We start from the raw sequence: 117,080 nt of genomic DNA, 5'->3' as shown, positions 1-117,080 counted from the left end.
TGTCAAAAAAACGGTGATATTTTTTAATAGGTCGCTTAATTACGTCTTTAAGATTACAATGACGCTTTCAGAATCATGTTTGATTGAAAATTAACGCCTGTACAGAGGCTTAAAGTTCGTAACGTTATAAATAAATTGAATTGTGCGAAAAATATTACATCTACAACGCCCACTTTTGGCACACTTTTAAAGTATGACAAAACCCTCAACTTGTCATAGGTCTTATAAAATTTTAACAATAAATGCGATAGTTATAAACAAATTAAAAAATGGGCACTTTTCTTGTTTTTTTGCAATAACTTTTTTATTTATTAACCGATTTTAATTTAACAAGTCTCCTTTTGTAGATAATTTTATTCCCTAGAAGCTGTCTGCGAGTCACTTTTCCCTACAAAGTGAAAAAACTGTTTTCCTCATTTATTTGTTTAAATAGAAAAGTTAACTAATAAAATTTTTTGACTCACGAGATGAGATATGTCTTGTATTATGTTTCTTTAGACAATTTTACAATAATATCGCGGATAGGAATTTTTCCCAGTTTCTTTTTCTTTCGCTAATTTTCCTGGTGTATTATCGAGAATAACTTTTTCTCGAAAAATCAATAATAAAAAAGTTTACAAGAGTACGGTACCCCATTCGGGGGCACACTGTATAAATATTACGTATTTATTTATTTTTATAGAATCCATAGAATCTTCAAAAATTTTTAAATTCGTCTTTGTTTATTACACACAGCTAGCGAACTATTTTTCCGTTCACCTGAATTTACTGCTTTACACATTTATCCAAATTCTGTAACTCTGCAGTTGGCTTAACAAGCTTCTTCTGTTTCAGTCCTCGAGCTCGCCGAGACGAGTGGCCGTCCCAGTCCTGGTCAAAGACGGCAAACCCTGCTCCGGTGGATCCGGCGCCGGCAACCAGACGTCCACCTCGACGGCCTCATCCGACACCACCAGAACGCAGCAGTCGCCTGCGTGCCAGCCCCAGCAGCAGGCGCAGTGTATGGCCAACAACAGCCTGGCCATGGCGTACCGGCAGCAGGGCAACTACCAGCAGCAGTGTGGTACGTACCTACCCCTGCAGACTAGGGCATGGTAGTGTTACGAACAATACGGCATCATGTACTGTGGCGACGTGTGAATCTCGGTGTATAGTTCGTGGTGAGTTACTTACCTAGGGACTCGATAGACTGTGGCGACGTTTCGTATGAGGACGATAAAATCAGACACATGGTTGTGTTGGTATTTCGACGAGGAAGAGGTGAAGACGAACAAACGCTGGTTTTTAGTGGACAATAACTGTTCTTTTTTCATTTTACGAACTATTTCATTGCTGTAGTGGTAAATGATTATGGTATACGAGTTTTTAAGAAGTAATACCTTTATTTGAATGAATATAAAGGATTCAAACTAAAAACTTTCAGATATATTTAAGAAGAATTTAAAATGTACATGTAAATGCAGATATACAGGGTGATTCATTAACAATGGGAAAATCGAAAGCTGAAGATACTACACGTGAAATGGTGACCATTGGCGCAAACATGCCTTATCCGAAAGTTCATAGTTTGGGAAATACAGGGTGTTGAAAGTTATAATTTTAAATCGTTTTTTTTTTGCGAAAATGTGTAGGTTAGGAACTTGAAAATTTGTGAAACTATATTTTTTTAGGCGACGAATAAGATGCGCGTTGTAATTTCAGCATTGCTCATAGAGGGCGTCACTTACCACCAATTTTACCGAAAATTTAGTTAATAACTTGTTACCCTGTATGTCTAACATGAAACTTGATTCAAAACCTGAAAGAGGAATCATTTTTCCATAAATTGTGTATTCTTGTTTCATTTCCGTATCTCGATCCGTTTTCGAGAAAAATCGATTTAACGAACACTATGTTTTGATTAGAAATTAAAAGCGAAACAAACCAAGTGTTTCTTCGTGTTATTACAACAATTAACAATAAAACAAATGAAATTCGTAATAATGATTTAAAGTCAGTGTTCGAAGAATCCACCGTTGACATTTACACACTTTACACAACGTTTTCTGTGAGATCTTCGAGTTAGTAACAACATATTGGGATTGCGTTTGACTTCGTTGGCAGCGATTTGTATTCTTTGCCACAACTCTTCACACGAACCAATAGATTCTTTGTAAACTATATCTTTCATTCGAGACCAAATAGAAAAATCAAGAGGATTGAAGTCCGGACTTCTGGATGGCCAAGCAAAAATGCTTACATGGCCAATCCAGCGATTTGGAAAAACTGCATCTAAATATGCACGCACTGGCCAAGAAAAATGCGGTGGAGCTCCGTCGTGCATGAACCACATGTCTCTTCTTAAATAAAGTGGAACTTCTTCAAGCCGTGGAAGCATTTTTACTTGGCCACCCAGAAGTCCGGACTTCAATCCTCTTCATTTTTCTATTTGGAAGAATCTATTGGTTCGTGTGAAGAGTTGTGGCAAAGAATACAAATCGCTGCCAACGAAGTCAGACGCAATCCCAATATGTTGTTTCAAACTCGAAGATCTCTCAGAAAACGTGTAAAGTGTATCAGTGTCAACGGTGGATTCTTCGAACAATTACTTTAAATCATAATTACGTATTTTATTTGTTTTATTGTTAATTGTTGTAATAACACGAAGAAACACTTGGTTTGTTTCGCTTTTAATTTCTCGTATTATCAAAACATAGTGTTCGTTAAATCGATTTTTCTCGAAAACGGATCGAGATACCGAAATGAAACAAGAGTACATAATTAATGGAAAAATGATAGCTCTTTCAGGTTTTGAATAAAGTTTCATGTTAAATATACAGGGTAAAAAGTTATTAACTAAATTTTCGGTAAAACTGGTTTATTAGCAATGCTGAAATTACAACACGCATCTTATTCGTCGCCTAAAAAAATATAGTTTCACAAATTTTCAAGTTCCTAACCTACATATTTTCAGAATAATCGCAAAAAAAACGATTTAAAATTTTAACTTTCAACACCCTGTATTTCCGAAACTATCAATTTTCGGATAAGGCATGTTTGCGCCAATGCTCACCATTTCACGTGTAGTATCTTCAGCTTTCGACTTTACCATTGATAATGAATCACCCTGTATAAACACAAAAACGCTGGTAATAATTACTTAAAATTTACTGATTATGGACAATGGACCTTCTTCACTAGATTCAACTTCACATGTATAACGTACTATAAATTAATTGCTTACTTCTATTTTTATATATTTTATTTCATGCTGTATGATAAATCCTCGTTTACGCAATTAATTTTAGTCCAGAAAACGCGTATAATATAAGAGCTGCTAAAAAGTTACTTCTTCTTTTCGATTAAATGAATAAAACGTCATAGCAGGCTACCCCCGAAAAAGTACTTTTTTCTAACAAATTTAATAAAGACAGAACAACATTTAAAACATAATTACACACACAAAATAAAAAAGTGGTTTGTACACTGTAATAAAAAGTATGGTAAAATTCCTTGAACAAGTAAAATTCGTGTAACATTTATGAAATATTAAATAAAGAAATCGACTCGAATTTGAATCTAAAGTCTGTTGAGCCTCACTACTAAGAATTTTGCAAAGATAGCAAAATATCGCAAAAAATGGAAATCGTGAATCCCAAAAAATCTTGAATAAATGACATGGATATGAATTACTTCCAAATAAATTCGACTGACTCGAACCAGGTTTTCTTTGATGTTGCTCTTACTCTTTTCTTCTCTTGTAGCGAAATCTTTTCTCTAGCTATCAAGCTTAGTCTCCTGAAGTAGTTTGTCAAAGCTCTGGACAAAGACCGTGAGTGTTTTCACTATTTAGGAGAGAAGTTTCCAGGGATAAGTGATGCGAAATTTTTATTTTTGATGATCCTCAGATTCGTACTCAATTTTGAAACGAAAATTCCATTACAAGGATCAATTACGCTGAAAAAGCAGCATGGCAAAGTTTCACAGATAACTCTCGGAATTTTTTAGGAAATGAGAAAAGTGGGGATTACGAAAATTTGGTTGAAGAGACGTGGAATATTTTCAAACAGTTAGGTTGCTTGATGAATCTATGAAATAGTATACTATTTCCCTCAAAACCTTGGAGACTACAGTGAAGAACAAGGAGAAAGATTATATTAAGATATAAGTGAAATGGAGAATAGATATCAAGGAAGATAGAATATCAACATGATGGCAGATTTCTGTTGGACACTAAAGAGAGAAATGAATCAGAATAGACAGAAGAGAAAGAGGAACTCGCTGTATAGGTCATTCAAAGAGAAAATAGTTCGCTACAAGAGAAAAAAAGTGTAAGAGCAACATCAAAGAAAGACTGGCTAGAATCAGTAATTTATATCCATGACATTTATTCAAGATTTTTTGGGATTCACGATTTCATTTATTTTGCGATATTTACAAAATTTTTGGGTAATGATGCTCAACAGACTTTAGATTCAAATTCGACTCGACAAAATTTATGAGAAAAACACTTGATCCAATCAAGAAAACCGCTTTCTAAAGTTTCTCACTCTCATTATGCATATGAAAACCACTTGATCAAGTTCAGAACAATTTTTTTCGACTTTTTTTAGGGGTGTTTGAGTTAAACGAGCTTCAGATTCGGATTCAGTACGTCAAAATACATAGCCTACTGGCTACATACTGTTATTATTAATATTAATAGTACATACTAGTACAATTTTATGTGGATTTAATTCCTGGGAACAGAGTTAACTGTAAAAGTAGAAATCTTGCTTTGCTGTTGTTACGGCACCTGTACTTCTACTTTGACTTTTCCTTCGATGGAATCAATAACAAATTTTTTTCAATCATCGAAGAACTTCCCCGTCTACCATGTTGTTTTAAAATCTACAAATCGGCAACACCGTTTGCAAGGATAGTCGCAGGTGCACGAGTGCACGAGGAAAGCAATGTCCTGTCTTTTTTTTTCGGAAATTGAGCTATTTTCTTAAACATTCTTTAAATGGCATGAATCTCAACTCTCTCAGAGATGCATTAACTGCTTCTGTACCCCAACTATAGTAAAACAAGCAGCAGTAGAAGCAGAGTCAACATCGTTGTTCAAAATTTTCTTCCCAATCACGATTTTGTGTAGAAGAGAATCGTCGGCATATCCTTCAACTACTTTATCGCTTTTCCAACCTCTAAAAAGCTTCGAAATAGAGATGTCTGCAACAATCTACGAAATTTGTCTTTTGTTGTTCTCGAATTCATTGTGAATGTATTTAACTTTTACCTACGACCACTACTGTAAATACTTAAAAACACACCGTCTGCGATCAATGTAAGATTCCTATTACGTACGGTAAAAAAATGGCAACATTGTTTGTATTTTCCGTTGCTAGGCGGTTGCTAGGAAAACTGTATACGATTTTTTTACCAAGCTGTGAGATTTTTTTACCGTACGTAAAATAGGAATCTTACATTGATCGCAGACGGTGTGTTTAAGTATTTACAGTAGTGGTCGTAGGTAAAGTATAGTACGTAATACGTGGTGTAATGCAATTACGCACTCATAGAATTACGCACTCGCCGCTACGCGGCGTCGTGCGTAACTTTTCCATTCGTGCGTAAAATGCTTTTTACAACACTTATTACGTAATATACTATTATTGTACGATCTATTAGTGCATTTTTCAACTTTACTTAAACAAAGAAGTGACATTAGTGACAATTATATTTATTTTGCATATAACGATGCTATAATACGTCTAAAAAGTCCACGGAACAGATAAGGACAAATTCGTTTTATATTTCTTTAAATCTTAATTTGAAAAAAATTATGCCCTTGCCTTATCAATATAGAGAATTATATTGATGTTCCATGGCAAACAAACCTTAAAAAATGTCGTCATGTGTAACTGGGTTAACAGATTTGATAACATTGCTTTGCCCTTCTTTGTTGATTGGGTATTGTAACCGTAGGACGTGACGTCACTTTTGTATGAATTTTGTACTCTTAAAAACCTATTTTTTAGTGTATCGCGATAAAAAGAAATCGAAAAAAAATACGTTGCATTGTACATCTACTGTTAATCTGGGACAAAATTGAAATTAGTGAAAAAGGTTAATTGTACGTTACTGGTGACTGCGATATGCAATGACACGATATGCTCGGTTCAAAATTTAAAAAAATCACGGATTATCGTTATTAGAACTGTGTATGATTTTATTTGAAGCATGTATACATACAGGGTGTTCTACTAGTTTACTTCTAAGCCATTCTTGCCCATTGGTGGGTATTGTACAAAATTATTGTTTAAAATGTTGTTATCCCTATGTATATAATCCTATTAAATGTGGTAAAAACTTTGTAAAAAGACGTGTATATAAAAACAATTATTTAATAATTTTAACAACAATACTTGAAACAAATATTTGAAAGTTTGTCTTTATGATTTTTGTTATATGAAATTAACACATGCAATTTGAAAAATAAAGTTGATCCACCAAACCTTAAACAAAAATATTCTTAAGAATAATTGTTTTTAATCATCTGTTTGTTTGTGATAAATCATGGAATTTTCGTGTAAAAACCTTAAATGAATAAGAGAGACAAGCAATAGTAATGTATAGAATTCTAATAGCGTCTGTATAGATTTAATGTTTAAAGTTAAGAATAAGTGCAATGTTTCTGGATAACAAGAACAATGTCGTCGATTCAGTCAAAATCATGTGCATTAGAAAAATTGTCTTGATGACAATTAAATATCTGCAGTCGTGGACAAAAAAGTTTCCTACCTAAAGGGCTTAGGTTGGAAACTATTTATTGCCCACGTCTGTTACCTTTCTAGGTCACTACATAAAATGGAGTAACATCCGTAGAAAAAACAAAGCATGAAGTGGTATTACCAATATTTTGTAATAGTCAAACTGTAATATATGTAGATGAACTGTAATAATTGTCCCTTAAAGTGTAAATAGGCATTAAATTATTTAAGAATTAGAGAACCTATGTATAAAGTCACATATAATGTACAGATGATAGCGCACTATGTCATGTAACTGTGTTTTTAAAATCCTTATTCAATAAAATGTACAATCATCTTACAACATATTTTTATTTACCCAAATAATCCCTACGCATAGACGTGCCTTAACATATATTTAAAATGAATAAATGAATGGAATTATGGAATCGTCATGTATATTAAAAATGACTAGGAACCATAAAAATGCCAAAAAAGCGTACGAGAGTTTCGAGATTAAATGTCCAAACTTAAAAATTTAATTCAAGAGTCAAACTAAGAACAAAAATTTTGCGAAAAATGTAGAAATGCTGCCCCTCCTAATATTCGCGCGCTCGCGCGCGCTCCTTTTACACAGATGTTCAAGTGCATGTTTCATCCATTTCGCTACATTCTAACGAAGACTTGAAATATACGTTTTATAGTATTTTTACTTCTAGTTTTAAAAACCGGTATTAAAATTTTTAACGCAAGCAGATTCCCGGCATAAAAAATTTGAAATTGCAATTGCGCAAAAACTAATGGTGCGACAGCGCCTGCCATTTGCACACTTAAAGTTGATATAATTATCTACTTCTGTGCCAAATATCAGCTCTTATTATTCATAAATGTCAAAGTTATTAATTTTTTTTAAAAAGCCGAATTTTCCGGTTTTTTCGGATTTTCTCCGGTTCTGATCAATCGATCGACCCCTCATTTTCTTCGAAAATTTCCTACTACTTTTCCATTTACGAAACTGAGATTGCTCTAGTAGTTTCGGTTTTATAAGCAAAAAACTAAATAAAACGCGTTTTTTGCACTAAAATAACAAATTAATTAATGAAAGTTGCAAGTTGAAAAACATATTAGAGTATATCTACGGACTGCCTTTTAAATGATGGCATAGGTGGTATGCTGTTAGTATTTTTGTCAAGATATAACTCTTTTTTTTGCTCTATTGATTGGCCTAATAACTACGCTAGGGTTCTAAGTCCTTCGAGACCTCGTCCTCGGCCTAGCGTCGAAAACCTTCGGGAAAGTATAGCGTGATCTCTGATTTAGAAAGTTAATAACATTTTGTCGACCCGTTTAATAATATTTCCATTCGGCTAATAGGACCCCCATTTCCACTGCGTGGGTACGCCGCTGGACGTAACGCGAACAAGGACAGTCTGGCAGTGTCAATACGGAATACAGCAAGACAATACAATTTCGATAATCATAAATAATTAGGCACACTCGTTACGTCACTTCTAAAATAAATACAGAGACGAATGACGAAGCGTAAAATCGCCCGTCACTCATTGTCGTAAATCACAGCGTCATCCTATCCGACGTCAAACCGAGTCCCTTTCAACGCGTCAATAGCCAGAACAAAGGTGGTAGCGAAACTTCGTGACCCGTAGAGGATGGGGCGATGGTAAATTCCTCGGTAATGACACCTAATAGCGCCACCTCTTCCTAAACGCTCTTCATTCACTGGCCTCGTTGTGTCTACCACCCATGGACTGGGTCCCGGTGAACCACACACATCGCAGGCGATGACTAGGCAGGTCCTCTTGGTTCTCGGACGGGGTGTAGTGTCGCGAGGCTTCGTTAGGACTAATTGGTTTTGGTTTCTTGTACCTGAAGGGGCTCGGTCTTGTAATTCGAGATTAAAAATGTTAGCTGCAGAGGTAATATCGACACTTTTTCATTTAGGATCGCTAAATAAAATTCGTCTTCAAGAAATTAGCAAGGTGGAAAGCCAATAGAAAGGAAGTGAAAGACTCACTCAAAAAAATACATCATTATACCGCTGCTGGCTATACTTTATTATATGGACTTGTTATAATTTGTCACACATTATCACAAATTGTATTAAATTTTACTTCATTGATGGAAATTGGCCAATAAGAAAATTCTGCTAAGATATTTGTGCCATAATAGCACCTTTGGTTTGTAATTTTTACTTTATATTTAAAAAGTTAGGGACTGAGAGAATATCCAATTATAGATATTTTGTTTTTTACTCGTAGGTAACTTTTCAGATATAAAGGAAAAGTGTATAGTCAAAGTTGACAATTAAAGTTATAGCAAACACATAGTTATGGCAAAAAAATCACTAACTAGTAGGGCTGTCAGAACTGAGCCGCGGGCCATAGGCGTACGAATTATTTATTAAAAAGCAACAAATTAAATTAACTACAATACACCACCATAAAGACCAACGGTTACGAATTAATTACGAAACGTCCGTACGATAACAAAGGCAACAATATACTAGCGTGACGTGAACGTGAAAAGCATTCTGAGGTAGCGGCTCACGCATGTCTCGGTTGACCTGCTTGGCACGCCATTGAATTGCGGCTTCTCTTGACAGTCCTACTAATTAGTGTTAAAAAAGTCACTTATTTGAAATAAATGAAAAGATATTTGCTGTTACCAAAAAAATGTTTAACAACTAATAGGTTCCTTTAGTAAAATGTATTTTATTATAACAAATTCGTAACCTTTCTGGGGTCTATTTAAAGTATTAGGAGCTAGGAAACAGTAAGAGATACGGAGTGGCTCAAATTAGAAGAAAGTTATGTTTTTTTTATACCTAACAATATGCCATTTAGAAAATTTTAAAATACTGGGTAGTTTCGGAGATACCCGGAAAAACCAGAAATTTTGCAAAATCGTCTTATTTTTTCTGGCTTTATTTGGAAATGAATTTTAAAATAAACTGCATATTTACATTGCAACTTTTTTTGCTCTATTCAATGGCGTCAACATTTTTGCAATCCGACGTTTCGTCTTCGAGGGGCTATCATCAGGTTCAAGCCAGAAAAAAATAAAACGATTAAAACTACCCGGAATTTAAAAACTTTTTATAAGGCATATTGTTAGATATAAAAAAACACAACTTTTTCCTAATTTGAGCTACCCCGTATCTCTTACCGTTTCGTAAATCTAATGCTATTCTATTCTTATCTTGGTCACAGTGTTGTATGTTATAATTATTCCAAAAACTCTGGAGTTTCTAAAATGAGTTATAATGAAACGTAAAAGACGAAATCGTAGTGTTAGAAAAATATTTAAGAAGAGGAAAGAACAAGATTTTTGAAATCTGACTTTCGGACCCCAAAAAATATTTTAATTATTACACAAAACGACAAAAAAAAAATAAATTTAATAAAAATGCACTATAATTTTTCTGTAATATTTGTTCTTTATATGAACTACAAAATATCTGTTAAACGTTATTTTTGCGATTTCGCAAAAACATATTTTTTAATATGAACCAGCCTTTATACACGTGATTTATTCCAGATTTTCCATGATTTTAAAATTCCTAACATTGCAATTCAACTGGCATTTCTGGAAAAAATCATTGACGAAAAAATTTTAGGTTTTGCTCTAGTAAGATGAAAAATTTCTACTCTAATGATATTTTCGATATATTCATTAATACCTACATTATTTTTTTAAATCGCATTTCTAATAAAAGAAAATTCTGTCAACTTCTTTTGTGAGACTAGTATTTTCAAATTGAATTAAATTGCTTGAAAACGACAATATAAGTAAGAAAACAATAACTTGAAAATGGTTCGTTTTATGTAAGACAAACGAAAAGGGTTCCTTTTTCTCAGAAACACTACTGGGGGTGACAAGTACTGATCGAATGTCCGTATTAGCGTAGAATTGCTGGTGTTCTTAGAGATAGTGGATGGTGACACACCTTATCGCCACCATCTGATTGGCATATTTATTTAAGAATTCACCCGTTTATTTTAAGACTAGAAAAAATATAAGGGCATGTTTTTCCACTTCCTATAATACCTTTATTTTTCAACTAAAACCGTATCTGTCTCATAAAAATTGTATGCGTAAGTAATAAGTGACAGACGTCAAATAAATTTATTTAGCAGTTAGAGAAACTGGCCCCAATTAATAATAATATATTGAAATATTTAAGAGCAAATATCTGGAAATAGGGCAGATATGCCGAAATTAAAGCCAAAATTAGGAGAAAATTTATTAATATTTCAAAAGAGCACTAACAATTTTTAAGTTGTGTCGTCGTACCTCATCATCCCGTGTTGCACTTACCATTAGGTTGCGGCTCTCAGGGTTTCTGGACATGTTATATGCTTCTCGCGCTGTCGCGCTGGACTCTGCTCGAGATGTAGCTAACCTGGTAATATTGCGCTTAGGCATGGCTAGGTGAGAGGACGCGATCTAATTTGTAACAACTTGTCGTTCCCTTAGATAGGATGTAAGAGAGGTTTGACTCTAACAAAGGGAATTTGGATAAGAATGATATGAGATATAGGATCGGTATTGGAAAGATAGGTGAAAAGTGACTTTAAGCGCCAATACGTCCCGCTATCTCTGATATTTGAGCTTAGGCGGCTATGAGAGCCGTTGATTAGGTAGTTTGTATATATAATTCTTATAATTATATATATCTAGAGGTAAACACTACGCTCATATAGTTCTGATAACTATAGGGGCGGTTTGATGCACTTCACTAGAGCTTATATCTAACACTTTATGATAGGGCTGGCTAATGGCCCGTGATTTGGGTCTGCCGCGGGTCAGAAATAAATGCCCGGGCGACGTTTTACCTTTCTTTTATAGATAAGAGGTAGGTTAGGTTATATATATATATTTATTAACATAAATCTGACTCTAACAATAGGTTAAATGTGTGCGAAAGGCTGTAATATTGACTGTAGAGGCTTTAATGTCGCAACTAGAATTTGGAGCGTCCCACACAGAGACTGGCCGGATACGTCGATCCGGTTAAATAACTGCAAATGCCTGCAGTTGACGGTCCATCTCGGTAGGTGATTCGCGGCCTTGATCCGCGGTTGATTCCCGGGTTTTTTCTACGAATTTTCTCCCTCTTCTTGACCGGTGCTTCCCTGCAAGGCCGGGGACCATTGGAAAGTGGGTCGAATTCTTGACTCCCTGGAAGGTGGCTGCTGGCGCGTTGTCGGCTTCGCATCGGTCGTCCTCGATGTGGCCTAACTCGTCTCCATCACCAGAGGGCGCATTTTTGATGATTTGCGGCTTCTCGCAGGTGGATTGGAAACATCGGTGATTTTCGTTATTTGGCTTGCTTGGCTCAACTGCGGCTCTGCGATGCTGGAAATCTGAAACATAGGTGTTTTTGTTTGTTTTCCTTGGATACTGCTGCTTCTTGGTTCGAGGCGGCTGGATAGTAGCCGGATTCGAAACCTTGTCGATTTCTTCCGTCTTCGCTCTGGTATTGATATCGGCTTGGCGAATGGAAGCTTTGTGTAAATTATGGCTTAGGACTTGGTTTGTGTTACTGGATATCGGACTTAGGACGTTGTCCGGGATTCTTGGATTCGGATTGGAAACTTGGGTGAAAATCTTACTTTCCGTCCTGACAGCGACTTCGGCTTCAGGATTAGAAACATTGCGTAAGTTAATGCTTTGCCTTCGATTTCCTATGTTGGAAATCGGGCTTGGAGCTCTGTGCTGGATTTTGAGGTTTGGATTGGAAACATGGGTGAAAGTTTTACTTTTTCCTCTGACAGCGGCTTCGGCTTCAGAGTTAGAAACATTATGCAATTTAATGCTTTGCCTTCGATTTCTTATGCTTGAAATCGGGCTTGGAGCTTGGTGCTGGATTTTGAGGTTTGGATTGGAAACATGAGTGAAAGTTTTACTTTCTCCTCTGACAGCGGCTTTGGGCTCGGGATTGGAAACATTGTGGAATATGTTTGTTATAGCTTCAGGTTTTACATAGAGGGCTTGTACTGGAACGCTGCTCCGGGCGTTGGAACTTGGATTCGAAAGATAGTCGAAATCTGAAGTTCGCTCGTTCAGATTATACGACAGTTGACAGTATAAAAAACCACCAAACATTAAAAGATTAAAAAGCTATTATTATAAGTTACAATCAGTTTTTTTTTCAAAATAAAATCATTTACACCAAAATGGCAGAATTAAAGGGTAAACTTTAATGTAAAATTTTTTGATATTTTGTCGTATTTATGCATCAGTGAGAAAATTGTAGGGAGGTATTATTGGCGTTTGCCAAGTTATTGGATAATAAAAAAAATATCTTATCACTGGCGCATTCACCAAAATTTCGAATGGGTTTTTCATTTATTTCTCAACTACTCGCGTTAAGAAGTTAACTAAGTTTCATTCAATTGCTACATTTACATCCTTATTCATTTCAATAAAATATATGAGTTGCAAGAAGGTATATTTTCACTAATTTTGAACGATCTCTATCTAGAAAATAAAAGTAGAATCACGTTAAACTATTGCCAAATATTTAACTTACGTCCTGTATGGAAAACATTATAAGAAATATACAATAAAATACATGACTTCGCGTAACAAATTTATTTTTCTTTTCATTGAATACATACAGGGTGGGCCATTAGTGTGAGAAAGTAAAATAACTCCCTTGTTATTCGCAATACAGAAAAAAAGTTTATATGAAAGTTGTACAGAATCAAAAAACCTAAAGGACAAAATTAATTTGAAATACACAGGGCGATGAGTAAAAACGGGACACGCCAAATATTACATTTTTAAATGGAACACCCTGTATATTTTTAAACATATGGATTTCTGACAAAATTCTATATACGGCAATATAAACAGTTTAACATTTTAATGCGGGGTTGCCAAGTTATGTAGAAAATTCTTCGAATTTTGGGAAAAACATGACCTCCAAGAACTATCAATTTTTGGAGCAGAAATATTTGACAGAGTTATAGGCAAATGTTAGACAAAGGCTCCTATATTAGCTTTATTGTGTCACATTGTGTCAACTTGTCAGGTCATAATTTATCATTCCATTTTGAGTTAATTTTATTATTTAATATTTATTTGTGGTATTCTATAAACTAATAATTTTTTTCAGAAATGTTGCTATATCTTAAAAACTAACAATTTTAGATATAAATTTAATAAAAGTTGAAGTGGACCGATATGTGAATAAAATACAACAATACAATATAGGGTGTTTCATTTGAAAAATTTTAGAAAATCAAGTTTGAACTTTCTTAAAATAATCGTATTATAAAAAATGCCCTGTATAAAATATCGATGTTAGCTAATATAGGAGCCTTTGCCTAACATTTGCCTATAACTCTGTCTAATTATTTTATCCCAACTGTTAGTAGCTGAAAGTTAATTCAACTTCTTCGAGGTCATGTTTTTTTCCAAAATTCGAAGAATTTTCTACATAACTTGGCAACCCGGCACTAAAATGATAAACTGTTTATATTGCCATATATAGAATTTTCTCGGAAATCCATATGCTTAAAAATATACAGGGTGTTCGATTTAAAAAATGTACCTAATGTTTTTACTCATGGCCCTGTGTGTTTCAGATTAATTTTGTCCTTTAGGTTTTTTGATTCTGTACAACTTTTATATAAACTTTTTTTCTGTATTACGAATAACAAGGGAGTTATTTTACTTTCTCACACTGTATAGGTGTTTACAGTCTAATTCTTGAGTCACGCCTTTAACACCTCGACTACCGCAGCTCCTATTACTGCGTTGCTATATTTTAAATATAGTAACGCAGATACAAATAGCAGTTTTCCCCGTGTCGTTCTATGTATCTCCAATTTCTTCTCCTATTAGTGCCAGGAGATTTACCACAATTTGCACCTATTACAAGTAAATACAAATAACCTGACCAATTTAGTAAAACAGATTTTAAATATCCAGTTCTGACGAGTTTCAACTGTAGAGACTTAAAAACAATACTCTGCATTGGCAGATTTCGCGAATTTGAGGTAGAAAGCGCCTATCCACTAATTCCTGGAGGAATCTAATAACGATTAGCAAGCGCCCTGGGGCGAACCTCCCCAAGAGGGCTCGGGGAGGATTTGCCGAATTGGCGAGGGCGTTAGCCAGCCACTTGACCCGCTCTCCTGATGGTTACTTAGCAACAATTAATCACATCTATCGTTAGCATCGGCTTACAGGATATTAAACGGTGTAGCCCCGGTGAGGGCACGATATTGTCTTGGTTCAGTTGGGGCCTGTATGAAAACTGAGTCTTGGGGTTGTCTACAAGTATGCGGCAGTGCCTACTTTGTTATACATCACTAAAAATTGTGGACAACTATTAAACAAAATTATATGTATCCATGTTTGTATTGTGATCGCGTGTCTATTTACTAAATTTTTATGTTTCTGCTCGTTAAAAAAAATAAAAAGGACTGATAAAACACTAACGATAAGTCCACAGCAAGTTTTCACGAAGGTCTAAATTAACACTGACGCACCAAAAACTCAAACTAACATTTAAAACGAGCAATGGGTTCATTCAAAAACAAATTAAATTCATATTCTGAAAGATCATTGGTACTTAGTTAATGTGTAATTTCCAACAATTTCTTCCTCGAAATAGTTAATGAAAACGAAGCGCGGGAAAACACACGGAAGTTATATTGCGACGTCATACCACTCGTTAACGGCTAGCCCACATACTTGGCTGGATCCCACATATATCTTTTAATTTAAACTATTTGTGCTCAGGTAATTTGACACCTTTACTGAATTTGTTGAGAAATTTGTAAAAGACGTTTACAAATTACCGATCAAGGAGCGGTAAATAATCTAATAAATGTAGAATTTTCAAAATCAACTTTTATTAAGGTGGCCATATTCCTGGCCGAGAAATAGAGAAATTTCTGGCGTGTTTAGGTACTGAAATCTTTGAAAGTAAAACGTGTAGAACAAAAGTAAGCACAAAAATAAAATCCTTGATGTTTTGTTTATTCATTGTTACCATTTAAATTTACTCAAATAAAATAATAACTAAAAAAAAGAGTTTGTAAAACATGCGTTTGCTGTTATCCTAACCCCACATTTTAAGAATTATTTTCACGTACTTATAAATAAAAGTAAACAATTTTATATGTAGGACTAAGCAAGTAAATGTTATAAGAATATTTACATGTGGAATTATATATAAAAAAGTTAGTATTTTCGAAGATTTCAGTACCTAAAACCTTGATGGTTTGATCGTTTTTTGCAACTGTTTATTCGTTTTACTGCGGCGTCTTTGAAAATACTCAGGTGGCATGACATAACATTCCTGTTATTTGATAAGCTTTAGATTATTCAGTTATTAAATGTTTGAAATTATTTGTCTTTGCGGAAAACACTATTTAAAAAATATGGGGCCCTTAAAGACAAAATTACAGTTTGCAAATTATTGAAATTTATTGGAGCAATGAAATTTGGGTTTAAAACAACATTCTTTTCTGATGATGCTATAGATGCTGCACATTTTGTAATAATACCAACACTGTAGGCTACGATATTACTTTCTGTCACCGTAGAATTTCCTCTAAAATTTCCATGTCAAATGTTGTTGGAAAATTGATTTTTATTTTCCATACAGTCTTCGGGATATCCCTCAGCTACAGAGGACGAACGCCACCCACCGTGCCTTTTAAGGCCTCAAATAACCATTCCTTGATTTGCCAAAATAGTGGCAGAACTCCTTAGGAATGCGTGTCCGGTATACAGGATGATTCACAAATGGTGACCAAAAATGGAAAATGGTTTTTTTGGGTGAATTTTAATGGGAGTCTTTCCTATAAAGTTTTTATCTAGGACGCTTTGTTAAAAAGATACAGAGTGTTAAACTTTAAAAAGTATTTTAAATTTTTTTAAATAATTTAAAAACTAGTAAGTGAAATAATTTGAAATTGGGCACATGTATTTATGTAAACATTTTCCAAAATCTGAGGACTTTTCCTAAAATTGACATGGTCCAGTGGCGGAGATACAGGGTATAGGTGGCATATTTTTCTAAATTAAATTAAAAATTCACCAAAGAATTCAATGTTTCATTTTTGGTCACCATTTGCGAGTCATCCTGTATAAGTTGAGGGATCCGGCAATTTTAAGCACCGGCACTGTGCAATTTTACTGGGCCAACTTCCTGTGGTATTTCTACTCGTTACTTGGTTCGTGTGCTTCCCATCTCGCATTGTCAAGAATAAGTGATCCGACTTTGCCTGTTTTGGTAGTGCTAGAATTTTTTTTTAATTCCAAATAACTGTCTCGTTTCCTTGATTTGTTACTGTAAACATTCGTGATACATACAGTGAGGAGGCGTGGGTTTGAACAAATTCATTTGTTTTTTGGAAAAACACTAGGACACGTCGATTTTTATTTTTGGCTGCGGTTTTTTTTATGACAAATTCATGTATACAGGGTGGCCCAAAAATAAGTTACGACAATCAACTTCATTTTTTCAAATATTACGGAAATCAACTTCATTTTTTCAAATACTACGGAAATACCTATTTCTTATTCTATTTTTGAATTCTGTACAGAATTCTAAGTCTGTTTCATGTATCATGTCCTATACCTAAACTCGGCAGTTATCGAGGACTTAGGATTTGTTTATTAATAAAACAGAACAACAAATCAAAATAAATGTATAGGTAATAATTATTTTTTATTTTTATATTGATCACAGGCAGAAGACGTGAATAAGTTACATTCACAACGTTTTTCCGTATACAAAATTATTATATACCTATATACTTGTTTCTGATCAATATAATAATATTTTAAAACAAACGGCCAGAACAAGAGTTATAGTCTTTGTCTATGTCTCTAGGTGCAATAGTTTTCGCACAACTCAATTTGTTTATAACGGAGGCTCCAAAAGTTATGAACTTTAAGCCTCTGTACAGGCGTTAATTTTCAACCAAACATGATTCTGAAAGTGTCATTTTAATCTTAAAGACGTAATTAAGCGACATATTAAAAAATATCACCGTTTTTTGACATTAACATTCTTAAACTGTGCATTAAAAAACCGTGCGTTTTTAGGTTATAAACAATTTGAATAAAATTGTTGCTATTTATGCTACGTCACCAAAAATAGATGCTGGTAAAAAAATACAAATTTAAAAAAGCACCCTCTACGACCAACAAGAGCCAAGATAAGATTTTTTTTTAATCTTAGCGCAATTGTTTATAAACATTAAGACTTGAATTTTTTGCAAAATAAAGTTTATGATGTAAACTACGATTTCCCGTGAATTACATTGAAAAATGTGGAAAATTAATTACTCACGAGCCCTTTAAAGAGAAGGTACTTGCTAAGTAAACTGTCCGGCATGGTGGTGGGGGAAGCTCGTCCAAGCGAGCCACGCGCGCGAGAAAAGTTCAAATTGATGCGCGCTGTAAAATTTTGCAGTATCTCGACTTCTATTCATTGTAGAAACTTCTTTTTTTTCTAAACTGGGGTAGCTCGACGAAAAAATAACAATGGGCACATTTACGAATTCGTAGAATAGCCCTGAATCCCAGAAAAAATGCATCTTTTATACTTATTTTTTTTTTAATTTACAAAAATGTCACAAAACTTATTGTTAAACGAAATATTAATTAAAATTTCGTAATTATTTTACTATTATTAAATAAATAAATGAAGCTATCGTTCATTTAAAAAGTCATTTTTTTACATATTAAGCCAAAGTAAACATATTTTTTCAATATTTTGTTAGCTATTTAATTACGATTTATATGTAAAATTAAAGTACAAATTCACAAATTATTTTCAAATTATGAGATGATAGATGTTCCTTTTAAAAATTTTACAATAATCTCGCGGATAGGAATTTTTTCGAGTAAAAATTTTATTTGCCTGGCCTAGTTATTAACACAGAGTTAGTTTTACGTCGTGGTGATAACGTGAATCATTTGAATAAATTATAGACTTAATTGGTAATTTTAGGGGGGGAAAGAAGCATTTTCGTCCGCATACCTAGTAAAAAAAAAGTCAAAGGCCACCAACGTAATATGGGGGTCCCCATCGAGCAATTTTTAAATCATCAGCGATTTTAATGTATACCTACTAAACGCATTTTAGACACCCTCTTCAGTTTTAATAGGTCCATTATCAAGGAAACGCGAACAAAAAATCTGTTCGGGCGTACGGAAGTACCTTTACCGACAATGTAACCTTATTTTCACTTAGTTGCCTACAACTTGCGGGACATATTTCTCGTTCCTCGACATTTCACACGCCGCATATATTCCACCTTGGTAATTTCTCTAATAACCGATGTCTATCGCCGGGAAAGCGCGGAGACGCGAAAAGTCAAATGCCTCCGTGTGGCACCGAACGAGGCGTTAGCCACACCTCGTCGGGCACATAGTCCTGGCCCAGGGAGCGTCGAGTCGGATGAGCAGGGACAAAGCGGCTTCTCGGGCGCCCGCGGGGCCACCTAGTGCGCACACCTCTGTGGTCCCGGCTCCCACACGAAGCAGTGAGCTGAGAACTCGCCACCTCGAATTCCCATACTCGGCCAGTATGAGAAACGGCGACGAAATAAGTAAAACGCATTAAAAACGGAATTCATTAAAAAGAGATAAAAAATCATTAAAAACATCCGCGAAAAAATAAAACCTCCACGAATAAGAAAAAAACATGAAAAAAATTACCATATTGTAACCAGGAAATATAAAATGCGTTTTTTTTTAAATATTGACTAAATTACCCCAATCCCATATATTACCTCTGTTATGTTTCAAGATATGAAATGAGTGCGAGAAGTAACAAAGCGCAACGCTATATTAGAGCAACTTCCTTAATGTTTCGCATTGAAAGATCACGGAGAACATGTAAACATCAGAAAATGTGCCTTTCCTGTTTAGTACAGCAAATTTGTGAAGATACTTAATAAATGTGATTAATGCATGTGTTTCCCAATAGCATTTTACGGCGTGAGAGGCTTATATTATTCCTTTGAAAAGAAGGCAGATTGTTTATTTAATAAATTCGGGAGAAAATCTTGAAAGGCACGCATAAAAAATAATGTTTTTTTCAATCCCTTAACTAGGCCCCTACAAAATTTCTGCCTATAGGCATCACAAGCGTAAATCCGGCGCTGGTAAACATACGAGGTAAAAACATGCTTTTTTCCCCTTATTTATAGTAGGGTTATTGGCAAAGATCTCCATAATAAAAAATGACATGGAAATTCATTCCTATTATTTGAGAGCGGATTAATGAAATATCCAGATAGTTGCGTATTATTTTTTATAAAATCTGAATGAAATTCCTGCTCGTAAACATCAGTTTTTTTATAATATTGTAAATGCAACTAAAAATTTCCAGATGGATTTAATCGTTTGACCTTGAAAATTAAAAAAATTGTGCCTGCGGCGATTCTTTTTTTTTTTTCTTGCCCACCTAGTAAAAAAGCCATGGGCCTCACCTATTCACAATGTCACGAGCCACCACTGAGTAATTCATTTTTATTTGATATATTCATAAGGTGTATTGAACGATTTCCAGTTAAACTCATTGAATAACGGGTATGGAGGTTAGTGATTTTTATATATAAAAGTTGTAAGTATTTTTATTATAAAAGTTTTAATANTTACTGTTATTTAATTTTATTGTAAATACAATTTTTAAAGTTCTGATATTATTATTAATAATATAATTTTTTAATTTCCGTTTATAGTAGGGCTATTGGCAAAGATCTCCATAATAAACAATGACTTGGAAATTCATTCCTATTATTTGAGAGCGGATTAATGAAATATCCAGATAGTTGCGTATTATTTTTTATAAAATCTGAATGAAAATCCTGCTCGTAAACATCAGTTTTTTTATAATATTGTAAATGCAACTAAAAATTTCCAGATGGACCTAGTAAAAAAGACATGGGCCTCACCTATTCACAATATCATGAGCCACCACTGAGTAATTCATTTTTATTTGATAGATTCATAAGGTGTATTGAACGATTTCCAGTTAAACTCATTGAAAAACGGGTATGGAGGTGAGTGATTTTTATACATAAAAGTTGTAAGTATATTTGTTATAAAAGTTTTAATATGCGCTAAACACAGAGAAACAGTTTAATAAGCATATTTCTATCAGTGTAATTGTCTGTTATTTTACCTTCACAATGCGGAACACAGTACCACATTGTTTTAAGATTTTCGTTTATAAATTTAATAATAATAATAAACACAAATATACAGGGTGGGCCATTTAACATCCCGCTGCCAGTATCTCCGAAATGAAGAAATTTATTTTAATTCCGGAAAGTGAGGTTGTTAGGTCCTTCGAATAGTTTCAAATTGCAGTTAGAATTGTTAGTTCAAAACTTTCTTTATAGATGGCGTGGCGATATTAAAAAAAATTAATTCCTGGAACGTGGAAAGTTCGTTAAATTTTAAGTAATTTTTGCAATATAAAGTTTTTCTCTATATTTACTTGTTTTCGGGACATGTCGACTTCCATATGCAATGTCCGATGTAACATGAAAATCTATTCTTTTATTTAAATCGCACTGAGACAAAATATTCTTTTAAAATATTGGTATAATGGCTTTATTTACACCACATGCTAACTAACAAACAATAAATTACAAAAAAAAACAAATGATCAACTACATAAAAAGTAACAGAAAGTATTTAAAATAATAACGGAGTATAAGTGATAACAAAGATTATAATAAATGTTCAAAATTACGACTTCAGCATTGACACACAATGTTAGTCTTCTCGTTAGTGTGACATTACAGGCTCTTAATAAAGTGTCACGATCTAAAGCCGCCGTAACTGCATACATTTTATTATAACGAGCGTTCAAATAAAAACGTGGTCGAAGTTGGCTCTGACACATTGGACGTAGGGAGTAGCTTATAGCGACCAACTTAACCTCATTTCTCAACGAGCTGTATAGCAGCTGTCAGTTTCAATAACGTTAATGACTATATAACTTTATTTTAAAGAATAATCGTGATAACAATAACAAACAATTAAAGGAGCTGCGGAAAGTGTCCCCCTCCTTGTTATAACAATAAATTAAAGCAGCTGCTGAAAGTGTCCCCCTCCTTGTTCCAAGCACTTTTCACACCTGTTCCTCAAAGAATTAAAGACATTTTCTAAGATGCTCGGGGTATTGTTAATTTCACGAATCTTGTCTATAAGTCGAGCCTGCAGATGGTTTAAATCAGGAATAGGCAGTTCAAAAATAGTGTTTTTAAGGTAAGGCCACAAAAAGAAATCACACGGCGTAATATCACATGACCTCGGTGGAAATTCATGTTCAGCATTGAGACTTATTAGTCGATTTTGGAAAACTTCCCTCAACATATTCATCGTCTCGCCTGCCGTATGTGCCCTTGCGCCATCTTGTTGAAAGTAAAAGTTTGTAATTTCGTTTTCTTCCAGCTGGTTAACAAAAGGAGCGATAATTTCTTCTCTATACCTTTGCGCAGTAAGAGTACCATTAAAAAAAATAGGTCCATAAATCCTCCTTCGATTGAGAGCACACCAAACTCCAATTTTTTGAGCGTGTAGAGGGCCCTCGACAAAAAAGTTATCTGGTTTTTCAGAAGACCACATTCTCATATTCTGTGAGTTTACGTAACCACTTAAATGAAACCAGGCTTCATCAGAAAAAAAGGTGATATTATGAAGTTCACCGTAGTTGTTTAAAAACCATTCACAAAATACAGCCCGTCGCGGAAAATCAACTTCATGAAGTTCTTGCTGACAAGTTAAACGATAGGAGAACAAACGCAAATCTTTTTTTAACACTGTGTGGCAGGTACCGACTGATACTCCCACCATTTGTGATAAAACACGTACAGAAGTTCTTGGCGCATTTTCCATTATTTGTTGGACATTTTCTTTTAATTCTTCAGTCCGCTTTTTAGGTCGGCCGCTTCCTTCTTTTCTTGTTACACTGCCCGTTTCACGAAAAACATTAACACAACGCTGAACTGCACTTTGAAAAATTTTGTACTCAACAACGCCGGGAAATTGATTTTGAAATTCTATGAAACATTCCTCAATAGAATACTTCCATATTCCATCAATCTTGCGTCCATTTCTAAAGTAGGACTCTATGATAAACACTTTTTGTTCTTGAGAAAACACCATTTTAAACGCTTTTTAAAACGAAAATATTCATATTGATAGCGGCGATATAGCGCTTTGACAGATGACGTTTAAGTCCATTTGTTATACGCTACGCTCTACGTCCAAATTTTCAGAACCAACTTGACCACGTTTTTATTTGAACGCTCGTTACAAATCTACCATTTCTTCTATACGGTCCTGATATACAGTGTTTTTTAAATAACCTCATAGAAAAAAAAACAATGGGGTCAAATCTGGTGAACGAGCCGGCCACCTTATCCATCCTGTTAGAACCATAAATCATTTATTTTTTGATAATTTATTATTTGTAAGTCAGTATGTGGTGTGAATAAGCCATTATAACAATATTTTACAAGAATATTTTGTTTCAGTGTAATTTAAAGAAAATAATAATAATAAAATAATATCATACATTGCATATTGAAGTCGACATATCTCGAAAACAAGTATAAATAAATATTTATGTTACAAAAATTACTCAAAATGTAACAATCTTTCAGATAAATCGCATTTCCACGTTCCAGGATACAAAAACAATATTAGTATCGCTACGCCATCTATATAGAAAGATTTGAACTAACAATTTGAGGCTATTCGAGGGACCTAACAACTCCAGTTTCCAGAGTGTTAAATGGCACACCTTGTATACCCAACAGATACTTGACATTTGTTGTAATTTCTATGAAATTGTGTCGAATTTGGCCCACCCTGTAAAACCACCGCTAGGATCGGCCCTGCATCTCTGTGCTCTGGCTTCACGTCTCTCACCAGCACAGTAGCGATTTCGCCCCACATTCGTCCGCCTCCTGCTTCCGGGCGTCGGGTCGCGTGTGTTTTTGTAGGCGTCCGATGTTACCATCATATAAAGTCTGATAAATCTCGAATGTCACGAGCAGGGTGACCAGACACCGTTTTATGGAGCTATCAATATACATCCGACACACTGTCGCCAACAGTCCCGATACTTTTATACCATTTATATGTCCCGGATTGCCGCCGGCATACATATTCGATAATTTTCCCTTTGTCACTGAATTTAGACCAAACGAGGGTCAACGAATGATTGGAATTAGTATTTTTGATTTTATTTTCGCACACTGCGAAAAATGGAAGTATAATTTCTAAGCGAAATTTATTAATTTATGTAAAAAATGTTTTTAATTTACTCAAAAATACGGTTTTTGCAGAAATTCATCATTTCAATTTACAAGTACTTAGTTCGTGTAAAATTAGTATGAGAATTTACAGAAACAAAATAATTATTCTGTAACTATTTATTTTCATTGCAATTTATTCGAACTGATAAATATTTACAAACAAAATCTGATTTTATTTTAATATCCGCAGTAATTTTTCAGTTTAGGTCATTATTAATGAGATTAATTAGATCACTTTCCTTCTTTGTGCACCAAAATACCGGCAAGCGGCATATTGATTTGTGTTCATCCCAATATAACTCGTTGTATTTTGCATGAGATAAATAAATTGCTCTTTAAACTTTTTAAATCTGATATAGAAAAGCACATATGTAGGGTGTCCGGAAAAGAATGCTACTTCAGTGGCGGATTTTGAGGAATAAACGATAAGGGTTTAGAACATTTTCTAAGATTATAAATAAAGGATAAATAAAAAATAATGGTATATTTGAAAATTTTTCAACGAAACATTTTAATTAATTAATATTATGAATAAAAATATAAAATTTAACGTAACTAAAGAACTAAACAATAACAACTTCTCAACACATTTTATCAAACGTTTAACAAAGTTTTGTAGAACTGGAAACGATCGATAGTTGTTACCAATTTGTTGATCTGCATTTTAAATCCTCTCTCACAGAATTTTTCCCTAGTATTTTGAACACCACCACCATAATCCAGTTTTGGTGTCCCCAAAAGTAAAAGTCCAGAGAATTTAAATCTGGACCTTCATGTGTCCGTATATTGTAAAAAATTGTAGAATTATAACATATTAAAAATAACACGCTGTAGGTTAAGGGAGCTCCCTCTCTATTATACCTAACTGAAAATTTACTTGATCATTTTATTCTAAGTCAATAATAACCCAACTACGTCGAATTTCTTTACAATCGGTCAAATAATAATCGATTTATTAAAACAAATAAAAATTGAAAGTGTTTATAGTAGTTGTTTGCAGTACCTACTTTAATTTATGATTTATATTACAAATGTTGAAATATTTTATATTTTAGTTGTACACTGTCAGGTGTGGTGAAATAAAAGATTTTAGTTTATATTATTCTACCATAAAAAAATATTATTTTAAATATTGAAAATTCCAGTTTCTTCACTATAACAATAAAACGACTATAAGATAATAAATATCTACTAATACTATCTAAAGAAACATATAAAATATTCCAATAGTTTTTCAGTAGGTGGTTAGTAATTTTCTTGATAAAAATATTTAATCGTGAAAATAATGAATGTCATTACTTTTCAAATAAATTCAAGTACACATTAATGTTCAATTAATCGAAAAATTGCCAATTCTTTTTTTGCTGTGCTTGAGTTTTTCTAGAAATAAAGAATAATTCTGTTAATATGTAAAAAGACATATTTCTTGTATCTTTCCAATAAACCAATGCATTTTCGACTATTACAGTTTTCAGTTTTCAGTAGTTGTTTTAGAATAATTATCCTCTAGCCTCTAGCGTTTCATTCATTACCACACATATCTATTCATTAAAAGATTAAAAACAGACACTCCTTACGTACTGGCCACAAAAATACTATGCCTACTACAATTCATACAATGAAATACTTTACCTTTCCGCAACGCTTTTGTTTAAATAGTAAATACTATTCAAATTCATCTGTCTACTTTGTTCTTTGTTATAGGTCACGGGAATCAACACGGCTTTGCATATGACATTTTCTATTTCGACATGGAGCAGCAAATATCGCCCCAATAAACTATTTTAGTGTGACGTCACATATTTAGGCAACCCACAACAAATTGTCATAGTTGAAATTGTACAGACCGAATCTGACCCTTGTGTGTTATTTACATAGATACTAAAAATGAACAACATCAAATTTGGAAGTATTTAAGAACAACCAACATGTGTTTCGTAAAATAGATACACTAATGTGCAAAAAACGATATAAAAGGATATTCCTAAGTTTAAATAAAAAAAATTAACATTAGCCGTGTTATTCCTAATGCGCATGCTCGGAAGAATAGCCTTATACACAGGTGAGCTCTTGTTGATATGTTATCGCTGTCATCATTACCGTATTTTCTCTTGTTTTGTTTAATTTTGGCTTTTTCTAGTTCTACTAAGTATTTCTACTGATTTTCTTGGTGTTGTACTGTGTCAGTGTGTGAGTGTTTTTTCTTCAAGAAGCCATGTTTTTGTCACTTATGCCCTTAGGTCGAAAATCGATCTAGTAAAAATATTGAGAAATTCTTCATGACAATGTACGCTATGGGGTTGCCTATTATTTGGCGTATGTGACGTCACTATTAAAAAGGTTTATCGAATATCGTGGTTTTAATATAACTAATTTTTAATTGAATATGTAAATTTCGATAATTTTTTGGAGAATTCTATTTTTCTAATGGGTTTTATTTTTATACCTAATTAATTAAGACCAATTTAGCCACGTATATCTATATTCCAGAACACCCACGAGCCGCCTCTGATTCGTTGGTTTTAAAGCCGGTAATTATAATACTACCTACCGTAGTTTTCATTAGTCGCCTACACAAAATAATTATTAACAATCCCTCGCTAAGAACTCCTCATTTCGACAATAACGAGGCCTTCTAGATAACGCAATAACAGCAGCATTCAGCAGAGCTGGGCTTTGCGTTTAAGCAGTCTAATGCCGAAATAATGCCATTATTCCGGCAAACATCGACTCCGGTAAGTTAAACGGGGCTTAGTCGATATTAAAACAACCCCAATTTTATGCCAAACTCGGGCTCAGGTTATATTTAATCATCTCTCCGGCTCCCCTCGATAAGCTCCAATAATCTTCACTGTGTCAAATTGCTCAATATACCTGTATACTTAAGCTTAATCCTGTTTTTATTGTTCCCGTTTGGAGAGGAGCGATTTTTTCCGCAGGGCAGTATAGCTGGAAAACTTTCATTTTACTTTTAAGTAGGTACTCAGTATCGGTACAATCGAATACAAGGTTCTGGTAAATGATGTATAGTTTTTCCAATATCAATTGAAGAACCAACAGATTGACAATATGTACCAGATTCGGTCGCTGACGCAGCAACTCGGCATTGAAATATTTGAAAAACTTGTTCCCATATTTATTTAGCCATACCCATATACAGATCTGATCGAACTAAACGTGGAGATATGCCCAGTTGAAGAATGCCATCGCGGGCAAAGAAAAACAAACACAGTTGTATTGGACTACTGGGCAATAAATCTCAGCAGTTCACAATTGGTTGATAAATTGCCCAGCAGTGCAGTGCAGCAATGCGGAATTTGGTGTGATTCAAGTAATTTTAACTTATTATAGGCACCTTCTATCAATCATTCATATTACAATTGCGAAAGGGAAAAATAAGACGGATATTTTGTTTACTAATATTATCACAACATGGCATTTTGGAGACCTTTTGGAACGGAACAAAACGAAATTTACCACCAATATAATAAAATTGTTTGAGGACATAAATAATTAAAATAGGTCGTTGGCCAAATGAACATATAATAGAAGTTTTCTACACATTATATACAAATTATTATAATTTTTTACCTTTAGCAAAAATCTTTTTTAGGGGCGCCTATGAAACTCACTAAATTTTATTGCTAGGCGTTTTGATACATGTTCAACTGACTTCGGAACGACTATACAAGAACGTCAGGAATATCAAAGAATACTTATGACACATTATCAAGCCCGGTATTCAAGAGAAATTCAACTGTTAAATCAGATGTTTGATCTTCATCTATTTTCGAGTAATATTACAGGGCGATTTTCATTTTCTTGGCATTTTCGACCACCTCTACATCTCTTCTGCCGCTAAATGAGTTAAAATCAAATTAAAACTGACCATTATAATCTTTTCGGCATAGTAACGAGAGATAATATTATTCCATTTTGAAGGTATTAAGCCAATTCAAGCTAATTAAAAAAAGTCTTAAATGAACTCAAACAATGTTCTCCGATACCAGAAATCTAGGTAAGAAAAAATATATGACTCCACAGGCAAGGTTTGTAAATGCTTTATATTGCGAGAAACAACTATTCTATAGGCTACATGCCCCAAATAGCATTGAATTATACCAACAATACCTAGTAAACAGCTGCAATAAATAAAACAGCCCCACAAAAAAAATGGGAGGTCCGAAAGGCAAAACCATAGTGTTCGTATGTTTTAGGGGTCGCTATTCGAATCCGGTGTCCGTTTGACCCGATCAGGTCTGGGTTAAGGTCAGTTGAAGGTCAAATGTAAGAAATCATTTGCGAACAAAGTAAACCTCCATATCTATACGTTTTTGGGGTCGCTGAATGCGAATCCGGTGTCAGTTTGCCCCAATCAGGTCTGGGTTAAGATCAGTTCAAGGCCAAATGTAGAGTATCAAATGCCAACAAAGTAAACCAATATATCTCCCCGTTTTTGGGGTCGCTGAATCCGATTTTGGGGTCCGTTTATCCCGATCAGTTCTGCTAAATACTCTCAAGTTCAGATTCGGATTCAGCGACCCCAAAAACGTATAGATATATTGGTTTATTTTGCATTGTCTACATTTGACCTTGAACTGACCTTAACCCAGAGCTAATCAGGTCAAACAGATACAAACAGACACCGATTGACAATTGATTCTATCTTTGACCTTGAAATAACCTTAACCCATACTTGATAGGGTCAACCGGATACCGGATTCGGATTCAGCGATCCCAGAAACATATAACTACCACAGTCTTGTCTTTCGAATCTCCCATTTTTTTATGGGGCTGTGTCTAAATCCAAATTCAAAATTGATATATTTTTACAGAAGATTTTTGAATTTATTGGTACCTATTAAGCCTTTAAAACAGAGTAAAATATAGAAGAGCTAACAATAGAATGTCCTCTTTTTTTAGAGAAAATTCCTTTTTTTTAGTAAATTTCGTAGTAACGGAGATGTGAAGTAATCTTCATATTTTTTAAATAAGGATCTTAGTTGCCTATGATTTAAGAATTTAAGATTTCTTTTGCTTCCCAATGACATACCTATGGTATGTCAAAGTTATTTCCATAAATATTATTAATACAGGGTTTTTGTGCATTGAATAAATCACAATTTAAATTTTTTAAAGAAAATATTTGGCTCCGATAATACTGAATGAATGACATTATTTATACTCACGGTGCCCATTTTTTGAGACACCAGTACTCAGTTATCTTAAGAGATACACGGTCGACAAAATTAGGGCATAGTGTCTGCTGTTTTTTTTTTCTCATTTTAAAGTTCTCCACAAAAAAATTAAATTTTTGATTTTATTTCTTTTACGGTGGACAGTTGACTTTTTAAATTATTGGGACACTTTTTTAAGGGGAGTTTAATTATACTGATAGCTGCAAACTTTTGTTTGTTTTATGATGATGCATAGTTCTGAAATACACCCCCTCCCTATAGCCCAGTCATTATAGACATGAAAGGGCCTGTTTCGGGAAAAAATACTATTAGAAGTTTCTCTGCGGAATATTGTTCGGAAACCTGTTATAAATAAAATATCAAAAAATCGACTCGAGGCTAGTTGGGAAACTTTGTGTTAACAGTGGTCAAAGTTATGGAAAAGTGGTTTTTTGACTCACGTAAAAAAACTATTATTCATAGAGAAAAAAAGTGTATACAAGAAAGGTAGGTATTAAATAAGCCTATAAAATGAGAAAAGTCCGATTAAATTCCGATAATTTGTTTATGCACAAGAGCTCAAAAATGGTCGAAAATTGCCGTTTTTTTCAATTGCTAATAATTAATGCTATTTTCATCGCAGACACTTGTAATTCGGGATTTTTGAGGTTTTTTACACCCTTAATAAGTGGTAAAAATTTCAGCCCGAAAGCTACATTGGTTTGGCGTTGGCGGAATTCGTTATATAAGATGCTATTTTCAATTCATTTTTCCCAAGCTCACAGGCGTTGTAGGGTTTCGATCATTAGTTGTTTTTGTACCTAAATAGTTGTATTGACATATGCATTTACTGAGAATTTAGTTTTTCAAATTTAATTTGTTTAAAAATGACTTTGAAGAAATGTTAATATTTATTAAATTGTTAAGATAGGTAATTATTATAAAATAAAATAGTAACCTCTATACTTTAGTTTTCTTCAAATTTAAAAAAAAAATCGTTGTGGTAAGTTGATTAGAAGCTGAGATAATTTTTTACCTTAATTATTAATATTAAGAGCCGAAATTTGGAGAGAGTATACATTAAGAGCTATATTTTCATGTCCTACATTAACATTAAGGTGAATGCAACTATTTAATTCCGAAAAAGAAGATATCGGCGATGCGTTCTATTACTTGGTCTAGAGAACGAGTGGGGAGAGCGAGGCGGAGCATGCGCGCTTAACAATTTAATAAATATTAACATTTTTTCGGTCATTTTGAAACAAATTAAATTTGAAAAATTAAGTTGTCAGTAAATGCATATGTCAATATAACTATTTCGGTACAAAAACAACTAATGATCGAAACGCCTGTGAGCTTAGGAAAATTGAATTGAAAATAGCATCTTCTTAGATAACAAATTACGCCAACGCCAAGCTAATGAAGCTTTTGGGCTGAAATTTTTACTACTTATTAAGGGCGCAAAAAGCCTCAAAACTCCTGAATTACAAGTGTCTGCGATGAAAATTGCATTAATTATTAGCAATTGAAAAAAGCGGACAATTTCGACCATTTTTGAGCTCTTGTGCATAAACAAATTATCGGAATTTAATCGGACTTGTCTTATGTTACAGATTTATTTAATACCTACCTTTTTCGTATAAACCTTTTTTCTCTATGAATAACAGTTTTTTTACACGAGTCAAAAAAACACTTTTCCATAATTTTGACCATTGTTTTAACAAAGTTTCCCAACTAGTCTCGAGTTGATTTTTTGATATTTTGTTTATAACGCGTTTCTGAACAATATACCGCAGAGAAACTTCTAATAGTATTTTTTTCCCGACAAAAAGCTATAATGACTGACCTACTAGTATCACTGTTTAAAAAATAAATAACTAAGTAGTACCTAATAAAATATGAAGTCTTCAAGTAGATACGTACGCCTTCTAGCAAAATATAATCAGACCAACTGAGCGTGAGGTATCTCGAGATCGAGATATTCTAATTTATTTAAAGAGAACCAGAAGGAAGCGAATGTTGTGTTGATATAATATTCATGGGTCCAACCCCCCATCTGAAGACGACGGAGAGCGCGAGGCAGCAGCGATCGAGTGAAGGGGTGCTCCCATTTGAATGCTCCCTCACACACATATTGGATATTACTTCCCGAGACGTGCCAATGTGCCCTCGACCGGCTCCGGTTACCGGAAGATTCCCCACGGATTGTCCCTTGGAAAGGAAATACAGGAATGATTTTTTATCTTCAAATAACTTATAATAATAGATTTCCACACATTTGTCATCATTAAACTAATCAATTAGCCCAGAAGCCGAAGGCTTGTGCGGGAGAGGGGGCGGCATATTATTATTCTCCAGAAATATGTGCCTAATAAATTTGAATATTTTGACATTAGTAAATATCTTTTACATCTACGTATCTTTTCCATAGAGTTCAATTTGTACAGCATCGTGGCTACAAATCTGATTTATCTAATCAAATGACAAGAATGCCTCAAGGTTCAATACTTGGCTCACTCCTTGTTATCCTTTTCATAAATAATATCGCATATAATTTTAATGTCCACGTCCACTAAAGAATGGACCATACTGTAAGCCTGCCTTCCTTGGACGAAAATAAGGTGATTTAAATCAACTTACCTCAATACCCTCTTGCTTTCTTAAAGAAGTTATAGGCCCGAGAAAGTAATTTTTTTATTTCACTTTTTTACCATAATTTATTTATTTTTTGGATAATTTTAGTAAAATTTTGGAAAAGTAGGTTTTTGCGATAAATATACAGGGTTTTCTGAGCGTCCTTGCCACTACATTGTTTCCTTCAAATTTTTTTTAAGGTTCGATATTTTTGGAAAATGATTAGTTATTTTAAAACAGCATTCGATTTGCTTTAAAAAATATATCCCTGCTGCATGTCGCTAAAATGCACCGTTTTATAAAAAATAACGTTGAAAATATGTAAATACACTCTATTCAAGTGTATATACTTTCGTCAAACTATGTGAAATATTGCTATAATCTATAATTTTTCTTAGAATTTATATTATATGTAAATATATATAATTTAATTCAAATCTTTTATAGTTTTGAAATTTATTATCTCGCAATTTAGCTACAATATCTCTTACAGATCATCATAAACTGCAAACATATTTGTTTCAAAACTACCAGTTCCTTAAAATATAAATATATACATATTTAAAATTTAGTATTAATGTAGAAATTATTCAAGACAAATGTAGCATATTATAATCAAATTTATGTTTTCTTGAAAGAAAATTGTAGTTCACAGAATGGCGTAGGTGGGGAGTGGCACGACAGATAGAGCCAGCACTTATGCTGCTTATACAGCGTGTTAAATTTTTGTAAAAAAAATGCTATTTCGTAAATATTTTAAATACACTTTACCCAATTTTGTTGTAATTTGGCAGTTTTATTTGTAGTGTTAAGGGGCTAATTTAACCCTAACTTGATTACATTTATTAAGTCCAGTGGCATCCCGAGCGGTACCTTAACGAATATTTTTATGATTATTTCCTATTTTTTCCCCATGTTTCTTGTGTGGTCCAGAGATATGCAATTAAGTGGATTTTATATTTTTTCTCCAAAAATTAATCAAGATACGAAAAACATTCGAGTGACAAAAAAGTTGTATTTTTAATTGCTTAATCCAAAAAAATATATATAAAAATTAAGAAAAAGTCAGTGGCGTACATTTTTTTTGGCAAAAATATTCGTTAAGGTTCCGCTCGGGACGCCACTGGACTTAATAAATCTAATCAAGTTAGGGTTAAATTAGCCCCTTAACACTACAAATAAAACTGCCAAATTACAACAAAATTGGGTAAAGGGTATTTAAGATATTTACGAAATAGCAATTTTTTTACAAAAATTTAACACCCTGTATCTACAAAACGAAGTACCTGCGGATCAATGTTTATATGATCTTTTGGTCATAAAATCACTCAAATAATCGTCTTTTTTGGGTGCATACATAGAAATCCAGCGTATGCAACACGGCAAATCGATTGCTTTTGATTGATTTTTCAAAAATAAGAAAATCTGAAGGAAACACTGCAGTGGCAAGGGCTCGCAGAACGCTCTACTTATTTATCACAAAAACAAGCAGATACTCGTGTTTATAATAAAAAAAAAACTACTTTTGCAAAATTTGAGTACAATTACCCAAATTATACAGGGTTCCCCATATTAGACTATGCAGTTTAAAAGTCGAATAAAAACTTTCTGATCAAAGTAAATTAACTTTTTAATGGACTAATATGTAGCTAATTTTATGGGATTTATAACGAAAATAAATAATAAGTCAATTTTTAAAGATCATGTCTTCCAAATGCCCTCCTTCGACTTCAATGCAATTTTGAATTCTAAGTTCAAAATTTTGCATCACTCGACGCAGCAAATCTCCATTTATTTCTGCAATTTTATTTTGAATCTGCTCTTTCAACTCCAGAATTGTTGCTGGACGACTTGCATAAACTTTTTGCTTCAGGTATCCCCAGAGAAAAAAATCTGGGGCCGTTAAATCGGGAGATCTCGGGGGCCAATTCAAATTTCCAAATCGGGAAATTATACGGCCATCAAAAAAATCTCGCAAAATCCTCATAGTGTTTCTGGCTGTGTGAGCTGTAGCTCCATCTTGTTGGAATAATATGGCACCATTTAGTAGTCCCCGTCTAGTTAGTTCGGGGATAAGAAACGTTTGCAACATGTTTATGTAGCGCTCGGAATTAACTGTAACAGGACGGTTATTTTCATCCTCAAAAAAATAAGGACCGATAATTCCAAATGATGCTACACCACACCACACAACGACTTTTAGACTGTGGAGGTTTTTGGTAAACAGTTCGTGAGGATTTTCTGCTCCCCAGTACCTAAAGTTTTGCTTGTTAACAACACCGTCCAAATGAAAATTTGCTTCGTCGCTCATTAGCAAATTATGTATTCCTCCATGGTGCTGATTTAAAAATTCTTGACAAAATGTCAACCTCGCTTCTTTATCTGTATCACTGAGGTGATGCGCCATTTGGTATTTATAGGGGTGAAATTTTAAATCTTTATGCAGAATTCTGTGGAGACTTCCCTTGGATATTCCTAGGGCAAGTGATTGCCGATTAGCAGATCTCTTAGGGCTTCTTGTGAAGGCAGCTCTCACTCGTTCAATATTTGCAGGCGTACGCACCGTTCTTCGACGTCCAGGTTTTTTAATGTTTTGCACAGAGCCATTTTCACGCCAATGACGAACCCATGCCGAAATTGTAACGCGTGTTGGTGCATCGCCCCTATTATTATTTCCAAACTGCCGTCGAAATGCACGCCGAACTTCTTCCACTGAACCAGTTCTAATGTAGACTTCCACGGAAAACACACGCTCTTGAATTGAATAATTCATAACGCAATGAAAATTGTTAAAAAATGAAAATTAAATTAAGTTGTGACATTTGTGACTAAAACAATGAAGTGTTTACTTTTGTCGTTGCTTAGAGACAGACGCCTACTTGTTAAAATGTGATCCTAATGGTGTAGCATCATTTGGTAATATTGGTTTGATTTGCTTCGTCGAGTAATGCGAAATTTTAAACTTAGAATTCAAAATTGCATTGAAGTCGAAGGAGGGTTTTTGGAAGATATGATCTTTAAAAATTGAATTATTATTTATTTCAGTCATAAATCCCATAAAATTAGCTACATGTCAGTCTATTAAAAAGTTAATTTACTTTGATCAGAAAGTTTTTATTCGACTTTTAAACTGCATAGTCTAATATGGGGAACCCTGTATAATAAATAAAATATCGTAAAAAAGTGAAGTTAAAAAACTACTTTCTCGGGACTGTAACTTCTTTTTTAGAATCACTTTCCTGATTATCAAAACACCCCGTATAAGCGACGGGTCGATTGCGCCGCCACCATACCAAATCCGACTGAAAATTTTGACCCAGGTGACAGCGCTCGCGAACAATACGGGAGTAAATAGTGCATTAGGGCCTTTTTATCGCGATAAGTACGGCTTTTTTTCAGATTGTCTACTGCTAGGCGCAGACAATGGGGCCGAGGAGGCGCGGAGGGCCGCGCAGGGCATGCACAATGGGCACTCGAGCCGCATGTAGCCGTAGGTAGCTAAGGAGAACAGCCACTTGAGCTGGTGGAGAGCGCGATGGGGACCGTGGGGCTCTGCGAACACCCAAAGTAACTCCGCTACCCCGGCTTTGTGACGAAATCACGGAAAATTGTAGTCGAGTCTCAGTTCTCAGTCCCGTACTTCTTGTTGAAGGGATGAAGTGGGTTTTGTCCATTGCTGGTAGATGAAGCCATTCGAAAATATTCTGGTTTTGTCCTGAACTATTTTCAAGCTTTGGGAAATATTACGCTGGATCTTACTTTCAATTTTAAGTCGGCCCAGTCTGATGTCATAGCATATTTTTGTTAAATAAATCAATAGTTGTATTCAAAGTATGTACAGGTGCGCCAAATTTGCCAATTGCACTTCATCCCTTTCGATATATAATTATATATGGAGTTATCACAATTTTTTGCGATCAAATAGACAGATTTAACTAAATTTACCTAAATTGTTTCGTTTACTTAGGTGCTAGAGGGCATCAAAGTTGACAAAAAAAATGTTCATAATATCCATTTTTAAAGCAATTTTTGGCCCAATCATAGGCCGTTTTCACACTGGCCGACACGACACCAGCACGACAACGACAACGATGCCGGTGGATGCGTAATCTCATATAAATAAATGGTCATGTCTTCGCCGATCCATCGGTATCGTGTCGTGACAAGCTACTCCACTCGCGTCGTCGCTGATTTTGTGTCGGTATCGGTGCTGTGCTGATGTCGTGTCGGTGTCGGTATCGGTATATGTGAAAACGCCCATTCTATGGAGAGTTATGAGAGAAAAACGAGAAAAAATTCCTACTTCAACGCCCTCTATCTCCGAAAGGATGCGATTTAGGAAATAAGTTTATATCATGAATGAACATTATTTTAACCTGTTCCATCGTTTCCTGAAGTTATCCAGATATAAACCTGAATTACCTCTTGTATAGAATAATGAATAAATTAATAATAAAGTTATAAAATGATAAATTATTCGATCCAAACTAAACAATAATTTTTAATTTAAATGGATGAGCCACTTAATAATAATCATAATTACAGATAAAAAATTACTAATAATGACATAATCCACGAAAAATGGCAGGCTTAACTTCAAATTTTTCAGATTTTTTTCTCAAGTCTCCAGGCATTTGTTATATCACTTTCAAACATTTTTATTAATACATAATGTTTGGGGAGTACTTACCCTTCAAAATTCAGTTTCTCCCTCTATATATTTTTTTTGATTTGACGTACTTTATACAGGGTGATTCATTAACAATGGGAAAATCGAAAGCTGAGATACTACACGTGAAATAGTGATAGGGTGTTGAAAGTTAAAATTTTAAATTGTATCTAATAAAACAAATGAAATTCGTAATAATGATTTAAAGTAATTATTCGACGAATCCACCGTTGGCACTTTATACTTTTCTGAGAGATCTTCAAGTTTGAAACAACATATTGGGATTGCATTTGACTTCGTTGTCAGCGATTTGTATTCTTTGCTCTCACGCAAACCAATAGATTATTTGTAAACTATATCTTTCATTCGAGACCAGATAGAAAAATCAAGAGGATTGAAGTCCGGACTTCTGGGTGGCCAAGCAAAAACGCTTCCACGGCTTGAAGAAGTTCCACTTTATTTAAGAAGAGACATTATGGTTCATGCACGACGGAGCTCCACCGCATTTTTCTCGGCCAGTGCGTGCAAGATGCAGTTTTTCCAAATCGCTGGATTAGCCATGTAAGCATTTTTGCTTGACCACCCAGAAGTCCGGACTTCAATCCTCTTGATTTTTCTATTTGGTCTCGAATGAAAGATGTAGTTTACAAATAATTCGCGTGAAGAATTGTGACAAAGAATACAAATTGCTACCAACGAAGTCAGACGCAATCCCAATATGTTGTTTCAAACTCGAAGATCTCTCAGAAAACGTAGTGTAAAGTGTATGGATTCTTCGAACAATTACTTTAAATAATAATTACGTATTTTATTTGTTTTGTTGTTAATTGTTGTAATAACATGAAGAAACACTTGATTTGTTTCGCTTTTAATTTCTCGTATTATCAAGACGTAGTGTTCGTTAAATCGATTTTTCTCGAAAACGGATCGAGATATCGAAATGAAACAAGAATATATAATCAATGAGAAAATGATTGCTCTTTCAGGTCTTGAATCAAGTTTCATGTTAGACATACAGGGTAAAAAGTTATTAACTAAATTTTCGGTCAAATTGGTCGTAAGTGGCGCCCTCTATGAGCAATGCTGAAATTACAACACTCATCTTATTCGTCGCTTAGAAAAATATAGTTTCACAAATTTTCAAGTTCCTAACCTACATATTTTCAGAATAATCGCAAAAAATTTTTAAAATTTTAACTTTCGACACCCTGTATTTCCGAAACTATCAACATTCGGATAAGGCATGTTTGCGCCAATGGTCACCATTTCACGTGTAGTATCTTCAGCTTTCGATTTTCCCATTGTTAATGAATCACCCTGTATGTACATATATCGTATTGATTGTACCTTTGATATATCTCAAAGAAAGAAGTCCAACATAAAAAGAGCAAATTACTGACTACTATTTTATTTGTTTATCCAATTTATTTACGACTCCATACATTGCTTGCCCCATTGAGGAAGAACAGAAACTATGAAATATGTTAATTTTGTGATATCTTAAGTGAACTATGATTCCGAACAATAAATTTTTACTTGTTTTGAAACCTTAAAACTCTATTATTTTAATAATAATCTGTACACATACCGGCCTAACTAATTTCCATCCGCCCTAAAAATGGGGTTGATAAAAACACGACCGGAAGGAAACAGCGGTGCATGTCCTATCAGCTCGAGCTGTCGAGACGTGGGGGTGCGGGTAGCATGGGGGTGGTTTCGCAGGGGCCATACGTGACCCGACAAAGCCCATTTCGCCACCGCTCTACTGATTTAATGATGTCTTGTTTTAATTGCTGACAAATTGCCAATTGCCGCTGTCACGGGCTCGCCCCCGCCTGGTTTTGTGTTGTTTTGCCCTTCGCATTATTCTGTTTTCTTATTCCCCGCCGTCGGCGTTTTATCGGACCCTTGTGTTATGTATTTGCAGTTATTTCGAGATATTGTGGAGGTAGTTTGAAGTTTTCAGAATTTCTAGTTATTTCAATTTATTCGATCAACTTGCTTTACTCTTTTTGACGTTTTATCTAAAGGCAAGTTCGGTATTAACATCTAGACGTGTTTCCACATGTGTTTTGTTCTTTTCTAATTGTAGGAGATGAAAAGACAAAGAGATACATCTAGAGCCTCTAGATGTCAATACCGAACTTGCCTTAAATATCGAACGCAGAAAAAAGAAAATCGAACACGCCTTTTATCCCTTCGCAGAAAAGAAAAATTTGACAGTTGACAGTTATAATAACAGTAATAACGAAAAACGTGAAGTTGAAAATGACCGTTTGTGGTGTATTTATATAAGTGTGTAATTTTGTTTCCTTAATATTTATTAATTCCATTAACAAAGAGGTCTCCTGAAGAATGAATTAGTCCCTCGATTAATCCTAAATAAAATATGAAAATAGAAAGATTTTTCTAGTGGATTAGTGATTAGTGGCTAATTGTGTTAGACTTTGTTGGAAGAGTACATTATTTTTATTTAACAATTTCATTGTCAGACATGTATTTTCATAAAGTATAAAGTAAAATTGCGACAGCTGATAATAAAATACATTTTATTTACCAAAAAAAAAAAACATAACAAATCTAATCTAACCTCTAATAAGACTACGATTGAAAAGAAAAACGATACAAAAAATATAACTTTTTTAAACAACAGCATTGCATAGAATACGTGTATATAACCGTTTTTCTTAATAATGTAGAATTCACCGAAGTCGCTGTTTTAAATGATTATCAAAAAGAAAAAAAGCTAGCCCTTATCGAACGCGCCAGCGTCCCCCGGCCCAATCGAAAATTCAAAGCAAGCGAAAAGTCACCCCGAAAAGTGCTTAGCAGTGTAATATTAGTGGCGCACAAAGGGCATTAGCATAAGTCCACAATGGACGGGGCCCTCGGCGAACTCTTGGAGTCGAGACAAGAGTGCTCAAGACACCGTCAGAGGTCCATCGTCGCGGACCGGAACTGATTCGCCATTGTTTACGATGCATTATTTCTTGTTCGTTTGCTCGGCACCAAATTTAACGGAAATCTGAAGCTTCGGAATTTGTTGGAATAACGTTGCAAATTAATAAAAATGGGAATTTTAAATTTCGTTAACACCGGAAGTTTTCTTCCATATAAATAAAGTTGACATCTAAAACGCGAGAAAACTTTCGGAAGAATAAAAAAATTAAAAGTGCTTTAATAAAAATGACTCCACACAAGTTTATTTTTTCGAACAATATTTCGTTGTCAATCTTTAATTTAACTGGAAGATTTTCATGTCAAATTCGATAAATTAGGTCTTCCTCTACAAAAAGTCCAATTTGCACAAAAAAATAAACCTATATTTCCGAGAAAAATAAATTTTGCTGACAGTCTGCATCTGTCAATTTTTGCTTAAAAAACATAATATCTCAGAAACAGTCAATCCTAAGTATGGGAGAGTGTTACACGTTTTCAACTTAAAAATAGATGCTCTTTCCAAGAATGCAATAAAATACAGGGGATTCCATTTAAAATAAGAAAGTTAGTATCGACTTCCGGTACGATGACCTTGAAAATATTTCAGCTTGGTAGGCTCCACGGTCCGTATCACGCCATCACAATTTCAAAAAAATCCTTCCAGCGGTTTTCCAGATATCCATCGGAAGTGCTACAACAATTACATTATTTTATTTAAAGAAAGCACCCCCGGAACCCCCAAAGTCTAACTTTTCAAAATTGAAATCGAAGTAGTCTCTGAAATATTCTAATGGATCGTCACCAAAAGCAAGAAAAGCGAATAAGATGGCCAAGAATTTGCGGTGAAGAAACTATATGCAGCTGATGAAGTCTAGATATTTGCTAGATTTGTGGCGTTATGCCAATCGTCAATGACGATTTTTGTGAGATTATAAAAAAACACCACAGAAATGAGACAACCCCCCAAATCCAAAGCCAAAGGCTGTGCGGAAACAGGCTACACTTGAAAAAACGCGGACAAACACCCATTATCCATCGATATTGCCAGTGCCGACACCAGGGATCGAGCCCGGGCCAGAATAGGAAGTCTGGCCGAGAAATGCTTGCCACCGCACCCTCGAGCGACTAGGGTACCATGGCGATTACATGCATCGATATAATTATTCCCTCTACCAATGTGATTTTGACGAGTTAACAATAAAGTCAGGTCCTTAATTTAAATTCAGGAAATATTAAGCAAGTAAATATCATTTAATACTTCTGTAAGCGATGTGTAATCAATTACTAGTGAAAAAGGTGCTACTTACCCATATTCAATATTTATGCTTCAATTCTGATGGGGACCTTTCCAAGTTAAAAATATTTTTCCAGATAAAATAAAAAAGCATTGTCAGTGTCACCACCATTTTATTTGATTTTTTTTACATCTATTAAAACGCAAACACTATACAAAATTCTTTGATAAAATATATGCTGCTACTCTTATTAGGGTGGCCAACCTACATAAGCAACCCTATGTGACAGAACTAAAAGTACAAATCATTGTTAAAACCAATATTTTATTTTAAACGAACATACATAAATATTTATCATCCCGATAGAACGCCCGATATTCACATATGACAATGCCAAATGTCGGCTCTGAATTCATACCGAGTGTTGGGTAATTTCGTTAATATATTCTACCAATTGTACTGCATTAAAAAATAAAAAAAAATCATATTGGTTAATTCCACGAAAAATCAAAACGGCTCTTTAAATTTTTATTTAAAAATGTAATTAATTCTGGTTATTTTACTGTGTACTTCCAAGAACGCAATTCGAATATACAAAAGGAATATTCCAACACCCTGTATAACATCTGATAAAATAATTCGTTATTTTTGCAAACTAAATAATTTTTAAACCATCAACCAGCGTAGAAAACAATATTAGCAAATCTAATTAAAAAATAAAACTACCTACCTCTGTACCACTAAATCGAACAAATTGCTTTGGTAAGATTTTGTGTAATTGTTTACGGCGAATTTTCCCGAAATTTTGTCCACGAAAAATTTGTAAACAATCACCAGAGGCAATAAGAGGCAGATTTAGATTTCTTATTATTTATTTGTTGTTTTGTAAAAAGTTTAAAACCTATCTCCTGTAGTTGTAACGGTTAGAACTCTCGAACCTGTCCCGATACGGCCCTGGGGGACGCCTGGACTGCTCGTCCTGGTTCCTGTTTTGCTGGAAATTGCCGTAACGGTTGTTATAGTTGTTAAAGTTGCCGCCCCCACGCGAGTAACCGCCTTGGTTGCCCTGGTTACTGTAATTGCTGTAGGTGTTGCCCTGAGTGTCGAAACTTCTTTGATTGCCGTAACCACTTCCGCCTTGATAATCTGAAAAAAGAGACACGAAAATGTCACTCGAAATTACAAGTCGACTCTCCCAGTTTTCACTTCGGTTGTTCATTAGACGATGTTCATAGCGATTGGTCCCAGTGTTGCCAGATTGGTAGAAGCAACTCATTGGATGCAAATCGAAAAATTTTGCCGCTAGAATTTTAGCCAAACAATAGCTACTCGAACCCTTCGTGCCCTCGAATTTCGAAAAACTCAATTTATTATAGCTCTAATAAAATTTTGAAAGCAACATTTTGGAAAACATGTAAAGTTCTAGGTGATACTCAATATTGTTACTGTCGCAACAACTTCTCATACTGTCCTTTACTTTAGAAGGAACAATAGAAGTTCAATGGTAATATTCCTTACGCAAGTTACAGTCGGTACAATATTTGTTGATAGAACAGAACTTCAAGAAAAGAATACGCCAATAAAGTTATTATCGGAAATATTGTAACAATATCCGGCGGCGGAGACGTGCCTTGAAATTTTTTGCGTTATTTTCAGAATATTAAAATATACAGTGTGTTCCGTTTTTCAGGTTAACACCTCGGAAATGTGAGAAGGCTTGTGGACTTTCCGCAAACCAATTTTTTTACAAATAGTACCCTGAAGGGAGGTTATTTTCTACTAATCATTTTATTGATGTAACAAAAGCCTGGCCTATTACGATTAAAAGGGTCGTTTTTCCAGAAAGTAGTATTAGGCATTTTTTTATTAAAAAGATAATATCACCAGCCTATTCAACACCCATTAAAATACCCATATATCAAATTTGAACGACAAATTAAGTGTTTTTATGTGGTACCAAGCTTCGAAAAATCAGACAACTAAAAATTATATTAAACAGGTCACAAATTGCCATAAAAGTGAAAATAAATACCAATCGGACAAAGAAAAAATACAGGCACTATAAATTTAATACTTTTAATTATATTAATTAATTATAAAAATAATATTTGCAAAACGTTAATCTAAATTAAGTTTTAGTTTTCTCCACCAAACCTCCTTCTAGTCGAACACATTTTTCGAATCCTCTCCTTAAATTTAAAAATAATTTACCCGTTGTGGAGTAATCTCTGCACAAGCTTGTCTTTTGTAATTCATTAAGTCATCCAAATGCCTTATTCTGTTTTTATAAACTTTTTGTTTTATAAAACTCCAAAAGTAAAAGTCCATAGTTCGAGAAAACTAAAATTAAATTTACATTGTTTTGTAATTTTTTGTTTAACTTAATATTTATAATTCATTATCTACATTTTTTGTACGTTAATTATTATTTTTATTATGGCCGCAATTAAAAGTATTACATTTATAATGTCTGTATTTTTTTTTTGTCCGATTCGTACTTGTTTTCACTTTCATGGCAAACCTGCTTATTATAATTTTTATTTGTCTGATTTTTCGAAGTTTGACGCCATATAAAAAAAACACTCAATAGACGTTCAAATTTGGTATGTGGGTATTTTGATGGGTGTTGAATTGAATAGCCTAGTAAAATTATCTTTTTGATAAAAAAATGCCTAATACTACTTTCTGGAAAAACGACCCTTTTAAAAAATCGTAGTAGGCCAGGCTTTTGTTACTTCAATAAAATGATTATTAGAATATAACCTTCCTCCGGCGTACTATTTGTAAAAAAATTGGCTTGCGGAAAGTCCACAGCCTTCTCACATTTCCAGAGGTGTCAACATGAAAAACGGGGCACACTGTATATAAGGTAAATATACAGGATGATTCACAACTTCTCCAAAAAAATTTGTGAATAGATGCGTCATGAAAAGACAATACTGTAAAAAAAATGTTTGAAAATCTTATAGTTTCCGAGAAAAAAAAAATATTGAAGTTATAGTATTTTCTATCTTTATTTACATCGCTGAGCTACTACAGTCTATCTATAGGGTCTTCCAAATGCTTCTATCCGCGTTGTGTGCTCTCTCTCCACGTAGCCCCAGGCGATTTCGAATACTGAAATCCGATTTTGGTATTAACGTTTTTCTGATAGTGTTTACATTAGTTTTTCAAGTGTCAAAAATGGATTACGTGTATAGCAACTCGGAGTTGATGGATATCGTATTAATTCATGGTGGAGCAACACAACATTTGTGTTAGTTCGTAGGAACTGGGTAAAATGGCCCAAATACGTTGGTGGACAAAATTTTGAAGAGTTGTAACATCAAGTCAAATTTTTTAATTTATTAAAACCACACAATAATTTTATTAATTAATAATAACAATAGCGACAAAAGCAGTTGAATTTGCTGATAGAAAATAGGTGTTATAAAATTTTATTTATTTATTTCCTTGGGAGACATTTTTTCAATTTTTTCTCCATTTATATTTTTATTCACTTTGCCGCGGTGCCGGTCGTGGACTGGATGCTTTGCCTTGGTTTTACAGTCGACCAGTTTCCAATGCCGTGCAAAAGTGTATCTTTAAATCATTTTAGAACTGCCCTTTCTGATTTTTTTTACAAAATTATATTTTTAAGTGTAACCTGTACATTAAAACAATTTTTTTTAGATAAGTTCTGAACCACCTTATATATAAAGTAGATTAGGAATTTAATTCCTTTCTTTATTTTCACCTCCATTGATTTATTTTAATATGAAATTACACTGAAAATGCACAGGACGAGGAAACACACCTTCGTAACTGCAAAACACGCCACACCGCCAGTGTCTTTCTACCTCGGGTGTTGAATGCGGTTAATTCCAAGAAAGTGGTGCAGGGGTCTTCTTGGAATTCTATCTCAAAAATAATCGTAAGAACCGTATATTAAAGTGATACACCTCGAGATTTCACTCCAGAAAACAGTAAATATAACGATTTAACCTTGCCTAAACTCTCCCTGAACTTCGACGTGTTTTCAATTTTACGTAATTTCTTAACAACATATTTTCTGTGTTACAAGTCGAGTTTCCCCCACTCTAATATTACAATTTTACAGAATTATTAAAAATTTTAATACCGACATTAATCATGTGCTTCTCAGATATTAATCCACAGATTTGCGGCAAAACAATCTCAACAACAGCGCCTAAGCCACCAACATTTTTGCAAACAGATCCGTTTAGGCATTTATTTGTTTCGATTACACCCACCGCGACCACCCCCCGTCCTCACCGCCGCCGCGAGTCGTCGGGACAACCACCGAAACCGGCAATTTGACCGGCATTGTTCGTTTGTTTGTGGGTGTGACGCAACAATGACGACGAGCTGCCGGCGACGGAGCGGGTAATTGGGTCTTTGTGCGGCCGTCACCGCCACTCACACGCCTAATTTCACAATATCGCCACCCCCGCCATCCCCCGCAAATCCAGATTCGGTGGCACACATATATTCCGCGGACTGGGAAGCATCACGGGATGCACAGAACAGAACAGAAGTAATTCTCAGTTTAAATTTAATTCGTTATTGAATTTTTCCTTTTCGGAGTCGCTGAGGCCACGTGTCTCCCCACGTGTATTGCGAATGACACTAGAGACTACAGTTGTCTAGCTATGTAGTGGTTGAATGTACTATAACTTCAATAATTTTTTTTCTCGGAAACTATAAAGATTTTACAAAAATTTTTTTTATGATAATGACTCCATTTCTCATGCTGCATCTATTCCCAAATTTTTTTGGATAAGTTGTGAATCACCCTGTGTAAATATATCGTTCTTGGATGCTGAGAGTGCTTTGGGTTTAAAACCGAAAGATAATTCTACTTTTGGCTTTAAAAATACCTGCCATCGCTATTGTTTTTCGTAATGGCTAATACGACAACAACCCCAAATATTTTCTGAAGTTTCAAAATGCCAGAAATTTGGTGTAAAATAGGAATGGAAGGAGCCAATCTTGAGTTACAACACTAGATCATTTTTGCTTATAAATCGAATTGTACAGGGTTTAATCCTGATACAAAAACTTAAAAGAGATGATATTGGGCATACTCGCAGCCATGTCATGGCGTCATGTGGAGATTAAATAGCGATTTGTGAATATTGTGGATTGCCGAGCAATGTCAGTAATGCTAACTTATCTCTATAGCTTGGATTTCGTATATTGAATGTACCTTTGACTGAACGATATAAAACTTTTGAATGTAATGATTATTAACATAATTTTAAGTAATACATTTAGTTTGTATAATTAAGGGTATGTAATTATTTTCATATTACAACCATTCTATATTTATTAGACACGTAACCATAAAATATTAGTATACACTTTATCAATGAACTACTTAAATCACTCTCCACGTGACGTCATACGCCAAGCCAACCAAATTTAGTCCACGGGAAAATAATCTCTTAGTATTTGTATCATGGGATTTAATACACTACGTTGCTATAGTCTGTTCGGAAATGAAAGAGAGTAATAAAACCCCGAGATAAGAACCGGCCATGGGCGGGTAATATTTCGTTTCAGGTAATTATCGGGTAACACTCATATTAACAAAAATGACAGGGATTGGATAATCGACTATCTACAGACTTTTAAAGGAAACAAAAAATGAACAAGATACTGTAAATCCCCCAAAATCATCTACGGGGAGGTCAAAAGTCGTTATAGATGATTTCTTCAAAAATGTCATTCGCAGAAAAGTACACTCATTTTATTTTAAAAAAGAAATACCAACGCTAAACAAAATTTTAAGTGAACTTTCAGAGGACAACGATTTGCCAAAAATCAGTAGAAGCAAATTATGGGCCGTCTTACGAGAGTTGAATTTTTGCTGGGAAAAGCAGAACAGGAAGTCAGTTCTTATCGATAAAGATGAAATTATTTGTTGGCGAAGATCCTACTTAAGATCAATTAGAAAATTCCGTGACGAAGGGAGGAATATTTATTATCTAGACGAAACTTGGGTCAACGAGGGATATACTGTAACAAAAGTATGGCAAGATAAAAATGTAAAAAGTTTTCGACAAGCATTTTTGGATGGACTTTCAACAGGGTTCAAGGCACCTTCAGGTAAAGGGCGAAGATTAATAGTGACACATATAGGTAGTGCCAGTGGTTTTGTAGATGGCGGTTTACTTTTATTTGAATCTAAAAATACAGGTGACTATCACGAAGACATGAACGCAGATGTTTTCGAAGAGTATTTTACACAGATGTTGGATCTTATTCCTCCGGGGTCTGTAATTGTCATGGATAATGCCAGTTACCATTCACGGCAGACCGAGCGGACGCCTACGACTGCTTGGAGGAAAGCCGATATAATTCAATGGTTATCCGGAAAAAACATTTCTTTTGAAACAAATATGGTGAAAAAGGAACTTTTGACACTTGTCAATCTTAATAAAGATCAGAAAAAATATGTTATCGATGAAATGGCAACAAATCGCCAAATAACGGTACTACGGTTACCACCTTATCACTGTGAACTTAACCCAATCGAATTAGTCTGGGCGCAGGTAAAAGGAGATGTAGCGCGAAATAATACGACGTTTAAATTAAGTGACGTGAAAATTTTGTTAAAAAATTCCTTGGAACGAGTAACTGCAGATAACTGGCAAAGATGTATACATCATGTACAAAAAGAAGAGGAGAAAATGTGGGAACTCGATAATTTAATTGACGTTACTGTGGAACCTATCGTTATCAATCTAGGAGACGAAGATAATTCATCAGAATATTCAGAGGATGAATTTTAATATACCTACTTTTTTATTTTCTTTATTGTACATTTATACAACACTACATTTACTCACCATAATTTGAATTTTCAAAATACATATATTTTTGTGTGGAATAAAAGTCTATTCATTAAATTTAAATAAATATTTTGATAATAATATTGAATAATTTTATTTGAATTACTAAAAACCCTCTTAACCCGGTTATGATGCTTAAAGTAGCCTCATGTTTTGAAATGCTGTTTTTATATTGTTTACTTATAAGAGAAATGGACCGAGAAATTGAAGCGGCATAGACAAAGACGGATTGTCGGGGATTAAATTTTAGCTACCTGCTACAATTTAGTACAATCCGATCGCACAAAGCTTTTTAAAAGTACACCTCATCCTATACCGATAATACATAATATAAAAATATTTAATTTAAGCACCAGTACTACATTTATTTACGATTTGCATACATAATAAGCTTTTATTACTCTCTTTCATTTCTAAACAGACTTTAATAGATATTTTTACCAAAACGAAAGCACCTTTCAAAATCTAGTATAATTAAAAATGACTTCTTAGAACAAACGTTGTGATTTGTCGGAATGGACTTGACATTCAACTGTTTAATGGCGTATGTATACGTATACTCGTACATCCTTGGAGCATATACTACATCGAGGAAGCACGCTACAACGAGTAACGGAGAGATAAAGAAGGAGATAGTTTGCTACTTTCTATCTCTCGTGCAGGCACGTGATTGGCTAACGCAACTCCGACGATTAGACAGAGAGAGAGACACAGCGAGTACCCAAACTATCGCCCTGGTAACAGAGACGACACGCTCTATTTATTATCACTACGTTGACGTTTTTACAGCCGAAATAAAGCTCCGTATGAAAAATTAAAATTCTTAATAAAAAATTGCGAGTAGGTTGTATTTCGCTGACACAATCGCAATACCCTGTAGATGTAACTAGGGCGAAGGCTCTGAAGCGAATTTCCCCGAGCAATTTGAATGACAATAGTGGAGGAAACGCGGTGTCGTCCCCTCCTGACCGGCCCGAGTCTACGCCAGAAAACTGACACCAACAAACCACTCGAAGTTGGATTTCTATTATACGGGGAATCTTGTGATTCTACAACATGTTCCAGACCATTGTCCGGTATAGATTGAAAATCCTTTGTGGGAAATCATGTACCGTGCTAAACGGGCGTCCGTGTCGGACAGTATATAAATAAATATATTAATTCTGGTGACTCGCCAATACCTTGAGGTACACAAGAAATTCAATAGGCAGATTTTAAGTCTTAAAAATACAGGCTTTGGTGGGGAGCGAAGAAAACTTTTATATCGATTTTGGTAGCATCTAAACACACCACATTAATATAGGTGTGGGAGATTGCACTTTCTTATTATCAAAAGCAACCAACTGACTGGGAAATCGTAGTCCGGAGGCGGTCAGCCTTTTTGTTCCTTAAAACAAGTCACGTAGAAGGTCTCATCAACTTCTTTTCGCTTCCAGTACTTCTGATTAACTTTCTTGACCGTTCGAAAACCAATTTTATACTTGAATGTTCCCAAATTTAACCCGCACGGTGATTTTCCAGCAGGATAATTGAAAACGTCACTATCAGGTTGAAGACAGAAGAAATATTCGTCGATTGTTGACTGTAATGACCAAATCAATAGTACAATATTAAAGTAGGAGAATAATAACGTCTTTTTTGACTGCTGATTTAGGAACTTTCATTACATTTAGGTACCTAACATCAAAATTCTGTCATGTCTTATTTAATATGTGGTCAAGGCAGTGCCAACAATGGCCAATGACTTCTTTCTGTCCTAAGCTCCTCTAAAATTGGGGGCACTGTCCAATGTCAAAAATTGATCCTGTGTATTTAATGATTAATTAGACAAGAGAAATATCTCTATTGCAAGAAGAAATGTGTTTCTCTGTTTTTTTGATATTCTATACATGTGTATTGTCTTTTTTAATTTAGTTTAAGTTGAGCATAACAATGACATTGAAAGTTAGATGACATTTCACTTAACATTTGTCTCCTCCGACTGTCTAATTTCATTTTACAATATGGTCATCAAATTTGAAGGGAACCGTGGCGTGAATATGGTCTGCTTACGCAGATATGATGGTCAAAATGTATATTGTTGCAATGTAATAACTTATCAGTATTCTGTCAACGGATGTTTAAAGATTACTTTTAAACTTTAGTAACATCAAAAATTTGATTTTTTGTTATAGTTTTCGAGTCTTGAAAATGACCGTTTTTACATTTTTTTCGTACTTTAAATTGTTTATAACTCGGAAACCGTTGAATTTAGGAGTATAGTGCGTAGAAACTATTTTGTTTAGAATACCCCAAAATACCTAAAAAAAACTTTTTCCGGGGCAAAACAAGTTATTTTTGCAATTTGTTTTAAAAAAATTAGTTTAAAAAAATTGTGACCAGGTTACCGGCCGGTAACATTTTGATCATCATTCAGGGACATCTCAAGGAGGTGATTATGCAAAAAAATCGAACCCACTATTTTTTTCATAGGAAGCCGCCGATTTCGCATTGTCTATATTAGTCCAAGCATTATAGAGAAATGCTTACAGAAATTATTACCTGGATAAAGAAAATATGACCGTATAGAAAATTATATTTTAAATTGAGTTTCTTGTTCTTTAAACTCGATCCAATATGGCGAACATGGTTAAAAAAAATCGCAAAGTTGAAATAAACTGTTTTTCTAAAATAACTAAAAAAATATAGGACGGATTGAAAAATTTTAAATGAGAAAGTTGTAGGTTTTAAAAAGATCTATCGACTGATTTTTTGAAAGTATCGATTGCTTTGTTACTTTTCGAGATATATCGAAAAAACCGTTAAAAATCTTCTCTTTTCTCTTCTTCTATAACTCGTTTACATTTACGTGCCCATATTTGCTATTTACTGCAAGCATAGCCCGCGGCAAGCCAAAAAAGTACATTTTTGAAAAATTTAAAAATATTAATTATTTTTCGAGATATATCGATTTTTTGAAAAAAAGGCGCTCTCGAAAATTGGCTAGATCTTCTCAGCGGATAGCCCTACAGTAACGATTTTCGGTTTATTTTCTTCGTAAAGAGTTATATTATCATGCTGTTAAAAAATGTTGACGATTTTATTAATTTTAAGGATCAAAAAATGACTGAAAAAGTTGCACTTTTTTTGGGTATGTTTTTTTCAAATAACTATTTCAATTTTTATTTTATGAAAATGACTTTTAAAGAAAGAAAACTAAACATTTACGGGTCTATTTTGCTTCTAAGGCGAAAATGCTATAATATTCGTGTTTAGCTACCCCAGATTAAGTACAAAAAAATAATAAAAATTGAAATAGTTATTTGAAAAAAACATACCCAAAAAAAGTGCAACTTTTTCAGTCATTTTTTGATCCTTAAAATTAATAAAATCGTCAACATTTTTTAACAGCATGATAATATAACTCTTTACGAAGAAAATAAACCGAAAATCGTTACTGTAGGGCTATCCGCTGAGAAGATCTAGCCAATTTTCGAGAGCGCCTTTTTTTCAAAAAATCGATATATCTCGAAAAATAATTAATATTTTTAAATTTTTCAAAAATGTACTTTTTTGGCTTGCCGCGGGCTATGCTTGCAGTAAATAGCAAATATGGGCACGTAAATGTAAACGAGTTATAGAAGAAGAGAAAAGAGAAGATTTTTAACGGTTTTTTCGATATATCTCGAAAAGTAACAAAGCAATCGATACTTTCAAAAAATCTGTCGATAGATCTTTTTAAAACCTACAACTTTCTCATTTAAAATTTTTCAATCCGTGCTATATTTTTTTAGTTATTTTAGAAAAACCGTTTTTTTCAACTTTGCGATTTTTTTTAACCATGTTCGCCATATTGGATCGAGTTTAAAGAACAAGAAACTCAATTTAAAATTTAATTTTCTATACGGTCATATTTTTTTTGTCCAGGTAATAATTTCTGCAAATTTAACATTAATCCGTGACAGAATGCTTGGACTATATGCAAAGCAGGTAATGTTCCTTGTAACTTGACACAATATTCAATTAAGGTAAGGTTGACATTTAAACTCTACACACATAAAATGACGATTCATCCATCCTTACGTAAAGGTGGATATTACAGGTTTTACGAACGCGATCAACTTAAATTCTCTGTTTATATATAATTTATAGCTTTTACGGTGTCAATATAGTAGAAATTTAACGTTTGAGCTGGTCTCAGGTGACGTCATGCGCAGACACGACGAAATTGGGCCGGCTGACCAGCACACCGTATTATTTTCACACCACGGAGGATGAAATAAACCAATATAGAAGTAAGTAAATTATTCGTGGTTCTTAAAGTAGTGACTATACCATTGGGACCCTTTTTGCAAGCATATAACGTATGTCTGTGCGATTTTAATTGTTTCTAGATTTGTTCTTTTTCCCTGCTATTAAAAATAAACAGCTATTTACATTTTTTTGTTTTCGCAGCAATTGAAGAGTATTGTACAAAAAAAAATCATTTACAAAGCAATAAAACTGAAAGTTGGTGAATCAGTGATTTTAAATTAATATAAAGATGTCGCCCGTTTTGTTTGCTGTACGCTAGCATAATTCACTCTACTGACTAATTATAAGATGGAACTGCTTAAGTCCATTGGAATGATAGAATTTATTGTATACCTACTTGCCATTATGCCAGAAAAATAATTTAAATGCGCAAATTCTCACAAGCTACCACATGCGACGCGGTAATTGGAAGTGAAACATTTTGTACTTATTTTCTTGCACAAAATATGAAATATAAAAAAATCAGGAAATACAAGTTGTTATTTCACGTAAATATGTCGAATAAAATTATTTAAAAATAAAATAGGAAACCACCCAAATACAAATGAAAAAGTCGATTGCAACCCTACCCAGGGATCTAGGATTTCTATGAGAATGCGGAGATTTTGCCAATAAACGCGTCGACGTAGGAATATCTGTAGGAAGGAAGGAGAACGTCTGCGTCCGGTTAAAACCGATTTAATTGCAATCGCATAACAATAAAAGCGCCGGAGGTCGCGTGGCGTGCGTCGCGTGCCCCCAATCACCTATTAAAATAAACAATCGACTCTCCAACGCCCCCCGTTCGATTGTGCGGACGTCACGGCCACTCGCCGGGCGCCGCGCGTTACCCAAAAATCTCGAATATGTGCGCCGGAGTGACGTTTATTGTGTCGGCCGCCGCCGGAAGGATTAGCGAAATTAATACGCGGAGAAATTGCAGTTTACATCAACAAAATTATGGTACGAAAAAAATACCGCACAGACATCGTTTTATTTTTTGGAATAGATTTTAGACGTTTTTTCAATAGTCGAGGTAGGCGGGTGAATGACGATTATCTGAATCTTTCTCCCCTTCATCTTTCAAAATAATTATCTCTTGATCATCAAGATCCATGTTAGCTGTACTACTTTGTACAGACTTTGCCGTTTATTTTTTGAGTGGTCTCTCGATCCCGCCTGATCATGCACTGGACACTTAAATCAATGATCTGTCTAAATTTTAAGGTTATATGAAACAGCTGATCCATTTACCCACAGACTACTTAAGACGCATAAAAAAGTCCTTCTAAAAGTCATTAGTCATAATAGGCTAGTTAACACCATTAAAATCGTGAAAAATACTGATAATTCGTGTTGATGATTGGGGGCTCATCCGATTCGGGATGACGTCTAGAAAAATATGCATAAAAATCGTATTCGTACATAAACAACTGCAAAAATTATAAACAAATAAAGATTAAAAAAGAGAGGTTTGTTTTTTGCAAATAACTCGAAAAATATAAGCCTTAGTGTCATTTTGAAAAAAGATCCTAATGGAAGAGGACTTAGACTATTCTATTGCACAATGACTTGGATTACTACCATAGACCTTAAAAACTACTGGACTCGCCCAACTGTCATTTTGCCAACATAAATGGCAATCGCTCAGACGTATGCGAGAGAGATGGAGCTAGTAAGGGCTTAAGCTTCGTTCACAGAATTTTGACTGCAGCGCGCTACATTTAATTCAATCAATCAGCTAGCTGTACTCGATTCGTTACCCCTTTTTTCTGTTGTAATATAGAGACCAAAAGACAAAAGAAATTCATTTTTTCCAGTAGTGTAGGTATGTAAAAGGGTTTACCTACGACCACTACTGTAAATACTTAAAAACACACCGTCTGCGATCAATGTAAGATTCCTATTACGTACGGTAAAAAAATTGCACAGTTTTCCTAGCAACTNCTATGGTTGTCATTTGAAAATGTTTCACCTTCATCTTGTAATAAATTCCATGGTTCTATACTTGATTTCTATGAGATTAATTTCGGATGCATGTGAATTATAATATTATCATTCGTACGAATTAAAATATTTTCGGATATCGTACATCGGATTTCGGATGCATGGGACACTGGCCTTAGTGTCATTTTGAAAAAAGATCCTAATGGAAGAGGACTTAGACTATTGCACATTGACTTGGATTACTACCATAGACCTTATAAACTACTGGACTCGCCCAACTGTCATTTTGCCTACATAAATGGCAATCGCTCAGACGTGTGCGAGAAAGATGGAGCTAGTAAGGGCTTAAGCTTCGTTCACAGAATTTTGACTGCAGCGCGCTACATTTAATTCAACCAATCAGCTAGCTGTACTCGATTCGTTACCCCTTTTTTCTGTTGGGCCGTATTCAAAGACTTTATAAAAATAATATAGAGACCAAAAGACAAAAGAAATTCATTTTTTCCAGTAGTGTAGGTATGTAAAAGGGTTTATTATATTACTAGCCTAATTACAGTACAATATTTGAATTGTTTTAGCTATATAATATTCCAAATAGATTTTATAGTGCCTTATACATAAATAATAATTTCCTCGTATCGTAAACTCGATCGGTTAAAATTCCTGCAAGCTCTTCTGACGTAGTTGTTTCAAATATTTCATATTTTCTTGCTTTGCAGAACATATTATTTAAAGAGAATTTTTGTTAAGCACATTTCAGTTAAAACTTTTTCGTTATATTCAGTTTGATGTTAAAAAATAATTTGAAGAGTATCACATATAAAGCGGCAAAATAAGTTATCATCGGAGACAACTCTACTTGGACATTATTTTCAGAAAGATGCGAAAAATCATAACTTCTTTCCTACCTATGAAATTTAATTTTTTCTCCACTTAAACGTCTCTACGCAATTTATCGCAGAACACGATTGCACTGTATTTAGTTTTTACGAATCTTTCACTAACTAAATCACACAAAATTCAAGAAATCAATCAATAATGTCAATACATGACATTTACTTCAAAGTTTGTTTACGGCATTTTGTAACGGTATACCCGTGTACCATCATTTGTTTTACCGGTATTTGCCTCAACTAGCTTCATCTGCCTTGCACACATCAGCGCGATTGACCTCTCTTTCTAGGGCCAGTTTACTAAGTCTATGATTACTACAGATGTCACTGTCACAGAAATTGTTGGTAAAAGCTCATACCGTATTACCCACAACTTGCAACTAGCGCCCTCGCTAACGGTACAATGAACTACCCGCGTGATTCCCCGTTTACAAACACTTAGACATTCCCCACTGCATTTACCCTACTATTGTCAGGTAGAAAAGATCCAGTACATATGATTTCTCTTTCCCAACGATTATTGCAAGGCAATTATTTGTGCCGTAGTATCTGATTATGCTTTAATATTTATATTTGACCTTGACTTTTGGCTCATAATAATAAAAACAAGTACTTGAGAAATATGTATTTATATGATTGTATTCTTCTCTGATGTGTTGTAATTGTTTGTTTGGAGTAGGTATTTAAAGAGGACAACAATAGAAGAACGTTTCAAGAGCAATTTCCAGACAATGGGAAAGCAGTTAGTACCCTAAGATTAGTAGGTCGCTCTCTGCCAGTAGCAATGCTTTGGTCAGTGACTTTTAACACATAATATACTTTGTAGGTTATATCTCACTCACACTCAAAATGTCCTTACAGTCCCTGGAAAAAGATGCAGTTCTAATGTGCAAACTTCCAGTTTTTACTGCATACGGCATTGCAATTCGAAATATTTAGTAACCCATTTTTCCATAAAATTATGCAAAATCAGAAAATGATAAAATACCCGTTATTTGCGCAAATCTTAAAAAAAATCTATCAAAAAATGGAAACAACCTTATTGTGCGCAAAAACAATCAAAATAGTTCAAAGTTCTTTAAAATTCAGTAAATTTCATGTATTTAAAAAACCTCAAATTTTTTATTTAAAAACATGTAGGATCATTCACGCCTGCATTTGACGTTTATACAGGGTGTTTTATAATGATTGCGAAAACGATTAAACTTAGAAATTTTAATTTTGGTACACGTTAACAATTAGTTGAATAATATTTTACTTTATATTTAGTCTTTTTTTCTGGTTATATCTGAATTAAAGAAATTAGCACCCCTTGGTTTTATTTACCTCAAAATATTTTTCTTCATTAGCTAATTCCAAGAAAAATATCTTAATACTACAATTTCATTGAGAAACTTTTTCTCTCTGCTCGTTTTTTCATATACTTAATAGTTTACTAGTAAAAAAATAAATAATTTTTCCTTGCCGATTACACATAATTAGTATAACAGTTACTAAAAACGTAGTATGCGATTGTAAGGAAAAATAAGTAATTTTTTGCTCGTAAACTTTTAAGTAAGTATACGAAAAAATGAGAACAGTGAAAAAGTTGTTTGAATTAGCTAACGCAGAAAAAAGTTCTGAGAGAAATAAAACTAAGGGATGCTTCTTTGATTCAAAGACAAACCAGAAAAAAGAAGACTACCAAAAGTTATCATTCAACTATTTGTTAACGTGTACCAAAATTCAAATTTCTAAGTTTAACCGTTTTTGCAAAAAAAAAAAAAAATCTAATTTTTTCAGCCAATTTGAGACTCGAATATTTTTTCAGATGGAAAAAATTGATTGGAAGTATCCCCCCTAACGTTACATTCTAAACACCTCCCCAAAATATTTGCACATCATTATGAAACACCCTGTATATTCTTCACGTTATTATTTTTAATACCAACTAATAAATTATTAACAATTACTTACTACTTCGATTCTGGTAATTATTTCTTCTGTCCAGATTAACCGGAGGGGGAATGTTTGAGTACGTTCCTTGAGGTTTCGGTACGTGGTGTCCTAACATCCTGTGCCCAGATATATCCAAATTCGCCCTAAAATATAAAAATATTGCATAAACAAAAAAAAATAAAATAAAATAAATTCTTGTAAATATTATACAAGTAGTTCCAAATAATAACCTACAAAGCACATGTTGTTATATCTGTAAATGTCATTGCTACTTTATGTCTACTAGCGCATGTGCCTACTGACAAAGTGACCTACTAATTTGTAGACGATATGACTAGTATTACACTAGGCAGAATAATTTTTGTAACTAATGATGTTGTGGAAAACAACTATTCCACATGCTGTAGGTCCTGGCCAGCACAGAATTACACCCCCAATACCTAGTAAATAGCTAAGATCGGTAGGTTGCTTTCCAGTAGGTACATATACCAGTAGATACAAAGTAACAATGACATTTAAAGATGACATATGCTTTGTAGGTTATATCTCACCAATATTCAAAACCCGTCTGTATGAACACATCCAAAGAACTAATTCATTCATCGGTCGTCTCACCTATGGCATACTGACAGAACTAATTAACTAAGTTCAAAACCGATCTATATGATGAATGATTTTCATTATATTAGGGGTATAAATGAACGCATGTAGCCCATAAGTAATTGTTTCCCATGTTATTTGTTAAAAAAAAAATCCAAATTTGAAAAAAAAAAAATCCCAAACTTGTTTCCCTTTTACTGACCTTTGTGTGGCGGGGGCCATGCCGATCTGCGCTCTCCAGTTCCTATTCTGTTCCGGCGCCAGATCCGAGGGTTTCAACACCTTGGGCGGGTCCTTGGCCCCTTTCAACTTCCTGGCCTGGAATATGAAGCCCCTCGTGTACTTGGGATCCCTATACCTCACGCAACAGACGATGTTGTCCGTAAGAGGCGCCAGATCCTTAACGGGCGATTCCAGGTAACTGGAAAAACGTACGTTCGTATCGTTTAAATCAAAAAAAAAAAATGTTCCAGATCCAAAATAATAGGAAATAAGTCATACATAAACCAAGTCGCAATTTGTACCACTTCGCAATTTCATAAAATAATTTTTTATTCTCTGCATGGAAATTGTAAGGTGCTGTTCATTTCGCATAGTGTTCTGATAAGTTCACCCTGCGAGCATGCACTCAGAACGTCCTATTGTTACAAATGCCTACTTCTATCCTTGCTTAACGCGTACGAAATGAAAGACAAGCTGCGTGGTTTGATATCTTGAAACGCCGCCCTGTCTCAGTTTCCAGCTGAGGCGTGCCACTGCTTGTCATAAGCGTATAAGTGGGAAAGACATTATTTTCACATTTTAGTTACTCCAATGCTGTTAAACTTTATAAAATGATACTCATGGAACCCCACTCCCGCGCGGCTTACTATTCTACACCTGAAATTTAGTAAATGCTTCTTACCCGCCAACTTTGATGCACACATCGGATACGAGGACGGTTCCCTGCATTCCGTCGATGGAAACAGCGCATTCCGCCTCCATGTCGACCTTCTGTATGTATAGATTTTTCAGCAGGTCATAACCGCTATTTTGATGAGACACGTACAGCCTGTCGTCGCCCCTTATATTCCGTTTTATCTCGGCAGGCGTCAGTTTCTTGTAATAAGGCTCCAACGCCTTGAACAATCTCTTCTCCTCCACAAACGGCAACAGTGCAACGCCCTGCCAAGCGAATTTCTTCCCGTTCAAGTCGATCTTGAAATCTTCCGGGTAGAAATCTATGATGGGGGATTCCTAACGAATAAACAACGAAATAAGCGTATTCTGATCGTCGGGGATTAACTTACCGGACTGGACATGAGTTCTCCCCAGGGTTCAGGTACGTGTTTGCAACTGGCGGCGGGGAATACCCCCATAAGCTGTTCCAATGGTCGGAACTGAAACGGGTTCGAGCGAAAGTTAGAACGGGTTTAAATTTTTCGAGGGAAACTTACTGGTTTCGTGTCAGTTTCGAATTCAGTACTCAGGCCGGCGATGTTGCAGAAGTCAGAGGCGAACGGCGCATAATGGTAAGGGAAATACCATTTCCACGAGGCGCAACCCTGGTAATAATACCTCAGCACCCAGCACAACCCTCTGACGTAATGCAGGGCGACGGAATATCTGCAATGCGCTGCAATGAGTAAACAAATCTGTTTAAAATAAAAATAACCCACCTGAATTCCAGATTATCTGCAGGCACGTCAAACTTTGACTCATAATAGCGTTCCTTGAAACCGTCCTCCCACAACCGTACCTCGTCGTGGGCTTGATCGTCGTCGGAATCCTCGTCTTTCTGGGCTTCATCGATTTTCCTCTTCTGGCCTTGCGAGGAACTCTCAGAATGCGAAGTCGATCCTGCCGGATGGAACATCGAGTTCAGGGCGGTCCTTCTATCGAGCGTTTGCAACTGGGCTTGGGTATGCATGCCGGCCCTTCGAATGTTATAGGCCTCTTGTCGGGCATTGACGACAGCTTTCTGCTGACCCACAGCCTATAGTTCAAATGGAGATAAAGTGTGACGCAGTGGCGGTTTTCCTATAGAAGCGGTATTCAAACTGTATTGCGCGGAACCCTGGGGTTCCCCACAAAATTTTGAATATTGACACTATAAAATTCAAAAAAATACTCTTACTTAAAACTAGTATTTATAAATACATTATATAATCAGTAAAAAATGTATTCTAAGATTTTTTTAGATGTGGGGGTTCCCCAAAAAAATCGAAATGTTGGCCGGGTTCCGCAAGTCGTAAAAGTTTGAAGACCGCTGGTTTTCAAGATAGGGTGTATAGTCCAGGCAGTATCTGTTTTAAAAAGGGTATATTTTGGTAAATTTTTGCTTTAACGGCTTCTAAATAACGTCAGAAATGATAATTTTTCTATGCAAATAAAAAAAAACGTGGGCCTTATTGTTATTGCAAAAAAGTATAAAAAAATAGCAAAAAAATTCATTTTTTTCTTGGATTTCTCGTCGACAACTTAGCAACTATTAATTTTAGACAAAAATGGAAGAGGAAAAAAAGTTTTGTAATTAAATTTTGAACAAGATAGATAGTTGCAAAAATCGGAAAAATCATTTAAAAAATTGCAAAAAATGCTAGTTTATTTGTCAATTTTATTCAGACACTTGAATAATACATCTTCATAGTTTTCCCAATTAAACTTCTTAGTGCATAGAATCATCACACCAAATTTTATCCAATTCGGTTTGATAGTTTTTACATAATTGTTTAAAATTTTTATTTTAAATTAAAAAATTTTCAAAATCAAATTTCTAAAAATCTAAAGCCTTTGAACACTTGAAAATTTCACCACAAAAAGTAGAGCTCTCAAGCTTTAAAATGCTTTCTGAAAAATTCAAATTGGACGATTAGGTGAGCCATGATGATTGTTTAAACATTTTCGCAATTTTTACGCTTATAAACAATCGCAGTAATTTAATGTTTTCTTCAAATTTTTTTTAATTTTAAAATATGGTTCGAAAGTATTCGGAAAGGCGAGTATTTAAAAAGTATTACCTGGTGCAACATGCAAAAATTTTGGTCATGAATATTGACATAGTAAATAAATAAACAATAAATTAATCGTTTTTTAAAGTAACTGTTTATCGGCATGTCAAAAGTCCAATAATTAACAATAAAAGGTAGTTGAAAATATGATAATTGAATTTTTTAAGTTGCGAGACATCAATTTAAAAAAAAATCATCGAAAATGGTCCATTAGAAGCCGAGTCGGATTTGAATTTTTCAAAAAACATTTTATAGCCTGAGAGCTTTTCTTTTTGTGGTGAAATTTTCAAGTATTCAAAGGCTTTAGATTTTTAGAAATTTGATTTTGAAAATGTTTTAATTAAAAAAAAAATTTAATTATGTAAAAACTATCAAACCGAATTGGATGAAATTTGGTGTGATGATTTTATACACTAAGAAGTTTAATTGGGAAAAGTATAAAGATCCTAGGTATTATTCATGTGTCTGAAAAAAATTGACAAATAAACTAGCATTTTCTGCAATTTTTTAAATGATTTTTCTGATTTTGCAATAATAATTATTTTTTCGAATTGCAACTAACTCTAGTTCAAAATTTAATTACAAAACTTTTTTTCCTCTTCCATTTTTGTCTAAAACGAATAGTTGCTAAGTTGTCGACGAGAAATCCAAGAAAAAAATTAATTTTTTTGCTATTTTTTTTTTAATACTTTTTTGCAATAACAATAAAGCCTCGTTTTCTTTTATGTGCATAGAAAAATTATCATTTCTGATGTTATTTAGAAGCCGTTAAAGCAAAAATCTCCGATCATATGCGTTTTACCCAACCCGAAACAAATACCGCCTGGTCTAATAGAAATTTTAAAAATATGTCACCTTTTCTAAAATATCTCTGAAGAAGTTTGATGCAAAATGATGATACACAAACGATTTATCTAATTACTGGATTCGGATATACATAATTGTCAAAAGTGTTGACAATACAAATAAATTAATGTGGTAATCGTTACCGATGATCTATAAGGAAATTGGAGTGAAGAGAAATAAGAAAAATTACAAATCAAACAACGCTAACGATGGTCATGGAACGATAATTGTTAATAAGAGGTCAATCGCCTGCTCCAAAATGGGAAATATAAAGTGAAATTTTCACAAACTAGGAAAATCACAACTACAAAAACAAAAAGTTGTTACGTCACTTACTTGCGGAGCAAACTGGGTATTCTTCACGAGATTCCAATTCGGTCTGTACTCGTTAAAACCATCTGACCTCCTCTTCTTCGCCTTCTCCCTAGCCTTAAACTGAAGTTCCTTCTGCTGTCTCGTTTTGAAGATTTGATCCTCGACTTTGCCCAGTTCCAACATGATCAGCTGGACCCTTTCCAAATTCACGTCGCCGCTGTCGGTCAAATAACCCTAACAAAAAAAATGCTCGTCACACTTATTCATTAGCGAAAGAAAATACTTACACCTGTTTTGTACACACAATCTTTGTAAAGGGTAACCAAACGGTCGATGGCGCCCTCTCTGATCTCCAAGCTAGGGAGATGCGGTAAGAAATCGTTCCCCACGAAGAAGCACATGAATACCCAGTCGTCCACCACCCGTTCGAACTCATACTTGAACGGCAGGTTGGGCATGAAAAGCTCCTTCTCCAGGTATTCCTTCAAGACGTTCAGTCTGACAAAGATATAGTCGGTTTGGTCACCGAGAAATACGTCGGCGGGTTTCTCTTGTTCCGACTGACTTCCTCCGATGCAGTCCTTCATTTCGTGACCTATAAGAATTATTATTCAATTGATTTGAAACTTGAAAAAAAAATGTAATTAGAAATGACAGGTAATAATTAATAGCAAACCTATCTGTCCGCAAATTTCACATGGTCTGGGTTTGTTCGGTTTGAACTCTTCACGGACGATGGTAAAGTTTGGTTCGTGTGTAGCCAAGCCCAACATGATCAAATCTGCATCGGCACCGCATAGGCAATGCTGGGTATTGGGATCGTGATCCGGTTGGGCTCTCTGCTTTCTGATATAGTCCATGATTTTATGTTCGCCTTCTCCCGGTACATTGGCATCTGATAAAATTACCTAAAAATTAAAAGGGTTCGTGTTTATATACATATTTATACAGGGTGTAATTTTAAATACTTCTAGTTATACAATAGGCCAATAGGATAAGGACACTAGATGGTGACTCTTCCAAAACAGGATTTTACCTTTATTCCTTTCCATCCAGGACTGTTATTAAGCCTTTCGTGAATGTAGTAGTGTAAACATTCGGATAACCTAGCCATAAATGGGGTACCAGGAGTGATACAGTTAGAATCGAAATGTTCTTCCTTGGGTTTCTCGGGGGGCAATACAATTCCTTTCAGCAACAATTCGGCTCTAATCCGTTTTATCTCTTGAATTTTCTCCCAAGTTTCCTTAGAGGCCCTGAAACGTCTGGAACGTTGTTGGTTCATCTTTGCTCGCGGAGCAACTCCATCAATAGCCATATAAAGAAGTTTACGTGGTCTAACGATATTAAAAATTCTGTCAATGCATTCGAATATTGCCACCATCATCTCGTCTTCATTTTTTGGAGCGGGTCGATCCTCAGGATGTGTACAAGGATGTATTATACCGTTCATGTCAAGATATAAATTATCAAATTCGACCCCATTCGGATTTGGTTCCGAGGAATCAGTTGGCAATCGAACTCCATTTATATCTACTGGCTGAAAATAACGGAATATAATAAAATATAAACATTTTTTACTTAACCTCACTTTCTGTTCGACGCAATGCACGATTACAGAAGGATATTTTCTGCTCAACCACCTGAAAAATGCTGGTACTCCCATTGTCGATGGTAGTTAAAATAAATTAACAATATGAAATGTAGAATTTTAAAATTAACCCAAACATGTTTGGTACACACATCACAAAAGAAGGAAGACCACACCACGGAACAAAAAAGAGAAACGGCAAAAAGGCGTCATTCTTCTTCTTCCTCTAGTTAATGGCTCAGTTATTTGACCGATACAAACTACTGGACATTGTACCTATTCTCTGATTAACTTGGAATAGTAGGCATTGCAATTTCATCCTTTATTTTATTTTATAATACATAAATGGAAAAGAAAACAACTGATTCAATTTGTATTATTCGTGATAAAGGCGCATTGTACTTTCAATTTACCTAACACAAAGGGATAAGGCAATGCAGATAATAAAAAATAGTAAATACATCACTTATATCACACGACTTTATTAAAAATACAAAAAATATGTAGTTATGTAAAATACAATTTATATCATTTACATAATGAACTATTTTTTAAATATACATCTATAAGAAATGTTTCAACAGACTAACAATTAAAAATAAAGAAAAACAATGATTAATTAGTATGCCATTTAAGTTCTGAATAAAACCAATGATTTAAAATACCGACAAGAGAGCAATTATTTGAACATTGCGAAAGTCAGAACGGTCACATTGTTTTTTTCTTAGTTCACAAAGAAAATCAATCAAAATTATATCGCCGTTCTTTGTCTCAACAAACCAAAACTTATTTAGCAAAGTATTTTTAAAAATAACTTAATTAGGCAGTCTCAAAAATAACACCAATTGGTTTTATAAAATAAAAAATATTGCTATATCCATCCACACAGTGAAAATAGCGAAGAAAAACTTAAAATATCTGTATGTCAAATGTTGAAATGAATTATAATCACGATAAAACTTATTTTTATGCTCCTTACATATATTTATACATAAATATATTTAAAAATAAAGTGCTTGCCGTTTTGTCAATCCTAATGAACACAGATTTGCTGAAAAAGAAACTGAAATCGATTCGACTTTGCTTAAACTAAAATAAACCAATAAAAAATATATATACAACTTTTGAATGAACATAACATTAAAGCAAAGGCAGTTTTTATACATAATATACATTATAATTTAAAATATTCCTCTCTAATATGTACACTTAAATCTAAATTTGACTAGGCTTTCTTTATCCCAGGGCCGTGGAGTTCTATAAAAGATTCCAAAGCCCTGGGCACTTGCCCTTGATAGGTAAGCTTGTGATGTTTCACCGCGTTCGCAGCCATACATTTAAGGCTCAATTTCATCTGAGTTTTTAATATTATTTCTGCCACTCCTAAAACAAGAAAAATAAAAAAAACTTTCACCCCTTCCAAGCAAGTCTACGCCCAATAAAAATTCTTTTACCTGTAGCCGACGAATCCAACGGTGTCTCTCCCCGTTTGTTCACGCAATCCACGTGCGCCCCGTTCTCCGTTAAATCGGTGATGATCGAATGCAGCGTCATAAAGTCGGAAATAGCCTTGTGGTAGTTGACAATTACATGAAGAGGAGTGTTTCCTTCCAGGTCCATAGCGTTCACGTCCGCCCCGCACTTGATCAACAGTTTTGTGGTCTCGGCACAGGGAAACCTAAAAATACACACCGACAATCATAAAATGAAGGAGAACTGGCAAACGGTGATATTTACTTGCATATGTCGTTCGTATGGAAGTCATCCACGGGCGTTTCGGCATTACACGCCAGATGCAGGAGCGACTGCCCGTCTCTGAGCGTTATCTGCAACTGGTTCAGAGTGAACACCATGCGTCTAACGTTAAACTTTTCCTCCTCGCTGCACTGTTTCATCAGTTTCGTTAAGATCGTTAATAGGTACAAGGTAGTCGTAAGGTTACCTTCTATGTCATCCTAAAACGGTTGATAAAACAAATTGTACTAATTCCAAAGTTGGGTAATATACATAAAAAAATGTTTTCCTTGATATTAAATTAATGAATTACTAAATAAAGTTAGTTATCACAGCAAACAAATTTTCAGTTCAGGAGCAAAACTTTACAAAATTTGCCACAAATTTAACGCCTAAGCTAACTTATACAGGGTATAACGTTGAATGGGAGTCATAAATAATAATTATGCAAAAGAAAAACTAAAAATAACTTGTAGTCCAATCGTCCTGATCAAAATTGTATTTAAAGATGGCATTAATTCCAAAGTCCGCAATTTTTTGCATGTGGCTAGTTTTTTGCTAGTAGATGAGGAAAAAAATTGTTCTGCATGGGAGTGGACCGAGAAAATTCGAAAAATGACCGGAAAACTGCAAAAAAATTTATTTTGTGAATAATTTGGGAAGTATAGAATTTTACAAACATGCTAAGGACCAAAGTTGTACAGCGTAAAATTTTGTATAAAAAAAGTATGTATGATATTTTTGAGAAAATTGAATCATGTCCTCTAAGTTTAATTTTTTATTTAGAAAATTTGGGATGAAGGTGAAATAATATATAGAGACAAGAGATTTGTAGAAAATTGAGGATTTATTACAACTGGAATGTTTTTTTATGTGTAGTTCACAAAATATGCACTAGCCCACCGAGTTATACATGACTCATCTTCGTCGCTATAAGGATGTTCTGAATCCGAAATCTCCTCCCACTCTAGTTTTCATGGAAAAACAATAATTCAACTGTGGGTACACATATCCGCAAGCGACTCATTTTATATAGTAAAGTACAAAAAAATCGACGCGGGACGCAACAGGGTACCAGAAAATGTCCACGGCAGATTGGCGCCAAGGACAAGATGCCTACGAACGAATCCACACCAGGAGGACTCTCCAGCGAACGCTCACCCAACAACCCTTCTTTTTCACTAACTTGAGAGAGTTTTCTTTTGCTGCCCATCGAAAGCAACCCTCAAAACACAGCCTCGTTTTTAAATACGCGTTTTTCTAGCAGATTTGCGTAAGGATCGTTATTTTGTGTAAATCCCTAAATATATACTAAATAACGCACTGTACGAAAAAATCAATAGATAATTTTCGAGAGAATCTACTTGATGAAACAAATCTAAGTAAAATGTGGAAACGAACTTCACAGTAGTTGTTTTTTTATGTGATTAGTCTTTGTCAAGAGTGATGATAAAACAGCAAGAATACATTTCCATAAATGATTGCATTATTTAAAATTTTCAAAATATCAGGTATGTATTTTTGTATTAATTATATTTAGACATTTCATTTTTGGTATTTATTCTGGAAAATTATTTATTACTAGCCGTTTACTAGGTACTGCCTGTGAAATTTAACGCTAGTTAAGGCATATAGCCGATAGATCAGTTGTTTCCATAATATCGGCAGTTAGGAGTCTTGTCTGCGGAGTAGGATATCTTTTGTATACACCAGGTTCCACTGTGATTTCATTTAATAACATTTAAAAAAAAATTAATTTCGAATCTGTTTGAATTACCGTAACAGCTTTAAAAAAGAATAACAAATGCAAGATCTAATAATAAAATATGTTTTTTTTTAACAATTATTTAAACACCTATAAGTGGTAAATTGAAAACTAAAATAAATGCAATAAAATGTAACAGTGACATATACCTTCCGCTAAATTAATGTTGGAAGTTTGTTGTTTGTCCAACTGCCACCCTGTTGTCATATCACATCAGGTGGATTGATATATAGTTCACTTAAACAAGGTCAGAGTTCACAGACACTGAGATTCATAATCTAAACACAGTGCTTCAACTTGTTTTATAAAAAATTAGTTCCAGATTAGTATTCTGCGGAAAACATATTATTACCAATAAAAAATTGATCTACACTTAACTTAAACCCTGCATAGTTATTTCAAATTCAATTTTGGTGCATTTACTCTTCAAATTAAGCTGAAATTAAAAACTTACTTCTATCGGGAGCTAAAGCATGAAAAAAATTAGTTTGCCAAGCGTAAATCTACTAATGCATAAAAACACACATGTTTAATACTTCCTTTGCGGTTATATCGACAAATCGCATCTACTAAAATAAAATAAACCAAAAGGCGTAAAAAAATAATTTCGATCTACCGATCATAAACCTGTACTAACCAATAAGCTGATAAATAAGCAAATTACCATGACAGTTTCTGGGTCGTCCTTGGGTCCCGGCCTGACGAGTTTCTCCTTGTTCCTCTCCAACTCAGAAATCGCGGCCGATAAAACCTCAACCACATGGCTGTAGGTCACTTTCACGCCGACATGCAACATCTGCGAGAACACCTGGGCGAACCTGAGCAGGTCCTTGACTACGGACACGTAGTTTTTCTGTCTCAGTTTCAGGGCGTGCAACCACAATTCCAGGCACCTATCGAACCGGGCGTTATCGGCGAAGACCGCCCCCCGATATATCACGGGATGGGGCACCTCGGGGTTGTGCGGACCGAGGATGCGCTCCCGGATCGTCAACGCCTCCATGTGCAAGCTGTTGTTGTTGCCCTGGATGGCCTCCAGCTCGGGGAGGGTTTGGCACTCTACCCAGTTCTCGTAGGCTGGTATTGGAGGTATCAGATTCTTTTTAACTGGGTTAGTGGGGTCGTCGTACCTGTAATTATACCGGCTTATTTCTGTCACGCCTTAAAATAAACCGCTAGATTGCCAATAGATTGTTTACATATTTGTAAACAAAGAAAGTCTATATATAAATGCGAAATACAGTTTGTTAATGAACTCTTTAAGATAACGCAACAAAAAGATTTTAAATATAATTTTTTTTGTGTTGAAACACATGAATGGCTAAAAAAATTACGAAAATTAATCAAAAACTTACAACTGACGCGACTTCTACGACGTCGCTACCAATAGTTTAGTCAATAGATATTGTAGCTTAAATGATTTTACCACCTATTAGGAAGTTAATTTTATCGTAAAACATGATTTTAAAAAAATAATACCTTACGCTATTTCAGTAATTTAAGTCAAGTTGAGCAAAATATGCAGCTTTCTGCACTTAAATAACTTTTAATGTTGCTTTTGAAAATGACGAAAAATATGGACCGCCTAAGAGCATTTTCAAAGAAAATGAAGGATACATTTTCAAGAGAATGCTCGAATGAAAATTCTCGAAAAATAAGTTCTCGAGCATTTTACAACACTAGATAAAAGGTTCAATTCTAAGATGGTAATAGTTCGAATCTAAACTCACCTCAACGTCATCGACATGTGCATGTATCTGTAAGCCTTGACGAGGTCATAATTCTCTTTATCGTTAGCGTACGACGCCCCCAACAGCTCCAGAGCTTCGATTCTCTCCTCTTTGGTAATTTCCGACCTCTCCAGCAAATATTCCACCACATCGTCCCTGGTCCTTTCGGCAGCAGCTTTTATCGGAGTCATGCTGGCATCGTTGCAAGAAAATTTAGCATTATACTTCAAAAGTTCCCTAACTACATCTACGTATCCGCACTCGGCAGCAAAGTGAAGGGCGGTAGCACCACACAGAGCTTTTTCGTTGGGATTGGCACCATTTTCTAATAAAAAACTAACCTAGAAGAAAGGTAATAGTGAATTCTTGAGGTCGACACTTCCACTTCCGTGTTACTTACTACATCTAAATGTCCCTTGTAGGAAGCAATCATAAGACAGGTATTGTTGTACTTATTAGCTATGTGTATATTGGCATTGTGGTACGTTAAATATTTCACAATATCCAGTCTTCCATCAAAACATGCAGCCCGGAGCGGCGTGGAGTTTGTTTTTGTCGGATGGTTCACGTCCGCGCCGGCTTTCACTAACGCTTTGCAAATATTCAAATGACCTGCAATACAACGACATCAAATACAAAACTGTAAAAAACACCCTCAGACATAACAATCAGATAATTGATTTAATTCACTTTTAATTTCAATTCACAACATTTGCTTCTCTTACTCATTCAAATTCCAAACTTGACCCACTCAAATTCCATGTGTTCTACTCATTATGCACTTGGACTCTACCTTAAATTTTTTATTGTTTTTCTATACTCGATACTTAACATAAACTACGAGTCATTACATATTTTAGTAAATGTAGTAAAACATAGATTTAAAACAAACATTAAATGATTATATACACATTTGTTAACTCAAATTATTGTAAAATTAGGAAATTTTCTAAACAATTTGCAAGAGTCACATTTTTTGTATTGGTCTAATTTTGGCGACTGAATTGAGGTTATGTTTATAAGAAAATTTGCCAATTCCTACACCAATATTTCAACAATATTTAATACATTCTATAATTTCTGAAATTTGTTTTGTACGATCTGTAAATTATTTGCAGACACAAAATAAATAAATAAATACTATAAGTAAAAAGACAGGGACAAAAGAATTCAAATATATTTTCTTCAAAACATAAAACTTTCCAAAAATTAAGTTTAATATTTCGTATACAAACCTGCACAAGCCGCACACCACAAGGCACTAGCACCTTCAATAACATATCCATCAAACTTAACAATTCCCTCTTGTTCTAGATTGGGATAAAACTTTGAAAGAAGCATTCTCACGACTTTTTCGTGTCCATTCCTAGCAGCTACGATAAGAGGTGTACATGCCTGGCCATCATCCTCCGATATTTTCTGCAATTACACTCACTCTTTCAAAAAAAGAATACTGATTAGTAGTAATTGTTAAGTATCAAAAGTTATTTTTAAATAGTTATTGGCAATAGACTACTTGAACACTGACCTGTCAATAGCCTTTAGGAACAAAGAGAATAATATAACAACTAGGAAAACAAACAAAAACCAAGAAATACGCACCTCATTTATTAAACTATTCACTTCATTTCTTTCTATATCGCTCATTAAAGTGTACAGGGCTATGGACATACCATCTTTTGCAGCATAGTAAATACGATTTTTTAATTGCTCTCTTGGTTCGTACATCTTTGATCAGTTTGAAAGCATGCTTCGCACTTCACAGAAATCTATTTTCAACTGGTGTGGAAAATCGCAATTGAACGTTTCCTTTAAATTTTCCTGACGTAACGCAGGATCAACCAACACATTTGTTAGTCTTACAAAATCTGCATATGTCACGTCACGTGACGGACCTCTAACCCTGAAATTGACACGCGCGAAAGCCTAACTGCGCACCACGCGTACTTCACCGCTTCCCGGATGACCAGTTCCTAAAAAATTCAAAAAATGTTTCAAAACTTCGCATTTTTTTACTTGCGTATTTTTGGACATATCATAATTTTACGTTTTCAAAATCTGATTTAACTGTGGAAATGTTAATTTTACATTAATTTAGTACATAAAGAAACCGTTGAATTTAGATAAGTACTAATTAATTCCGTTGACTGAAATATGTTAATCAACATTAATTCTAATTTTGGTTATTGCCGTACAATACAAATTTTTCACTAGATGGCAGACCTTGTACTTCATATTTCCGTAATAAAATAAACATAATATTATAAAATTAAAGTAGATTTAAATAGTAACGAATTCACGAATAGACTTTTTCACAAATTTCGATATTTGTTTTAAACTAAATCTGTTAGCTACATTCAAATTTAAATTATCGTGAATTGTGACGTCACGTGTCTATAACTACGGTATCCAATGATAAAGCTTTATTCGCGACTGAATATTAGTGAATATCTAACTTACTTAATACCACATATCTAATAATACTATCTTATCTTATCTTAGTTGTCATATGGTAGTTTAGAAACCTTGGTTTTAAATCTCTTCATTCACTCACATTACACATTGCTACAACATACTTCACTCGCGAAAAAAACATAGATAAGCGAAAATTAATAGGGGTTTTTGGAAACTGAGATCAGATGGATTACTAACAAATATTTTGCAATTTCAAGAAACAGTCTTGTATTTAAAAAGACATTATAAATCGAGACAGACGAAAAAATTAACATTAAAATATGTTATTAACAATATTTTTCAAACCCTTTTTAATATAGACTGATATACTTTCCGAACTAAAAGATCAGTTATTTTATTCTACTGATCGGGTTAACACGATCAGTTTCCGAAAAGCCTAAAAGAAAAGAGATGGTAGGTATTACAACAAGGCAACTTAATTGATTACAGAAACTTTAGCGATTTTCAGCTAAACGGTTACATCGGTTATCGGCTTGAATAGAGTACATAATTTACTCTTTTCAATAATGTTTAAATTAATGTGATGTCTAGCAAGGAAAATAGTTATGAATCATAGACAAATTGATTATGAACATACAAATGTCGAGTTCAAGGTAAAGTGCCCTCTAGCGGCACATAATGAAACTTTTCTCTGACTGGTCCAATAGAGCTACTTGGTGGGTGCGTCAAAATGAGAAACTAATCGAACTTGAAGTAAATAAGTTATTTAAAAAGAAATATGAAACTTGGCAAGCTACAACTGATAATTCGAAAAAAAAATTTCATTACATACTATTATTTTAATACGTAAAATCACCTCCTGGAGTTACCTGATGGATTTCCAGGACACCCTGTGTATAATTTTTGCGCATATTTGTTTCATATTTTTTAATCTATTTTCATTTTATAATGTAGTTAATACACTCCATTTAAACAACTGTTCACAAACGAACTTCTCTTTAAAACATCAATTACAAACTCTTTCAATTCGAACAATGTCTTAACAAAAATAAAGTATACAAGGCGTCGCTGAGTTATGAGATATCTTAAATCTAGAGTAGGTTTTTTCTTTAATTTCGATTATTTTTTTACGGTTTTTCACTTTTGTGGTTGCGCTAACGCAAAAGATAAAATAAACAAAACAAAAGTTAAAATTGTCTTTATTATACAATTAAAATTGTTCATTAAATGCATTGTACTGTTTATACTTATTCAATTTGGTACAACGGTGCTTTCTTTTTGTCTGTACCCTCTGAGGATAAAAACAAAAAAAAAATGTGTTGTATGTTAAAACTACACAAGTTAATCTATTTATCCTTTTGATTCTTAGAAATATACTGAAGTAGATCAATTGGTGTTATTATCCCTAATGGTTTTTCAATCTGCGAGCTGCCAGTACCTAAAAAACATAATGTAATTATCATACAGAGAAGGTTAAGGGGCACAAAACTGATTTTAACAACAGAAGTTATTCAACACAAACTTCAATATCTAGATATATTCCATTACCTTGCTTTTCTAACAATAAAATATATGATTCCTTTTCCAAGATTCTCGATACGAGACCAAGATTAGCTGTTTTGTACACCTTCGGGTAGATCCTGACGATCACCTTATCCGTGTTCTCGTTCGACTGTACCGTCCCGGCTAGGAGTTTCGTCATGAGATTCTGCAAAGTTACCACGCCAACGATGCCACTGGAAAGACATTGCTCACTAATAATTAACTCTTACAGTAACGGTAAACCTTAGATAACCGTAAAAAGATAATCAGGAATTGGTCTCAATCGAAAATGATTACGTTATGTATCCTGAATTTATAGTTGATTTAATATCTAATAGGATGTCATTCTATCAACACGTTTTGAGTGTGGGTGAGATATAACCTAACCTAAAGGATATATCTTAAATGTCATTGTTACTCAAAGCTTACTGGCACAGAGCATTTGCAGCTACTGGCAAAGGATGACCTACTAATCTGTAGGTGCCGTGAAAGCATTGAAACACAGCCTCAATATCTAATTTAATAAACAGCTAAAGTAATTCGCTAGCTACGTTACTAGCATGTATCTCGCAGAGTAGTTGCTTCCCTCAACATCAATAGTTAAAAAAATTATTTAGTTTAGTATGAAAACAAGTCACGCTTTCATAGTACCCATAAATTACATAGTAGGTTTGTTTGTCAGTAGGTACAAAGTAATGTCTTGTGCCAGTAGGCATTGAGTAGCAATGATATTTAAGATATGACATATATTTTGTAGGTTATATCTCATAAAGTCATTTGTGATATTGTCTTTGTTCATTTAAATTTCAGAATTAAACTGTCATGTGTCATGTTATCGTCACAACCTGTAATAAAATACAAACAAATAATGCTACAGTTTAGTGGTGTTTAGTTGTGTAAAAATAATGTAAAAATGTTGAACATTTGTCTAAGGTATGTTAGCAGTTGGTGCTGCAATTATTGTGGTAATCTAGAACTAGTTTGTGTATCTAGAATCTGTGAAGTACTTTTACAATAACCTCAAGTCTAATCCGGCAAATGGCTCCATCTATCATTATCAGTACAAACAATATTCCATTGCGATTCACTTTCTGTTGTTTTTATTGTTTCTCAAACAGCACTCTCTGCACAAATTGTTAATCGGCAGTAGCTAAGATGTTAAATTGTCGTATTTGAAACACAAATTTTCCATTAATGAGATGGCCTAGTAAATTAGTTTTCTTGGAAAACTCCAGGATAAAACTATAAAACGTGATCCAATTCAAAGATTATATTTGAATAATGATTTGAAAAAACAGATCATGTCATTGGACTGCCCGGTCACGGAATAATGAATCCTTTGAATTTTATTTGTGAGGTCATAGGCAAATTTTAGTGTATTTGTATAGCAAAATTGAGCACAAAAAACTACTTTTGCTGTTTGGAAAGTAACAATTTTTCAATATGTACGAAAAAATTGAATTCGTAGAGTAAATCACTAAACTGATGAGGAAAAAACGTGTTGAACTATTTAATGTTAACAGGTAAATCAGGGCTCCTACATCCATTCAATACAATAAGTATGAAACACATACAGGGTGATATACGAATGGTGACCAAAAATGAAAATATTCTTTGGTGAATTTTAAGGGTCTTTCATATAAAGTTTTTATCTATGACACTTCGTTAAAATGATACAGGGTGTTAAACTTAAAAAAATATATTTAATTGTTTTAAATAATGTAAAAACTAGCAAGTCAAATAATTTGAAATTGGGCATGTGTGTTTATGTAAACATTGTCCAAAATCTGAGGCCTCTTCCTAAAAGAGTGACCGCAAAAAAGCCTGTTTTTGAAACTTTGACAGAGGCGACAGGGAAAATCCTAAAAATATCCAAAAACTCATGAAAAATTAAAATGAGCATCACTTTCAGTTTTTCGAAAATTTTCGAAAATCACCCTTATTACAAAAAAGATACAAACACAAAAAAAGTGAACAAATTAAGAATCATCTACAGTTGTAAAACCCCATATTTCTGTTTTTATTAAAATAATATTATGAACGTGAAAATATCTAATTTCATATTTGATACGGTCTTGTCTGGATTGAAAATCAACCCATAATATCCCTAAAAGGGTGAAATCATCCCCTAAATGCCTAAAAATGCAAAAAATATTTTAAGTTATAATTTTTGTTCTTTTGCTTTTATACGTGATAATTGAACCGTTAATAACCCACAATCACTAGAACCGAAGGAAAATACCCCTACATGAGGGTAAAACCACTCCTAAGTTCAACCATTGGCTTCAAAGTACATAAAATAATTGTAATGCATGAAAAATATAATGTTTCGAAATACATTCATTAGAATAATTTATACACAAGTACTCCCATACCCCCATCAATCATCCCTCTCAAGGGGTAAAAAAATATACAAAAATTGTAGATAATGTGAAAAAATATTATATTGAAATTTTTTTGAATTTTTTTTTAATTTTTTTCTAAATAAAATAGTACGCCACCGCTTTACGGTAACAACCATGATATTTTCGGATTCGTCTTTCAATTTTCTACAAATTACTACTCTCTTATGTTTTTGGAAAAAAGCCTCATTTTCGAGTAAAACTTAAAAAACGAACTGTATCTACCCTGTATCTTTCTAACGAAACGTCCTAGATAAAAACTACCCTTAAAATTCACCAAAGAATACCAGGTTTCATTTGTGGTTGCCGTTTGTGAATCGCCCTGTATATTCAAAGTGAGGATTAATGAAATTCACTTACCCATTAGCATCAACAACCGGTATTTGATCAACGCCCATTTTCTTCATTAGATGCAAAACCCTTTCGCACGTCATCGCGGTGGTGACCGATTGCAATTTTTCCAATTCCAAAGTCGAAACTTTAATATCCCACCACCTAAAACACGGGTTTTTAAGAATGCAAGAATTCTTTTAATCGAATATCCCCACCAATGATTCTGCGTGTTAACGCAAGGCTTAAGTGATCTTGCCTCCATCCACTGGTCCGATATAAACTTCGTAATGTAGTTTCTGATACTATCGGGCATAATGACCACCACGTTTTGACCCTCTTTCAAATCCTTCGCTGCTTCTAGTGTAGCGACTAATACAGCGCCCGAGCTAGTACCTATTTAAAACGTGTAACTTAAAATAAACCTTAATAAAAAAGATGCGATTCAATGATTTCTTACCGACCAACAATCCTTCCTCTTTAATCAACCTTCTAGCCATGGGAAGAGACTCCTTATCGTTCGTTTTTACCCACTCGTCAACCACCGATCGATCCAAAACAGTCGGTATAAAGTCGTAACCTATACCCTCCACTTCATAGAATGTTACGTCGCTCTCGTTCAATTTTTCTGGCTGTGCTAAAATGGAACCTTCAGGATCAACGCCAACGATTACCGTGTCCGGCGAAATTTCCTTGAATTTCCTGCCTATACCAGCAACAGTTCCGCCTGTACCTGCCCCAAGTACCTAAAAGAGCCATCGACGATTAAGAAACATTCTCTTCATTAAAAATTAGTAACTTACTATCATATCGACCTTCTTATCTAATTGATCGTAAATTTCCTCAGCTGTGGTGTCGTAATGAGCCAGAGGATTAGATGGATTTGAATACTGAAAGAAAATGTTAACTTTGAACCCCTACTTAAGGTTAAACCGTGCATATTGAACTGGAAAAATTTACAACCGACGTACCTGATCCAAAATCACGGAATTTGGAATCTCCTTTCTCATCCTGTGCGTTACTCCAAACATGCCATCTGGAGCGTCGGAAGCTGCGGTAACGGGTACTCTGACAATTTCGGCTCCAAGTGCTAACAAGACTGATACTTTTTCGTTTGACATCTTCTCCGACATTACAATGAGACATCTATACCCTAAAGAAATTAGTTCACAGAAACCAATTGAAAATTCAAGGATAAGTATATACCTTTTACGGCAGCAGCAAGGGCAACACCTATGCCGGTGTTTCCAGATGTCGGTTCGATAATTGTACAACCTGGTTTTAAGATGCCTTGCTGTTCGGCATCTTCCACCAGCCGAAGGCCGATGCGGTCCTTTACCGAACCGCCAGGATTAAAATACTCACATTTTGCATCTGAAAATTAGGGTCAACTTACTGAACATTGTGTGATACTGATAAGAAACTAAGAAGCTTTTTCATTTTTCTTTTCCTCAAAAAATATATGTAAATATAAAAATAAATATTTTGAAAAGATTTATAACCTACAAAGTATATGTTATGTCATATTTTTAAATTTACTGACACATGTACCTACTGACAACAATATTTTTAGTTCAAATGTTTACTTGTTGTTATGAAACATGTTGCTGTAAAAATTGTAAAAAAACATAATTATCTGCCTTGTTTTTAAGCACTTGTAACCTTTTGATTACCTCAATTTTTATTATTATTAAAAAATAATATATCAAATAACAACAATATTTACCAAATGTTATTTTATGATTTTTCCATAAAACCAAATAAGATAATTATCAATATGCCCACGGTTTAGTTTGTTTGTGAGATAATTTGGCTCTTGGTAAGACCGGAATAATGCTGAAGAATCAATAGACGTGCAGTGGGCGAAAACGTTCAAAATTCCATACGAGGTAGTAAAAGTTGTCCAAATTGGGATGTTTTTTATAAATACTCATAATTATGTCCGATTTCTTATGTCACTGTGACAGTTGCGATATTTTAAGATCTCAACTTACTATATCTTCTATTCTTATATTCTTACCACAAAATATGAACAATATTTAGCGAATATAAAAAAAGATATAAATCTTAAAACCAGTTAATTGTAAACCCTTCAATAAACCTAATAATCCCAAATTCATTAAATTAAACCCACAAAATTCAGACCCATAAAATTTAAACCAATAAAATCTAAACCCACAAAACCAAAACCTATAAGAATAAGGCGCAAACCCATGAAATCCATCCGTCCAAACCCACAAAATCCAGATCCATACAATCTAAACTTATACAAACTAAACCCACAAAACCTAAATCCATAAAACTCAAACCCATAAAATCTATACAACCTAAACCGACAAAATATAATCCCAATAATCCCAAACTTGTAAACCCTTAAATTTCAAAATAATAGATTGTAAACCTGTAAATCCTGAACTATATAAATTTTACATTTTAAATTTAATTATTCACGAATTCAAAAAAATAGTTCTTTTAGCCATAGAATCAAAGCGTATTCCATGTTTTCCAAAATGCACCGCGTGGAGATGAACTACATCACACTTATTTCTTTTTGTTTTTTTGTCGTTTTTATCTTTATTTTTTTGTTTTTTCTTCTCCTTTTTTTATTTATTTAATTTAGTTTTTGGGCTCTGAATCTGGGTAGGAAGATTCAATTTAAGTTTTACTACTGTGCAGTATTATTCATATTTTGTAGCATCAAAGTATGGAAAACATTTCTAATTGTAATTTAATCGTAAGTGACATAAGAAAGCGGATATAATTATATTTAATCATTTTCAGTTTTTAATATGGACAATTATTTATTTAACTAGACATTTCTGGTTCAGCTATATTTCTGGTACCTATCGAAAATATTGACTTGATTTAAAAAAAAAATATTTTGAATTTATCTGAATTAACTTTAAAATGAACCATTAATCACTAATCACTAACTATCCAAAATCAGCAAAAGACGTGTTCTTAAAATGGAAATTATCACAACCCTGTATATTATAAGTATAAAAATATGTAATCTGTAAATGTATAGCAAAAAATGAATAACAATAATTATGAAATACGATAATGTACATATTACACACTACATTATGAAACTGTGAAATGTTTATTCTGAACTATAAACTGACCTCATTTTTAATTTGTGTTTTATAAATAAGTATTAAATGGTAACAAAAATAACTAACCCATAAATTATTTAGCTTCATTATTTCACAACTAAGAATCTCAAGACTTAGAATTTCCTATCCTCAAATTATTAGAATTTCTAGATAACCACTTAAGATATTCAACTTGTTTCTAGGTAATCACTTGAAATATTCAATCTTTAATTAGTTTAGTACTTAACTGACAGATATGGGATAGGTACTACAATATATAAATGAACAAAAATTTGTAAGCAATGTTAAAAAAAGATTTCATCATGCAGGAAACCTACTTACATATCTACCTATTTTACCACAATTGGTATGCTATGGACAAGACGTCATGAATTTGAATTCACAATCATTTATTTTTTTTTTTTGGTAAAAATATTGTACAAAAAAAATCATTATTTCAGCTGCCTCATATAAACACTGACAATTTTTTTATAAAATATTCAATAACAATTATGATACTTAATAACATAAATAACATTAACAGTTTTTAAATTTGATTCGAAAGTATTTAAACACATTTTGAGATATTCACATAAAATGCCTTTTACTTTTTTCAAGTACCTACTGTATCTTATTCATAAAAATATTTGCTCAATCATCATTTATAGTAAATAAATGATTCCGCTACCTGCCTATCTTTATTTGACTTAATGTTTATTACTTTAGGTGGAGAAAGATTAACATTATAGGTTTACTTAATCCTCTGAGTAAATAGAATGAAATCCAAAATATACTTACACACATTACACTTTAATCCTGCCGCTTTTGGTATTTTGTTTAGTTTTACTAAAGGAGTATTTCCGATAGCGGCAAGAATATCTGGCAATATTTTTGAAGTTCGTTTCCTAAAAAAATAATGTGCTAACAACTGAATTTAAATTCAATCATAGTTTCAATTGTTTTTTTTTATTTAGAAAAAATGTATCCATCTCAAAATCTTTCAAAAAACAAAATTTAGTGATGTGGAATATTTAAATGTTCAGTTCATAAAACAAATATGTATTTAAAGGATACACGTTTATCAAAGTTAATAGGTATTACATAGACACAATAATGTGTTTTTAGGGTATCTACTTTAAAAAATACCTAAAACTTTTAAAGCTAACCACCTCATACAAAGCTACATAAAAGATACTCATAACCAAATAAATTTAAATATTTAAATTTTTTCTGCCACATCTCCCAGAATCTTACACAAGGCAGAGAGTTATCCGGAACTGAGAGACGCCGAAAGTAGGATTTTAAAACAATTTTAATTACAAAAATACATACCATTCGTGAGTACTATGTGGCGTTGTCTCCTTATTACAGTTTCTTGTCCATGTACACTTTGATTTTTTATCTGGTAAACCAAAACTATCGTTCAACGGCGACCAAAATGTCAGGTTAGTTTTTAGGCGTTTTGAATTTTCAACATCATTTTTCTTGCAAGCAACCTCACTCATTTTAGTAAATGTAAAAAGTATAATAAGAGATTAATGTTAGAGAACAAGTTTACACACTTTTTCCAGACCGCAACTTCTCCACTCCAATAAATTTTAAATCAAATAAAACGCGTACACAAACCGCTAGGGAATGGGTTGGTGTTGCTATGCTATTCGCAATTCGTGTGAAATGCCGAAGTGAAGTGTGAAGTGCGAGTGTGAGTGAAAAGAAAAGTAGAACGAGAAACGGAAACGCGTACGGTAGCGGTAAAATGTTTAAAACATACACTACAAAATACTGAAAATACCTAAAACAGCGGTACGAAATCGTATGAAATAGTGAGAAAATAGAGTAGGGTATTTTACTATTTTATAGTACAAGTTGGTAGAAATTATAAACAAAGGAAAATATTATCAAATATGTATTAATTTTACAGTTGGCCCGAGTTAAATCAGCATCAGCTGCTCAGCTAGCTCATTTTACAAAAATGCAGAAAAGCTTTGTGGCTCCTTTGATCACGGGTTTTCAAATTTCGTTTTTTTACAGTACTGCTCAGTAAGAATTTTGGGGCCAGCGTAATTTCGGGCAATACTTACAAAGAGAATTTGGTATTCACAATATATTGTATAATATAATAATCAATGAAGCATAAACATTCAACACGGGCGGATTATAATATAATTCTCATTTTATTTACAGCTCATACGTTAAAAATAAGAATTAATAATTTGTTATTTGTTATCAGCGATAGCATGGAACATTATGTTTTGTGTATGGTACCTCTGAATTTGTTTTTACGTTTTCTTATTTGATGTATTTTTGACCATTTTACCGTTTTTTTTAACAATGTAATCTTTAATTGCCTCTGAAAAAAATATATATAACAGTTTATTAATAACTCATTTGATTAGTATGTTACAAAAACTTCTATGTAGGTACGTCAAATAAATTAGGTGAATTAGGTTAATTTAAGCAGCATTATTGGTATTTACGTAGGTACTGTTTACATATTAATATTAATTTTATTTCTATTTTAGATGAGAAATTTGCAATAAAATTGGAAATAGAATGCGAGCCTTAAATAGCGAAGTTTGTGTCTATTGGAAGTTGGAGAAAAAACTCGATCAAAATAGATCTGCAAGTAATGAAAAATCTTCATAACTTAAAACTACGCGAACTAGATAATAAATACAGCTAAGTAAATAGGTTTACATATTTAAATAAAATTTATTATAGAAAATATATAAGACAATAAAACAATCAGCATAAATTAACCAATCGTTATCCTACACAGGATGTAATCAGTCTTCCTCTAAAATACAATTTTCAACCATTTTCTTTAAATTTGGATTTTCCATAGCAGCGGCTATCCGTTCCTTGTCATTAATTTGTTTATTAACTGCAAAAAGAAATATAATTACAGTCACAGGGTGTCTTGGAAAATTCAGGACCTGATAGATTAAAAAATTAAGACAATTTTATCCCATGGTCCATGAGCCTGCCCTCTTTTGTTTTTAATACAGGTCACCAATGATTTTTTTTTCGAGGTCAGGTTCTTTACAGTATCGGCAAAGTTCTAAATTCATTGATAGAAAATCAAATCGAGTCATATATCCCCTAATACATATACAAGGTGGTCAGAAACGAAGAGGCTGCTATAAGAACAGCTTTTTTGGATGAAAATATACCAATTCAGATTAAGTCTCCGAAAAGAATGTTTTATTCTATTTTTACTAATATCAACTTTTTTAAGGAAGCAAGCTAATAAATTTTCATACGAGAAAACTACCCTTCAAGTATGGCACACCATTTTACAGACACCCTGTATATTAAGGAGTAAAAGTTAATTGACGTAGGGGCAATCAATTGCGTTCCTTTTTTAAATGAAGCATTTTTAACAAGATCACCTTTTTTATGTACAACAAAATTTTACATGACACTAGAAAAAAACCTAACCTCAAAAGTCATAAAATGTTACTGTTACTAGCGACCTCTAGCAGATTTCCAAAAACTAATAACACTCATATTTAACACTTCCAAAAACTTAACCTTTATATAGCCAAAATTTGGGTTTCAAATAATACATTTGACGTCCTGTACCTATCTCAAAAACAAAAAACTATTTTTTCCAAAACACCCTGTACATCACATATTGTGTTTTGGAAAAACTTAATTTGAAATTAAATATTTAAAGACGTACTTTCATGTTCAGTCGTATGTGCTCCATCTTTAATAAATATATCTAATTTGATGGGACATGGCATATTACGTTCCAATTTTATCCGAATACATAAACCTATCAATGTAGCTAAGGAACAGTGAGGTACAGTGGGGTTGAACTCCACCCTCACTACATTAATTTTTCCAGAAGTGGGTTGCCTAACCTAAAAATAATTAATTTTCAACTAAAACAGATAATTATGGAAATATATGGACATTAAAGTACTTGTATTCCCTCCTCATACACTACATTAAGTTCTTCCAGTGTATTGGGTTTCTCTGGATCTTTTATAGTTCTTATAAAATCTAAAATATTTAATATCATCAATGAAAACATAACATAAAAATAAAAATTTTACCATAAACAGTATCTTTTAATTCTGTACTATCCTTGAAAACATCACTTACGCCATTTGTTTTCACCGGGCTGTCTCTATCTGAAAATTTTTTACGAAAAAATGATAACATTTTGCAAAACTCAATACGTAATAACAATGTATAAGAATCAGCTGATAGGCTAACCTTCAAACATAACTGGTAGTAATTAAGCTGACTCCTTATCATTTTAATGCCATAATCGCAGGTGAGCAAAAGGTAACAAAACACTATCGACTATTTCCGTTCACCGATAAAGAATTTATTTTTCTCTTTTCTGTTCGAAGTTCGCACTTGGCATCGAACACTTTCTCTCCCTTTTACTTGTTAAGACTGAAAGAGTACCTTATCAATCAAGTGACTCGACCCGCATTAATCATTATCACAAAAATACTCGAGAGGATAGATAGATGATTTGCATCTTAATTTTGTCACTCTAAAACAAATTCAAACTAGGATTTTTATAACTAAATAAAATTTAGAAAAAAATAACCGTGCTTCAAATTAAATTCATGTCATTTATATTTAGAAAAATATTTTGAGGCAAACGGTAACAATCGGTTAAAAATATTTGTTCAATCTAATTTGTTGAAATTGTCTACTTTTAGGGGAAATTAGGCCGTTCGCGGACAGGGAGCAACCATATGAGTAAATAATTTATTTAGTTACTCATATGGGAGCAACCAGATCGACGTCGACAGATCTTAGAAGAGACAGTTAAAAAAAAGGCAAGTTAAAGTTAAACCACAGCAAACTTTATATGCTGTGGTTAAACTATTATAATAGCTCAATAAATTGCTCTCTGGATCTTGACGGACTTTGACCAGTGACTATAACAATTCTTGTTATAGTCACTGCTTTGACTTATCCGAAGTGTCCGAAGCGTAACTTATAAAATCAATTTTAGAGGTAGGGACTTTATCCTAAGGTTTGTAAAAAATCTTGACTAACCAATGTTTCATCAGTCCATCAGCCATTTTGAGCATAGAAAATAATCTTGTGTCTTGAGTCACTCAATTATGTGCAGGGCCCGAGAACTTATACTTGAAAATATGGGGAAACTGGGAACCACGTGGCTTGAGATGGATATACAAGTTGGGGAAAGAGTCTATAGATGTCGCCACAAAGATTTTGTAGAATAAATTTTGACAATTGCAATTATGAATCATTTCATGTCATTCATGTTGTTATTGTTGTTCATGTTTATTGTTGGTTAGGTTTGGCGAGTGTTGGTGTGTGTTTTATTTGTGTTTTTAGTGTGTTTTATTAGATATTTCATTCACATTTATTTGTAAAACATAATAATGTCTGATCATCATATAATCACATTTTTTTATTAATAATAAAATGTTTTGTTTTTTTTTTAATAAAAAATGTGATCAGAGGTAGGTAGTTTTTTTTATGGATATCAACACAACGAAAGAATTAATCAAAGATTGGTTTAGTAAAATTATTTACTTGTAATATTTTTTTATTCACCGTGAAAGCTAATACAATATAGAAAGCACTGAAGCTCTATAATCATTTCCACTCTTTTTTTTCAAAATATGTACTGAAATTTGAAATTTTTTCAACAAACATTTTAAAAAGTTACAGTATCAAAATTATTTCTTATTTTAAGTAGGAAGACTATTAGAGCATTTAAAAGTGTCTTTAATGCTTGAGTGATTTTAATGCTTTTTATCAAATGTACTTATTTTGTCATGGTGACAAAAATTATCTACGTGAAAATTATTTTACAAAATCAATTTCTGAGTGATCTGTGTAGGGTGAGATTTGTTATGTAATTTTAAATTTAGCGGCGGCATAATACCTAAAACAAATATTGGATAGGTATATAGTTGTAGAGCGTACAACTAGATGGCGCCTGCATCTTTTACCGGCTACAGGTAATTTAACTCACTGTATTACCGATAATTCCTAGAAAAGGAAAGCACTAGAAGTTGGAGAAAGTGTCAACAGTTAGCGCTGTTAGTGACCACGAAATCTGTTCAAGTTTCCTATCTATAGTATCATTTATCTAGGATTATGTGACTATGTCCAATGTTATGCATTAAGCGCCATCTATTGTTTCCAATTGTTGTACTTCACAAACATATTCGTACTTATTCTAAATAGTAATAGATGACAGTGATGACACTAACTTAAGTAAACTGGGTAGTTTTAATGTCGCTAGAGCTAGACCGAAATGAACTACTTATACAGTAATACAGTGACTTTTTAGGTATTGTAGAGGGAGATTCACTATATTTTGATCCCCCAATTAACTTTTTTGTTTTTAGAGATAAAAAAATGTGAAATACAAAAGTTGAACGATTTTTTATGATGTTTGCAAAAATTATAGTAGAAAAAACAAATAAAGTCCAAACAAAATGGCCGTGAATGTTAACTTTGTTAATTTAAATAGAACACTGTGTATATTTTTTACATACGTATTTGGATAGAACGATGGTCTATGGACAGAACATTCCCTGTCGAGCATACTCATACAGGGTTTGCTGGGTCCATCTCTAACAATAAGCGAGATATTATTAAAAAACGAAAACGTTTTTCATTAAGAAACTAAGACAGTTAATAATTGTTAGACCTCTTTCGGACATTTCTCCCTGTTTTCCAATTACGTAAGGATTTACAGATTTAGTTGTAATATACCTATTTTGACATATAGGGACTAAATCTCACTAATTAGGCCGTGAGAGGCCTAATTACTCATGGGCAATGTTGTATGGTAGGCCATGAGAGTGACAGAAGAATACTGTCATTACAACATTGTTGTTGATTGAGTTTGTATTTATTTAATTATAAAATGGGTTACACAGAAGTATAAATTTGAAATATTAGGAATTAAAGTTGAGTATGAAGAACTTTAGGTGCTGTGTTTTAATTCCTATATGTCAATTTTCTACTTCTGTGTAAACTATTTATATGTATACAAACTGTCAATCAATAACATTGTCATGAAATTACTACCTGTCACCGTCACGGCCTACCATATAACATTGTACATGAGTATTTATGCCTCACATGGCCTAATTAGTGAGATTTAGTTAAAATCTATACTCATTTTGGACAATATCAATGTCCGATATGTCAAAATATATTACAACTAAATCTGTAAATCCGTACATAATTGGAAAAAAGGCATAAATGCCTGAAAGAGGTCTAACAATTACATGTTTTATTTTCTTAATAAATAAACTTTCTTTCCTTTTTTTAGGGGCAATATCTCACTTATTGTTAGAGACGGACTCACAAAACCCTATATGACTACGCTCGACAAGAACATTCTATCCAAACATGTAAAAATATACAGGGTGTTCCATTTCATTTAAATTAACATCTGTTGCCATTTTGTTTGGACTTCATTTGTTTTCCTGCTATCACGTAGATATCAAGTGTGTTTTGATTAAAACAACGGGTACGTAAATATATATAGTTTAATATTTAAACTTTGCTACCAAAATAATCAAAATTAATTTAACCGTTATTAACTACATTTTAAACAGTAATTATTATATATACATGATATAAAAGCGAACCAAAGCCAACAGTTGCGGCAGCTATAGATTTATTCTAATGGAAGTCATGAACTTATTTGAGAGTTCAAAAATTAAAAAAGGCATTTTTAACATATTTATATCCCCTTGGAGTTTCAAAATAGTTCGTGACTACCTCAGATTAGCCCTAATTCATTACAAGTTGTTTTAGTTTTTAGATTTTTATTTCTTATATTTAAAATATTCAAGGTGCTGAAATTTATGCTGTAACTGTGGTGACTATTCCATTTTCTTACGAGGCCCAGGCTTCCAATTCCTTCATGTCATCGTCATCGTCCACTTTTTCTGAAATAAAAAATAACGTAATATCGAAAAACCGTTACAAAATCCTGCTTTCTACAGAATTACAAAAAAAAATTTAAATTCAAACACTGAACGTAACTAATGTACATTTCAAATTTAGGTACTAGTCTATCACTTGTTTAGAAAAAACAAACAAAAACAAAACAAAATCTCCCACTTCGACCTAGTTTAGGTAAACTACATAATGTCCATCCACCTGATGTGATATAACAACAGTGCACTAGGCCGGCAAAAATCTGAATATGTCACCGCTTCATTTTATTACATTTATTATAGATTTAGTTTATATCGCGACTTTCTGCATAAAGCATTAGTTTTTACTGGAGTCGAATTAGAATATGTGTAGCGCAGTGTTGTTTTATTAAGTTTAATTTTATAATAAAATTTCTTTGTGTAAGAGTTTAAGATATTGATTTCAATGTTTAGTTATAATCTGGTATGTTTGTGTCCTCATCGTAAAGTTTCTGTGTGAGGTGAGAGGGAGATAAAAAAAATGAGATTTGACAACAATGCATGGTGAAATGCATGCAAGGGCGCTAGGCGGGGGACCTAAGTTTCCGAAAAAAGATCAATAATCAGTTATAAAATGGAAAAGCTTTGAATGATTAAAATTAAATTTGATATGTTAAAATATATTGGTAAAAGACTTTTCTTGATCCTGATGCAATTAACTTGCACAAATGCCTTAAATTGGATACCTTATTTAAAAAAATAATCATATCAATTTTGTGTAATCTGATTATCACAAATTTTTTCTGGTGAAACCTAAAAAATTTTTAATAAATTCTGATAATTAATACCGTTTACTCACAAAAAATTCAACGTCCGTCACTTGCAGCCCAGCAAATAAATTTGTGCCTTATGAATTAGAGTTACGAGTACCGATTATGGGATATGACAGAATTTGATAAAATAATTTTATTCAGTTTATTAAAAATCAACAAAAATAAAATAAATAAATAAATGTCTACTAATGTGATAACAAGATATTGGAAATTTTATAACAAAAATTAAAGTAAAATACGTAAATAATATCATAGGTATTAATTTTTCAATAAAACCTCCATTTTGAACAATGCATGTGTTTAGTCCTCTTAAAAAATAACTGATACTCGTATTGATTATTTCTAATCCATAAGGCGCAAATTTATTTGCCGAGCTGCACGTGGCGGATGATTGTTGAATTTTTGCGACTAAACGGTATGAGTTAATGACATTTTAGAAGAGACAGAATTTATTTAGAAAAGTTTTAGCTTTACCTGAAAAAAATTGTGACAATCAGAAAATACACAAAAAAAATGAACGAGGTTTATCTTATATGGAATTGACAAATATTCATAAAAAAATTAATATAAGCTTATTAATTTGAAGAAAATCTTCAAAAAAAATTATGACTAGTTTGGATACCTAAGAGAGAAGATATTAATAAAATAATTTTTCTCGATTTGGTACAGTCTTATGAGAATGCAGATTTTTTTGGTCTTTCCACTTAAGCCTGTATCAGACAATGCAATTTTGTTGCAGGGATTTGGTTGCCGCGATAGAATCCATGAAATTTTTCTTATCAGACCATGCAATTTTGTCCCGGCAACTGAATTGCATGAATTAGAACATGCTCTATTCCGTGCAACAAAATTGCAGGGATTCTAGTTACTTTTATGAAGATTTGTTTATTGCGAACCTAGCTGTTATTGGCTGTTGATCATGGTTGTTGTTAGTAACACTGTTGAAGCCACTATTAAAGCTATACAGCAATTTACTTTTAAATTTTCATCCATTGCAATGTTTTGCTTGAATAAAAAATAATTGTTTACAAGATGCATACAAGAAATTTTACATGTTAAACAATGCATAGTTGGTAACTCTACTGGAAACTAAACAAATTGCAGCAATTTTGTCCCATTGTGTGATAATAAACATGCAATTTTATCCTCGCAACAAAATCCCGGCAATTTTGTCGCTGCAACTAAATTGCATTGTCCGATACAGGCTTTAGAATGCGCAACAATTAATGAACAGTTTCCACAGCAACTTGTATAAATAGGAAACCAATATCTAAGGAACCGTATGACAGCTCGGTGAAATCGATTAGGTACTTGTCAGATACATAATTTATAATAATTCTCCTTCAAACTGCCGTCATTGACTAACTTAACCTCTATTACCCGTGATAGCGGTACTCGACGTAGCGTATTATTTGAAATTCGCAGGTGTGACATTAGAGCCCATTTCTTTTATTCATGATTTCAGAATCATAACGCGTTATGATTCCGAAATCACGAATAAAAGAAAAGGGCTATGAGCCTAGGCATTCAAACAAACAGAATTATAGAACGCGAGCGAGCGAACGCCGAGCCGAGCGCGCCAGCCAAGTGCAATGTTGCCAAATCTAAAGGCTTATTACTTTAGTCAGCGAATCTACAGAAACTCTCATTCGACTTTAGACGTACCCGATAAACATCCTTAACTGAGGTATCCAGGCATTTGTGCAAGTGGGTAATTAACATTAATTGCATCCGAAAAAGCCCTTTAGCAATATATTTTCACACACCAAGTTTCATTTTAATTGTTCAACGCTTTTCCGTTTTATAACTGATTATTATTTTTTCGAAAGCTTTGGTGCCCCCTAGCGCCCTTACAGTGCATTTTTGCACATAGGTAAATTAGCATAAATCGTCGTAATTTGACGTTAAGACACACTGCAATTCAGGACACTCTGTATAATCATGTAATGAAAATATTACAAATGTCTTAGAGGTTGTTAATTAATAATTATTACAGTTTGGCGTGCAAAATAAACGTTTTAAATGGGTGTTTGCTGCCGCTTTCATTCGTGACACCATTTACTGTGATCGAGAATCAAGAAGAATGACAGAGATAGGAGGGCCCGACAGTATAAGAATACTAAGTAACAAGAATCTAGAGACAGCCAGTGTTCCTTTTTCTTTGGGGCTCCCCATATACGTGTTTTTTTAGAATAAGTTCTGTCTCGTATTCATCGAAATTGTAGACTAGACATCAGACAGATGAGAAACAGCTTCCGATCTTGGTCGCACTTAATGATGTCACAATGCATTGTTGATCAAGTAACAAAATTTTAATTTTTAACTTTTTTTAAGAAAACTCTTGGCATTATGAAAATTTTTACAGGATCTAAAGTGGACATAACATATTTCTGCCAATAGCCAAAGTTTTTTCCAAATATGTCCATAAATAAATGTAGAAATTATATGTACTTATACATTCTAATCTCCGTAAATAGCCTTAAAGAATGTACATTTTTAGACGTAAGCTAAATAATGCACATACATTTTTACATAATTAATTTTTTCCATTACTACCACAATAATTTCACCTAAACATTCTATGTAATTATAAATGCATGACGAGTGATGATTCGTTAAAACATTTCTTCAAATGGAACAAGTAACTCACGATGCAATACGTAATTATACTGAATATACTCACTAGCCGTTGGCTTGACTGGTTTGGCGATAGCTCCTGTTGGCACGGCTGGCAGTTCTGTAGGGCCAGGCACTTTAAGCAAATCTTCTTCCAGACCTTCCTGTTCCAGCTCTTCCAACTCCTTTTCCAGTTCTTCTTCATCTAAATCGTCAGCAAATCCTACAGGGTTGCTTATTGCATTTGAAATTTCGTTAGCTAAGTCGTGCTGTTCAGCAATATCATCCATGATATCGTGAACGTTATCCACATCCCTAAAATATACATCAGTGAACACCATCATCTCCCATCATTTAAATAATGTTTATCTTAATCTAATCTTACTTTCTGGTCATAATTTTTATAGTTAAACAGATAAGAGTTTTAACTTTGATTTAATATGGAGGTTATAGACAATTTCGTATTCAAAATTTTTATAAAATAACATTGATTTTGATAACTTTAGAACTACATACAAGTCTTTGTGAGCTGTTTTCAGTGCTTCTGCAGCATTTTTCATAGAGTTTAATACGGCCGTATTTGTGTTAGCTCCTTCTAGAGCTTCTCTTTGCATCTCGATCGTCGTAAGCGTTCCATCTATTTGTTGCAAATTTTTTTCTAGCCTTTTCTTCTTTTTAAGGGCTTGAAGCGCAACTAAAACCACATGATTGGTATACCAAAGACTCGATTTGTTTTATGTCACAAACTCGACAAATTGTGATAGGGAAACAATTTTTAGCCTGTATTACTTACCCCTTTTGTTTTTAGAGGCATTTTTCTTAGCTAGTAACATGTACTCATCTATCTTCTTTTCCAGAAAATCTTGCTTTTTCAGCAACATATCTTCTGTTTCCCTAAGCTTCTGTATAGCTTCTCCAGTGGTGGGCCCCTCATCCTCTTTTTTGCCACCAAAAAGTTTTCCGAAAAAACTCATTTTTTTTTGTTATTAGTACAATTCACTAGAACACTACGCTATTGCTATTAGTCACCAAAAAAAATAATGAGTTTTCCAATGACAACAAATTTGACAGCGGTTCTTAACCGAGCCCTGCAGATGTCAGGATTTNATATTTGTGCGCCGCTGAAAAAAAAAAAAAAGCTCACGCACTTCAAAACCTAACCACTTTTTCGTTTTATTCTAAAAAAAGGTTACGCAATCAGTGACTATTTGCAGTATGCACTAACATTTTGGGGTGCAACCGTAGGGTAATAATCACTCGAGTGGTGGGAGTAAACATCTCGAGATATCTCGAGTGATCTCAATAATCGAGTACCACTCGATTTTTCACTCGAAATCTCCCATCACCAGTTTACGGTATTCTTAAAACCGATATGCAAAAACTCCCTATTATATATTTTATGTCTCTAATCTAGGAAAAAACCTGCAATAGCCGTAGCCAAGGTATGAGAAATTTAACAATATTGATTACATCAGGAATCAGAAAAAAGGAATGTTGACGTTGTTTTATTATCTAATACACAATTGATTACCGAAAAATACAATAAAAAGTATCTACACTATTTTTTCTTTATTTTTCTTATGCAAATTTATAATACAAATAAAAAATGCAATAAATTCAGGAAACACACTCCTTATTGATGAAGCTATCAAATTCTGCCAAAACTTCCTGCATATCTTTATATTCAGAATATTTGCACGCTTCCTCGATATTCAACCATTTGTAGTCTTGATGTTCATCTGATAATTTAACTTTGGCATTCGGATTTATTAATTCAGCCAACCAATATATCACAATCTTTGGAACACCACTAACTTCATAATTCAAAACTTTTTTGCAATTTTCATATATTTTGATATCACCCTTTAAGAGTCCTGATTCCTCTTGAGTTTCACGGAGAGCCGTTATCATTTCTGTTTCTCCTGGATCCACATGTCCTTAAAATTCCCATTTAGCAATTCAAAATTGTCTCCTATAATACAGTGCGTAGATACACTACTTACCTTTTGGTGGTGTCCAGTGATGTATACCGTAAGACGTTTGTAATAATAGATATTCTATTTTTCCGCAAATTCTACGGAATATAACAAAGCCTGCGGCAGTTTTCCTAGGCATTGTATACAATAAAAACCATTTGTCAATTATAGCTGATACTTTTATACAAATCAATATTGTTGTGCAAGGTATTCATTTTAAGGTTATGTATTGCATGTAAATAAAACATATATTTTTTATAATACAAAATGCATTGTATATTATCTAGACTGCTAAGAAAAAAAAAACAATAAATAATTATTCTACAATTTATTGTAGTGTTGCCAAAATAGAATTAGTTATTTATATTATCTACTAAACATCCAGGAATGTTATCTCCCAACTCAAAATTTAATTGACGTGAGTAATACTAATCTGTTGTTAGAACTCAGATAATACCTCATATAATAGATAAAATAATAGAAACACTAATTTTCATGAAATATTTAAAGGTAATTTTTTATTTTGTTATAAGTACAATATCTTCTCTGCTTTCTCATGCACACACTTCTTTCGATTTATCAATGGTCCCTTTTTTAAACCATGCTTAAGAAAAATGGTTGTCTTTTCTTTAAAGTGCTTTAGTTACACGTAAACCATTCTAACTTTCAGTCTATCAATCCAAACCCCTTATGAAGTGCTTTTGCTTCAGCAACAGATATAGGTTTCAACATAAAACCTTCTAATCGAGGTTCATGTTCAAGATCCCGGAGCTTATAAACCATTTCCTTTATCTTTTTGTGCAAATTATCAAGATCCTCTTCTGCTTTGGCAATCTCTAAAATATAAACAGTTTTTTTAAGATCAAAAACAGTTACTGTTGTACTAACCACTTCTTAAAATATTTTTACATTCGGATGAAGGCCTTTCGATATAAACAGTTCCCATTTGGATCCACGTTCTTCTCTCTTCAGTACTTTCTATAGCTCGTAATGCCTCTCTGAACTTATTTTGGGCATTTGCTATCTGCATTTTGGTTTCTTTGGCAGTTAAAATTTCTTGGGCAAGGGTTTCAACTTCATGTAGGTATTTATATGATTTTTGTGTTTGTAAATCTTGTAAAGCTGCCATATTCGGCTACCGATATAATATACTAGAATTATTTTGGAGTAATCCAATTAGTAAAATTTGATCATTTTAAAGATAATGGAAACATCTAGTCATAAAGTTGATTTTATTGTGAACGAACAGTCGTAACACATGTACAGTTTCTGAAACGTGAAAAAAAATACCAACTAGAGTAGATTTAATTCCACTTTGCTTCGAGTTCTCTGTATATGCGCTTTTCTTAATACTTCATAAAAAAAATTAAACTGAGTTGTCACGCAGTCCAGAGACACTGGTAGCAACACAAAACATTATAGAGTGACTGACAGGTGACAGGACTGACAGATTAGGTTAGGTTTTTTTAAACAAGACGTGGGGTGAGGTTTAGGGATTTTCGTTTGATATAACCAACTACCAACCGTAAATTGTTGGTTGCCTGTGCTCGACGGTCACATGTTTTGTAAATACTAAAGAGATCCAGAATGATTTAAGCGTTTGGGGAACGCAGCCTGCATCTAACACCATTTTTAGCATATAAAAATCTGTAGTATTGACAGAGACAGGCATAGGCTGCGATCTCCTAACTCATCCTAACACTTCAATCATCCTGGATCTCTCGGTATAAAGGCTCTTAAAATAATTGCGGAGCAATTCGCTACAGGAATCAGTTCCTAGCGGGCAGCCGACCAGAGCACACGTGTTTTGTGAAAGTGTAGTGCAAGGAGCAAATTCTACCTGCCTTTATTAAGGCTACCTGGAAAGAATCCCTTTCTTTCCTTTTAATCACCGACCTAATCCCCGTTCCTAGCGGGCAGCCGACCAGAGCACACGTGTTTTGTGAAAGTGTAGTGCAAGGAGCAAATTCTACCTGCCTTTATTAAGGCTACCTGGAAAGAATCCCTTTCTTTCCTTTTAATCACCGACCTAATCCCCGGCTTAAGCATAGACGCCGTCGGCATCTTTGTTACAGCACCTGTGCCGGGGTTATGCCCAGGTAAGTTTTTACTTATTTATCAGTTATTTTCATTACTTTAGAATACATTTCTTTAAAATTGCGACCNTCTAGGTCTTTTGTGTTTGTCGGTCACGTCGGGTACGTAGTCAACGGCTTGCCTGAGGAGGGGATTGTCATGTCTAGCGGCTACGTCAAATCGTTTCTCCGCGTTTTGTCTTATTGTCTGTGTAGCGTTTGTGTATTGTAAGTCTCGTAGTATGTCAGTGTTTCTTACGTACCAGGGCGCGTCGGTGGCCGTGCGGAGGGCTATGTTTTCCACAGCCTGTAATGACTTTAAGGATCCAGAATGATTTAAGCGTTTGGGGAACGCAGCCTGCATCTAACACCATCTTTAGCATATAAAAATCTGTAGTATTGACAGAGACAGGCATAGGCTGCGATCTCCTAACTCATCCTAACACTTCAATCATCCTGGATCTCTCGGTATAAAGGCTCTTAAAATAATTGCGGAGCAATTTGCTACAGGAATGGGTTATACGCAGTTTTTTTTTTTAACCGGAACAGTTGGCACCATTAATTTTATAAGCTATGCTATTAAACGCTGCTCTGGCTTCCGGCCTACCATTTGTGATCACTATTCACTACTATCACTAGTGATGTTTTACATATTCTACAAATTATTTTACTCAATGGTTTAGTCATCGTATGTCATAAGCTGCTTCCCTTTTGCAGACAACTGAGTACATATTACACGTGAGGTGAGTGTACTCACATCAGTTGTTTCAGTTGTGATTCATCTTGTAAAAGGAACGATCATATGAGTTAAATGTAAATTAACCATATATAAACTTAAATGCGAAATATTATTATTGAAAAGACGTTATAAATCATAATACTTACCTATTATTTGCAACTTTTAGCTTTTAAAAACAAACCTAACCGTGCCTAACCACACTTTAAATAACTGAGCACAAAATGAGCCAAGTGAACAAGCTCTCAAACTAATGCAGATAGCAGTAAGTGGGGGTAAAAATTCTCGGTTCAAACTCACTTCGGAAAATTAAAAGAAACGCACATTTAACTGAGTCATGACGTCACATGTGATATTAACACGGATTTCTTAAATTAATTTAAGAAATCCGTGGATATTAATGTGATTTTTCTTGCAAAAGGGAAGCAGCTCTTGATTCTTGAGAAAGTTCTATGTTCTATGATTTTCATTCTATATTTTATGCTGACTGACAGTTTTATAAAGCATGAATGGTAACGTGGTTCCAGGTGTTCAAAATTTAAATATAAATAAGGACGAAAAGGCATGCATATAATTTTATTAATATATCGTTAATATGTTAAAAATTTTAAGTTCTAATAGAACTATAGTGCCGGCGTTTCGACATTCCTATGCAACGTTGGTTTGTAATTTAGTATTATTTACCTGTGTTTACCTGGAATTGCATATGATGCAATACCGTAGAATAGTGTTTTTTCCTTTTTTTTGTTTTTTATTGGAATTTGTAAAAATATAAAATACTCTTTTTTATACAGGCCAAAATGAAAAAGAACAAACAAATTGCAGCCGAGGGTGATAAATCCAGTGCAAAGGAACTGCGTCCACCCCCTTCTTATATCGAAGAAAGATTAGCTTTGTGGAATAAATTGAAAGCTCAATATGACGCAGAACTATCAAGCAAACCCGAAAAATCCATTAAAGTAACTTTACCTGATGGTAAGGTTGTGGAAGCAGTTGCCTGGAAAACCACTGCTTACGATATTGCTAGAGGAATAAGGTAGAGTAGATGATGTAATATCTTTCCTTAGTTGCAATTATGAGACAATTAATTTATAGTTATGAGTGATTTATTTTTGAAACCCAGTTAACTGAACATCGTGATGAATTTGAATTTTATTGTAGTCAAGGGTTGGCCGATAATGCAGTAATCTCAAAAGTAAATGGCACGTTGTGGGATTTGGATAGACCATTAGAAAGTGACTGTAATCTCGAATTGCTTAAATTCGATGATCCGGAAGCGCAAGCCGTGTTTTGGCATTCGTCGGCACACATTCTTGGCGAGGCAATGGAGAGAATATATGGTGGATGTCTTTGTTACGGCCCTCCCATCGAATCCGGATTTTATTATGATATGTTTTTTGATGACAAGGGGGTAACAAAATTTGCTTTACTTTCAAGAAATTTTGTATTAACGCAACGTTTGTAGGTTTCCCAAACCGATTTTCCTGTCGTCGAAGGTTTAATGAAAAATATTGTGAAGGAAAAACAACCGTTTGAGAGGCTCGAAATAAAAAAAGAAGATTTGTTGGAGATGTTCAAGTACAACCCTTTTAAAGTTCGGATCCTTAACGAAAAGGTCGACACTCCCACCACCACCGCATACAGGTGTGGCCCCCTGATTGATCTTTGTAGGGGTCCGCACGTCCGACACACCGGAAAAGTTAAAGCTCTTAAAGTTACCAAGGTAATAATCTCCTTATTGTGAATTTGTCGTTAGTACGTGGTTATTTCTTTTATTATCAGAGTTCGAGCACTTATTGGGAAGGAAAGGCTGATGCCGAGACCCTGCAAAGGATTTACGGGATAAGCTTCCCCGACACGAAGCAGTTGAAGGAGTGGCAACAGTTCCAGGAAGAGGCCGCAAAACGTGACCACCGCAAGATCGGCAAGGTAAACGTAAAATAATCTATACTGGTTGTTAATTTTTAAAATTAATCGTTTTAGGAGCAGGAACTGTTCTTCTTCCACGAACTTTCGCCCGGCTCCTGCTTTTTCCAGCCTAGAGGCACCCATATTTACAACACCCTCATTAATTTTATCAAGAAAGAGTACAGGAAACGGGGCTTCCAAGAAGTCGTCTCGCCGAATATCTACAATGCGAAATTGTGGCAGACTTCCGGCCACTGGGCTCACTACGCTGTAAGTACGTTCTATTTTATCCTAATCTGAAGTTACCTTTGGATCGTTTCAGGACAACATGTTCTCGTTTGACGTAGAAAAGGACAAGTTTGCTTTGAAGCCGATGAATTGCCCCGGTCATTGGTAATTATTTTTCGACCGAAATAGAACTCTGAACGTTAAACAACGATATTTTCTAGCTTAATCTTCGACAATCGCATACGTTCGTGGAGGGAGCTGCCGCTTAGGCTTGCGGATTTCGGGGTGCTGCACAGGAACGAGCTGTCGGGCGCCCTTACGGGTCTCACCAGGGTCAGGAGGTTCCAGCAGGACGACGCCCACATATTCTGCGCCCCCGAACAGATAAGGCAGGAAATCAGCAGTTGTTTGGATTTCCTCAAGCACGTGTACTCGATCTTCGGGTTTACTTTCAACTTGGTGCTGTCTACCAGGCCGGAGAAGTATTTGGGCGACATCGAGATATGGAATGACGCGGAAAAGGTGAGTTATTCGTGCGATTTTGTTTATGAAGTTTGTAAAAAAAGGTGAATTTTTCTGAAAAATTAAAAATCAATTCATGAATTTTTTTTTGATCATTCACCCTTTAATTTTTTTAATCAATTTTTTTTATATATTTTTCAATTCATTGTTATTGGCTTCTTCAATACAGGGTGTTTATTAAGTACTTTAAAGGGTGCATCTTTGACTAAAAAAAAGAAAATTGTTACCTGGACTTTTATAAATGGAAATGGTAAAGGGGCTTATAGTAAACGAAAAAAAAAAAAGATAAATGTGTGAGCAGGGGTGGTGGAGGGTTGATTTGGGGGGTTGAAAAGTTGTGAAAAATTGTATCATTGGGATTCTGGCGAAAGTTGACGTCAAACAAAGAACTATCCAATACAAAAGTTGTAGATCATGCAAAAATCTAGAACTTTTGTAGAGGTCACTTTTTAAAATAGCCTCAAAATTTCTGAGAAAAATGCGATTGTTCTTTTTTATTTCTCATTTCCGCAAAAATAATTTAATTTTGACGAAACTTGGTATATCTATCTATGTCTTAAATAACCACAAATTTTTTTAGATAAAGAAATCGAGAAGTTTCCGAGATATTCATTTTTTTCGGTCTGAAACACTTTTTTTCAACTTAGAAAAATCATCGTATAGAGTTTTGCCAGTGATAATTTTTTTCGTTTTGACATATTTTTTGGTGAAATAAAAGAATCTGTAATTACAGTTCAAAAACATGCTCAAAAATGCAAAAAATAAAATAAAAAATGACGCAACAATGAATTTTTCAGTAATTGTTGATAATTTTTTTCCATAGGATTTTTTTTTTAATTTTGATGAATTCAGTTGTGTTTTTTTATACCTAACAATATGCCGTTTAGAAGGTATTAAAATTCCCGATAAAAAACAAATTTTAAAATAAATTGCATTTACAATGCCACTTTTTTCACTCCATCCAATGGCGTCAACATTTTTGCAATCCGACGTTTCGTCTTCGAGGGGCCATTGTTGTAATAAAAAGGTATTTAGCTTGTTAGCAGCGACATATTTAAAAAAATTAACCTGATGGTGGCCCCTCGAAAACGAAACGTCGGATTGCAAAAATGTTGACGTCATTGGATAGAGCGGAAAAAGTGTCAATGTAAATATGCAATTTATTTTAAAATTTGGTTTCAAATAAAGCCAGAAAAAATAAAACGATTTTGCAAAATTTCGGGTTTTTGGGTTTGTGCATTTGTAATTCGACTTAGATGTTTATAGAAATAGTGTAGAAAAATAAAATTTTGGGTCAAACAATGAGACACAGTTTTTTTTGTATTTTTTTCCGTAGAATTGAATGGTGTAATCCGTTTTTAATTTTTTTTTTAATTTAAACAAATTATCAATAATTACTGAAAAATTTGTTGTTGAAAGTCATTTTTATTTTCTTGCATTTTTGAGCATGTTTTTGAACTGTGATTACAGATTTTTTTATTTCACCAAAAAGTATATGTCAAAACGAAAAAAATTATCAATGACAATTTTTCTAAGTAGAATTTTTCTTTGAAAAAAAAGTGTTTCAGACAAGAAAAAATAAATATCTGGGAAACTTCTTGATTTTTTTATCTAAAAAAAATTGTGGTTGCTTAACCCTTTCACTGCTCCAGACGTATATATTCGCTAAAAATTTATAGGGCTCAAACTGCTCCAGACGGATAAATTCGCATGAATAGTTAAATTGGATCAGGCTGCTCAAACCGTATATATTCGCAACCGTGCGCATAGTGACTCGGTTATTGCAATTGGTAAGGCGAATTTTTGCGGGCGAGCTTATACCGATTGTGACAAATATTTTTATGGAAAGAGGTACTGGTAATAGTACCAAGATTGTTCATGTTTCTTTCAGTTTCTATTTAGTACATATACTGTATTTTATTCAAAATAAAATCGTAAAATTTATCGTAAATCGTAATTTAACACAACATAATGTAAAACTATAAGTGGTCTAACTGCTCCAGACATATATATTCGCACGCGATAAACAATCGCGCACGGCGCGGTAGCTACGTTCAGACGTATTGCGCAGCGAAAGGGTTAAGACACAGAAAGGTATACTTTCACCAAGTTTCGTCAAAATTAAATTATTTTTGAAATGAGAAATAAAAAACTAAAAATCAGAAAAAAACCTGTTTTTCGTATTTTTCTTGGAAATTTTGAGGTTATCTTAAAAAGTGACCTCTACAAAAGTTGTAGATTTTTGCATGATCTACAACTTTTGTATTGGATACTTTTTTGTAATTTTTCACTTTTCAACCCCCCAAATCAACCCTCCGCCACCCTGCTTACTCATTTATTTTTTTAGGTTTATTAGCCCTTTTACCATTTCCACTTACAAAAGCTCAGGTAACATTTTTTTTTCTGCAAGTGTAATTTGGTTGGACTATTTTGTAAAAAAAGGGTTTAAAGTTAAACTTGCATTGGAATTTTGTAAATTGAACCATTAAGAGTTTTTGAAAAACAAGTAAAAATTGATTATTGATTGTATTGCGATGTGACAAACTTAGATCATTTACAAGATTAAGACTAAACTACATCTATAAATAAGTTAATAACATTTACAATAATTGCTGAAACAAACATTTTTTTGGTCGCTCTGTATCTCAAGAACCAAGTCGTTGCGGACTCATGTTCATATGAACTTTTTATCTTAAATTAGTCAAATATTCACCTTTTAAAGTTTGTATAAGTACTTAATAAATACCCTGTATAATAGAAGGTCAAAGCTGAATGGGGAGATATGTCATAATATATATTTGTAAAGTCAGTTGATATTGCCATCTAGTATACAAAAACCTTTATATTCTGTTATAAAAAGAACTCGACTGTAGCGAGCAGTACAGTCCGTCAACATTTGTGTTTGTTTTAACAATTATTATGTGTACATCTATTCAAAACCTAGTCTTATGCTCTCAATATTGATTGTATTCAAAATATTAATATGTCAACGAACATTTTGGAGTCCAAATGGCATTCTGATGAACTCATAAGGTTCATTGTCAGTTGAGGATGTAAAATATCAACTCCATCTTAATTTGACCGAAACGTAATTTATGTTGGGTATAGTAAATTTATCTGGTATCGTTTTTTAATTGAATTTTCTGTAATCTATCACAATTCTAAATTTTCATTTTCTGCTATCATTCGTTTTATTGGAAATGATCCACATGGGAGATGAGCACGCAATTTGTTTGTTTTTAACTTTTTTGTGAATTAAGTAAATTTGAATTAATGTCTTTAAAAGCTGGTTTATTATAAATAAAACACGGGATCTTATGAATCAATGAGTATACAAACCTTAAAATCAATTTTTCTCGAAAATAGCATTTCATGACAAACCTCCTTTGTTCCCTGCGGTCTTTAATTGTAGATGGACAAGTAATTTAATAAATGATTCAAGCTATTTTGTTTTAAAACTAACAATTCTTTTTCTTTGACAAATTAACATGTACAGTTTTTTTTAAACGTCCCTAACTTTTAAATATTTTCTTATTGATGTCAGGAGCAAGGTCAATCTGTTGATATCAGTTATTGCCACTGTTACAGATATAACATAAAATTTTATATTAGTGATTCAAAATTCTCGGAAATTTATTTTTATAAATAGGGACAGGAAAAAATATATAAGACTACAGCCAATACAATTAAATTGGTGACAAATTATTAATATCTTAACAAGTTAGCTCTTATGTACCCTTTAATTTTTATTTTTAACGACTTTTTATATTGTTTAATTTATTATCTAAAATTTTCTTTAAAAATCGTTATTGTTTAATCACAAATTAAATTAATTGATTAAAATCACGGATTTCAATGAAATGATTTAAATAATCTCAACACAGATTGTAATCCCTTCTAAGAAAATATATTTGTAGGCCCTCGCGGGAAGTTTGGACGCTTTCGGCGAGCCATGGAAACTCAACCCTGGTGACGGTGCTTTTTACGGTCCTAAAATAGACATAACTATCCAAGATGCGTTGAAAAGATTCCATCAATGCGCTACGATTCAGTTAGATTTCCAGTTACCCATTAGATTTAATTTGTCTTACGTCAGGTACGTTCTAATCTACAATCGCCGTAAAAATTCATTTCAAAACGTTCGCATTTTCTTTATAGCGAGAGCGGAGACAAGAAACGTCCGGTTATAATCCACAGAGCAGTTCTTGGGTCGGTGGAGAGAATGATCGCTATCCTCACCGAATCGTACGCCGGAAAATGGCCGTTCTGGTTATCTCCCAGGCAGGTTATGATAATTCCCGTCGGACCCAGCTACGATGATTACGCTGAGAGCGTGAAGCAGAAACTCTTCGACGCCGGTTTTATGGCGGAAGTCGATACGGACGCTGGCGACACCATGAACAAAAAGATTCGGAACGCCCAGTTAGCCCAGTTCAATTTCATCTTAGGTATGTCGATTGAGCGGAAACTATGCAAATTTGGACATTGTCGTTAATATTTTTTTTGTTTCAGTTGTTGGAGACAAGGAACGGAGTGCTAATACCGTAAATGTACGTACTAGAGATAACGTGATACACGGGGAAGTTTCCGTAGATACCCTGATAGAAAAATTCAGACATTTTCAGGACGATTATGTTAAAAATGAGGACAAATTTTGAACGGTTTCGGACACATTAAAAAGCTTAAGTATTGATTTTTTAATTTATTATATTTAATGATATTTAATATCAAGATGCATTTATGTGCTTAGGAAATAAATCCACAAACTTCACTTTGTTTTATTTTCTATGCAAGGCATTTGTAATTAATTTAAGTAGTTGAATAAATTTTTTTTATAGGGAGGGCCAACCTTTTTTCTTCTTTTTATATATACACATCTGTTAGTAAAATTTATTTATTTTTTAATAGGACAGTATAAAAAATTATTACTTATATACACACATGCACTTAAAATTATACATTTTAAACAGCTACAAAAACTGTTAATTAAAAATAAACTTACATATTCTTTTCAAGAATAAGATAAACAGTTTTCTTTATTTTATTTTATTTTTTATTTAATAACTTAAAATTCCTAATAGAATACACACATTTTAAAAATTATTTAAAGACTACGACCTACTTCTTATATACAGGCACATGAGCAACACACCAATGGCACAAACGCCTAAAATCGAAAAATTTCGTGCGTAGTCGACGGACGTTTGTAAAACGACACCCTGAAATTAAATAGCATTAGTACCGAATAGAGGGTGTATTTAAATGAAGGAGCATAATTCGCATCAGATAATGCTGGGGTCTACTCATATGCCAGTTACCAGGGTGCTTAAGAAATCGAAAAAAAAACAATTTTGTCGAAACTGATGAACTAAATTTTTTATTTAAATTGCCATGGTTTTTCTCTCGTTATTATGCCGTGGTCGCCACTGACTTACATTGCTTCCCTTGTTCTCGGGCTAGGCTCTGTAGGAGCGGACCTGCTACCAGAACCTCTAGACCAAGGGTCGGCAACTGGCGGACCGCGGTCCAGGTCCGGACCGCGGAAGGTAGAATACTGGACCGCCAAAAATTTTTTGAAAGTATAAATTACTCAAATAAATTATTTAAAAAATGTTTTTTACGTTTAAGTGTCAATCTTATCATTTTTTCTAGTATTTTACAATTGTGTGAGTGTTTTGACTTCTTAATTAGTAAGCAGATTAAATTTGAGTCCAAATTAAAATAAAAAAATAAGATATGAATTTTTTTTCTGGACCTCGTTCAAAATTTTCAAAAGTATCCGGACCCCACCTAAAATTACTTGCCGACCCCTGCTCTAGACCAAGGGTCGGCAACTGGCGGACCACGGTCCGGATCCGGACCGCGGAAGGTAAAATAATGGACTCGCAACAATTTTTTGAAAGTATAAATTACTCAATTATATTATTTAAATAGTTTTCTATTGATAATAATACGTTTGAGTGCCAACTTATTTCTACTACAATTGTGTGGTTGATTTGAATTCTTAATGGTTAGTAGGTAGATTAAATTTATGAGTGCATATTAAAATAAAAAATTAGTAAGGTTTTTTTTTTGTGGACTCTGTTAAAAATTTTCAAAAGTATCCGGACCGCACCTAAAATTACTTGCCGACCCCTGCTCTAGACCCATCTTGATGTTGATTTCATTAATTGTCGTTTGTTATAAGTAGGCCAGGAATTATAGAGTTGGATGTGACTTTTTGTTTCGGCGAGCTGAATTTATCACTATAGATGCTAAATATTATGTACAATAACATATTAGTTTCCACAGTCATAAAAATGGGGGCAAGATTGTTTACAATTGTATAATTTTTACGTAAATTCACATTTTTCACTTATAACTTTTTTCCGTTCATTTCCACGAGAAAACAGTAAAGTACATTTTTTTCGTCTTCAAAAAACCTACAAAACTAGCCTTCGAGCGTCTAAATATTGATTAGATCAAAAGTTATAAACAGAAGAAGTATGACTTTTGAATTAAACATTTATAAATTGCGTTATTATTACCAGGACGTTTTGGCATCACATCCTCTCATTCCTTATCGCTGTCTAATAACTCACACAAAATCTGAAATCGGTAAGTTGAATAGTTTACAAGTTATGGCCTTATAAACAAATTAACTAATTATTAGTCTGGAGGATCCAGAGCATCTTCCACAATCGCACTGATTTTTTTCATGGTAAATTTCACAACAATACATTGAAATCTATCATTTTTTTTTTAATTTCAAATTTGCAACCTGGAAATTTTTTATCTTTTTTAGCCTTAACTGCAAAATGAAATATACAAAGCACGTGCGTGATATAGTTATATATTATTACATATTCGGAAAGCTTATGAAAAGAACTTTTAAGTTAAAAAAAAAATCGTCAAGATTCGTTGAAAAACAACGGAGTTACAGACTGTCAAAGTTGGCGGCCTATTAAACAAATTAGGTTTGACGATTTTTTTTTTAACTTAGAGCTCTTTCATAAGCTTTCTGAATATATAATTTAATACTTAGTTAATTTGTTTATAAGGCCATAATTTGTAAACTATTCAACTTACTGATTCCAGATTTCGTGTGTTATTAGACAGTGATAAGGAATGAGAGGATGCGATGTCAAAGCATTTTGGTAATAATAACGCAGTTTATAAATGTTTAATTCAAAAGTCATAAATAAACTTCTACTGTTTATAACTTTTGATCTAATCAATATTTTTTGACGCTCGAGGGCTAGTTTTGTAGGTCTTTTGTTTGAAGACGAAAAAAAAAAGTATTTTACTGTTCTCTTGTGGAAATGAATGGAAAAAAATTATAAGCGAAAAACGTGAATTTACGTAAAAATTATACAATTAACCACCCTGTAAACAATCTTCCCCCCGTTTTTATGACTGGAAACTAATATGTTATTGTACATAATATTTAGCATCTGTAGTGATAAATTGAGCTTGCCGAAACAAAAAGTCGCGAAATGGTCATTTCCCAGCTCTTTTTCCTGGCCTATAGGGCCGTTACGGACAGAATATATCCTCGGACAATGGTGGTCCTCTGAGACGTTCCATAATGGCCTCTATAACTGGTCTTCTATTATGTGAAGTTTGTTTCAATTTTTTTTTCATCACATGTTCTGTATGTATGATTCCTTAAAAAATGATACGTGTCCCACGCTTCATTATCAAAATATAACCACTTAATTTTCACCAGCCGTCACGGAATTATTTTATTTAATAATTTAATTTTCTTAAAGGAAGGTGATCTTTTTTAGTAAATTCAATGTATTCAACATGTTATTGTCATTTTGGTCGTAATGGCATAATATTTTTTTTATTTCAAAAAGATTCAGTTATGATAATAGCACGTCATCGTAGCTGAAATTTTATGTGATAATAGAGGGAAGAAAAGACTAAAATATTTTATTTAATTTCAAATTAAAAACCTAGTAACTGGCAAATGAAGCAATAATTTCGTAGCTCCTTCATTAAAACACCATGTATATTATTTATTTACAGCATAATAAAAAATACACATAAAACAGACCACAGAAATGAGACAACCACCAAATCCAAAGCCAAAACCTGTGGGGAAGGGGACTACACTTGAAAAAACGCGGACAAACATTCATTATCCATCGACATTGCCACCTGGACCAGATTATGAAGTCTGGCCAAGAAAATAAAAAGCCTAGATTTTATTTTTTACGTATTCGTTACATGAAAATTACATAAATATTTGTCTTCGCATTCTTTAAAAGCCGGTTTATAATCAGTTTACATTTCGGTTGCTTTGGAAATGTATCTACACGAACGTGTATCAATAATCGTTCCTTACCCAACCACCTTCTTGTTCCACCCATACGGATAATCGCCTGGTAATGTAACTTGTCGTCCAGTTGTAGATTCTGATGAAGTAATCGACAAATTTTTCCTGCAACGCCCTTATAGACAAATCTGTACAGAAATAAAACAGTACCAGTACTCTTTCCCATGTTACTCCACCCTCCTTAAATGATACTTGGTAGGTATATAAATTTAAGGTGTATTTAAAAAAGAATAATTACCTGGAATAAACCATACATTAACTGCTGAAACGTGATGAAATTTAAACTGTCCAAGTCAACATTCTGAGCTTGTTCGTGCACCCATCGCCGCTGTGGGGAGAGAGCAAATCGATTAACCAATATTTGTAACGAACTAGCATTGTGGGGTATCACTAAGTACTGTCTATCTTCAAAGGGAAATCTTAATCCTGCACCAGCCATTTGGTCTGTTAAGTGATATAAATATAATCGGTTTGTTTCATCTATAACATTTTGACTCGCTACCAGTTGGTCGCTCTCTCGAAAAATATTGAATAATCTATCATATCTATTTATATTTTCAATATTTTCATTTGGATTATGTGTGGAAGTGCTTGGACGGCTGTGTTTCTTGTCTGTATCCTTTTCTTTATCCATTCAAGTATTTTTAATTATAAACGGTTGAATTAAAAAAGTATAATTTAAAAAACATTGGTCTGCAATGTTCTTTACTGTATTAGAAACATATTTATATACACTATCACTGTTTCTCATTTTTCACTCAATAGTTTTTTTTTCTTAAGTCTATTTTTATACATTTTTTTCGGCTTTTCGCGCCAGTTTTTTAATTGTATTCAACATTTTAATTGAAATAATGGGTATTTGAACTACTCTATATTGTATCTACTATTATTTTTCATCGCATCGAATTACGATAGTTCTTTAGAGGTCTTAGTCTTTTTGAGCCTAAGCAAAGAAGGGGCGAAAATGCCAAAAAGAAAGAAGAATAAGAAGTAAGGTTATGATTTATATCGAAAACACATTTTTTAATAAATTTTATACATTATTCTTGATATATTGATCTGTTCTCATCTATAGTATTGGCAAAATGGTAAGTATTTCCTAGCATCAGTTTTCAGATAATTGAAAGTCGTATTTATTTTAGCCCAAATCAAAAAAAATTGACAGGAAAAAAGCTGTCACCTTCCAACTGGTACATAGAAGTCAACAGGATCCCTTAGTAGCCGACGAGAAAGCTCCACAAAGAGTATTGGTACCAGTTGAAAACAAAGAATCAAAGAGAAGTCGTGAAGATCAGTTAGAAGAGCAACACAAATATGGCATATTTTACGATGACGACTTTAACTACCTGCAGCACCTTAAAGACGTTAAAGATCATAAAATGGAATGGCCTGAACACGCCGAAGAGGAATTGGCCAAGAGGCAGGAGCAAGCTAAAATTAAATTACCCTCGTCGGTGTTTGCGTCTGAAGTTGAGGAAGAAATCGGAATGTTGAACAAAGCTGCACCCGTGTCAGGTGGGCAAAACTTTATTTTTGTAAGCAGAATAGTATACATTATTTTTAGGGCCTCAGTTGCATCTTGATCCTGACGTTGTTGCTGCTATGGATGACGATTTCGACTATTCCGATCCCGAGAATCAACTGGAAGACAACTTTATAGAACTGGCCAATGGTATAGCTTCTGATCAAGAATTTGATGTAGACGAGGAAATCGAAGTGGATTCGAACTTCGACAATGAAGAAGCAGACGAAGTGGGTTCTTTATCAGGGTCCCAACAGTCTTTTAATGATGTGGAGACCAAATCTAGATTTACCAATTATTCCATGACGAGTTCCGTAATGAGGCGTAACGAACAACTCACTCTGTTGGATGAACGATTTGAAAAGGTAGGAATAGTTATTTTTAACCATGTATGCTAATGACAGGGTTAGTATGTAGGTTTTTGACCATTTGGTAGATTTTTTCGCTTTACTTTTTGTTTTTTGAAGCGAGTTGAAATTTCTAATGGTTTTTGTCACACGTCATTGGACTACTTTAATACAGGTGTTTGCACTACTAATTTACTTTAAATCGAAGGAAATATATCGCTTTTATGAGTAAAGTACATAAAATATTTTTTTTGTATATTTGCTTTACTAAACTTGTAGATGTATGCTGCTTACGAAGAAAACGAAATAGGTGCCTTAGATTGTGAAGAAATAGAAGGTTTTGTTCCTGAAAATTCCGATATTCTACTCCAGTACGCAGATGAATTTGAAAAGTCTCAAAAAAGGGAACAAATGGATAAAGACAATGTCACAAATAAAATCAAGGAACAGTTAGACAAAGAATCGGAGGAAGAAGATGACGAAGAGTTCGAAACAGTCCCTGTACCAGAAAAAGAACAATGGGATTGTGAAAGTATATTAAGCACCTATTCGAATCTCTACAACCATCCGAAACTGATCAGCGAACCCAAAGTAAGTTAAAAATTCTTTCTAATTTGTGCCAAAGTTTGTCATACTTTTTATAGAAAGGGAAAATCATAATCGACAAACAAACGGGAATCCCGAAAAACGTTCTGGACTCCAACAAACTGACCACCAAAGCTTTAAATGTGTTAAACGAACAGAACAATGTTAACACAAAAGGACCGTCCTCTATCGGAGGGCAGTCCGTCATCTCCCAACTATCAGTGTTGTCCATTAGACCTAAAGACGAGAGTCCTGATGAGAAGAAAGAGAGGAAAAAGAATTTGAAGGAATATAGGAGAGAAAGGAGGATAGAGAAGAAACTAAATAAGGAAGCTTTCACGGAAGAAGCTAAACGTCAAGTGAAAATGGCTATTAATAATAGAAATAATGTACAGGGAAATAAAATTTTGTAAGTAACTTTTGCGGAATTTTGTTTTAGTAAACGACAATTTGTTTTCGGTGATTCCTGACCTTTACAGCACAAATTATTTGAATCAAAGATATTTAAAATGTAATTATTACTTTTATCTGCTTTACCGGATAAAGATAAGGTAAACATGGAAAAATTTATAACGAACAGCATTAAAAAATAAATTTTTGTCGCGGTAATATTCCTGCTACCATTATAAATTAATTGGACAAATAATTATAAATAATTCAGTTAATTCCTGTCGTTTCTTTAAATACATAAAAAATTGTTTTGATCTACGTTTCATAGTAAATATTTTTTATCTAACACGATATATCATCAATCATCATTAAATTATTTATAAACTTTGTTTCGCCCGCAAATCAGCGTAATCCCTTAAATTTTGTATTTAATGCCGTGGAAAGTTAATTTAAAAACAACCATTTATAGGAAGTTTATAAATCAGTGACAGCTTGCTAAAATTAGAAATAATGAAGAATGGAACTTGTACAATTTTTTTAGGGGATGATTTATATGATCACATAGAGAATTTCGATGATAAGAAAATTTCTAACGAAATTTGTGAAAGCGTTGCATATACAGAGTGTTACAAATTAGTAGGTCAACCCGTTAACGACATATTCTTTGGACTAACATAATGGGATATTTCTTATGCCACTTTTCATTTCAGGGCCCCATTTTCACAATACAGGGTGGTAAAATTAAAATTAAAAAAATGACTTTTATTGATAACTCCGGTGATTGTAGGGATGTTTATTTGAAATTTAGCATGTATCCTCAGTCGGCACACTTTTTGAAATTTGAGTTTGAAATACCAAACGCAGTGGAGGGGGGTTGCAGGACCCATGAATCCCCTTTTTTTTTTTTTTGAGTAAGCCTATGATTTCTGGATATTTTTTCTTAAATAAATTGGTTTTATTCTATTTTTGTCACTCTTGTAAGATTTTTATTTGGATCCTCGTTTATGAGATATTGTAACTTTTTTGGATTTGTGACATCGATTTAATTGAAATTTCAAATATATCGCTACAATCAATAGAAATCTATTTTTAAATTTTAATTTTGACACTATTTTGAAAATGGGGCTATGGGGCTCCGAAAGGAAAAGTGGCATAAGAAAAGTCCCATTATTTTAGTCCAAAGAATATGTTGTTATAGTCTTTCTGAATCAGTTGAACATGTAAAAATTCACTTGCAATAAAATTTAATGAGTTTCATAGGCTTCCCTAAAAAAGTTTTCTGATAAAGGTAAAAAATTATAATAATTTGTATAATGTGCAGAAAATTTCTGTAATATGTTCATTTGGCCAACAACATATTTTAATTATTTATGTCCTCAAAGAATTTTATTATATGTGTAAATTTCGTTTTGTTCCGTTTCAAAAGGTCTCCAAAATGCCATGTAATAATGTTATTTCTCCCTTTTGCAATTTTTATATGAATGATTGATAGAAGCTGCCTATAATAAATTAAAATTACCTGAATCACACCAAATTCCGCATTGCTGCACTGCACTGCTGGGCAATTTGTCCACCACTTGTCAACGGCTGAGATTTATTGCCCAGTAGCCCAATGCAACTCTATTTGTATTTCGTTTGCCCGTGTATACATTTCTACCANCCCGTATATATATATATATTTTTTTTTTTTTGAGTAAGCCTATGATTTCTGGATATTTTTTCTTAAATAAATTGGTTTTATTCTATTTTTGTCACTCTTGTAAGATTTTTATTTGAGCCTCGTTTATGAGATATTGTAACTTTTTTGGATACGTGACATCGATTTAATTGAAATTTCAAATATATCTCTACAATCAATAAAAATCTATTTTTAAATTTTAAATTTGACACTGTATTTCGAAAATGGGGCTATGGGGCTCGGAAAGGAAAAGTGGCATAAGAAAAGTCCCATTATTTTAGTCCAAAAATATGTTGTTATAGTCTTTCTGAATCAGTTGAACATGTAAAAATTCACTTGCAATAAAATTTAATGAGTTTCATAGGCTTTCCTAAAAAAGTTTTCTGATAAAGGTAAAAAATTATAATAATTTGTATAATGTGCAGAAAATTTCTGTTATATGTTCATTTGGCCAACAACATATTTTAATTATTTATGTCCTCAAACAATTTTATTATATGTGTAAATTTCGTTTTGTTCCATTTCAAAAGGTCTCCAAAATGCCATGTAATAATGTTATTTCTCCCTTTCGCAATTTTTATATGAATGATTGATATAAGCTGCTTATAATAAATTAAAATTACCCGAATCACACCAAATTCCGCATTGCTGCACTGCACTGCTGGGCAATTTGTCCACCACTTGTCAACGGCTGAGATTTATTGCCCAGTAGCCCAATGCAACTCTATTTGTATTTCGTTTGCCCGTGTATACATTTCTACCACCTCCACGTTTAGTTCGACCAGACCTGTATATGGGTATGGCTAAATAAATATGGGAACAAGTTTTTCAAATATTTCAATGCCAAGTTGTTGCGTCAGCGATCGAACCGAACATACTGTCATCCTCTTGGTTCTTCAATTGATATCGGAAAGACTATAAATACTTGACCTATTAATTTGTAAGGCCCTGTATATTTGCAAAATATATTTTTTTTATAATCATTAAATCGAGTGTTTTATATTTTCTGGAAAAATTAAGTTTTCTTCATAGAGATAATCTTAAATTTTAATTTAATATTACATTTCATTTTCCAAACTTCATACTATAACTTCAAGAAAAATGAAAATTTTGCGGCAAATATCTATTTGTATCTATCAACTGATTATGAAAAAAAATATTTTGCAATTACACTTTATATCAACATTAACATAAGTACCACTAAAAATGGGGTACAATTTCAAAGTTGATTTTCTGGTGAACGATTTGAAGATTTTTTTTATTATAGATTCTTAAGTAAAGTCTGTAAATATAGAAATTTTTATCAAAATTTAAATATTTAGAATACTGGGAATAAGTATTTTTTTTTTTAATTTTCGAAAACCCAGTAAGTTGCATCAGCTACATTAGAGAACTAAAATGACAGTTTGTGAATTTGAGGCATTTATTTTTTATTTCTGCATGGCCTGCTTTGACTTTTATATTTAAACTTTTGGAATAAACTGATATGCTTACATTTAGCTGCGTATCTCAATTAATAACGGAGCTAATTATGCGAACCAAAAAACAAATTTTTCAGGAGAGATGTAATTATAATTCGATTCAAGTAGACATTCTCCATACTTCCTGCAAGACTTCAAATTTCGGAGGAAGAAACTTACAATCTTGTACACTGTATATTCTGGAAACTTAAATTTCGACAAAAATTTCTACTTAGGTACTACACAGAAGAATAAACCTATAATTAAAAAAAAATATTGTGAAAATTAGACTCACTGTTTGCGAGAAAATCAACTTGGTACTTGAGGCCCATTTTGGTGGTGCGTTAATTTTGATGCAAAGTGTATATGTGCACCCGTTCAAAGAGTTTGTCCTAAATTTTATTCTTACGTAAGTTCATTATGTGGGCCTCAAAATCATCCCCTAAAAAAACTGTACGAGTTCCACTATTCGTTATAAAGATACGACCTTTATAATTTTCACAAGCCATCGCTGACAAAGTCGCTTCAAATAATTACACATTATTTTGATATCTCTCTCTACCAAAAAGTTAAAATCTGTAAATATAACTTACAGAGGATTAATCATCCAATTATTTTTAACAACAGAGACTCCGATAAACATGACCTAATAATAATGGAAACATATTTATTTTGTCACTATAGAGCTATCTACACGGCTTTAAAAGAGTAACCTCGTGTAAGATCAGCCAAATGTAAACATGTTTATGTAACTACTCTTATCCCTCTTTTAGACTCGATGTTTTGTTGCTAAATTTCGGAGTAGCAAAGACAGATTTTTGTTTTCTCAGTACCAGTTTATAGAAAATAATGATCTCCTCGTGTCCGGCCAACAGGAAAATAAAATGTAAATATGTTTTTCTATTTTAGTTTCTGAATTCAGTCCATTAGACGCATTATTACCAAATTCAAAGTAAACGGAATTACTTTGCATACAAAGCTTGTTTACAAAGCAATTTTTATAATGATGTTAAATTTAATATAAACGCCTCTTAAAATGTTAAATTATGCAAGAACACGATTAGGGTCGTTTAAAAATGATGACAAATGATTGTGCTCCAACGGTAATGACTCACTTAAATGAAAGGTTTTTGTAGTACAAAAAATAATTCATTTTTTTAGAAATAAATAATGAGACTTCTATTTGTATACTTGTTAATGAAAAAATAAACTAAACATTCTGTCTAAAAAAAAAAAAGATATATATGTGTCTGCTTAGTTGATTTTTTAAATATATGTCTATACAGAGTGTTTCTGAAATAAGGAACTGATAGAACATCAAATAATAAGATTTTTTGCATTTACGACGCACCTGTAGTCTTTTGTTTTTGAGTTACAGATTGTCAAACACAATTTTTTTAGATCAAATATTAATCATATATTTTCTAAAGCCTGTATCAGACAATGCAATTTAGTTGCAGTGACAAAATTGCGGGAATAAAATTGCATGCTTATTATCATACAATGGGACAGAATAGCTGCAATTTGTTTAGTTTGCAATAGTGTTACTAACTGCATTGTTTAACATGTAAAATTTATTGCATGTATCTTGTAAACAATAATTTTTTATTCAAGCAATCGCAATGGTTGAAAATTTAAAAGTAAATTGCTCTGTAGCTTTAATAGTGTCTTCAACGGTGTTACTAACAACAACCATTATCAACAACAGCTAGGTTGGTAATAAACAAATCTTCATAAAAGTAACTAGAATCCCTGCAATTGTTGCACGGAATAGAGCATGTTCTAATTCATGCAATTCAGTTGCCGGGACAGAATTGCATGGTGTGATAAGATTTAGATCAAATTATAGTAGGTACTGTTCCCTAAAAAAATGTTTCTATTCCATTTTTGCTGATCCTAACAGCATTTTAAGGAAGGAAAATTGTATTAAGGTAACTTGATCTAAATCGGTTTATTTTCATCAAAGGGGGCCATCTTTAAAGTGCGCCTCATTGATTTCTGGACACTGTATATTACGAAGTTGAAGATGTTAGACTCGGGGACAGTCAGTTGCGTTTTTCTCAAAAACGCGCGATTTGAAAAAAAGTAGGTACCTTTTTTATGTTTTATTTATGAAATATAGCAATCAACTGCTATTTTGGGGTAAAAACCCTATTGCTAACCTCGAAATATAAGCTAAAATTTTACGTCAATGGCAGTTGATACTTTATCAGTAAAAAAATAGTCTTTGCGCTGTATCCCGCGCGGTCTGTATCTCAAAACAGAAGAAGATAGGATAAAAATAAATAAAATAGGGAAAAAATCGTCATTTTTTTATGTCGTATCGTATTAGCCCCTGGATTATGGTCTTCGTTCCAGTATGAGTGTGACAAGTGATAAAAATAGGTTCGTTCGTTAAAAGTAGAAGCTTAAAAACTATTTAAATTTGGATGTTCCTCGTGTAAGGTGAGAGTTGAAGGTCATAGCTTTCGGTATGGTCTACCAGGAAATATGTACGTATTTTTGGAGTTGTACACATGGAGTTAGCGGCAGTACCACAAAATTATTCTGGAACCATACGTATAGTCCTTCCAAAGTTCCGAAGTCAGTTGCAATATGCAAAAAAACGTCTGGTAATAAAATTAATTAGTTTCATAGGCGTCTCTAAACAAATTTTCTGCTAAAGGTAAAAAATTATAATAATTTGTATGTAATGTGTAGAAAATTTCTATTATGTGTACATTTGGCCAACAACATATTTTAATTATTTATGNGACTGAAACCACTTTTCCATATAAAATGTGCGGGGTCCTTTCGTTTTGTTCCGTTTCAAAAGGTCTCCAAAATGCCATGTTGTGATAATATTAGTAAACAAAATATCCCTCTTATTTATCCCTTTCGCTATTGTAATATGAATGATTGATAAGAAGGTGCCTATAATAAATTAAAATTGCCTGATTCACACCAAATTCCGCACTGCAGCACTACACTGCTGAGCAGTTTATGATCCTCTTGTCGCCTGCTGTGATTTATTGCCAGAAGCCCAATACAGTTGTGTTACATTTCGTTTGCCCGCGCTCGCATTCTTCAAATGGTCGTATACATTTCTTTCACCTGCACATTTAGTTCGACCAGACCTATATACAGGGTAGGAAAGTACCGATGGTCTATCTGAAGTCACGTGAGAGCGATAAAATAAGCCATAGAAATCCATGTGATAGACAAAGATGGGTATAGTGAAGGCGTCTAATAGTCACCGCCCATTTCACCCTTCCACAAATAAGAAGTGGATCTTATTACCCTGTATGGGTATGGCTAAATAAATATGGGAACAAGTTTTTCAAATATTTCAATGCCGAGTTGCTGCTTAGCGACCGAGCCTGGTACATACCTTCAAATTATAGGTTCATCAATTGACTTCGGAAAAACTTATACAACTGTAATTGTGTAATCCTATTTTCTTGCTCCATTTTCTAGACATGACGATTCTGTTGTTTTTAAATAAAGCAGGCATAAAATATTAACATACATAAATGTTTGCTTATTTTAAAATCCCTAGAAATGCGGTTTAAACGAAATTTGGCATCGGAATACAAAAATGTGGAAGTAATTTGTGGGTGAATTTTGTTAACCTTAAAAACTAGAGAAGTGACAAATTCTAATTTTGTGAAATTATAAAGAGCCCAGTGGCGTCTCATTAAGTTAAATATATAGGTATATTTTTTACTTTTATCATTATTTTTCGTATAAAATATAAGTAATAAGAATTCTTCACTAAATTATTATCAGTTTGACCTTACTTGGACTTCTATGTTTTCTATTTTATTTTTATTTGTTTGACCTGTCCAAAGTTTATCGAATTCCTAAACCTTGACACTGAAAAAAACTCATAAGCGCCTGACCTGATGCACATCTTCTGTCTCAGTGCTGTAAAATGTACTATAACCGAATTATTATATCGTTATCAGAAATTTGCTCGAAAAACACTTTATTATCATAACGGGTCAATTAACTCTTCAAACAATTTATTCGGAAAATACAATAAAATAGACAAATACGATAAGATGTACAATTATTTGTAAATTTAACACATATCATGTCGTGTAAACTCCAAAGGAAAAATACGAATGAAAACACATTTTTAGGAATCTGCTTTCGGAGGATCAGAAGAGATTGAAGTGTTTCGACATTTTTCAGTATTTAAAAAGTTTAATTGGAAATTAGAAAAACTGCAGTCAAAGGTCATAAGAGTCTTTATAGTGTATTTCCATTTGTGTTGATAGTTTGATAACCAGAAATAACAGTGAGATAAGACGAAGTCAAATATTTATTTTACTATCACTTACCTTTGTCTGTGGAGTTGATAAACGACGTTAGGGCATTAAAAATTCCGTTCTTTCACATTTTCTGGTTATTTGTTGGCCGCAAATGTTAAAAGAAGAAATTAAAAGCTCATGCCATTGTGCAAAATCTCCTCAACACATATTCTTTTCATGGACAACTTCAAGATAGAAAAAAAAAGCAGAGAAAAAAGATATTGATTGTTAGTTATTTTATAATTGAATGAATTTTCAGTCATTACACTACTAGACTAAAATACGATAATTATAATTCTATGCTAAGAAGGGATTATTAGAAAGGTTACATTTTCCTCATACGAAGTTCTACAAATATCCTAAAAATTATCAGTTAATTAGTCAGTTTTAACTGGAAATCATTTTATCAAAAGGTAAATGATACTCTGTCCTCTGTTATAAATAAAATGTGTGCACATATATTTCGTAAACAAATGTAGGTATTAAACACACATTTAATAATGTGATACCTTTTATAAGTTACCCAAATACTGATGCTATTTGATGCTAATTTGAAGTTTGACCTTATATACAGGGTGATTCAGGTTTAATCTGGATAACTTCAGCAGTCGACAGAACAGGTTAAAATAATGTTCATTCATGATATAAACTTTTTTCCTAAATCGCATCGTTTTGGACATAGAGGGCTTTGAAATAGAATTTTTTTCCGCTTTTTCCTCAACTTTTGAACTACTCATCCGATTTTTAAATCTGAACCACCTACCCCTCTTAGAAGTGTATTTTGTGTGCTCCTACATTATTTCAAAACTTCAAAAAAAATATTTAATTTCAATAAAACACCACATTTGTCTCATTGATTTTGAAACTTTTTCGTCTTGTTTTTTACCGATATTTAGCCTCGTTTCTGAGATATTCAATGAAATCCGTAAATTTCATTTAACGTTATAGCAACCCAAGAGAAACAAAACTCACAATGATTTATATAAACTGACGTTTGTGAAAATCATCGTTGAAAGTATTCTTATTTCAAAAGTATTTTTATTGCTAAGAAAAGGGAAACAAATTCTTACATCAACTATTTCGATGCGATTTAGGAAAAAAGTTTATATCATGAATGAACATTATTTTAACCTGTTCTATCGATTCCTGAAGTTATCCACCCTGTACAACGCAATAAATATGTCACGTATTTTTAAATAATCTAGTTTTGGCATTAAAAATCTCAAATGAAGATATTTTATCTATAACAAACGTGTGGGTCAAGTTTATTTTGACTTTATTGTGTGTAATACGTCGAATATTAATCTTGTTTTCTTTAATAAGTGCTCTTAGAAATCAATTTTTTTTTAGTTATCTACTAAACTAACTCTAAATAAAAACAAAGTTCAAGTATTGTAATAAAAAATTTAATTGTAAGCTTATTAACTATGTAAATATCCAGGTTTCTAATTATGATGCAAATTTTCTTATATTTTGAATTTTCCGAAACTGAGTTCATTGCATTCATTTCATATTACAAATTCAATATAATCACTGGTTTAAACAAACTAAAATTAAACTTCTATTCTGTAGTTATTTTATTAATTAATAATAATAATAATATTAATATTAATAATAATTAATTAAAATAAACTATCAACCAATCTTTTATTTCTTTGCTAAACCTTGCACATGACATAATATAATATAATCCCGATTGTGTACTAATAATAGCACATATAAATGAATGAC

The 117,080-nt window shown here is 33.5% G+C and overlaps 11 protein-coding genes across 13 annotated transcripts in view; 3 read left to right on the top strand and 8 right to left on the bottom strand.

Annotated features, from left to right (window-relative positions):
* Nucleotides 1–1,098, top strand: part of LOC108905063 (homeobox protein Nkx-2.1-like) — a 58,692-nt gene extending 57,594 nt beyond the window's left edge. Inside the window, exon 6 of the mRNA XM_018707834.1 lies at nt 835–1,098. Coding sequence (XP_018563350.1) covers nt 835–1,098 — 264 coding nt within the window. The remainder of the gene's footprint in view (nt 1–834) is intronic.
* A 39,755-nt stretch (nt 1,099–40,853) lies between these two features.
* Nucleotides 40,854–63,133, bottom strand: LOC108905093 (5'-3' exoribonuclease 2 homolog). The gene is made up of 12 exons (XM_018707866.1): nt 62,951–63,133; nt 62,396–62,899; nt 62,036–62,267; nt 61,647–61,954; nt 61,381–61,593; nt 58,867–59,183; nt 58,645–58,813; nt 58,498–58,587; nt 58,113–58,444; nt 57,411–57,629; nt 56,627–56,751; nt 40,854–41,847 (listed from the first exon to the last, which is right to left on the bottom strand). Exons 1-12 carry the CDS (start codon nt 63,023–63,025, stop codon nt 41,603–41,605), a joined length of 2,829 nt encoding a protein of 942 aa, XP_018563382.1. The 5' UTR covers nt 63,026–63,133; the 3' UTR covers nt 40,854–41,602.
* Nucleotides 63,134–63,442: 309 nt separating this feature from the next.
* On the bottom strand, nt 63,443–70,041 carry LOC108905042 (protein fem-1 homolog B). 2 transcript variants are annotated; one of them, XM_018707812.1, is made up of 8 exons: nt 69,782–70,041; nt 69,415–69,598; nt 68,580–68,791; nt 68,180–68,520; nt 67,087–67,579; nt 64,688–64,905; nt 64,405–64,628; nt 63,443–64,333 (listed from the first exon to the last, which is right to left on the bottom strand). In XM_018707812.1, the coding sequence occupies exons 1-8, from the start codon at nt 69,905–69,907 to the stop codon at nt 64,176–64,178; spliced, it is 1,956 nt and encodes a 651-aa protein (XP_018563328.1). In that variant the 5' UTR covers nt 69,908–70,041; the 3' UTR covers nt 63,443–64,175. The 2 variants fall into 2 exon arrangements, with proteins under 2 accessions (XP_018563328.1, XP_018563329.1); XM_018707813.1 differs by having other exon boundaries at nt 67,114–67,579.
* A 1,735-nt stretch (nt 70,042–71,776) lies between these two features.
* Nucleotides 71,777–79,650, bottom strand: LOC108905110 (cystathionine beta-synthase). The gene is made up of 10 exons (XM_018707889.1): nt 79,296–79,650; nt 78,762–78,868; nt 76,075–76,242; nt 75,840–76,021; nt 75,672–75,758; nt 75,329–75,614; nt 75,087–75,264; nt 74,899–75,033; nt 72,143–72,330; nt 71,777–72,032 (listed from the first exon to the last, which is right to left on the bottom strand). Exons 1-10 carry the CDS (start codon nt 79,466–79,468, stop codon nt 71,941–71,943), a joined length of 1,596 nt encoding a protein of 531 aa, XP_018563405.1. The 5' UTR covers nt 79,469–79,650; the 3' UTR covers nt 71,777–71,940.
* Nucleotides 79,651–80,651: 1,001 nt separating this feature from the next.
* On the bottom strand, nt 80,652–82,502 carry LOC108905056 (MIP18 family protein CG30152). Its single transcript, XM_018707828.2, has 5 exons — nt 82,191–82,502; nt 82,028–82,105; nt 81,895–81,974; nt 81,649–81,832; nt 80,652–80,847 (listed from the first exon to the last, which is right to left on the bottom strand). Exons 1-5 carry the CDS (start codon nt 82,198–82,200, stop codon nt 80,750–80,752), a joined length of 450 nt encoding a protein of 149 aa, XP_018563344.1. The 5' UTR covers nt 82,201–82,502; the 3' UTR covers nt 80,652–80,749.
* A 2,960-nt stretch (nt 82,503–85,462) lies between these two features.
* Nucleotides 85,463–90,385, bottom strand: LOC108905059 (charged multivesicular body protein 4c-like). The gene is made up of 4 exons (XM_023453945.1): nt 90,098–90,385; nt 89,821–89,998; nt 89,372–89,619; nt 85,463–85,885 (listed from the first exon to the last, which is right to left on the bottom strand). Exons 1-4 carry the CDS (start codon nt 90,276–90,278, stop codon nt 85,833–85,835), a joined length of 660 nt encoding a protein of 219 aa, XP_023309713.1. The 5' UTR covers nt 90,279–90,385; the 3' UTR covers nt 85,463–85,832.
* A 469-nt stretch (nt 90,386–90,854) lies between these two features.
* On the bottom strand, nt 90,855–91,560 carry LOC108905043 (bis(5'-nucleosyl)-tetraphosphatase [asymmetrical]). Its single transcript, XM_018707814.2, has 2 exons — nt 91,308–91,560; nt 90,855–91,241 (listed from the first exon to the last, which is right to left on the bottom strand). Exons 1-2 carry the CDS (start codon nt 91,417–91,419, stop codon nt 90,922–90,924), a joined length of 432 nt encoding a protein of 143 aa, XP_018563330.1. The 5' UTR covers nt 91,420–91,560; the 3' UTR covers nt 90,855–90,921.
* Nucleotides 91,561–91,626: 66 nt separating this feature from the next.
* LOC111691332 (p53 and DNA damage-regulated protein 1-like) lies at nt 91,627–92,708 on the bottom strand. Its single transcript, XM_023453946.1, has 2 exons — nt 92,169–92,708; nt 91,627–92,116 (listed from the first exon to the last, which is right to left on the bottom strand). Exons 1-2 carry the CDS (start codon nt 92,407–92,409, stop codon nt 91,947–91,949), a joined length of 411 nt encoding a protein of 136 aa, XP_023309714.1. The 5' UTR covers nt 92,410–92,708; the 3' UTR covers nt 91,627–91,946.
* Nucleotides 92,709–94,579: 1,871 nt separating this feature from the next.
* LOC108905038 (threonine--tRNA ligase, cytoplasmic) lies at nt 94,580–101,520 on the top strand. Of its 2 annotated transcripts, none has more exons than XM_018707806.1 (11): nt 94,580–94,653; nt 94,886–95,127; nt 95,253–95,502; nt 95,557–95,814; nt 95,874–96,020; nt 96,075–96,269; nt 96,322–96,392; nt 96,449–96,749; nt 100,667–100,845; nt 100,908–101,197; nt 101,262–101,520. In XM_018707806.1, the coding sequence occupies exons 1-11, from the start codon at nt 94,597–94,599 to the stop codon at nt 101,405–101,407; spliced, it is 2,136 nt and encodes a 711-aa protein (XP_018563322.1). In that variant the 5' UTR covers nt 94,580–94,596; the 3' UTR covers nt 101,408–101,520. The 2 variants fall into 2 exon arrangements, with proteins under 2 accessions (XP_018563322.1, XP_018563321.1); XM_018707805.1 differs by lacking the exon at nt 94,580–94,653 and adding an exon at nt 94,660–94,752.
* Nucleotides 101,521–101,860: 340 nt separating this feature from the next.
* LOC111691333 (bcl-2-like protein 1) lies at nt 101,861–105,706 on the bottom strand. Its single transcript, XM_023453947.1, has 3 exons — nt 105,311–105,706; nt 105,082–105,252; nt 101,861–101,968 (listed from the first exon to the last, which is right to left on the bottom strand). The coding sequence occupies exons 1-3, from the start codon at nt 105,704–105,706 to the stop codon at nt 101,861–101,863; spliced, it is 675 nt and encodes a 224-aa protein (XP_023309715.1).
* Nucleotides 105,707–106,036: 330 nt separating this feature from the next.
* On the top strand, nt 106,037–107,947 carry LOC108905045 (protein LTV1 homolog). The gene is made up of 5 exons (XM_018707816.2): nt 106,037–106,160; nt 106,215–106,587; nt 106,637–106,959; nt 107,221–107,532; nt 107,586–107,947. Exons 1-5 carry the CDS (start codon nt 106,158–106,160, stop codon nt 107,937–107,939), a joined length of 1,365 nt encoding a protein of 454 aa, XP_018563332.1. The 5' UTR covers nt 106,037–106,157; the 3' UTR covers nt 107,940–107,947.
* The last annotated feature ends 9,133 nt before the right edge of the window (nt 107,948–117,080 follow it).

Source organism: Anoplophora glabripennis, unplaced genomic scaffold (genome assembly GCF_000390285.2).
Source record: "Anoplophora glabripennis isolate ALB-LARVAE unplaced genomic scaffold, Agla_2.0 scaffold129, whole genome shotgun sequence".
Lineage (NCBI taxonomy): Eukaryota > Metazoa > Arthropoda > Insecta > Coleoptera > Cerambycidae > Anoplophora > Anoplophora glabripennis.
The sequence above is the reverse complement of the archived record's forward strand: the minus strand, read 5'-3'. Positions and strand labels throughout refer to the sequence as shown.

Coding starts and splice junctions, on each gene's coding strand:
- LOC108905056 (XM_018707828.2), bottom strand. Junction 81,975..82,027: donor ATTAAAAGATACTGTTTATG/GTAAAATTTTTA, acceptor TAAATATTTTAG/ATTTTATAAGAACTATAAAA. Junction 80,848..81,648: donor ACATACGACTGAACATGAAA/GTACGTCTTTAA, acceptor TTCTTTTTGCAG/TTAATAAACAAATTAATGAC.
- LOC111691333 (XM_023453947.1), bottom strand. CDS start 105,706: ATGGATAAAGAAAAGGATACAGACAAGAAACACAGCCGTCCAAGCACT. Junction 105,253..105,310: donor TAATGTATGGTTTATTCCAG/GTAATTATTCTT, acceptor GTATCATTTAAG/GAGGGTGGAGTAACATGGGA. Junction 101,969..105,081: donor TGGAACAAGAAGGTGGTTGG/GTAAGGAACGAT, acceptor ATTTAATTTCAG/GGTGTCGTTTTACAAACGTC.
- LOC108905038 (XM_018707805.1), top strand. CDS start 94,687: ATGTTAAAAATTTTAAGTTCTAATAGAACTATAGTGCCGGCGTTTCGA. Junction 95,128..95,252: donor GATATTGCTAGAGGAATAAG/GTAGAGTAGATG, acceptor ATTTTATTGTAG/TCAAGGGTTGGCCGATAATG. Junction 96,393..96,448: donor ATGAATTGCCCCGGTCATTG/GTAATTATTTTT, acceptor GATATTTTCTAG/CTTAATCTTCGACAATCGCA.
- LOC108905043 (XM_018707814.2), bottom strand. CDS start 91,419: ATGCCTAGGAAAACTGCCGCAGGCTTTGTTATATTCCGTAGAATTTGC. Junction 91,242..91,307: donor TCACTGGACACCACCAAAAG/GTAAGTAGTGTA, acceptor GGGAATTTTAAG/GACATGTGGATCCAGGAGAA.
- LOC108905042 (XM_018707812.1), bottom strand. CDS start 69,907: ATGTACGAACCAAGAGAGCAATTAAAAAATCGTATTTACTATGCTGCA. Junction 69,599..69,781: donor TGAATAGTTTAATAAATGAG/GTGCGTATTTCT, acceptor GTGTAATTGCAG/AAAATATCGGAGGATGATGG. Junction 68,792..69,414: donor GTGGTGTGCGGCTTGTGCAG/GTTTGTATACGA, acceptor GTTGTATTGCAG/GTCATTTGAATATTTGCAAA.
- LOC108905110 (XM_018707889.1), bottom strand. CDS start 79,468: ATGAGTGAGGTTGCTTGCAAGAAAAATGATGTTGAAAATTCAAAACGC. Junction 75,615..75,671: donor ATAAGAAGGTCGATATGATA/GTAAGTTACTAA, acceptor TGGCTCTTTTAG/GTACTTGGGGCAGGTACAGG. Junction 75,265..75,328: donor AGAGGAAGGATTGTTGGTCG/GTAAGAAATCAT, acceptor CGTTTTAAATAG/GTACTAGCTCGGGCGCTGTA.
- LOC108905045 (XM_018707816.2), top strand. Junction 106,960..107,220: donor TGGATGAACGATTTGAAAAG/GTAGGAATAGTT, acceptor CTAAACTTGTAG/ATGTATGCTGCTTACGAAGA. Junction 107,533..107,585: donor AACTGATCAGCGAACCCAAA/GTAAGTTAAAAA, acceptor TACTTTTTATAG/AAAGGGAAAATCATAATCGA.
- LOC111691332 (XM_023453946.1), bottom strand. CDS start 92,409: ATGGCAGCTTTACAAGATTTACAAACACAAAAATCATATAAATACCTA. Junction 92,117..92,168: donor TAAAAATATTTTAAGAAGTG/GTTAGTACAACA, acceptor TTTATATTTTAG/AGATTGCCAAAGCAGAAGAG.
- LOC108905093 (XM_018707866.1), bottom strand. CDS start 63,025: ATGGGAGTACCAGCATTTTTCAGGTGGTTGAGCAGAAAATATCCTTCT. Junction 62,900..62,950: donor TGCATTGCGTCGAACAGAAA/GTGAGGTTAAGT, acceptor CGTTATTTTCAG/CCAGTAGATATAAATGGAGT. Junction 58,814..58,866: donor GCAGATAATCTGGAATTCAG/GTGGGTTATTTT, acceptor AGCGCATTGCAG/ATATTCCGTCGCCCTGCATT.
- LOC108905059 (XM_023453945.1), bottom strand. CDS start 90,278: ATGAGTTTTTTCGGAAAACTTTTTGGTGGCAAAAAAGAGGATGAGGGG. Junction 89,999..90,097: donor TGCCTCTAAAAACAAAAGGG/GTAAGTAATACA, acceptor ATGTGGTTTTAG/TTGCGCTTCAAGCCCTTAAA. Junction 89,620..89,820: donor AAAACAGCTCACAAAGACTT/GTATGTAGTTCT, acceptor TGTATATTTTAG/GGATGTGGATAACGTTCACG.